The sequence below is a fragment of the Oncorhynchus masou genome, chromosome 13 (genome assembly GCF_036934945.1).
Source record: "Oncorhynchus masou masou isolate Uvic2021 chromosome 13, UVic_Omas_1.1, whole genome shotgun sequence".
In the NCBI taxonomy this organism is placed as follows: Eukaryota; Metazoa; Chordata; class Actinopteri; order Salmoniformes; family Salmonidae; genus Oncorhynchus; species Oncorhynchus masou.
In genome coordinates this window covers 44,852,118-44,996,296 of record NC_088224.1, presented here as the reverse complement: position 1 = coordinate 44,996,296, position 144,179 = coordinate 44,852,118, and the positions used below count along the sequence as shown (strand labels likewise).

Sequence of the window (144,179 nt, the reverse complement as noted above, 5' to 3'; positions counted from 1 at the left end):
GTCTTAATCTTATGCGTTCCTCACAGAGGTACCAACAACAAGCCAACAGACGTCGCCGTCCCGGGCCTACCCTGCGCCCCGGCCAGAGAGTCTGGCTCTCCACAAGAGACTTACCTCTACGGGTGGAGTCTCGCAAGCTGTCCCAAAATACATCGGTCCCTTCAAGGTTGCCAGGAGAGTTAACCCAGTTTCTTATCGCCTACACTTACCCAGATCCCTTAAGATTAATCCCACATTTCACATTTCATTGTTAAAACCTGTTGTTTTTTCTCCCCTTGTCCCGGCAGACAGACCTCCCCCTCCGCCTCGTGTCATTGGAGGCCAGCCGGGCTTATACCGTCCATCGGATACTGGATTCCCGCCGGGTGCAGCGGTCCTGGCAGTATCTGGTGGACTGGGAAGGCTACGGTCCCGAGGAGCGCTCCTGGGTTCCTGCCAAAGACATCCTGGACCCTGACCTCATTCGTCAGTTCAGGGCCCTCCACCCTGAGAGAGCTGGTAGGAACGTCAGGAGCCGTTCCTAGGTGGGGGATTCTGTCAGGATTTGGCCAGGGTTGTTCCGGGTTTTGGTCACTAGATGCCCCCATTGTGCTTTTTGACCTTATGTTTTTTCCCTTGTTCCCCATTATTATTTGCACCTGTGCCTCGTTTCCCCTGATTGTATTTAAACCCTTAGTTTCCCTCAGTTCTGTGCTCTGTGTTTGTATGTTAGCACCCAGCCCTAGTGTTCTGTGTATTCTTGTCGATTCCGGTGGATGCTCTTGTGGAATTCTTTTTTTGTTTTTGAGTATCTCTTGAGGCTTTTTTGTGCTATTCCTACCACCTTTTGGATTTGCCATTTTTGTATTTAAGGACTTCTCCTTTTTACTTTATTAAATACACCGTCTTAAGTACTGCTGCCTCATCTTCTGGGTTCTGCTGACTATTCGTGGCTCAGTTGGTTAAGTGACTGTTTCTCACTCCGGAGACCCAGGTTCGTAACCGGGTCCTGACAATGGCCTGTACAGAAAATTACGTCCAAATCTCCATCTCCATCCATGGCTTAGGAAAGAGCTGATTTAGCAAGCTCAGTGGTGGAAAAAGTACCCAATTGTCAACGTAAATTTGAAAGTCACCCAGCAAAATACTACTTGAGTAAAAATCTAAAAGTAATTGGTTTTAAATATGCTTAAGTATCAAAAGTAAATGTAATTGCTAAAATATACTTAAGTATCAAAAATACTTACACTAAGCAAACCAGACCGAACGATTTTCTTGTTTTGTATATTTACGGATAGCTCTCGAACATTTAGAGCCGTGAGTCCTCAGAAACATAACTCAGCCAAGCTACACTGCCCGCTTAACCCGGACGCCAGTCGCACAAATGAGGAAACACCATACACCTGGCGTGCATTGTGCCCAGCTCGCCACAGGAGTGGCTAGAGCATGATGGGACAATTGTGCACTAATTGTGCAATATTTGGGGAAGTCTGGCTTCCCCTGACATCCATGAATACAGAGAACTTATGATACTTTGTTGCCTCGTGCTGAAACAAGTAAGGTGTTGTAGCAAACAATGAATAGAATGGGCTTGGAACCTCTAACCTTGGCAATTTGACTGGTAAACTCATGGGTACACTCGCAATGGCTGCTTGTTATTGTGATGCAATATTTCCATGGTAATGTAGAATGTTCATTCAAATGATGTTAACTGATGTGGCTCATACAATGTCTTTTTTGTAATGTCAGTTGAGCTGAATCAACAAATCACCGTACATATTGATGGGAACACTTCCTGCTTTTCCGTCCTGCTTTGCTCCTATGGGTACTGTACACTTGCAATGGCTGCTTGTTTTTATTTTTTATTTTACCTTTATTTTACTAGGCAAGTCAGTTAAGAACAAATTCTTATTTTCAATGATGGCCTAGGAACACTGGGTTAACTGCCTGTTCAGGGGCAGAACAACAGATTTGTACCTTGTCAGCTCGGGGATTCGCACTTGCAACCTTTCGATTACTAGTCCAACGCTCTAACCACTAGGCTACCCTGTCCACCTATTATGTCATCATTGCCTTGAATGGGGACACCCATTCTATTCATTCTATTTCTATGGCAGCACATGCAGTCAGGGGTGGAGGAAAGGAGAACATTTGTCCCCAAATCATTTTTATTCTCACGGTTATTACAGAGACCATGGTTATTTGGCAGGCCAATTACCGTCATTTAAAATTCCATGACCATTACAGCTCTAATTTTTCACACCTGATTTACTAGTTGTCCCCCATGATGAAATCGGGGAGGGGATTGTGGATCTGTCTCCGTACGTTATTACATTAGTCACACACAATATCTCAGACAGCACTGGCCCGATTTTGTCGAAACTTGGGTGAATGATGCGTCTCGCATTTGAGATCCGGCATTTACAAAATCATACTGATTGGCCAGATGGGGGCGCTATACAAGAGATTGAAAATGCTAACTTTGAAAGGTCATGTCCCTTACCCCGTTTGACCTAAAGTCATGAATATGGTATATAGGTCCCTCTCCTCACAAGGAGCACATTTGCCTCAGGACCCATAAGGTCCACCATGATGGATTTTCCACCCTTTAGAATTTTGTGAAAAACAATATTGTCCAGACCAGTACCTAAAACAAAATTGACTAATAAACACAGTGTTGCTGCACGAGGTGGGATAGCTATAATGTTAGGATTCAGTTTCTTTGTGCATTACCAGATAGGAAACAAAATGGCAGAAAAACCTTTGAAAACAGCTATTGCAGCTTTTATTTTGCTCTAAATCATAACTTGCACTTGTGCCCATACTGGACTATTTTCAAATGCTCACACTGTAGAGCCCGGAGTGTTACAACACGCTTATGTACCCGCCAATGCCAAAATCTACCCGCGTTTAGCAGGTGGCAGGTGCTAATTTTAGGCCCTGCATGAGACCCACTAATAATCACTGATCTGGCTTTTTATGTTTCAACACAATGATGTTGCAGGAATGCTAATCTTATCTGTTTCTAACAACAGACACAATTTCAGAATCATCTGAGATGGTGGGTGTCAATCCTCTTTCTTGTGCTTTTTGAGGTGAAAATACCCCATTGTAATATAGTAAGACACAATTTAAGATGGTGGGTGTCACATGCAAATATACAGAAAAGATTAACATTCAGATGGGTTCAGTTACAGTTGTGGTCTGTAGCGCCAGTAAGGACCTCTCAGAAAACTGTGGAAGACCCCACTGAACCAGGACAACTTTACCTCGTAAGAATCAGACTTTCTGGGCCAGAGATATTGAAACTGTAATGCCATTTCTAAAGGGTAAATGTATAAGTAGCCAAACAGGATAGTCACATATTTTGACCAAATTTACTGAGCATATCCATACAAATGGACTATTTAATAATTTCTACATACTTAAACTATGGAATAAACGTATGTACAGTTACTTTTGGCATAATGCTATTATTATTTAAGCCATGCATATACACAGGAAAGGCATATGTTCCATCATTCCAGTCAAACTGTAGATTCCCTTTAAAACCTCTTTGGGCTGGGTGGGACACTAGCGTCCCACCTGGCCAACATCCAGTGGTATTGCAGAGCATGAAATTCAAAATACAAAATTCGTAATATTTAACATTCATGAAAATACAAGTGTCTTACATTGTTTAAAAGCCAATCTTCTTGTTAATCCAGCCGCTTTGTCAGATTTCAGAAAGGCTTTACAGCGAAAGCACACCATGCGATTATCTGAGGACAGCGCCCCGCATACAAAAGCATTACAAACATTTTCCAACCAAGCAGAGGCATCACGAAAGTCAGAAATAAAGATGAAATAAATCACTTACCTTTGAAGATCTTCCTCTGTTTGCAATCACAAGGGTCCCAGCTACATAACAAATAATAAATAAAGTCCTTCTTTACATCCCAAAAAAGTCAGTTTAGTTGGCTCGCTTGACTCAGTAATCCGCTGGTTTCCCTAGTTCAAATGCATACAAATGAATCCCGAAAGTTACCAATAAACTTTGTACAAACAAGTCAAACAACATTTCTAATCAAGCCTCAGGTACCCTAATATGTAAATAAACTATCAAATTTAAAAGAGAGAATAGTATGTTCATTACCGGAGAGAAATAATGAAGTGCGCGCCCTCACCGATGAGCGCCACAACTACAGCCAAAATGGGAGCCACCTAGAAAAACTACAAATTCGAGCTAATTTTTCAAAAAACAAGCCTAAAACTCTTTCTAAAGACTGTTGACATCTGCTGGAAGCCCTAGGAACTGCAATCTGGGAGGATTTCCATTGATTTCCCCATAGGCAGGCATTTTAAATGGTGTCATCTCCAAAAAAGAAATCCTAATGGATTCTCCTAGGGTTTTCGCCTGCTATATCAGTTCTGTTATATTTTAACAGTTTTGGAAACTTTAGAGTGTTTTCTATCCAATACTACTAATTATATGCATATCCTAACTTCTTTATTTTGGGCACCTCATTCATCCAAACTTCCGAATACAGCCCCCTATCCCTGAGAATTAACGACTCAGAAAAACTCTTCTGAACAATATGCACTTTACCTTGTGAGGATCTGACATTCTGAGGCAGAGCTATTAGAGAGATAATGGAACCAAGGCAGAGATATTGGAACTAATGCAGTCAAAGTTTACATTGTTGAGGTATTGATAGATTTCTCCCATATTACTATTCACGGCCATATGACTAACATCCGAATGTATAATTAAATATGCAGTATATAGTTGAAAAATGGCAATGTCCATCATGACAATTTCTTGTAGATTTGCTGATGATAATCACATACATACTTTCTACAGACTTTCTAAAGCACTGGATGCCATCTGTGCTGAGTTACTTCAATTGCCTTTCAAGGGAAATGTAGTCACCTTTTACAGTTTGTCAGGTTGAAAACACTTCATCCAAGACAAATCTGTTAAAAATCTGTTATTCCATAACATATAAAATAATGTCATATTCAATGAGCCATAAATACAGTAAAATGACAAATTACACCTACTGACAAAAGCTGGATTTTTGTAAACCTCCTCCAATTCTGGAGGATTTTGTTGAACATGACACATTTTACTCAATGACAATGTGATGTCATTATACAGCTGCAGATATTTTAACAATTTAGTCCGATTTCAAAGTTTTCCTCTGAATATCAACACTAATCATACATTTACATTTACATTACATTTAAGTCATTTAGCAGACGCTCTTATCCAGAGCAACTTACAAATTGGTGAATTCACCTTCTGACATCCAGTGGAACAGCCACTTTACAATAGTGCATCTAAATCATTTAAGGGGGGGTGAGAAGGATTACTTATCCTATCCTAGGTATTCCTTGAAGAGGTGGGGTTTCAGGTGTCTCCGGAAGGTGGTGATTGACTCCGCTGTCCTGGCGTCGTGAGGGAGTTTGTTCCACCATTGGGGGGCCAGAGCAGCAAACAGTTTTGACTGGGCTGAGCGGGAACTGTACTTCCTCAGTGGTAGGGAGGCGAGCAGGCCAGAGGTGGATGAACGCAGTGCCCTTGTTTGGGTGTAGGGCCTGATCAGAGCCTGGAGGTACTGCGGTGCCGTTCCCCTCACAGCTCCGTAGGCAAGCACCATGGTCTTGTAGCGGATGCGAGCTTCAACTGGAAGCCAGTGGAGAGAGCGGAGGAGCGGGGTGACGTGAGAGAACTTGGGAAGGTTGAACACCAGACGGGCTGCGGCGTTCTGGATGAGTTGTAGGGGTTTAATGGCACAGGCAGGGAGCCCAGCCAACAGCGAGTTGCAGTAATCCAGACGGGAGATGACAAGTGCCTGGATTAGGACCTGCGCCGCTTCCTGTGTGAGGCAGGGTCGTACTCTGCGGATGTTGTAGAGCATGAACCTACAGGAACGGGCCACCGCCTTGATGTTAGTTGAGAACGACAGGGTGTTGTCCAGGATCACGCCAAGGTTCTTAGCGCTCTGGGAGGAGGACACAATGGAGTTATCAACCGTGATGGCGAGATCATGGAACGGGCAGTCCTTCCCCGGGAGGAAGAGCAGCTCCGTCTTGCCGAGGTTCAGCTTGAGGTGGTGATCCGTCATCCACACTGATATGTCTGCCAGACATGCAGAGATGCGATTCGCCACCTGGTCATCAGAAGGGGGAAAGGAGAAGATTAATTGTGTGTCGTCTGCATAGCAATGATAGGAGAGACCATGTGAGGTTATAACAGAGCCAAGTGACTTGGTGTATAGCGAGAATAGGAGAGGGCCTAGAACAGAGCCCTGGGGGACACCAGTGGTGAGAGCGTGTGGCGAGGAGACAGATTCTCGCCACGCCACCTGGTAGGAGCGACCTGTCAGGTAGGACGCAATCCAAGCGTGGGCCGCGCCGGAGATGCCCAACTCGGAGAGGGTGGAGAGGAGGATCTGATGGTTCACAGTATTGAAGGCAGCCGATAGGTCTAGAAGGATGAGAGCAGAGGAGAGAGAGTTAGCTTTAGCAGTGCGGAGCGCCTCCGTGATACAGAGAAGAGCAGTCTCAGTTGAATGACTAGTCTTGAAACCTGACTGATTTGGATCAAGAAGGTCATTCTGAGAGAGATAGCGGGAGAGCTGGCCAAGGACGGCACGTTCAAGAGTTTTGGAGAGAAAAGAAAGAAGGGATACTGGTCTGTAGTTGTTGACATCGGAGGGATCGAGTGTAGGTTTTTTCAGAAGGGGTGCAACTCTCGCTCTCTTGAAGACGGAAGGGACGTAGACAGCGGTCAGGGATGAGTTGATGAGCGAGGTGAGGTAAGGGAGAAGGTCTCCGGAAATGGTCTGGAGAAGAGAGGTGTGGATAGGGTCAAGCGGGCAGGTTGTTGGGCGGCCGGCCGTCACAAGAAGCGAGATTTCATCTGGAGAGAGAGGGGAGAAAGAGGTCAGAGCACAGGGTAGGGCAGTGTGAGCAGAACCAGCGGTGTCGTTTGACTTAGCAAACGAGGATCGGATGTCGTCGACCTTCTTTTCAAAATGGTTGACGAAGTCATCTGCAGAGAGGGAGGAGGGGGGGGGGGGAGGAGGATTCAGGAGGGAGGAGAAGGTGGCAAAGAGCTTCCTAGGGTTAGAGGCAGATGCTTGGAATTTAGAGTGGTAGAAAGTGGCTTTAGCAGCAGAGACAGAGGAGGAAAATGTAGAGAGGAGGGAGTGAAAGGATGCCAGGTCCGCAGGGAGGCGAGTTTTCCTCCATTTCCGCTCGGCTGCCCGGAGCTCTGTTCTGTGAGCTCGCAATGAGTCGTCGAGCCACGGAGCGGGAGGGGAGGACCGAGCCGGCCTGGAGGATAGGGGACATAGAGAGTCAAAGGATGCAGAAAGGGAAGAGAGAAGGGTTGAGGAGGCAGAATCAGGAGATAGGTTGGAGAAGGTATGAGCAGAGGGAAGAGATGATAGGATGGAAGAGGAGAGAGTAGCGGGGAGAGAGAGCGAAGGTTGGGACGGCGCGATACCATCCGAGTAGGGGCAGTGTGGGAAGTGTTGGATGAGAGCGAGAGGGAAAAGGATACAAGGTAGTGGTCAGAGACATGGAGGGGAGTTGCAATGAGGTTAGTGGAAGAACAGCATCTAGTAAAGATGAGGTCGAGCGTATTGCCTGCCTTGTGAGTAGGGGGGAAGGTGAGAGGGTGAGGTCAAAAGAGGAGAGGAGTGGAAAGAAGGAGGCAGAGAGGAATGAGTCAAAGGTAGACGTGGGGAGGTTAAAGTCGCCCAGGACTGTGAGAGGTGAGCCGTCCTCAGGAAAGGAGCTTATCAAGGCATCAAGCTCATTGATGAACTCTCCGAGGGAACCTGGAGGGCGATAAATGATAAGGATGTTAAGCTTGAAAGGGCTGGTAACTGTGACAGCATGGAATTCAAAGGAGGCGATAGACAGATGGGTAAGGGGAGAAAGAGAGAATGACCACTTGGGAGAGATGAGGATCCCGGTGCCACCACCCCGCTGAACAGAAGCTCTCGGGGTGTGCGAGAACACGTGGGCGGACGAAGAGAGAGCAGTAGGAGTAGCAGTGTTATCTGTGGTGATCCATGTTTCCGTCAGTGCCAAGAAGTCGAGGGACTGGAGGGAGGCATAGGCTGAGATGAACTCTGCCTTGTTGGCCGCAGATCGGCAGTTCCAGAGGCTACCGGAGACCTGGAACTCCACGTGGGTCGTGCGCGCTGGGACCACCAGATTAGGGTGGCCGCGGCCACGCGGTGTGGAGCGTTTGTATGGTCTGTGCTGAGAGGAGAGAACAGGGATAGATAGACACATAGTTGACAGGCTACAGAAGAGGCTACGCTAATGCAAAGGAGATTGGAATGACAAGTGGACTACACGTCTCGAATGTTCAGAAAGTTAAGCTTACGTAGCAAGAATCTTATTGACTAAAATGATTGAAATGATACAGTACTGCTGGAGTAGGCTAGCTGGCAGTGGCTGCGTTGTTGACTTTGTAGGCTAGCTGGCAGTGGCTGCGATGTTGACACTACACTAATCAAGTCGTTCCGTCGAGTGTAATAGTTTCTACAGTGCTGCTATTCGGGGCTAGCTGGCTAGCTAGCAGTGTTGATTGTGTTACGTTACGTTAAAAGAACGACAATAGCTGGCTAGCTAACCTAGAAAATCGCTCTAGACTACACAATTGTCTTAGATACAAAGACGGCTATGTAGCTAGCTAGCTACGATCAAACAAATCAAACCGTTGTACTGTAATAGTTTCTACAGTGCTGCTATTCGGGGGCTAGCTGGCTAGCTAGCAGTGTTGATTGCGTTACGTTACGTTAAAAGAACGACAATAGCTGGCTAGCTAACCTAGAAAATCGCTCTAGACTACACAATTGTCTTAGATACAAAGACGGCTATGTAGCTAGCTAGCTACGATCAAACAAATCAAACCGTTGTACTGTAATGAAGTGAAATGAAAATGTGATACTACCTGTGGAGCGAAGCGGAATGTTGACCGGGTAGTTGAAGTTCTATTCGGTAGAGGTTGGCTAGCTGTTGGCTAGCTAGCTAGCAGCATCTCCTACGTTAAGGACGACAAATAGCTGGCTAGCTAACCTCGGTAAATTAAGATAATCACTCTAAGTCTACACACTCTAAACTACACAATTATCTTGGATACAAAGACAGCAAAGACAACTATGTAGCTAGCTAACACTACACTAATCGAGTCGTTCAGTTGAGTGTAATAGTTTATACAGTGCTGGTGGACAGTGGACGTTAGCTAGCTGCTTAGCTAGCTGCTGGGCAGATAGCAGTGTAGACTACGTTAGGACGACGAAATACGATAATTACGCAATTATCTTTGATACAAGGACGGCTATGTAGCTAGCTAAGAAGAAATTGCTAAGATTAGACAAATCAAACCGTTGTACTATAATGAAATGTAATGAAAATGTAATGAAAAGTTATACTACCTGCGGACCGAAGTGTAGATGCGACCGCTCGCTCCAACCCGGAACCGGATAGATTTAGATTTGTAGGTAATACTTTTGTAGGTAATACTTACAAAATCAAATGCCTGTGCTAAGATCTGAATAATATTTTTGAATGAAGATTGAGTGGGTATGTGGAAGACTCTCTCTAACATTCATCAAGGTATGATGATGAATATGACCAAAGTCATGGGGTGGAAAATATCTTCCATTGCAATCATATTGTGACAATAATGCAATCAAGCTTTTAGTGTATGTGAGAAACAGTACAGACTATAGACAGTATAAAACACATGAAGAACACCTGCTCTTTCCATGACATAGACTGACCAGGTAAATCCAGGTGAAAGCTATGATCCCTCATTGGTATCTTAAATTCACTTTAAATCAGTGTAGATGAAGGGGAGGAGACAGGTTAAAGAAGGATTGAGACATGGACTGTGTATGTGTGCCATTCAGAGGGTGAATGGGCAAGACAAATATAAGGGGGTATAGTAGGTGCCGGGCGCACTCGTTTCTGTCAAGAACTGCAACGATGCTGGGTTTTTCACGCTCAACAGTTTCTCGTGTGTATCAAGAATGGTCCACCACCCAAAGGACGTCCAGCCAATAATATGTTATCATGGATTCCGAGTATATATATATATGGTGTATACATTTATGTATACATTTATGTATACATTTATCTATCACTATTTATCTATTTATCTAAAACTATCACCTATAAAAATGTGGGCATAATGTCATAACAGCTGACATAACTTGGCATAACCAGTCATAATGTGGTCATAACACTGTCATGACACACATTTAGACGTGTTGTGACATACCGCGTTATTTTATGGCTTGTTATGACACCAACATAAGAGTGTAAAACCCCACCAAACCTACCACAGTAGTTATTTTATGGCTGGTTATGAAACCTACTGTCACGACTTCTGCCGAAGTTGGTCCCTCTCCTTGTTCGGGCGGCGTTCGGCGGTCGAAGTCACCGACATTCTAGCCATCGCTGATCCTCTTTTCATTTTCCTTTGGTTTTGTCTTGTCTTCCATCACATCTGGTTCCAATCCCATCAATTACATGTTGTGTATTTAACCCTATGTTCCCCCTCATGTCCTTGTCGGTGATTGTTTATTGTAAGTGCTTGTGCACGTCTGTCCTGGTGTGCGTCGGGTAATGTACCCATTATTTGATTGTTCTGTTTTCCTGTGGGGTTTTTTGTTATTAAATTGCACCTCTTGGAAACACAGTTTTTTCTCTCCTGTGTCTGACTTCTGTGCCGCCAGTACGCACCCCTTACACCTACATAAGAGTGTTGAAAACCTACAAAACCTACCACACAAGACACACTCTTTTTGACTGATGACTGAATTAAGGGCATGTACAGTACCAGTCAAAAGGTTGTACACGTTTCTACATTGTAGATGAATAGTGAAAAAGTGTTAAACAAATCTAAATTTATTTTACATTTGCGATTCTTCAAAGTAGCCAGAGGATAAGGATAAGTTCATTAAAATGCAGCCCAAATAAATGCTTCACAGAGCTCAAGAAACAGACACATCTCAACATGAACTGTTCAGAGGTGACTACGTGAATCAGGCCTCCATGGCTGAAGTGCTGCAAAGAAAGTAGATCCGAGTGGTGCAGCGGTCTAAGGCACAGCATCTCAGTGCTTGAAGGGGCACTACAGACACCCTGGTTCGAATCCAGGCTGTACCACAACCGGCTGTGATTGGGAGTCCCATAGAGTTATAGTCAGATTTGCCGAATGTAGGGTGAGGGAAAGCTTTGTATGAGTCTCTGTGAGTGGTGTAAAGAGATTATTTCACCTCTAGTTGCACAGGTAACATGCTAGGTAACACAGGTAACATTTGTTATAACCAATTTCAGTTTTCCTGCCTTAAAATCACTGGCCACTAGGAGCGTTGCCTTTGACCTGAGCCCTTAGTTCCAATATCTCCTCAAAAGGTAAACTACATATTGTTCAGAAGTTTCTTACAGTTGATTTGTCAGAGGATAAACCATCCACAGAGACAAACTGATATCTTTCCGACAGATAAGATCTAAACCAGGCCAGGACCTGTCCGTGTAGACCAATTTGGGTTTCCAATCTCTCCAAAAGAATGTGGTGATCGATGGTATCAAAAGCAGCACTAAGGTTTAGGAGCAAGAGGACAGATGCAGACAAATGTTTTTTTGTTTTTAGGTGTGCGACTGCATCTAGGGTATTGCACAAGGTTAAATTGAGTTCCTCAGTTAGGTGGTTAACTGATTTTTGTACTCTGGAAGGGCATCTAGGAATCTTTGGGTTGTCTGAGAATTTATAGCATAGCTTTTCATAATCCTTGGTTGGGGTCTGAGCAGATTATTTGTTGCGATTGCAAACATAATAAAATTGTGGTCCAATAGTCCAGGATTATGAGGAAAAACATTAAGATCCACAACATTTATTCCACGGGACAAAACTAGGTCCAGAGTATGACTGTGGCAGTGAGTAGGTTCGGAGACATGTTGGACAAAACCCACTGAGTCGATGATGGCTCGATGATGGAGTGGGTCTGTGGACTTTCCATGTGAATATTAAAGTCCCCAAAAATTTGAATATTATCTGCCATGACTACAAGGTCCGATACGAATTCAGGGAGCTCAGTGAGGAACTCAGTGAGGAACGCATCACTGCCTGGTACAAGGCTCTACAGAGGGTAGTGCATACGTCCCAGAACATCACTGGGGCTAAACTGCCTTCCATCCAGGACCTCTATACCAGGCGGTGTCAGAGGAAGGCCCTAAAAATTGTCAAAGACCCCAGCCACCCCAGTCATAGACTATTCTCTCTACTACCGCATGGCAAGCGGTACCGGAGTGCCAAGTCTAGGACAAAAAGTATCCTCAACAGTTTTTACCCCCAAGCCATAAGAATCCTGAACAGGAAATCAAATGGCTACCTGGATTATTTGCATTGTGTGCCCCCCCTAACCCCTCTTTTACACTGCTGCTACTCTCTGTCTACCATATATACACAGTCACTTTAACTATACATTCATGTACAGTGCCTTGCGAAAGTATTCGGCCCCCTTGAACAGTTTTATATCTTTATGTTCGAAGCCTGAAATGTGGCAAAAGGTCGCAAAGTTCAAGGGGGCCGAATACTTTCACAAGGCACTGTACATATGTTCTTATGTACCAACCAGTGCTCCAGCACATTGGCTTACCGTGCTATCTGCATTGTGTCCCGCCACCCGCCAACCCCTCTTTACGCTACTGCTACTCTCTGTTCATCATATATGCAGTCACTTTAACCATATCTACATGTACATACTACCTCAATGAGCTTGACAACCGGTGTCTGTATGTAGCCTCGCGACTGTATATAGCCTCGCTACTGTTTTTCACCGTCTTTTTACTGTTGTTTTTAGTTCTTTACTTACCTATTGTTCACCTAATACCTTTACAGGTTAGAGCCTGTAAGCAAGCATTTCACTGTAAGGTCTACTACGCCTGTTGTATTCGGCGCACGTGACAAATAGTCTTTGATTGGATTTGATTTGTATATGGCCCAGGAGGCCTGTAAAAGTAGCTATAAAAAGTGATTGAGTAGGCTGCATAGATAGGCATAGTAGGCTGCATTCATGACTAGAAGCTCAAAAGACGAAAATGTCTGGGGGGATTTTGTAAATTTAAATTTGCTATCGTAAATGTCAGCAACACCTCTGCCTTTGTGGGATGCGTGGGGGATATGGTCACTAGTGTAGCCAGGAGGTGAGGCCTCATTTAACACAGTAAATTCATCAGGCTAAGCCATGTTTCAGTTATGCCAATCACATCAAGATTGTGATTAGTTTATTGACTATAAATTCCTTGGAAGTGTAACGGATCTCGTCCTCCTCTTCTGAGGAGGAGTAGCGAGAAGGATCGGAGGACCAAAACGCAGCGTGGTAAGTGTCCATAATGTTTAATAAAAACAACAGAACACTGGAACAAAACAAAATAACGTACATAAATGAAACAGTCCCGTGTGGCGACAAACACTGACACGGAAGACAAACACCCACGAAACACAGGTAGAAAAAAGGCTACCTAAGTATCATTCTCAATCAGAGACAACTAACGACACCTGCCTCTGATTGAGAACCATACTTGGCCGAACACAGAAACCAACATAGAAAAACAAACTGTAACGACGTTCTTCTGTTGAAGGAGGAGCGGACCAAAATGCAGCGTGGTGGTAACTCATGTTTAATGATGGAAAATGACTTGACATGAAAATACTGAAATGTACAAAAACAACAGACGGAAACGTGAAAAAACTATACAGCCTATCTAGTGAAACTAAACACAGAGACAGGAACAATCACCCACGAAACACTCAAAGAATATGGCTGCCTAAATATGGTTCCCAATCAGAGACAACGATAATCACCTGACTCTGATTGAGAACCGCCTCAGGCAGCCATAGACTACGCTAGACACCCCACAAAACCCCAAGACAAAAACACACCACAATAACCCATGTCACACCCTGGCCTGACCGAATAAATGAAGAATAAACATAATATATTTCAACCAGGGCGTGACACAAACAGACTGCCCACCCCAACTCACGCCCTGCCATACTAAACAAAGACAAAACAATGGAACTAAGGTCAGAACATGACAGGAAGTGAGGGATCTATCATTGTGTAGCCCTATTGTGAGATATCACAATCTCTTTCAATATTGGCAGGAATGGAGGAGCTCTTTATTTCAGTGAGATTGCTAAAGCGAACACCGGCATGTTTAGTTTTGTCCAACCTAGGTCAAGGCACAGACACGGTCTCAATGGGGAAAGCTGAGCTGACGACATTGACTGTGCTAGTGGCAGACTCCACTAAGCTGGCTAACAGCCTACTGCCTGGCCTGCACCCTATTTCATTGTGGAGCTAGAGGAGTTAGAGCCCTGTCTATGTTCATAGATAAGATGTGAGCACCCCTCCAGCTTGGATGGAGTCCGTCACTCCGCAACAGGCCAGGCTTGGTCCTGTTTGTTCGTGAGTCCCAGAAAGAGGCCTAATTATCTACAAATTCTATCTTTTGGGAGGGGCAGAAAACAGTTTTCAACCAGCGATTGAGATGTGAGACTGCTGTAGAGCTCATCACTCCCCCTAACTGGGAGGGGGCCGGAGATAATTACTCGATGCCGACACATCTTTCTAGCTGATTTACACGCTAAAGCTATGTTGCGCTTGCTGACCTCTGACTGTTTCATCCTAACATCAATGGTGCCAACGTGGATAACAATATCCCTATACTCTCTACACTCGCCGGTTTTAGCTTTAGCCAGCACCATCTTCAGATTAGCCTTAACGTCAGTAGCCCTGCCTCCTGGTAAACAGTGTATGATCGCTGGATGATTCGTTTTAAGTCTAATACTGTGGGTAATGGAGTCACCAATGACTAGGGTTTTCAATTTGTCAGAGCTAATGGTGGGAGTCTTCGGCGTCTCAGACCCCATAACAGGAGGAGTAGAGACCAGAGAAGGCTTTGCCTCTGACCCGTTGCTTAAAGGGGAGAACCGGTTGAAAGTTTCTGTCGGCTGAATGAGCAACACCGGTTGAGCATTCCTACAGCATTTCCTTCCAGAAGCCATGAGAAAACTGTCCGTCTGTGGGGACTGTGAGGGGATTTATACTACTATCTGTACTTACTGGTGGCACAGACGCTGCTTCATCCTTTCCTACGCTGAAATGACCCTTGCCTAACAATTGCGTCTGAAGCTGGGCTTGCAGCACAGCTATCCTCGCCTAAGGCGATCGTTCTCCTGTATATTATGAGTACAGCGACTGCAATTAGAAGGCATCATGTTAACCTGTTACATCTATGGGGGCACTATTTCATTATTGGATAAAAAACGTGCCCGTTTTAAGCACAATATTTTGTCACAAAAAGATGCTCGACTATGCATATACTATGCAGCTTTGGAAAGAGAACACTCTGACGTTTCCAAAACTGCAAAGATATTGTCTGCAAGTGCCCCAGAACTGATGCTACAGGCGAAACCAAGATGAAACTTCCAACAGGAAATGAGCAGGATTTTTGAGGCTCTGTTTTTCATTGTCTCCGTATATGGCTGTGAATGCGCAAGGAATGAGCCTGCCCGATCTATCGTTTCCCCAAGGTGTCTGCAGCATTGTGATGTATTTGTAGGCATATCATTGGAAGATTGACCATAAGAGACTACATTTGCCAGGTGTCCGTCCGGTGTCCTCCGTCGAAATTGGTGCGTCATCTTCAACTGCACGTCTTTTTCCAAGCGATTCACAGGAGAAAGAAGACATCCACAAATGATATATCAATGAAGAGATATTTGAAAAACACCTTGAGGATTGATTCTAAACAGCGTTTGCTGTGTTTCAGTCGATATTATGGAGTTAATTTGGAAAACAGTTCACCGTTTTGATGACTGAATTATCGGGTTTTTTTGGTACCCAAACGTGATGTACAAAACGGAGCGATTTCTCCTACACAAAGAATCTTTCAGGAAAAACTGAACATTTGCTATGTAACTGAGAGTCTCCTCATTGAAAACATCTGAAGTTATTCAAAGGTAAATGATTTTATTTTAATGATTTTCTTGTTTTTGTGAAAATGTTGCTGGCTGAATTCTAGGCTTATAGCTATGCTAGCTATCAATACTCTTACACAAATGCTTGTTTAGCTATGGTTGAAAAGCATATTTTGAAAATCTGAGATGACAGTGTTGTTAACAAAAGTCTAAGCTTGAGAGCAAATATATTTATTTCATTTCATTTGCGATTTTCATGAATAGTTAACGTTGCGTTATGCTAATGAGCTTGAGGCTATAAATAGGATCCCGGATCCGGGATTGCTCGACGCAAGAAGTTAATGTTACTACTAAGCTTCAGCTGTTGGAAGTCCTGATGAACCATGTCCAGATAAAGCATCTGGGGTGAAAAAGTTAAATGAAAGAAGTAGAGTGAGGGAAAAACTAAAAATATAAACAGTAATTAAAAAGTAATAACCGTTAAGTTGGCAGGTAGCAAAGTAAGGTTAGCAACAAACCGTACAGCAGCACTTAAACATGTTTGTTTGCTTATGGCCACATTTCACCAAAATGATGGAATATATGCATTTGTTTGTATATATGCATGGCTTAAAGCATAATAGCATTATGCCAAAAGTAACTAAACTTGTCAGAATCTGTGACTATCCTATTTGGCCGCTTGTATATTTATCCCTTAGACATGGCATTACAGTTTCAATATCTCTGGGCAGAAAGTCAGATTCTTACAACGTAAAGTTCTCTTGGTTCAGTGGGGTCTCCCACAGTTTTCTGAGTGGGTCTACATCTAAGAATGGTCCTTATTTGCACTAGATGACAACTGTAGCTGAACACATCTGAATTTTCATATTTTCTGTATATTTACATGTCGTAAAGCATAATAGGTTTATTAAAAGTAATTAGGATTATTGCATCCATTCCATATTCAAATGTGTTGTATTTTTGTAATCCATTCAGTTTTTTAAAGTCTAATTTTCACCAGATTAGATCTTTGACTGCTTGAAAATGGACTTAAAAATCGAACTTTCACCTGACATCCGGACTAACTTTGTATCACCCCATTATTGTTTGATCTAGCATGGATGATAGCCTTTAACAATAAAACTATTTTCCATGTTGGCTGGCACTTTAAGTTTATTGGTATACTATAGGTCAAAATAAATAGTGGACTGGCTAGACAACCACTTCAATCTTTTTCAAATAGTTAGGCTTACACCCGACTATGTACAGAGTGGAATGCAGTGTGACAATGGGGTATTAGATACCGCGACTGTATGTCCTGAAGACATACCCAAATCTAACTGCCTGTAGCTCAGGCTCAGAACCAAGGATATGTATATTCTTGATTTCATTTGAAAGAAAACACTCTGAAGTTTGTGAAAATGTGAATTGAATCTCGGAGAACACAATAGATCTGGTTTAGATAATACAATGAAAAAATATATATGTTTTTCAATTTTATTGTTGTATCATTATCTTTAAAATGAACAAGACAAAACAAACATTCAGATAGGATGGGGACAATTTCAGTGAAAAACATAAGATGGCAACAGTACTTGTGCAAAGTTTCAGAATGATAACTTCCAAAATGAGTGTGCTACATGACATTTATCATGAAGTCACCCAGGTGTCCCACACAAGTAGACCGAATGTACCCAAGTGGCCAAATTGGTGAAGTTATACATTTTGAATGGAATAACTATATACAAAATACCAAAATGGTATTCTAACACCCCCCCCCCAAACAAATGGAGAAAAAACATGAAAAAAAAAGATTTACAAAATAACACTTTCAATATTTGGAAGACCAGCAGTCCTCTACACAATATTGTGCTGCTGATGCCAGGTGCCATAGCAGTCTCTTTCTGCTGTAAAGCAGAGAGTCACCAAGCATGTGGTGCAGGTGATGGGGGACTTCATTTTGCAAAGAACACAGCGACGCCTCCATGCTGTGTCATTTTGGCCAATCCATGCCTGCAGAAATACATTTGGGCAGATGAACACCACTTGTGACAGGAGCTGGGTGAACCAGCTTCAGTGGGGGATGGACACCTTGGCACTGTGGGCTCCCATTCGGAGTCAGTGTCACTGTGAAAGAAAATGTTCAGTTAAAATAGTTTCACATATGAGCCATGTATCAACAGGTATAATAAACATATACATAGAGTACAGGGAACATAAGGTTGAATATATTATTATAGACCTGTTAGATCTACTGTCTCATTTATGTTATGACAGACCAGCTACATACGGTCTTTATTATATTACAACAGACCAACTGTATCTACTGTCTCCATTTCTCTCTGGCCATTGTTGTGGGCCTGCCCCCCCTCAACAGCCTCAAATAGGCTATTTCATGTGGGGGTGGGGTGGGGCGGCAGACACACGCATCTCACATTTCATTTTTATATATTGCTACTAAAATGTAAAAAAATAAATCAGATATGTTATATAATTAATTTCAAAACAACGGCATTAGCATGAGAATAACTTATCAGTTATTATACGATGTCCTCTCCGTTAAAAAAAAATTCCTCCATTTGGGAATCGCTAAATGAATCGTCCTCCAACAATCTGTCTCACTTTCCCAATCAATTTCTTCTAAAATTGTGTGTACATCTAGACTTAAATTTAGCTTTCCCTGACTTAGTCGCCATACTGATTGATATATAAACAGCTGAAGATGCGATTTACCAAAACAACACTGTGCGTAACATGAGTTGCTCCTTCCGGTATGAAACTTCAATGGCGAAAGACCCTCTTTACGCCGGAGTTTACTACATGGGTTGGTCTTCCAACACATAAACATTACATATTGCCGTTTCCCTCAGCTCATTGGCTATCTACCCAGGTAGATTAAGACGATCAGTGGTCATTGGGTTAAAATACAGTCAATCAACAAAACAGTGGTCATATCATTGGTGTATAATGATGTCATTACTTGTTGTCTTCAAATCGGTTTCTTTCAGTCAATACGTCCTGTGAAATGACCCATCAGGTTTGGTTGTGTTACAAACAAACCAGTTGATTGCAATGAAACCAAACATGACTGGAAAAGTCACGTTTAGTGTGTGTATTTACATCGAACGTGTTGTCGAAAATGGAATGAGACGGAATTCACGACACAAGCGGTTCAAAAAAATGTTTCGTGTTAGGCTATAAAATGGATTTTAATCAAACAAAAGACCAGTCATTGTGTAACAATAAGCATTGGGATTGCAAACAGAGGAAGATCGTCAAAGGTAAACAATTTATTTTATTGTAGTTTGTGATTTTGTTACGTCTGTGCTGGTTGAATTTTTTAATTTTTTTATGGGGCTCAATCCACAGATAATCGCATCGTATTCTTTCGCAGTAAATCCTTTTTTAAATTTGACAACGCAGTTGGATTAGCATGATTCTAGGCTTTCAAAACATGTGAGACACTTGTATTTTCATGAATGTTTAATATGACTATTTATTTACAGTGACTATTCACCGTATGTTGTCAAATTTCATCCCGCTAACGGGGGTCGGTGCACAGAGAGGTTAAAGTGTCCTATAATCTAATTTAAGAAGGTGAGAAACAGATATTGTACCTATTGATCTCTGCTTGGCACTCAGCATTAAGGAGATGGTGTAGATTGGGGGTAAGGCCGTGCAATAGACTAGCGTCTTGTCCAGGAGGTGTACTTGTACATCACGCTGCAGTAATAGGAGATAGACCCCTGATCCTATGAGCCGCCCTAGCTCGCACAAGCCAAGGCTCATGCATGGCTACTTACGGTTAACATTCAGTGGTATGTCACAAAGAGGAACCTCCAGTAACAGCAACCCCACAACAGAAGCCACTGGAAACTAAGTCAAACGAGTAACATTTCATCAAGAAAAATGTATTTGCCATTGTTTGCATCCAGTTCAAAACTGGTGTGAGATGACGCAAGTGCCTGTGTATCCTTGCTGATGTGTCACTTACACAAGGTGACGATGAATACCCAGAGCGATTGGGACATGGATGAGGTGTGTATTGTGTTGAAAATTAGCCACATAAAGGAAAGGAGAATCCCAGTTATGAAAGGACCCACGCTGGAGTAGAGAAGCAGGTACGGGGAGTCAAACATTCAATTGGAACAGACATGGAATAAAACAGGAACAGCGTCAGCACACGGATATACAAGGACATATGACAATCAATGCTGAAGCAGGGAACAGAGCGGTGAACCAGACATACCGTTGAAGTCGGAAGTTTATATTCTCCTTAGCCAAAGCGTTTTAAACTCTGTTTTTCACAATTCCTGGTGTTGTTACATTCCCAAGTTTCTGTGTTGAAGTTTGTGTATTTGAGTGTGTTTCAGGAGATGGCTGAAAATTCGCCAGCAGCTAATTGGCCGACTCCACAATTAATTGGAGAGCTAACCCCGCCCCCTCGTCAGGATGCAGCTGTCTCCAATTTCCAATGCCTTCTGAAGCTATAAAAGCCAGTGTTCTGTTGTTCAGGGGAGAGATTGATTGTGATATAGATCATTGCTGAGAGAGGAGGTTGATGGCTGAGGGGTCTAGTATGTTGGTCATTGGTATGTTCTGTGTTTGTTGCTTTGTCAGAGCTTCTTTAATGGCCTAAGTTAGTTTTTTTCTCAGTTTTGTTGTGAAGTGGATTGTTTAAAATTCTGTTTCATTTGTTCCCAGGGGGAAGGGGAAGGCACCTAGGGAGTGCTTAGGCAAGAGGCCCGCGGGCAGACATATATCCGTATTATATTCATTGTCTAAGCACACTAGGTAAGACCTGGGCGGACCACCCCCTCTGTTTTGGTTAGTGCACCAGGTGGTGCTAAATTAGGTAAGTAGTAGTTAGGCAGGTAAGATGGGAGAGGGGGCTTTGATATTTACTTTCTTTGCTTTGGTTCCATCCAGCCCCTTTTCCCATATTACCATGTGAAGGAATCAATTCCTAGTAAGTGTTAGGTAAATTCTGCCTTTTGTCATATTTACTTGCACCTACAGTCTATACCTCTTTCGCTTCACGGAGAGTTGAGTTGTAGCAGGGTGTTGCTTTCACTCTTCAGAGGTGTGCGTAACAGTTATTTCTTTCATCACATTCCCAGTGGGTCAGAAGTGTACATGCCCTCAATTAGTATTTGGTAGCATTGCCTTTACATTCTTTAACCTGGGTCAAATGTTTTGTCTAGCCTTCCACAAGCTTCCCACAATAAGATGGGTGAATTTTGCCCCATTCCTCCTGACAGAGCTGGGGTAACTGAGACAGGTTTGTTGGCCTCCTTGCTCGCACATGCTTTTCAGTTCTGCCCACAAATTTTCTTTAGGATTGTGGTCAGGGCTTTATGATGGCCACTCCAAAACCTTGACTGTGTTGTCCTTAAGCCATTTTGCTACAATTTTGGAAGTATGCTTGAGGTCATTGTCCATTTTGAAGACCCATTTGCGGCCAAGCTGTAACTTCCTGACTATGTCTTGAATTCAATATATGCACATAATTTTCCTTGCCAAGCGGCCTTTCAGGTTATGTTGATACAGGACCCGTTTTACTGTGGATAAAGATACTTTTGTACCGGTTTCCTCCAGCATCTTCACAAGGTCCTTTGCTGTTCTGGGATTGATTACACTTTTCGCACCAAAGTACGTTCATCTCTAGGAGACAGAACGCATCTCCTTCCTGAGCGGTATGACATCTGCGTGGTTCCATGGTGTTTATACTTGCGCACTATTGTTTGTACAGATGAATGTGGTACCTTCAGGTGTATGGAAATTGCTCCCAAGGATAAACCAGACTTGTGGAGGTCTACAATATTTTTTTGAAGTCTTGGCTGATTTCTTTAGATTTTCCCATGATGTCAAGCAAAGAGGAAAGAGTTTGAAGGTAGGCTTAGAAATATATCCACAGGGACACCTCCAATCCACTCAAATGATGTCAAATAACCTATAAGAAGCTTCTAAAGCCATGACATGATTTGTTTTGAATTTTCCAAGCAGTTTAAAGGCACAGTCAACTTAGTGTATGTAGACTTTCTGACCCACTGGAATTGTGATACAGTGAATTTTAAGTGAAATAATCTGTCTGTAAACAATTGTTGGAAAAATTACTTGTCATGCACAAAGTAGACTTCCTAACCGACTTGCCAAACCTATAGTCTGTTAACAAGACATTTGTGGAGTGGTTGAAAATTGAATTTTAATGACTCCAATGTTAGTGGATGTAAACTTCCGACTTCAACTGTATATAGGGAAGGTAATGACAGAGATTAGAGTCCAATAATCGCTGGGGAGCCTGGCGCCCTTGAGCGCCAGGGAGGAGAGCGGGAGCAGGAGTGACGAGCTGTTTCAGTGCACCTGGAGTTCTAATCTGCATTCACTACTGTTCCATGTACTGTTCCATGTCCTGTTCAAAGCCCTTGTCTGTGCAACATAAACAGCGTTAATAGCTGTGGTATCAGAAGATTTTTCCCTGGGCTGTAAATGGGCATGAGTTTAAGTAGTACAGGTAAATTCTTATTCATTTGGGGGTTAGAGACTGGATGGAATTAACCTGCATGTTGTGTGATCTAGCCTAGACAACTCTGAATTAATTCAAATCTGTTCCATCTACTGTTCATATCGGACATCTACTGTAAACTATAGCAACCCATACGCACACATCCTCTGAGTTGTCCTATATCTAGCCTGCTGAATAGAATAGGCTAGATAAGATTGAATTATCTCAGTCCAATCGCAGTGGACCTTTTAAATTATTTTCGTCACCTGTTGACAAATAAGATTGAAAAAAGCTTGTGAGTAAGTGTTAGAGGAGTAAAAAGCCTTATGTCTTGTCATGTAATCACATCTCACATCTATTGTTTTGATTTGGACTCCTGCTATTGCTGCATTTCCTCCAACACCAGTAACACGCGCAGGAAGTGTCATCAAAGAGTAATGCCCATGGAGGATTTTGGAGCTACAGTGTGAAAAAAATGTCTTTGTGTAAAGGAAATAAATGGACGTATTAACACAGGGAGAAGATAATGAAATAAATTAGACATCTCTTAGGTGCTAATGCAGTGTGGACCATTAGAGGGACTAGTATGGGCAGGCTGGCAGTACATGCCTCCTTGGTAACATGTAGCGCCTGTTGGAACTGTCAGTGTCTTCCCCAGGCATACAGTATGTGGCAGAAAGACAGTTGACAGGAAGATGACCCCTGTACACTACTTTCATGCACTCAAAGACTATATTTCATGGTATTCTAAGAAAGTAGCCTATACCGTTTGCAGGAAAATTCTTGAATGTTTAAAAGTGGTGACCCTCCGTTTGCTCAAGGTCATTCACAGAAAAAGCTGAAATGGAATACGAAGAACAGTCAGATTATAAAACCATCTTCCTGTGCCATTGTAGAATTGTCACAGCAAGGTCTCAGGGTTTCATGTAACAAACGGAATTAATCCATTCTGAGTTTTGCAGTCTTCTCACTTTAAATTGCATTTTTGAATTTAAATATAAGGCAGCAGAATGTGAACTGTGCAAAGGAGGGTGTAGACTTTCACAGGACACTGTATCCTAGTGTCTCTGAGGGGTTAGTTTACCTTGGGTCTAGCATAAGTCTTTGCTTTTTGAAACTTCCTCTTTACTTTACCAAACAACATTGTCAAGGGGTGACCATCAATGTGTCCCCAAACAGTTAGTGGGTGGAACTTAGTCTCCAGTGGGTGTAGACTAGTCTACTGCTAAACAAATACAAAAATAGTCAATCATGTTAGGTTTTTACCCTAACGCCTCCATTTGCCCAAGGTCATTTACAGAAAAAGCAGAAACGCAATATGAAAACTATATACATGTTGTCAAGAGAACTATCTTCCTGCGCCATTGTAGAATGAATAGACTAAGTAAGGTCTATTACGGTTTCATGTCATCAGCTGAACATACCCCAAAAGTACTTAGTGTGGGTAAAAGCCATTAACTCTCCAAATGGGTTATTTTCAATCCCACAGTCATAGTGCTCAGCAGTAATATGTTGGTTCCAGGTCTATTCATGAGATACTTCTTGTTTCAAATAAAAATTTGCATACCAAATGCCCCCCTATTTCTTACATAGCACACTATTTAAAACATTGTTTTAGCTATGGGTCTCGGTCAACAGCAAGACACTATATAGGATTAGATGCCTTTTGGAATGCAGCCATGTACTTCCCATATTTATCTGAATATATAGTTTTGTCACATAATGAACCCATTGTACAGGGCACTCGGCAACCTAAGTTAACTAGTCTTAAATTGGCTACCAATCAACTATTTAGAGTCTAATTGACTATCTCTTCTAGAGCATCTCTGTCATCTAGTGGCGACAAGTCAAATTGCACTGCTGTTGTATACCACTGTCACAGTATGGCAGAGGTTTCCAAACCTATTTGAGCTATTCCCCCTCCAAAGCTTTTGAGCTTAATTCGGTCACCACAGACAAAAACATGTTTCAAACATGGACCAGGTTTTAAGATCGGACAAAAAAAACTTGGGATAGACAGGTAGAATGTGTAATACAAATGTTAAATTCAATTTAAATTCAATTCTATTCTGCAAGAGACATACACTCCCCTACGTATTTAATTGGACAGTGAAGCTAAAACGTTTAATTTAGCTCTCTATACTCCATCATTTTGGGTTTGAGATCAAATACAGTACAGCATGTCACCTATTTGAGGGTATTTTCATACACTTTTACTGTTTAGAAATTAAAGCACTTTATGCATTGAGTCCCCCAATTTGAAGGTGCCATACTGTAATTATCTGGACAAGTACGACTAAAATTTATATATAAATGAATGCCTGGACTATTTGAATTTTGAATAATATTTTATACAAATGGGTTAAAGTTATGTATAGTAATCCCAGGTGTAAGATAGTAAATAACAGCTACTTTCCAGAAAGTATTAAACTGTCAAGAAGAATAAAAAAAGGTTGTCCACTATCGGCATATCTATTTATTATGGCCAATGAAATGTTATCTATTAAAATCAGATCAAACATTAATATTAATATCAAGGAGCTAGAAAACCAGAGCTTAAAAACAAATGTGTCATTGTACGCCAACAACTCATGTTTTCTTTTAAATCCGCAATCTGGATGACACCGGAGACCAGGCTGCCATTTTACGGGCTCCTAACCAACTGTGCTATTTGTCTTTTTTCGCATTGTTTGTAACTTATTTTGTATATAATGTTGCTGCTACGGTCTCTTATGACCGAAAAGAGCTTCTGAATATCAGAACAGCGACTACTCACCTCAAACTGGACAAATATTTTTTCTTTAAATGAGTCCGACACAAAGGATATACTGTTTCTCCGAGACCAGGCCCAAATCCTGTCATTTGTGTGAAGAAAAGATGGAGGGACAAGGGGCGGAGATTGGGGTGCCTTGCGAGAATTAATTGGAGAGTGGATAACCCGCCTCTACCCTCCGTTCTATTGGCCAACGTGCAATCACTGGAGAATTAAACTGAATGAGACTATCCTACCAACAGGACATTAAAAACGGTAATATCTTATGTTTCACCAAGTTGTGGCTGAACGACGACACGGATAATATACAGTTGGCTGGATTTTCTGTGCATTGGCAGGACAGAACTGCTACATCCGGGATGACGAGGGGTGGTGGTGTGTGCATTTGTCAATAACAGCAAGTGCACAATGTCTAATATCAAGGAAGTCTCGAGGTATTGCTCGCCTGAGGTAGAGTACCTCATGATAAGCTGTAGACCACACTATCTACCAAGAGTTGATCTACATTTTTCGTAGCTGTCTATTTACCACCACAAACAGATGCTGGCACTAAGATCCCATTCAACGAGCTGTATAAGGCCATAAGCAACCAAGAAAATGCTCATCCAAAAGTGGCGCGCCTAGTGGCCGGGGACTTTAATGCAGGCAAACTTAAATATGTTTTTACCTCATTTCTACCTCCATGTCACATGTGCAACCAGAGGAAAATAACCTCTAGACCACCTTTACTCCACACACAGACTCATTACAAAGCTCTCCCTCGCCCTCTATTTGGCAAATCTGACCATCATTCTATCCTCCTGATTCCCGCTGACAAGCAAAAACTAAAGCAGGAAGTACCAGTGACTCGCTCAATATGGAGGCGGTGACGCGGATGCTACGCTACAGGATTGTTTTGCTAGCACAGACTGGAATATGTTCCGGGATTCATCCAATGGCATTGAAGAGTATACCACCTCAGTCACCGGCTTCATCAATAAGTGCATCGACGACATCATCCCCACAGTGACCGTATGTACATATCCCAACCAGAAGCCATGGATTACAGCAACCTCCGCACAGAGCTAAAGGCTCGATCTGCCGCTTTCAAGGAGTGGGACATTAAGCTTATAAGATATCCCGCTATGCCCTCAGATGAACCATTAACTAGGCAAAGCATCGAAACGGGACTAAGATCCAATCCTACTACACCGGCTCTGATGCTCATTGGATGTGGCAGGGCTTGCAAACTGTTACAGACTACAAAGGGAAACTAAGCCGTGAGCTACTCAGTGACGCAAGCCTACCAGACAGGCTAAATGCCTTTTATGCTTGCGTCGAGGCAAGCAACACTGAAGCATGCATGAGAGTACCTGTTGTGTGATCACACTCTCCGTAGCCTACGTTAGCAAGACCTTTAACTTCTTATGGTTTAGATCCCGCTACCGGGACCAATATGACAACAGCCAGTGAAAGTGCAGGGCGCCAAATTCAAACGACAGAAATCTCATAATTAAAATTCCTCAAACAAAAGTATTTTACACCATTTTAAAGAGACATTTGTTGTTAATCTCACCAGTGTCCGATTTCAAAAAGGCTTTACGACGAAAGCACACCAAACGCTTATGTTAGGTGAGTGCCTAGTCACAGAAAAACACAGCCATTTTTCCAGCCAAAGAAGAGTCACAAAAAGCACAAATAGAGGAAATGAATCACTAACCTTTGTTCTTCATCAGATGACACTCATAGGACTTCATGTTACATAATACATGTATGTTTTGTTTGATAAAATTCATATTTATATCCAAGAATTTGTTTACATTGGCGCGTTATGTTCAGTAGTTCCAAAACATCCGGTGATTTTGCAGAGAGCCACATCAATTTACAGATATACTCATAATAAACATTGATAAAAGAGACAAGTGTTACACATGGAATTATAGATCCACTTCTCCTTAATACAACCGTTGTGTCAGATTTCAAAAACTTTACGGAAAAAGCACACCATGCAATAATCTGAGTACAGCGCTCAGACAACAAAACGAGCCATACAGATATCAACCATGTTGTGGAGTCAACAAAGTCAAATAGCATTCTAAATATTGACTTACCTTTAATCTTCATCAGAATGCACTCCCAGGAATCCCAGTTCCACAAATGTTTGTTTTGTTTGATAGTCCATAATTTGTCAAAATACCTCCTTGTTGTTCGCATTTAGTTCACAAATCCAAATTCATGAGGCACGATCACTAGGTCCAGACAAAGTCAGAAAGTTCTGTTACATAGTTTTCTATCCAACTCTACTAACATGCAGATCTTAGCTTCTGGGCCTGAGTAGTAGGCAGTTTACTCTGGGCACCTTATTCATCCAAGCTACTCATTACTGCCCCCAGCCATATGAAGTTTAAAACAGGTCAACATTCACAAGGACGCGGGGCTAGACGGATTACCAGGACGTGTACACGGAGCATGCGCAGACCAATTGTTAAGTTTTCAAGTAGACCACCATAGTCCATGTGCCCAAGAAAGCGAAGGTCACCTAAATGACTACCGCCCCGTAGCACTCACGAAGGTAGCCATGAAGTGCTTTGAAAGGCTGGTCATGGCTCACATCAACACCATCACAGAAACCCTAGACCCACTCCAATTCACATACCGCCCCAACAGATCCACAGATGACGCACCCCACACTGCCCTTTCCCACCTTGACAAAAGGAACACATATGTGAGAATGCTATTCAGGTCATCTGATGCAGCACTCCATCACTCTCCTTCTTGGTCAAATAGGCCTTACACAGCCTGGAGGTGTGTTTGGGTAATTGTCCTGTTGAAAACTCAAATGATAGTCCCACTAAGCGCAAACCAGATGGGACGGCATATCGCTGCAGAATGCTGTGGTAGCTATGCTGGTTAAGTGTGCCTTGAATTCTAAATAAATCACTGACCGTGTCCCCAGCAAAGCACCCCCACCCTATCACACCACCACCTCCATTCTTCACAGTGGGAACCACACACACGGAGATCATCAGTTCACCTACTCTGCATCTCACAAAGACACGGCAGTTGGAACCAAAAACAAATTTTTACACCAGTCTAATTTCAAATGTAACTTTTATTTAACTAGGCAAGTCAGTTAAGAACAAATTATTTTTTACAATGATTCCAAGGATCTGTCCATTGCTCGTGTTTCCTGGCCCAAGCAAGTCTCTTCTTATTATTGGTGTCCTTTTAGTAGTGGTTTCTTTGCAGCAATTCGACCAGGCCTGATTCATGCAGCCTCTTCTGAACACTTTATGTTGAGATGTGTCTGTTATTTGAACTCTGAAGCATTTATTTTGGCTGCAATCTGAGGTGCAGTTAACTTTAATGAACTTATCCTTTGCTGCAGGGTTCTCTCTGGGTCTTCCTTTCCTATGGCAATCCTCATGAGAGCCAGTTTTGTCATAGCGCTTGATGGTTTTTGTCTTAAAGTAATGATGGACTGTTGTTTCTCTTTGCTTATTTGAGCTATTTTTGCCATAATATGGACTTGGTCTTTTACCAAATAAGGATATCTTCTGTATACCGCCCCTACCTTGTCACAACACAACTGATTTTTAACTAGGTGCATTCCAGGTGACTACCTCATTAAGCTGGTTGAGGGAATGCCAAGAGTGTGCAAAGCTTCATCAAGGCAAAGAAAGGGTGCCTTCTTTGAAGAATCTCAAATATAAAATATATATTTTTGGTTATTACATGATTCCATATGTGTTATTTCATAGTGTTGATGTCTTCACTATTATTATTATACAATGTAGAAAATAATACATTTTCTTCATTTTCTATTCGGCTAAGATGCAGTGTCTTTTAAATACAATGCTCCTCTTACCCTCCTTGATCTCCTTCTTGGCAAGAGTCTATTGGCAGATTTTTAATGGAATATCTACATATGTGTGCAGAGACCCATTGTCAGCAATCATCACTCCTGTGTTCCAATGGCACGTTGTTAGCTAATCCAAGTTTTATAATTTTAAAAGGCAAATTTTGATCATTAGAAAACTCTTTTGCAATTGTTAGCACAGCTGAAAACTGTTGTCCTGATTAAAGAAGCAATAAAACTGCCCTTCTTTAAACTAGTTGAGTATCTGGAGCATCAGCATTTGTAGGTTTGATTACAGGCTCAAAATTGCCAGAAACAAATAACTTTCTTCTGAAACTCGTCAGTCTATTTTGGTTCTGAGAAATGAAGGCTATCCCATGTGAGAAATTGCCAAGAAACTGGAGAGCTCGTACAAAGCTGTGTACTACTCCCTTCACATAACAGCACAAACTGGCTCTAACCAGAATAGAAAGAGGAGTGGGAGGCCCCGGTGCACAACTGAGCAAGAGGACAAGTACATTAGTGTCTAGTTTGAGAAATAGGTACCTCACAAGTCCTCAACTGGCAGCTTCATTAAATAGTACCCGCAAAACACCCGTCTCAACGTCAACAGTGAAGAGGTGACTCCGGGATGTTGGTTTCAGGACTGACATCCCACAGATTCTAAACAAATATTGAACTGAAAAACAACTCCTTTTGATTGTTAACTCTAGTCCTCTGCGTAGTGTATTTATCTTCAAAATATTCTTATACTCTCCCCTAGACCATTTAAAAAAAATAGTTAAAATATCTTTTTAGAAAACAATAGAAAATGTGAAAAAGTATACAGAATAAAAGACAGCAGTAAGGATAAAATCGTTCACATGAAACACCTTGCATTCCTATAAAACACAAAGGGCATATTTTACTTGCCGTTGCAATAAGAAATAGATTTCACACAGTTATAGAAGTGGTATTAACAGTTGTGATACCACATCTGAGAGCGCATGGTTCGTTACAGCACCGAGGACAGTTACAACGGGCACATTGACCACAATCAAGAGGCTTGCTGTGATGACGAAGAGCCTTATGATCCCTACCACATTCTTGTGAACACCACTGACACTCATCTCCAAAAAGACACCATTGATGAATCTTATGATATCCCTTATCCCATAATCGTCGGATTTTAGCAGACAAACATCAGGCAGTAGCACACTTGATAACCTGGATGAGGAAAAATAACTATAACTCCCACTATTGGAAGTATCATGCCCCCCAAAAAACTTCCCCATGTACTGAATGTGGGAGACAACCACATGACTAATCTTAAATCATATGGATTATAATCATGATATTTAGCGCCCTCAGTCCTGATGTTTTGGATTAGGTCAGTTATTTCCTCAGAATTATCAGGAATGTATGTACAGCATTCAGCACCAATAACAGCACATGTACCCCCTTGTGTGGACAGAAGATAATCAAGGGTCAATCGATTTACATTCGCCACAGTCCAAATGGCAACCATCTCAACTGTAATTAACGCAGGACTGAACTGTACTATTAGCTAGGATTTCCAAAGAGTTAGCTATATTAATAACTTCCCGTGCTATTTGAGAAATACCATAAGATGGAAAACAATCGCAAAGAATCTTTCCGTTTCTGTAATCACACATTTATATCGTTGTGAAAAAGGAAAATTCACAGAATATCTTACATATTCCAAATAACACGACCCTTTCCACAACTTTGGTAACCAGGAATAGGCATAGTATCCACAGATAAAGTAAGTCCCATTACTGAGAATCAATTCAACAGACATTAGACATTCCGCAACCTTAGTACCGTCTGTTGTCTGCTCACTCTGTCCTACTTTGACAAAAGCGTCCTGGTGCAGTTGAGACAAATCCAGAGAGTGACCTATTAAAACAACCCCTCAACAGGGGCATGTGTAAATACTAGGTAAGGTGGTTGCTGATTAGTGTCATTGAAAATCTCAAATGAAGTAAGGTACTGCAGAACTAGGTACTCTCACATGTTGACACTCAATTATCACCCATATTAGTACCAATAATTGCCTTATACCAATTAACATATCTCCAGAAACCCAACATTTCACTCTGGTTAAAAGGAATAACCCTTAATGGAATAAGTGCCCTTGATGTGAATGGAGAAGATGTACAAACACCAACTACTTTGACAACTGTGGCATTGTGTAGAGAGAGAGAAACGTATTGACACCCGAGTGTCCCTCATCCCGCTGATGCATCTCCGTGTTAGAAATGGAAACACCACCCACATTCGGAATTAGGAGGAAACTCACGAGAAAAGAAATGTCAAACATCTTTCACTTGTCTGCAATACAATAATATTCAAATGTCCTATTGTGAATGTAATCATTCACAAAGTCCTTTGACCAGCTCTTCCACACTGGTATCAGTCCCACATAGATACTGTAACTATTAGACATGACCAGCTCTTCTACACTGGTATCAGTCCCGCATAGATAACTATTAGACATGACCAGCTCTTCCACACTGGTATCAGTCCCACATAGATAACTATTAAACATGACCAGCTCTTCCACACTGGTATCAGTCCCACATAGATAACTGTTAGAATGACCAGCTCTTCCACTCTGGTATCAGTCCCATAGATAACTATTAGACATGACCAGCTCTTCCACACTGGTATCAGTCCCATAGATAGCTATTAGACATGACCAGCTCTTCCACACTGGTATCAGTCCCATAGATAGCTATTAGACATGACCAGCTCTTCCACACTGGTATCAGTCCCACATAGATAACTATTAAACATGACCAGCTCTTCCACACTGGTATCAGTCCCACATAGATAACTATTAGAATGACCAGCTCTCAACTCTGGTATCAGTCCCATAGTTAGCTATTAGACATGACCAGCTCTTCCACACTGGTATTAGTCCCATAGATAGCTATTAGACATGACCAGCTCTTCCACACTGGTATCAGTCCCATAGTTAGCTATTAGACATGACCAGCTCTTCCACACTGGTATCAGTCCCATAGATAGCTATTAGACATGACCAGCTCTTCCACACTGGTATCAGTCCCATAGATAGCTATTAGACATGACCAGCTCTTCCACACTGGTATCAGTCCCATAGATAGCTATTAGACATGACCAGCTCTTCCACACTGGTATCAGTCCCATAGATAGCTATTAGACATGACCAGCTCTTCCACACTGGTATCAGTCCCATAGATAGCTATTAGACATGACCAGCTCTTCCACACTGGTATCAGTCCCATAGATAGCTATTAGACATGACATGACCAGCTCTTCCACACTGGTATCAGTCCCATAGATAACTATTGGAAATTATGTTCTGACTGTCTACCATTCGTGAGGAATTCTTCTTCCGTTCCACTGTTTACATTTCACTGGTGATCTTGTATCGTTTCAGGTACAGTCAAGGGAAATTGCTGCAGCCTCCGACTGTAGATTCTCATAACCTGTAACAAAGGAAACAAAAAAGTGAGAGTAACATATCCCGGTTTCAAGAGAAATTGATATTTCACAAACTTCCCTAAGTAAGCTTGTCCCAATTTTCAGGAAAACATTGGGCATTTCACCTAGATATCCCTAATATGGCGACTGCGGTATACAACAGAAGTTTATCAGGTTCTGATCATCTTACCATGCTTCTTCACCCGAGATTGACCCCCGATTTGCTAATCAATCAGTTCTTTATTCTCCAGGCTCCGCTTTGCCATCAAAATGAACAACCTTGCAATGAGTGACATGTATCCATCGTGATTTTCACTGGACTTTTACTGCTGACCTCGTTATTACATTTACATTTAAGTCATTTAGCAGACGCTCTTATGAGCAAAACTTGATAAGGACCTTCCCACTTTGACCTTAATGTGTCTGTTACATATTTTTTTACCATCACCCACTGTCCTGGTACTACGTCATGTCCCCAATCGGGAGTTATTCCCCATTAGAGAGTTGTGTGCAATAGTTAAGCATTGTGTCCCTCCAAAGATTTTCTATTGGGTTCAGGTCTGGAGACTGGCTAGGCCACTCCACGACCATGAGATGCTTCTTACGGAGCAACTTCTTAGTTGCCCTGGCTGTGTGTTTCGGGTTGTTGTCATGCTGGAAGACCCAGCCACGACCCATCTTCAATGCTCTTAATGAGAGAAGGAGGTTGTTGGCCAAGATCTCACGATTCATGGCCCCATCCATCCTCCCCTCAATACGGTGCAGTCGTCCTGTCCCCTTTGCAGAAAAGCATCCCCAAAGAATGATGTTTCCACCTCCATGCTTCACGGTTGGGATGGTGTTCTTGGGGTTGTACTCATCCTTCTTCTTCCTCCAAACACGGCGAGTGGAGTTTAGACCAAAAAGCTCTATTTTTATCTAATCAGACCACATGACCTTCTCCCATTCCTCCTCTGGATCATCCAGATGGTCATTGGCAAACTTCAGACGGGCCTGGACATGCACTGGCTTGAGCAGGGGGACCTTGCGTGCGCTGCAGGATTTTAATCCATGACGGCGTAGTGTGTTACTAATGGTTTTCTTTGAGACTGTGGTCCCAGCTCTCTTCAGGTCATTGACCAGGTCCTGCCGTGCAGTTCTGGGCTGATCCCTCACCTTCCTCATGATTATTGATGCCCCACGAGGTGAGATCTTGCATGGAGCCCCAGACCGAATGTGATTGACCGTCATCTTGAACTTCTTCCATTTTCTAATAATTGCGCCAACAGTTGTTGCCTTCTCACCAAGCTGCTTGCCTATTGTCCTTGTAGCCCATTCCAGCCTTGTGCAGGTCTACAATTTAACCCTGATGTCCTTACACAGCTCTCTGGTCTTGGCCATTGTGGAGAGGTTGGAGTATGTTTGAGTGTGTGGACAGGTGTCTTTTATACAGGTAATGAGTGGAGAACAGGAGGGCTGTGAGAGCCGGAATTCTTACTGGTTGGTAGGTGATCAAATACTTATGTCATGCAATAAAATGCAAATGAATTACTTAAAAATCATACAATGTGATTTTCTGGATTTTTCTTTTAGATTCCGTCTCTCACAGTTGAAGTATACCTATGATAAAAATTACAGACCTCTACATGCTTTGTAAGTAGGAAATACTGCTACACTCGCATTAACATCTGCTAACCATGTGTATGTGACCAATAACATTTGATTTGCATATGTTATGGTCTTGTGAAGGCTAGCTGAATTCTGGCAAAGAGTATGTTCTTTTAGCTCAGCATGTTTACAGATTCTCCCTATTTTTGTTTGTTTGGAAATGTTGATACTGGAGACTTATCTGAAGAAACTGTGTAACCAAGCATTTATAGCAGCTAAGAAATGCATTGCCATTAACTAGAAGGTTGGTTATCCTCCCACAATGTCAAGTTATCTATCACTAGTTTTGATTTATTACCAGATCAAGTGAATACTGGGCAACATTCATACATTCTGGATGCCTTCTATGGAATACAGTACGACCAAAGGAGTGTGTATTGAAACCATGCCCACGTCAGGGGAGATACCTATTTAGGAAATCCCTAGCTGCTGGGCTGCTCAGTCCTGACCCTGGGTGTCTGCCATCCTGTGGGTTTTCACTCTGGCCTCGGCCTAACACACCCGAAACCAATAATGAATGTTCACTAAGATCCTAAAGCTGATTGGGGTGTGTTGGGTTGGGGTGCTGCAGGGTGGTGGAACCCTAGGGACAGGACGAGGCGACCCAACTATATTGTGTACAAGTAAAAAGAGCTCTACAGTACTATTAGGCCTATGATATTAATTATATGGAGGATTTGCTGTTTCTGTCTGTTAATGTATAATTGAGGTGTATGTGTTTTTTTTTGTTATATACATTTTTTAAATCTTGAACTAAAAAAAAAATCTGTGGGAACTAGGAAGGAACTTGTGTTGGGAGAGTGAGTTATTGACTAGTGGGGGTCAGGTGTGCAGGTGGCTCAGGCTGGCTGGTTGGTCTGGCTGAAATCTGATATAGAGGATGTCTTAATAAAGACAATCAAAAGTCTATTTTTTTCAAGAGTTGTTCATTTGTTAGGCTATTAGTAAAGGTGTAACACTATTTATTATTTAATTACCTCTGATCTAGTTCAGTCTTATTAACCACTTAAACATATTTCATGATTATCTCTTACTTAGCTCTATGACAGTGGGGCTTTTTGATTGCTTTTTGTTCTAAATAGAGACAGCATATAGGATTGTGTGAAAATGCAGGAAATAAGTTTTAGATGCACAAAAACATTCTCAGTGAGGACCACCAAACACCCCTCCAGGTTATGACCCCCCCCTGTAACTCAGTAACTAACTCAATAAAATATGATAAATTATATTTTTGTTTAGTATAAATTTAATACAGCGGGCATATAACAAGCATATAACGAAATGTACTACCGTTTTTCAGACTCGTTTCACGCGATTCGATAATACGAATTCCGACTGTGGGCAGATCAGCTGTTTTAGACACGATAATGTATTTCCACTTCCTTTAGCTAGCAGCTAGCTAGCAGGCCAACAACAACACGTCGGATATTTAGATTATATTCAAGGATTTGTAACTGATCTTTAATTAAAGGTGATCAAGTTAAAGTTCAGTCGCTGGAAGCTAAGGTGGGTAAATATATTTTATCGGCCTGATTTTGCGGGAGACTGATCATCGTCATCTGCTTTACCAACATTTAGGATAACCTAAGATAACTGTTTGCTAGCCAGCGTTAGCGCTGAAACTTCTGCTGGTACCATAGGCTGGTTGCTTGCTAGCTATATGTGCTAACACTCAGTTTACTTGATTGACAAGCCTACAGTAGTTAGTACTTAGTCAATGTCGTAACTTTAAAAAAAGGTACATCTGTGAAGTTCTCAAGTAACGTTAAGCATTATCAGAGGTGATCCTCATTACACCTGCCACTTTCTGTTCTGACAAACCATAGGTAGCTAACGAGCTAGGGATTTAGTCGGTGTAAGTCCATTTGACTTCACTTGCATAACAGGGTAAACTTGTCCAAACAATGTGGCTTTCATATTTTTTTTTCCAGGTTTCAATGTTGTGCCCCAGTATTAGCGAACGTTACATCTTGCAGCTGGAGATTTGTCATATTTAGTAGTCCTCCGCATTGGAAGAGACCGTTCTGTTGTTCCAGCCCAACATATCTGGGATATGTGCAAGGCACCATAAGACTCCAAGAGGACACTCACTGATGGTTTAAAACATGGACCAGGGTGTTGCCGACAGTCCTGTCATCCTTGTGATCAAGGCACCCAACCAGAAGTATGATGACCAGACAATCAACTGCTTCCTGAACTGGACAGTGGAGAAACTAAAAACCCATATCTCACATGTATATCCCAGTAAACCGGTGAGTAGGCTCTGACTTACGTACAGTGAGATTGAGGTCTGGTCAGATCAATGATGTATAGTGCTTTCGGGAAAGTATTCAGACCCCTTGACTTTTTACACATTTTGTTACGTTACAGCCTTATTCTAAAATTGATTATATAGTTTTTTTTTCCATCTCTGCAGCACTCATCAATCTACACACAATAACACATAATGACAATGCAAAAACAGGTTCCCCCAGACGTGACATTTGGCATTCAGGCCAAAGAGTTCAATCTTGGTTTCATCAGAGCAGAGAATCTTGTTTCTCATGGTTAGTCTTTTTAGGTGCCTTTTGGCAAACTCCACTCTCCCATAAAGGCCTGATTGGTGGAGGGCTGCAGGGATGGTTGTCCTTCTGGAAAGTTCTCTCATCTCCACAGAGGAACTCTGTCAGAGTGACATTCAGGTTCTTGGTCTCCCCCGATTGCTCAGTTTGTCCGGGCGGCCAGCTCTAAGAAGAGTCTTGGTGGTTCCAAACATCTTCCATTTAAGAATGATGGAGGCCACTGTGTTCTTGGGGACCTTCAATGCTGCTGACATTTTTTGGTACCCTTCCCCAGATCTGTGCCTCAGCACGATCCTGTCCGCAGAGCTCCGAGACAATTCTTTCGACCTCATGGCTTGGATTTTGCTCTGACATGCACTGTCAACTGTGGGATCTTATATAGACAGGTGTGTGCCTTTTCCAAATCATGTCCAATCAATTGAATTTACCACAGGTGGACTCAGCCAGTCAGTTTGTAGAAACATCTCAAAGATTATCAATGGAAACAGAATGCACCTGAGCTCAATTTTGAGTCTCATAGCAATTGGTCTGAATACTTATGTAAATAAGGTTCTTATTTTATATACGTTTACAAAAATTTAGAGCATGTTTTCATTTTGTCATTATGGGGTATTGTGTGCAGATTGATGAAAAAAAGTAATTGAATCAATTTTAGAACAAGGCTGTAACGTAACAAAATGTGGAAAAAGTCAAGTGGTATGAATACTTTCCGAATGAATTGTATATAAACCCTGGATTGCTGATGCTATGTATTGGCCAATGAGAGGCTTCGAAGCCACCGGTCGGCCATATTAGCACTCCACAGAAGAAGCAGTCCTCATGTTTCAATGAAATGATTCAAGGCCAAAATGACATGTATTTAATAAATAAAGAAATAATAATTGTAGTGGGGACAGTAACATTAGTACATTCTAAAAATATATATTTTTATGTTTAGCTCACATCATTTAAAAGTATGCTTCAAGGTGTCTAACAAAATAAACATCCTGTGTACCCCAGTAATTGCTTTTTGCTACACAGTGATGATTTCCTAACCTGGAAATACATCTGCTTATATGTAGGCCAACACTTTTGAATTCATGTCATATTACTGAAATGCATAGCTTAATGTCAGTGATGTGAACCTATTACCTGTGGGAATGAGACTTTATAACCTATAACCGCATCTGAAAGAATGTCAAAACACACCGTAGCAAACTACTCTACGGGGAAAAGAGAGGCTGGAAGAGGAGAAGGCATTGAATAAAAGGTTGTGCTAAGCATATTTGAACATGTTCTTGGCTTGAAAGTGTAGATTTGACGTCAGGCTGGAATAAGAGCCCTGCGATTACTTTGTTCTCCCCTATAATCTGATTTAATAACAGTTCCTGCTCAGTAATCATTGTAAACACTGAGCACTTAACAGCACTCTTGTCTAATAGTAATCTCAGTCTGTTATGTGTTCTCCAACTTCTCTGGTTCGTGTCATCGATCTCATTACTGTTTACCATAATAGTATTAACCAGGTGACGGAGCCTTAACAAAAACAGTCTGTTGAAAAGATACAATTTTGGTTTAGATTTCAGCTTTACTGCAGCACTGACATCACAAGAATGTCAATGTAAACTCAAATGTCTCGCTACCACTGACACTGTCATTGCCCTAATATGTCTAGCCTAATCCTTTGTTTCCTAAATCCTGTCAATCCGATTAACTAAACTGTACAGTGCCTTCAGTATTCAAACCTGTTCTTTTTCCACATTTTGTGTTACAGCCTGAATTTAAAATGGATTACATTGAGATTTGTCACTGGCCTATACACAATAACCCATAATGTCAAAGTGGAATTATGTTGAGCAAAAATGTTACTAATGAAAAGCTGAAATGTCTGGAGTCAAGAAGTATTCACCCCTTTATGACAAATAGGTTCAGCAGTAAAAATGTGCTTAACAAGTCACATACAGTGCCTTGCAAAAGTATTCATCCCCCTGGCATTTTCCCTATTTTGTTGCATTACAACCTGTAATTTAAATAGTTTTGTTAATTTGGATTTCATGTAATGGACATACACAAAATAGTCCAAATTGGTGAAGTGAAAAAAATGACTTACTTCCAAAAAAAATAAAAATTGGTGCTGCATATGTATTCACCCCATTTGCTATGAAGCCCCTAAATAAGATCTGGTGCAACCAATTACCTTCAGAAGTCACATTATTAGTTAATTAAAGTCCATCAGTGTGCAATCTAAGTGTCACATGATCTCAGTATAAATACACACCTGTTCTGAAAGGCCCCAGAGTCTGTAACACCACTAAGCAAGCGTCACCATGAAGACCAAGGAGCTCTCCAAACAAGTCAGGGACAAAGTTGTGGAGAAGTACAGATCAGGGTTGAATATGGCACCACAACAAACCTGCCAAGAGAAGGCTGCCCACCAAAACTCACAGACCAGGCAAGCAGGGCATTATTCCGAGGCAACAAAGAGACCAAGGATAACCCTGAAGGAGCTGCAAAGCTCCACAGCGTAGATTGGAGTATCTGTCCATAGGTAAACTTTAATCTGTACACTCCACAGAGCTGAGCTTTACGGAAGTGTGGCCAGAAAAAAGCCATTGCTTAAAGAAAAAAAATAAGGAAACACGTTTGGCGTTCGCCAAAAGGCATTTGGGAGACTCTCCAAACATATGGAAGAAGGTACTCTGGTCAGATGAGACTAAAATTGAGCTTTTAGGCCATCAAGGAAAACTATATGTCTGGCGCAAACGCAACACATCTCATCACGCAGAGAACACCATCACCAAGGTGAAGCATGGTGGTGGCAGCATCATGGTGTGGGGATGTTTTTCATAGGAAGGAACTGGGAAACTGGTTAGAATTGAAGGAATGATGGATGGTGCTAAATACAAGGAAATTCTTGAGGGAAACCTGTTTCAGTCTTCCAGAGATTTGAGACTGGGATGGAGGTTTACCTTCCAGCAGGACAATGACCCTAAGCATACTGCTAAAGCAACACTTGAGTGGTTTAAGGGGAAACATTTAAATGTCTTGGAATGGCCTACTCAAAGCCCAGACCTCAATCCAATTGAGAATCTGTGGTATAACTTAAAGATTGCTGTACACCAGCAGAACTCATCCAACTTGAAGGAGCTGGAGCAGTTTTGCCTTGAAGAATGGGCAAATATCAAAGTGGCTAGATGTACCAAGCTTATAGAGACATACCCCAAGAGACTTGCAGCTGTAATGGCTGCAAAATGTGGCTCTACAAAGTATTTACTTTGGGGGTTGAATATTTATGCATGCTCAAGTTTTCTGTTTGTTTCACGCAAAATATATTTTGTATCTTTAAAGTTGTAGGCATGTTATTTGTATTTTTTTTATTTCACCTTTTATTTATTTAACCAGGTAGGCTAGTTGAGAACAAGTTCTCATTTGCAACTGTGACCTGGCCAAGAAAAAGCAAAGCAGTTCAACACATACAACAACAGAGTTACACATGGAATAAACATACAATCAATAATACAGTAGAAACATCTATATACAGCATGTGCAAATGAGGTAGGATAAGAGGTAAGGCAATACACAGGCCATGGTAGCAAAGTCATTACAATATAGCAATTCAACACTGGAATGGTAGGATGTGCAGAAGATGAATGTGCAAGTTGAGATACTGGGGTGCAAAGGAGCAAGATAAATAAATAAATAAATACAGTATGAGGATGAGGTAGATTGGATAGGCTATTTACAGATTAGCTATGTACAGGTGCAGTGATCTGTGAGCTACTCTGACAGCTGGTTCTTAAAGCTAGTGAGGGAGGTAAGAGTCTCCAGCTTCAGAGATTTTTGCAGTTCGTTCCAGTCATTGGCAGCAGAGAACTGGAAGGAGAGGCCGCCAAAGGAAGACTTGGCTTTGGGGGTGACTATTGAGATATACCTGCTGGAGCGTGTGCTACGGATGGGTGCTGCTATGGTGGCCAGTGAGCTGAGACAAGGCGGGGCTTTACCTAGCGGAGACCTTGAGTGCTGTTGCTAGCTAATTTGACCTGCGATATCAACATTGGGTTGTTCTTTTACCTGAAAGGAACAAGGTCCTCTTCTTCTTTGTAGAATATTGACTCATGAGTCACACAAAATCATGTGTTCTCTACTCTGACAATTAATCCACAGATAAAAGGGGAAACCTGGTTGGTTTCAAGTAATCACTCCTCCTTCATTCTTTTTCTTCTGTGGACTTTATATGGCGGTTGGCAACCAACTTTAAAGTGCATTACCACCACCAACTGGACTGGAGTGTGGACCTTAGTTCATCTTTCCAGTGCATCAAGTGTCAAAAATCGAACCAAGTTCTATTTTAGTGCCTGGCTATGCAGCCGCTCAAGCTGTTTGAATGAAATTACTGAATAACATGTATGTGTATATTTATTTAGCAGCGCACGGAACATGAGCGGTGTGGTCAGCATGTAAGACTGGTCTCGCGTTGCCATCCTTCCAAAGCTCTTCCGTCACAGTCTGGGAGCTGAGTCTAAGCTATTCTAGTTATTTCAATCACTACTACTTACATGTTCTTATGAATTATAAGAAAGTGAAAGGGAATCTTCTCTGGACCCAAAGTGAAGGAAAGCGAAAGGAAAACCCCTGTTTTCAGGGGTTATCAAATCAATCCATTAAATATATTTTATAAAGCCCTTTTTACAACAGAAGTTGTCACAAGGTGCTTTACAGATGCCCAGCCTAAAACCCCAAAGAGCAAGCAATGTAGAGACCGAAGCACAGTGGCTAAGAAAAACTTGATACAAGGCAGGAACTTAGGAAGAAACCTATAGAGGAACCAGGATCCGATGGGTGGCCAGTCCTCTTCTGACTAGAGATTTAAGAGTAGATGTGGCCATTAAGGCCAGATCGTTTTTCAAGACTGTCATAAATGACCGCAGGGTCAGATAATAAATCTGGTCTATCAAATCAAATCCATGTTTATTTCTCACTTGCTCCGAATACAACCTGACAATGAAATGCTTACTATGTTCTCAACTGTCTGATTTTTATTGTAGCGCTTCAAAGACCAGAGGATGGTGTATTCTGGGAAGCTCCTCTTGGATCACTTAATACTGAAAGATGTGCTCAGAAAGGTCTGTCTGCTGCATTCATTTATCTTTCATCTTGACATAGATATTCTGATCAGAGATTACAGCAATGTATGCATTCATCCTAGATCTCATTCTTAAAGTCAAGCTGATTCCTCTGATGATTGTACTTTGTCAATGCAATAGTGTGGCTGTCCTTGCTAATGGCCACAGATGACTCTTACAGCAGGATGAGTACCACGTGGTCCACCTGGTGTGTGCATCTCGCACCCCTCCTGGGTCCCCCAAGCTCCACATCAGCCACAGTAACAAGGCCCCTGGAGTCCCCTCTACTGGCTTCACGGTGAGTTACCCTTATGCATGCAACACCTATCCTACTGCTCTGTTCATTGCCACTAATTTCATCATCCCAGCACACCTAGGACTAGCTGTAGTCTGTTTGTGCTATCATGCCAACTCCTTGTCACTCATTGTCATGCCAAAAAATGGCTTGTCAATGAGCTATGGAGTTGGCAAGAGCACAAACAGATCTGGGACAAGGCTAACCTAGGCCTACTCTGTTGTAAATCCACACAGCTACTGAAGTTTGTTAAGTGGAGTCAGAGAAGTAAAATAATCAACTTCTTGATTGGTTTTCTCAGACGGGTCAGAGCCCCCGTCTCTCCTCCCATGGCCAAGATGGCCAATCAACCTCCACTGGAGAGCACTCTGACGGGCTGAGACATCACACAGGCCCTGCCCCTAACCATGCAGCACACCCTGCCTTAATGCAAGCGTAAGCCCTTATACCCCAACCTCTCAATTATAACACTGTTAGTTCTGGCCACATGTTATGATTGTCCAAGAGGTGTAGTACTGTTGAGAGCTCTCACTTCCTAATAGATTTGTGTTTGTATGTGTTAACTGTTCTACAGGTAATGCCGAACTGTTTACCCGTAGCTGTGTACTTCTATTGCAGCGACATGTGGAACCAGTTCTCTCCACAGCAAGGCTCTACCAACAACATGCCAGCCTACCCTGGCATACAGTACAATCCCATGACGCTGCTGTGGTGGCAGCAGGTGTACGCCCGGCAATACTACATGCACTAGTAAGTCTGCTGTCTCACAACAACTGTTGGACAATATGCTCAATTACCCTTGCTGAGATATGCGATCATTGAGGTTCAATCACAATTATCTGACTTTCAGTATGAATTGACGTGTGAAAAAAGTCAAGACAGGGCTGATGGAAAAAAAAGACTACAATTTCATAATTGTTTACAGAAAATGTGTTTTTTCAGCATGGCGAGATCTTTGTGTCTTTAAAATAATTATGTGAGAAATGGTGATGGAAATGCCTTTATGCGCAAAAGTTTATATAATAACTATCATATCAAAGTAAACTTGAAGTCACACAATGATAATGGTGTGTAGTCCTCCCACTACGTCTGTCACGCAGAGGGCTCTCTATGGTGTAATAGGTCACGGCGTGACTAGGGGGGTTTCTAGGTATTATATTTCTATGTTGGTGTGTGTGTGTGTATGGTTCCCAATTGGAAGCAGCTGATAATCGCTACCTCTAATTGGGGATCATACTTAGTGCATCCTTTTTCCCCTCCTGCTATGGGGGATATTGTTTTGTGTGAGTGCCTATGTGCGCTACGTATTTCACGATTGTTATATTCGTTGTTGTTTTGGAAGTTTCACTATCATTAAAATGTGGAACTCTACTCACACTGTGCCTTGGTCCAATTAATCATACGACGGCCGTGACAACGTCTCGGGAAATCATGCAGTTTATTAGGCTACCGAGCGATGGAAACCCATTTATCTTTTATACGGTACATGGGAATTCAACCGCAAAATAACTGTTTATTCGCACTATGTCATCATGCACAACCTTTTATCTGCAACAAGTCCATTTGATGGAATTATCTCTGGTGGGAAAATGTGCATATCGTTTTTATGCAGCTTTTTGAATATTCTCATGAAATCTGTCGCTGATTAGTTTCTCTTTACATCCATTTCTCTCTCTTTTCTCTGTCTCTCTTGCCCTTCAGTCAGATGTTGGCTGCCTCATCTCACCACTTTAGGACTGACCTGCTCTCGACCCAGCCTGGTCAATCAGATCCTCTGAACCCACCTCCCCTGGAGGAGCGCCGTGGCGAGCCTGACATCCAGATGAACGCCCAGGGAGGAGAGGTGCATCTAAATGAAGAAGAGCAGAACCGTGATTGGCTGGACTGGGTGTACACGGTGTCACGCATCGCCATCTTGCTCAGCATAGTCTACTTCTACTCCTCCTTTAGCCGCTTTGTCATGGTGATGGGTGCCATGTTGTTGCTATATCTGTGAGTATTCCCCTGCACCCTCTCAACTTAATACTATGTGTCCCTGCTAAGTGACATACTAGACTGGACCCAGATCTGTATGTGCTGTCTTGCCAATATCCATAGCCTTAGCTATACAGCTCTGGGACCAGGCTAGACTGTAAATTGAAAATGAGATTGTTCTGAAACCTTTATATTAACCCTATAACCTTTCTATCTGGGTCTTCTTGGGTCTTTGACCCAACAAATGTGCTGTGAACAGTCACCCATTATGGATCACAGGTTTTGTCAATGGCTATTTCTGTATTTACGTTAGGCACCAAGCAGGGTGGTTCCCTTTTAACCCGGAGAATGAATTTCAGAACCATGGATATGGGCCCCAACAGGAGGAGATGGAGGCGGACCTTCAGCATGACCTCCAAGAGATGGTAGGTCATTATTGACCTCTGACCGTAAAGTAATTGGGCCTCAGGCCCAATTTTGCCCTGAAAGTGACGATGAAGAATTGTTAAACTCAACCAAAGGCATCCCAGGACAGATAACTCCTTGAATTATACAGTAATTTCATTTGTAATAGCAGTGATGAATTATTTATGTAATGCGTGTCTGGTAACATAATATGGTATTTCTATGGTGAATGATTACAATTGCATTGATGCGTGTAGCAAATATGTCTTTGATGGAAAGAGTTTGTTGGAAATGTTAGAGGAAAACATTTATCCAGTATTCCAGTTTCTGTGTGATGACTAATTTACGTGTTGCCATGTTTGGCCTACACAGGAGCGGGTGATGGATGAAGGCTTGGGCGACGATGATGGGGACAGTGGAGAGGAAGGACTGGAGGATCCCAATGGTATTCCCCATGCTGGCTTTCTCTCTACGACTTGGTCTTTTATTGTCACGTTCTTCATGTCTCTCATACCTGAGGGGCCACCCAATGCTGCCAACTGAGCCATGTGAGAATATCACTACTGACTGGACTGAATACACTATCTTAGTATGCCCAGCGAGTTCACCCTTGTCTACACAATCATTGTACATCTACTGGATCACAGGGCACTACAGAAGAACTGAGTGGTCACTCAGCCACACAAACAAAGGCTTTGAACTGTTTTTGAAGTGAACACAACAATGAGCTTTGGGGGAAAAGGACATCCCTGTGTAATATTATGTTTAATACCATGATAATTAAACCTATTTGAGTGAAATAATAAATAAAGTATGTGAACTTTAAATCTGTGTAATATTGTATTTAATATAAACTTAATATAAACTTGGCTTGAATCAAACAATCAGTTTTAAAGAACACCACCCTAAATCCTATTTGTTGTGTTATATGAGGGTAATATGAATTTCAGTTCAGATGGAACCTCACGTTCGTTTGTTCGAGTCATGAATGAAAACAGACATTAAAAACAAAAACAACAACATTTTGATCCAGTATAAAAAAGCACCCGATTAAAATGTTTGAAAATCTTACCAATCACACCATATCGTGAATGTGGTATGCCACAAGTGTGGTACGCCGTTCCCTTTGACTAGTGATTCAGAACCACGTGATACGCGACCCTTTCAACCCAGACATGAATATTAGCTAATGTTTTTAATACGCATTCATAAATGACCGTTTTAGAAGAATGCTGATCCTGGGTTTCCATGGTTGCTAGTTCAATTGCGGTGCGTCCTTTGAACTTGAGTGGCCAGAAAAATGGCATTTAGCAAACTAACGTTAGCTCATTTTCTTTAACTTTTGACAAAGAAAATAACAATTGAAAATACTGAAACTAGTTCCTACCTGGTGTATCTACCACTTATGTCATATTTTGAGGCATTCTCAGACTCGGAGTCTGAAAACATGGCTATGAAGACTCGCCGGTCAGGCGACCAGGCCCAGTTTTGCACTGAAAGTGACGACGAGGAATTGTTCAACTCAACCAAAGACATCCCAAATGATGGAAAGGGTAAACGCGTTGCATTTGCTCTTCATGTCAACAAACGACAAGCACGAAAATGTGTTTCTCTCTGCGTTTTGCAAACCGAAGATGGCGTTTCTGACGGGTCTGACTCTGCTTTTATTCGAGATAAAGTAGGCATAACTGTGCGATATTTTATGAACATTGGAATCACAGTCATTATTGGTAAGTTTCAATAGTTGCCTCATCTATTAATGAACGTAATAGTTAACGTTATTCATCAGCCTATGACTGAGCATTCATTTTTTGATGACAAACCTGTGTACATCTTTTTGACAGCTGTCTTGGCTGGACTTCTACATTGGTAAGTTCACTATCCAGGTACTGTATGTTGTTACAACCTACCAATGCTGGCCAGATGTAGAAATGTGGACGTCATTAGTCTAAAGGATTAGGCCTATACTTCATTCAGTCAAGTCATTCAGTCTGACAGACAGACACTTCCCCTTGCTGATGTGATGTCTAAAACCTTGTTTAGGGCTCATCTAACAAACCTCTTTGAAAATGACAAACACTTTTCACACCTATCTTCGATTGAAAAAGAAATGGCTTTCCGCACTGAAATGGTAAGAGAAATGTTGAGATGGGCCAATTGAAACATATCCCTCTTGTCCTTCACTGCTTCACATTTGCCATTCCAAGGGGGCTTGAGATTTGACATCCTGTGTTATTGAAGAAATGGACACATTGTTACAAAAATAGTCTCATCTGCAATTTCAGCATCCTGTTCACTCACATGTTGGTTTTATTTTGCAGGGTCTGTATTATTCCTATTTCAAGGTCTTCATCAATGCGCCATCCTTTTTGCATGGTTTCCACCTGATCATGAACGACAGGTTCTCTGAGTATCCTCTTGTTATCAATGCTCTGAAGAGGTTCAATCTGTACCCAGAGGTACTATAGGAGCTGGAACTATGTCATTATTTCGCAAGCAAGATTTTTGCATTTTATAAATATGCAAGTGCAGACATTTATTTATTTCACCAAACAAAGACAAAAAAGAAACAATGGCGATCATTTAATTGTGCAGTGCAGTGGATCTAAAAAACGTTGTATTGTTCTTCTGTTTCTTCGTTACAGAGTGTTTATTCCAGTGATCCCCTCTCTGTTGATAGGTTTTCCTTGGCAGCCTGTTCAGGATTTACACTGGCACCATGGACTTCTTTGGAATCCCCACCAAGGCATGTTGGAATGTCAACAGAGCAGATGGACTGAATCCAGTAGAGAGCTGTGAAGGTACAACTACTCCTAGAAAATAACTGCGTTAGGCTTGGGCAATACACCGGTATACGGTATATTTCGAAATACCGAATGTATGATTTTGGGGTTGGGGGCTACCCCACCTAACTATGAGGAATCTAGGATGTGTCAATTAAATTATATCCAGCTCAGGGCTCCAGCTTTGCATTTGGTTTGCTAACTTGCTAGCTAATTGGCTAGATGTTAATACCTAGCTTCTTGGTTACAGCGGAGACATTCTAGCCTGAGTGCCTTGCTGAGTACAGTCTCTTTAGCTAACATTCCACTCCTTGCCACTCCTTGTCATTTGAAAAGAGACTGGCCTTTCTGCCATCGTCAAATATGAACATTACATCATTAATGAGCTCGAGGAGAACAGAGTTGATGATCCTGATTCAATAACCCTCACAGCTATCTTCCAATCACAAAGATAATCAAAATATTGGAACTCTCACTTTTGTTCTCCACAGAACATGTTGGTATCCGGTTGCTAAGCAACAATGTTTTGTTTGTCCAGAGGAAACCAGTCTGTCAAAAGTTGCTAGCTCACCTCTAAATTCTCAAACTAAATATGTACTGCAATTCCAACCACAAAACCTCTTTGCTAAGCCTCAAAATAGAACAATTTTCCTAGCTTACAGCTAAATGTTTGTTTTTTGACTTTGTAATAATTCTAATTCATGTTGTCATGGAAAATATTTCCAACAACCAATGAGCAACTCCACCATCAATCCAGCTGCCTTTTGAACGTTGAGATTGCCTCTTTGGCAATGACATGGAGTAGCAAGGAGTAGTCATGCACGACTCCGACTCTGACTCCTGTGGCTGGAGTCGAAAAGTAGTCAACTCTTGTGCGACTCTGTCTCCTGCTGTTGGAGTCGACTCCTGCTCGACTCCGGGGGAAAAACCACGCTGAAACGGATGTGCACAGGTACACATCATTTCATTACTGCAGAGTCCCACCAGGAAGGCTACATTTGCGTTCTAGGGGACTGACATGAGCATGATGCTGCCCATTTGGTCATCCACTTAGCCCATAAAAGGCCTATTTTGTTTGAATATAGTTGATGTGTAGGAACTAGAATATTTCAGTGATATTTCTGCTGTGTGCAGTCTTGATGGATCACACGACATGGAATGATGCAGTGCACTACGCTGATAAACCTATTCTTTGCCATGTTATAGTCCTATTCGGATGGGTATTACTAGAGACGTTGGTTTTGTAATTATTATCCAAGAATGTGCGTTATTCCAGAGGACGATTCACACAAGACATATTTCCCCCCCTGTAATTCCGAAATGTTTCAAATATAATTTACTCTTATATGACGGAAGCCTGGAGGTTTTTAGTGTAGGCGTGAAGATATTTTAACGTCATAGGGTAGGTACACTGATAACTCGTGCTTGGCTGCCAAATGTATAGATGTTCCCATAATATTTAAATTGATGAAATGTGATCATAATAATTACGCTGCTGAACCATATTTGCACTTGAGATGTGTTTATGGATGAGAAAGTGAACTTGCCATTTCCCAAAAGTTTAGCGGGGATGACCTGCTTTGAGATCTATTGCCTGGGACAGAGTTCTCCGACCCTGTTCGTGGAGAGCTACCTTCCCTAATCTAGTGCATTTGATTCAATAATTAGATAGTTTATCAACTGAGTCTAGTTAGTTACAACTGGGGTTGGAGTGAAAAACTACAGGACGGTAGCTCTCCAGGAACAAGGTTGGAGAGCCTTGGCCTAGGACATCAACAGTCAGCCAGGGTTTCATTAAATAAATTATAGACACAATACTTTTTATTGCACCTAATTAAACTGATGCATTTGGAGATGTTCAATTTCAATTCACTGGCAGTATTAAGAATAGCTTAGCCATAGTCATTGATAGCCTAATATATACTTTAATATACTTTTAGTGAATTTACGAGGCATTGCTATACAAGACATAGGCTATATTATGGTCATCTGTATCTTGCTATGTGCATGGTTCCGACAGTCTGTCTGCCTGCCTGCGACCAAGGTAAAGTTGGTTTTATATTCACACATTTGGACATTCAACAGACATTCGCCAAAAGCCATTTTAAAATTGTAAAAATCAGTAAATAATTAATTGATTCGCACAGAAACATAAAAATTGAAATGGTTTATTCTATAAATGTCTATCATACTTTTACAACCTTTGTTTTGAGGCCAAATTCCAGTTTTGACTTGATAGAAGTTTCGTCAAATCTATCAAATGCCATTTAAAACGGTATAAATCAATAACTAATTCACTGTTTGTCACAGAAATATCAAACTAGGTATAATTTATTCTATAAATGTCTAGCATACTTTTCCAACCTTTATTTTGAGGAAAGATTCCAGTTTTGATTTGATAGAAATACAAATTTGATAGACTACATGCCCTCTATCAAATCAAAACTGGAATTTGTCCTCAAAACAAATGTTGTAAAAGTATTCTAGACATTTATAGAATAAATCATACCTAGTTTGTTTCTGTGACAAATGGTGAATTAGTTATTTTTTTTATACCTTTATTTTACTAGGCAAGTCAGTTAAGAACAAATTCTTATTTTCAATGACGGCCTAGGAACAGTGGGTTAACTGCCTATTCAGGGGCAGAATGACAGATTTGTACCTTGTCAGCTCGGGGATTCGAACTTGCAACCTTTCGGTTACTAGTCCAACGCTCTAACCACTGGGCTACCCTGCCGCCCCTATTGAGTTATATCGCTAGCTCTGTCTTTCTTTGCTGTGAAAGATGCATGAGTTTGTTCTCGAAGTAGACGACAGCAACTAGTTCCTCCATTGTAAAAAATACTGAATCTCTGGAGTCGATTCTTAGCGGAATCGAAACTTGACACCCAGAAATGGGGGTCGACACCGGGAGTCGACGGGCAAGGATTCGAGGAATCGATCATCCATACCACTAGCAAGAAGTAGAATGTTAGCTAAAAAGACTGGTACCCAGACTAGAGACATTAAATCCCCTCCTGGATCAAGATCCCTGTTGGCTAAATTGTTATTTAACATTTCTTATAGCACCCCTTGTGTGCACTTCCAATAATACTGTATACACCGGTAAAGTACAGAAACGGTATGGCGGTTTGAAGATCTGGAAACCGCCCAACCCTACTATGCATTGTAAATAGTGTCTTGTAGTAATATAGTGTGTCACACTGTCAGGACTGGGAGGCACAGTAAATTGACACTGAGAATATAATTTTCTCCCACTTTTAGGCATGGGGGATGCAGCCTACTTCTATGTCTCCTGTGTCTTCCTGCTTAATGGAGTAATGATGAGCCTGTTCTACATCTACGGGACTTACCTAAGGTAATGAGTTCTTACTGTTGTTGGTTTCTCACTAGCCTGGTCCTAGATCTGTTTGTTTTGTTGCGTACTACATGCTGTCATGTAAGCCATGACAAGGATTTGCATGATGGCACAAATAGACTGGTACCCAGGCTAGTTTATCACTGGTATATCATAAAACCACCATCTTGGGTATCCATGCTGTTTTAGTGCCCCTTGCCACTCTAGGAGACAATCTGATGTTTTTTTTTGGGGGGGGGTGGGGTTTCTTTCCAGTGGCAGTCGTCTTGGAGGGGTCGTCACTGTCCTGTGTCTCTTCTTCAACCATGGAGAGGTGAGAGTTTTGCAGTTTGGAGCTGTGTTCTCATAGTGCAATCCATATTAAAGTTTCCTCACTGTACAATTAATGTTTTCTTTGAGATGAATGTCATTTGATTGTTTACAGTGTATGTACAGTGTATACAGTGTATGTAAACTTAGATCATCATGGCGGTTGGCTGGTGGTGAATGCTATCTTAACTCATGCTATGTATTCCAGAGCACTCGGGTCATGTGGACTCCACCGCTGAGGGAGAGCTTCTCTTATCCCTTCTTTGTCCTGCAGATGCTGCTGTTAACACGCATTCTCAGGTATATTCAGTTTACATGCCATTGATCTAAACCATTTACCATCATCCTATCTGTAAGTCCTATCTGTGTTTTATAACTGAGATACATGTGTATATATTAGTGTACAAAACATTAGGAACACCTTCCTAATATTGAGCTGCACCCTTTTTTGCCCTCAGAACAGTCTCAGTTCATCAGGGCATGGACTATACATGGTGTCGGAAGCCTTCCACAGGGATGCTGGCACAAATTGACTCCAATCCACAGTTATGTCAAGTTAGCTGGATGTCCTTTGGGTGGTGGACCATTCTTGATAAAACACAGGAAACTGTTGGGTGTGAAAAACCCAGCATTGTTGCAGTTCTTGACACCCTCAAACCGGTGTGCCTGGCACCTACTACCATACCCTGTTCATAGGCACTTAAATATTTTGTCTTTCCCATTCGCCCTCTGAATGGCACATATACACAATCCATGTCTAAATTGTCTCAAAGCTTAAAAATCCTTCTTTAACCTGTCTCCTCCCCTTCATCTAAACTAATTGAAGTGGATTTAACAAGGGATCATAGCTTTCACCTGAGTTCACCTGGTCAGTCATGTCATGGAAAGAGCAGTTGTTCCTAATGTTTTGTACACCCAGTGTATGTCACTGAAAATGTATAAATGCAAATAATACTGTTGTCTTTGTATGATTTTGTAGGCGTTCCAAACTTGAAAGAAGATCCCTAGTAGCTCTTGGTGCTTGCAATGTGTTGTTCCTTCTTCCTTGGCCATTTGCCCAGTTTGTTTTGCTAACTCAGGTAAATAAATCCACACACCAAGGTAAAAATGCATGCCTGGAAAATAGCCTGGTAACGTTCATGTGGATGTACCAGTCATCGTAAAAGATTCTGTTATTGTACTGAAGCTCCTTAGCTGTACAATAACAGTGACAATGAATTGAAATGTCTATGTTGTCTGCCTCTTCAGATTGCATGCCTGTTTGCCTGTTATTTTATGGGCTATCTCTCCACTTCCAAGATAAAATCACTACTTGTTGTGCATTTGGTAAGTATTACTACTGAATTGATATTTAGACATGATCGTCACAGGTTTAAGGCTTAGAAACATACTAGCATCCGCTATGGTTGTGAAATTGGTGATAGAACAGTTCCAACATGAACAATGTTCATCAATTATGCTATGATGATGGATCACTGTATTTTGATTGGCTGAACAAAAGTTATTTATTTCTCCTTTCAGGCTTCATTTGCCATCTGCTTTGTCATGCTGTTTGGGAAATTGGAACTTTTGACATCTTTTTACATTTCTTCCCTGGTTGCTGGCTGGGTGAGTTGACTGGGAAATAGACTGAAATGCCTGAATACACAAGTGTCATTCTGTCACTCCTCATACCTGTATGGTGGTGTTTTCCAGGCCATCATCGCACTGAGAGACGATATCACAAGAGTCTGCAAACTTGGAATCGTCACAATTGTATGAAATCCTATTTTATTAATTTGGGTATAATAATGTTAGTTATTTAGTTACATGCTGGGGTTAATTGGTGAAACTACGTTCCTCAGAATTTGCCATTTTTCCATGACTTTAAGAGAAATATATTGAATTATACCATCCCAAGGATCTCCACTCTACCCCCAATCGTAACATGCAATTACACAGCATTATTTAGTGGCACAGTGTAACATACAACAGGTTTTGAATGTTAACTTTTTCCTCTCTAAATCCTCAGTTTGTTCAAGGTATTGCCTGGTTTACCTCCACTGTGCTTCTCAAATTCTTCATGTCGTTCATCCTCGGAGCGTCCAATGATGTAAGTTCTTAGATGAAAGTCTGTTCAGCATGATCTTAACGTGGGCTATGAGTGACCCATGAAGTCAAATGTTCTTTGTTCCCCACAATGTATTTCTCCTTCCTTTCTCTTTCACTGATGGAGTCTACTCATTTAATGTCAATTCCTGTTTCAAATATTTCCATATGAAGGTGTGAATGTCTGTATGACTTTAACCTCACCGTGTGTTTCCCTATATTTCCCACAGGCTCACATTGGCAACTTGATCAGATCCAAGTTGACCAACTACAAGGATTTCCACACGTTGATGTACACCTGTGCTGCAGAGTTCGACTTTATGGAGCTGGAGGTAGGTTTAATTTCATCAGTGCTGCCTCCAAGCTTACTTTTGACACTACTATTTGGTTGTTGATTTTTTTGTTTTTTTTGCCTAAGTGCTTTTCTTATACTGTATTCTGTTTTCAGACTTTGTTGGGATACGTTAAGACATTGATACTCCCGGTAAACATAGTTATTGTAGCCATCATTTCTGGAAAGGTGAGACACATTATTCTCGATTTTGACATTGCAGCTCATTTAAGTCCATTTGAGTGTATATTGTAGTATTATAAATAATTCCTTTGAAGGCAATTAAAGAAGTCTGGAGATCTCTTAGGTGCGAAAGAGTTGACTCTAAAGAAGACGTCGATATTGACACTGAGCAGTAAGTCTTCCAATCCAACACGTAGCATTAAGTATTATATTCGCTGGACACTAGTGCCACCTACAGATCTCTGATAGCTTCCTCATGCAAACATTTTCTATCATATTTTAGGATGGCACAGTTTGCTAATGGGGAGGTAAGCCAACTTAGCTACTTATTTTCACTTTCAAACCAACATCACAGCCCATATTAGCAGCTGTTTTCTTTGAAGGCACAATGACTCATGAATCATTACAGCGCTCATAACTTCCACTGTGTTTCCCTGCCCTTGTGTGCGTGCGTGTGTCAGATGGTGTACCATAGTCTGCAGCTGGTGGCCTTTGCCGTGCTGGCGATCTTGGTCATGAGAATCAAACTCTTCCTGGCCCCGCTGATGTGCCTCATGGCCTCCCTGATCTGCTCTAGACCGGTGAGATGTCTGTAGACAAGACACTGACAGAGACAAACAGACAGGCATAGAGAGACAATAGAAATCACATGGATCACTTTCCATTTTCCTTAATTGACCTCCATCATACCAGCTATAGAAGCCATGCTGATCTAGCATAAAGAGCGGACAGATGGCTAGTGCAATGAAACAAATTAATCTCTTATTTGTACTCCACCAGCATTAGGGTAAGTAACTGGACTCTTATGCAGGCAGTCAGAGCACATCGTAATGAAAAACATCCCCCAAATCAAATGTCCTTGTGAATGGATTTCTAATAAAGACTGCCTGATAAATGATCTACGCTGGGTCTTCATTGATCTGACGGTATACATGTTCTCCAATGCTCCGCAGTTGTTTGGCTGGATAGGGGAGCACTTCAAGTGCCACATCACTGTGTTTGGCATCCTGTCCATCATGGCCATCCAGGGCGTGGCCAACTTCCAGAGCCAGCGAGGAATCGTAGGAGACTTCAGCAACCTGCCTCAGGAGCAGCTCCTGGAGTGGATCAATGCCAACACCATGCCCAGTGAGTCATGTCACGTTAGGACTTATTCCTAGCGTGTGCTTTTCAGGGGCATGAGATTAGTGGGTATACAGTTGTAGGCTGAGCTAGCTTCAGTTGCTGCTAAGCTCTGTAGATGCATTACTATCTAGGATAGATCTGAATTAGTGTAATTTTTGTAATGCAAAAAATGTATTGAGGGATACAAGGAATGGGCTGCAAAAAGGGAATTAAATAGTGTGTGTTCCAAGATGCTGTGTTTGCTGGCTCCATGCCAACCATGGCGAGTGTGAAACTGTCCACTGGTAGAGCCATCGTGAATCATCCCCACTACGAGGACACTTGGCAGAAGTAAGACTGCTACAATTCCCCTATGGGTTATACTTTGCAACAATATCTGATGAGACACCACCCATTGTGTTTGTCAGTAAGTTACGTCTAACATATTCCCACAGGGAAAGAACCAAGTTGGTGTACACCATGTACAGCCGTAAACCGGCCAAGGAGGTGAAGAGGAATCTGATGCAGCTGCAGGCAGACTATTTCATCCTGGAGGACTCCTGGTGTAACCGACGCTCCAGGTAAACATGGTGGTATTATAAAGCATACCATAGCAAAACATTTTGCAATAGAAAATTAAAACAGGTTTCTTATTAGCCACTTTCCCTCCCCGTTTCAGTCTGTCTTCTTCCTTTTGGTGCCAAATGAACAAAGCCCTGTAGTACTATGTTCTCTCAATCTCGGATTCCAATCTAACTGTGCTATACTTCATAGGCCAGGCTGCAGCATGCCTGAGATCTGGGACGTGGAGGATCAGGAGAACAGAGGAAAGTTGCCGCTATGTACCCTCCTATCCATCGACTCCCGACCTCACTTCACCACAATGTTCGTGAATAAAGTCTACAAGGTGCTGAAAATCCCCAAAGATGCCAAATAGGACCTTTTTAATATAGGGACATCATTTTGATTAAACATGTTCAATTTCAATAGTGTGTCATTTTTTCTCTCTACAGGACAACGCATTTCTCTTGAACACCTTAAAAAGCTCTACGTATTGTGCTCTGTGTACTTTCACATGCTGATGGTGTGAATTGCGCCTGAGTTAAATATGGAGAGAGAAATAAGACATTTTACACACTTTTTATTGCTTTCTATCAGCAAAGTAAAAAAACATTTTTTTTTACATCCTATGTTATGGTATTAAACAACATGACAGGAGGATTTTCTGTGCTTGACTGACAGCAGTAGTGAGGTCAGTGTAATACAGTGGGGCAAAAGAGTATTTAGTCAGCCACCAAGTTCTCCCACTTAAAAAGATGAGGCCTGTAATTTTCATCATAGGTACACTTCAACTATGACAGACAAAATGAGAAAAAATCCAGAAAATCACATTGTAGGATTTTTAATGAATGTATTTGCAAATTATGGTGGAAAATAAGTATTTGGTCAATAACAAAAGTTGATCTCAATACTTTTTTTCTGTAAGTCTTCACAAGGTTTTCACACACTGTTGCTGGTATTTTGGCCCATTCCACCATGCAGATATCCTCTAGAGCAGTGATGTTTTGGGGCTGTTGCTGGGCAACACGGACTTTCAACTTCCTCCAAAGATTTTCTATGGGGTTGAGATCTGGAGACTGGCTAGGCCACTCCAGGACCTTGAAATGCTTCTTACAAAGCCACTCCTTCGTTGCCCGGGCGGTGTGTTTGGGATCATTGTCATGCTGAAAGACCCAGCCACGTTTCATCTTCAATGCCCTTGCTGATTGGAAGGAGGTTTTCACTCAAAATCTCACGATACAAGGCCCCATTCATTCTTTCCTTTACACGGATCAGTCGTCCTGGTCCCTTTGCAGAAAAACAGCCCCAAAGCATGATGTTTCCACCCCCATGATTCACAGTAGATATGGTGTTCTTTGGATGCAACTCAGCATTCTTTGTCCTCCAAACACGACGAGTTGAGTTTTTACCAAAAAGTTCTATTTAGGTTTCATCTGACCATGTGACATTCTCCCAATCTTCTTCTGGATCATCCAAATGCTCTAGCAAACTTCAGACGGGCCTGGACATGTACTGGCTTAAGCAGGGGGACACGTCTGGCACTGCAGGATTTGAGTCCCTGGCGGCGTAGTGTGTTAAGGTAGGCTTTGTTACTTTGGTCCCAGCTCTCTGCAGGTCATTCACTAGGTCCTCCTGTGTGGTTCTGGGATTTTTGCTCACCATTCTTGTGATTATTTTGACCCCACGGGGTGAGATCTTGCGTGGAGCCCCAGATCGAGGGAGATTATCAGTGGTCTTGTATTTCTTCCATTTCCTAATAATTTCTCCCACAGTTGATTTCTTCAAACCAAGCTGCTTACCTATTGCAGATTCAGTCTTCCCAGCCTGGTGCAGGTCTACAATTTTGTTTCTGGTGTCCTTTGACAGCTCTTTGGTCTTGGCCATAGTGGAGTTTGGAGTGTGACTGTTTGAGGTTGTGGACAGGTGTCTTTTATACTGATAACAAGTTCAAACAGGTGCCATTAATACAGGTAACGAGTGGAGGACAGAGGAGCCTCTTAAAGAAGAAGTTACAGGTCTGTGAGCCAGAAAACTTGCTTGTTTGTAGGTGACTAAATACTTATTTTCCACCATAATTTGCAAATAAATTCATTAAAAATCTTACAATGTGATTTTCTGGATTTTTTTCTCATTTTGTCTGTCATAGTTGAAGTGTACCTATGATGAAAATTACAGGCCTCTCATCTTTTTAAGTGGGAGAATTTGCACACTTGGTGGCTGACTAAATACTTTTTTTCCCCACTGTATATGGTCCTAAAGTGGTCCTTTGTAGCTCAGTTGGTAGAGCATGGTGCTTGTAACGCCAGGGTGGTGGGTTCAATTCCCTGGACCACCCAAATGTAAAATGTATGCCCGCATGACTAAGTTGCTTTGGGAAAAACTGTCTCCTAAATGGCATATTATCCTAAAGAACACCCTGTTTCTATGGTACAGATCATATAATACACATTAAATCCATTGCACTGCAATACCATTTGTGTTCTACATTCAATTGTGGTACCTACTTTGCACATATAGGATCACCAAGACAATATTTGTAATGACTTGAAATAGCCAACATTTTATCTGAATTCTGTTCAAACTAAAATTATTAAAATTATTATTTTGTTTAAAAAAATGTACCAGGCTTCTGTCATTTTCACCAGTGATATTAAAGTTGCAATAATTCGGTGCACATTCACTGATATTGCATAAAACAATCTATTTGATTACAGTACATTACAGTTCTTCCTATTTGAACAAACACATCTGTGACATAGAAACATACAGTACATATCTTGACAGAAAATGGGTACAATGAAGTACTAATGAGTTAATATTTGTAACTTATTAATCAGTTCAGTTTGCCGGTTTGGTTGAAGAGGATATGATTTTCACAAAAACATTCAGATCCTTACTGCTGTGTGTTTGTGTATGTACTACCTGAAAAGTTTGATTACAGTATGACTAAAAGACACAAAGAGCATTCACAAGGCACATAAGCTATTGTCTGTATAATCAGCGACACACTAACATAGTCAATAGAGCAGACACACAAAGTGGATGGGGTTTGACAAACTCCCCCCAGACAGCTCAATAGAACCATCACTCCACACATCGCATTGTACTCACATCACTTGTCTTATTGCTAAATCAGGAGCATGTGTGCTAAGCAAATTAGAAATATATAATTGCAATACATTTTACGGCTCATTTTTTGGAAATGTCTGTAATACTGAACTTACTTTTTACATGTGACAAGTATTAAAACATGTGCAGCATAAGTTGTACAATACAGTTTTACTGCACAGAATAACGTTCATTGTTATTAGAAGAACGGCACAGTAATTTAGATGTTTTTTTTCTCCTGTTTATCAAAAAGAATTGTCCCATCAATAGAGAAATAGGCTATTCTATTGAAATACGGTATGAGTAGTGAGACAAATGAGAGTAAAGAACTTTCCACAATAAGAAATCATGTAGATTCCTGAGTCGTTGCTTTTTCTAGACATTTCAGCAACAGTTTTGTGGATCTTCAGATTCCATGTTTTTAACTCAATTCAGGCCTGTGCACTAATTCCTACTGGCAAACAAATCTAAAGTGCTTATTGTAATATTCATATCATCACTTTCTTAACCTTAAATTAGAGTATTTTTTTAAATTGTCCATTAAAACATAAAGCACACAATTCCACTAAAACAGCACAACAGTGACAAACAAAAAAATTGCTGAACAACTTTATCTGAGCAGCGATATCAATACTGAGAATGCAGAGTATACAGTACGGATACAGTACAAGGGCAGTAAAAAGAGGTTGCCACTCCAACCTTTCTGTCAATGTTTCACAACCAAGAAAGATTATGGGGTATAGATGCTTGAATGTCCACATTCTTCTTTTGGTTTGCAACAGTTTAGATCACCAGTGTCTAGTCGTGATGTAACCAGTTTGCACTGTTGAAATTACAGAAATAACAACCTGAATCATTGCTTGAGTGACATGCTTCTGGAGCTGGTGTAGCTGGTTTGTGTATAGTACATTTAAAGTAAATGTATATTATTTGACAGAGACCAGAATGTCTCAGGATGTGAATCTTTATTTATTTATTTTTACAAAATATCGCTTCAAATTTTGATGAGAAAATATACCTTTTAAAATAAAGTAAATTCACACATACATGACAATCGAAGAAGATTCCGCATCAGTGTGGCAGTGGTGGCCCCATCTTTTGGCAGCTGTGGCAATGGGTGGGAAATAATTGGTTCACATTGGAGTTTGACCCAAAATGGTGGGGGTCGGTGGGCAGTGTCAGTCTGGTTAATTTATATCCTAGCAATGTGCTCTCCACTGCAAGGAAGTTAGTCCTCTGTGTGCTAAGGGGGCCTCGGGATCCCCAGAGCTACACTGGACCACTGGAGGTAACTGGAGCTCAACTGTTGACCGAGGAGACGCACAAAAGGGGCTTCTCCAGAGACCAGTCTGACTTCTCTGCTCCAGGTCTAGCTCACCCTCTCACCTTGCTCACTGTAACAGAGTGGCCCTCTGTGGGGTTAGGGGGTGGTAGGACAAAGGTCTCCTCAATCACAAGGCCGTCTCCAAGGCTGAACTCTGCCCTCCTGCCTCGGTGGTGTCCATATTGACTCTAACAAAGGCCACCTTCTCCTGGCTGCCAGAGACAAGGGAGAGAGAGATGGATGGGAAGAGAAGCATCAACAGGCTGGTTGTGCTGTGCTGGGCCAGAATATGAATGGGTAAAGGATGAGCAGGAAATGTGTTGCTGATTTAAGTGCAATGCTGTCTGAAAGAATGTCAGACAGATGCTCAAATGAAACTCAAAGCTCATTCCGTGCTCTAAGTATAGACAGTTGTTAACGCTCTCAACTTGAAGATGGGCTCATGTGTTAAAGTATGCTGTTAACCATTATAATTGGGGTAAAAAGACTAAATGTGTCAGCATCGTGTTATATCCTCAGGACGTCAGAACATCAGGGCAAAGCCTCTTGAACACTTTGCTTTTATATGCTGTAATGTAATATAATATATTACAAGATACATTCATATATATTGTAATATATGAATGCATCTGTAGGCAAAAACAATATTCAGGAAAACAAAATCAAGTCTTGTTTTATGCAAACATCCACACTAAATGTAGATGTCACAACAGACATGCAACTGAACATTACACAAGTTATGACACAGCAAAGGCAATAACTTAATACTTTCATTACATAAGAATGGATGCATTGTTTTTGTCATACCTATTAACTAATGGGCTAGTCACAGAATTAAGTAGACTAGTTTATTGGATTAGAATAGTCACAGAATATAATATAATTATTTGATCTATAAGGGGTGAGTTATCAATGTGATCTTGTCTTAGTGAGATTTCAGTAGACCTGAGGTGTGCCTGGAAAAAAGCTCCTCCATTTTTAGAAGGTGGGGCGGTCAGCTAAAGGGGAGTCATTTTCAGCATAGCTACCTTTGGCTACGCTTCATAGATGGGCCGAAGTCGGCGCTCATCGCCACTGCTTTGCATGCCCCGCTTTTGGCCATTTCCTCAGAGATATTAACATTGCCGAGGTCACATGAGCTACATGCAGCGAGGAACAGGACAGAACAGGGGAAGGGAGATAGAGATGCATGCATATGGATAAGGTAAACAAACAAAAGATTTAAGTGCACACATGACTACTTGGCACCAGTTCCCTGTCATTGCATCTTGCACTAAAAATATGCACTGGCTTATGTGTAACAATTTCTCTGTTGCCAATTGTTACTCTTGGACAATGATTGTCTGCGGTGAGTTCTCTACGTAATCAATGTGTACATTAGTCATTAGTATTCACATGGTTTTAGAGCCTTTTTACCTTGCCATGATACTATGTAGCATTATGTATCATAACAATCCCGCCCAAAACACAAACGCAACACGCTAGCAGTGTGTTTTCAATAAAAAGGCATCATCTACAGGTATAGTAAATAGCCAAGTTACGATTTTGGCCATGCGCTCATTGATGTTACTGTATATTACTGAGTAGGGTTAAAACTCAGCACGTGGGCTGGATATATCAGACACCCACCCCTACTGCCTCTTCATCCACTGGGAGGGTATGAGCGATTATTCTGTACGATCTGTTCAAGATAAACACGTTACAGACCTAACATCATCACTGTTACCTTTACATGCAATACCAAGAAAGTAGAGATTGAGGAAAAATTAGAATAGTATAACAAAATCATATAATACAAAGACAGCGTGTCCTTGATTTAGCTATCCAGTGTAATGTATTTGTACTCTGGTTGAATGGTGGGCAGCACTCACCTCCCTGAGAGAGTTTTGACTGGGATCTTGAGCAGGTTCCCACCGTCATAATGGACCTTCACAGCATTCACGCCCACCTGTTCTTCTATGAGCAATAAAGCTTGGGCCTCCTGGGACCAAGGGACACGCAGAGAATTACAGAGTGTACCCATGAGGGTGCAGGTAAATTGCCAAGGTCTGAGCCCCTTTGCCCGTTCTAGTCATTTGATTTCTGTGGGGACAGGTCATGTTAGTGTGCTAGACAGTGAACGTTGTCTGGGAACTAATGGCTTTAAAAGTATTAGTGTGTGTTACCCGTTTCTCCCTCTCCTTCTTCTTCTTGTCATCCTCTTTCTTCTTCTTGCTCTCGGGCATCAAGTCGTCCAGATAGTTGAGCTCCCTCTTGGTAAAGAAAAAGTCGAGAAGCTTCCGAATGAAGACGAGGGCCAGCACCTTTAAGCAAAAATAGGATATTTTAAGGGAGAGGGAGCAAACGGACCACAGACTCATACAGAAGGTTTTCGATATTTTCATGTTTACAAAACCCTTGTTGGTAGACACGATAGCACGTTTCTCCAGTTTGTAGATGTGGAGAGGATATTACTATAGAGAGATGGGATGATAGTAGTATTACTATAGCACATTTCTCTCTATGGGTATTACCATCATTGGGAATACGACGGCAGCTGCCGAGGCCTTGATAACCCACAGCAGTATGAGGCAGGTGAGCTGCACCAGGGTGAATACATGGACCTTCCACAGGGGAACGTAGCGCAGGTAGATCAGGTCAGGCTGGTGCTTGGCTGGCATACTAAACAACTTGATACGGTCAAAGAACTAAAGGAGAGAGAGAGAGAGAGCCCCGTTTATAGTTCACTTCATATTTTAGTCATGAAACACGCTCTTTGAGTTTAAATGTGATGATGTTTTTCTTGATAAAAAGAGAGATTCAATTACAAAGGAGTAAGCTCATCATTACAGGCAAGGCATTGCTTTACTTTTAAAGAAGAAAAAAACACTGATCATATCTTCAATCAATCATGTCATTGAATATAATCTCACTTGAATGCCTTTGAGTGAAGAGACTCCCATGTAGAGGAAGACTCCGTATAGCACTGGCATAGGAATGAACTGGAGGGTGGGGCAGAAGTTGACAATACAGTATATAATAAATAATACATGGGATTTAAACTGCCTTTAAAAAAATTACATGTCACTTGTTTCAACTGTAAGGTGAATATACTGTATAACAGTCAAACTGCTTATCATTCACATTGCCTGTCATGGCATTGGTGTCCAGCTCCCATTGTCTTGTAAAAATAAAGATGGATTATTAATAAAAACACTTTTCTGAAACCCAAAGGGCTATCACCTTGAGTGCGGAGGTCATGAAGACGGAGCAGCCCATGAGGACAAAGATCATGAAGCCGGTGACTCTCTGCTCTCTGATGCCCAGGAACTTGGGCTGTTCTCCTGGGGCCGAGCAGCCCGACTCCACCTTTAGATTTGATTACATTAGATTCATATTTATTATACTCAGAGAAACACGTTTTTTCCCCCAGACCTGTACATTAATTTAACACAAATAACAAATCCATAACTCACTTAGACCAGAGTTGTCAAACTTAATTCCTTAGTTAATTCCTGGAGGGCCGAGTGTTATTTATTTGTTATTTCCATTTGCGTCCGGTTAAAACCTAGACAACCAGGTGAGGGCAGTTCCTAACTAATCGACGACCTGAATTGATCAATCGCGTACAAGGGAGGAGCAAAAAAAGGAATTGAGTTTGACACCACTGACATAAACAGAGACTAAACAAAGACCGAAGCAGGCTGCCAACCTTGAGGCTGTTGACGTGGGAGATGGAGAGCACGGTGGCGGCTACGAACCAGGGCAGGCCCATAATGGAGCAAACCCCCAGCATTAGCGCCACCACCAGTAAGTCCAGATGGTAGCCACAGCCTTTCTACATGACGGAGAAGAGGGGGAAAACGAGGGGGGGGGGGATAAAAAGCCATTTTAGTATAGCTGGACCACCGAATTGAAAACAATTGCTACATTCAACACAGTGGATGATAATATAATGTGCAGAACAAGGTGACAGAACAACATCTTTGTAAACATGTTTCTATTCCACCTTGACAGTGGAAATGGAGTCTGTAGACTACGGACGTCTATGCCATAAACCAGTGCTTGCTCACTTTGAGCTTGTGCTCCTTGCGGTTGATGATGACGGCGGTGATCTGCTGGTCCATGAAGATGAGGATGGTGCAGAGCAGAGCGGGCAGCGCCGCCACCAGCAGGGTCCACCAGGGGTTGGGGCCCAGCGGGGAGATCAGCCAGCCGCGATGCTTGGAGGTAGGCTGTAGACCAGAACATAGAGTTAGCTTTGAAACTGAAGCTACTGGCTTGCAGTCAGGGTGTAGTGTTCGCTAGCAAGAGCTTGTAAGTGCAAGTTCAAGTATATTGGTCATATGCACAGGAACACAGTACAATGAAATGCTTGCAGGTTCAACTCTGGACAATGCAATAACGATAAAAGAAAAATAAAGTAATAAACATAAATTAATAGAATAGAAGCTCAAAGGAACACAACATTTTAGCAGAAGGGAATCACTCAAACAGATTTTCACTAGGATATTTACACGTGTGCCAGGGAAGTGGGATATGGAGAGCAAAGTGTTTTGTGGAATATTAAAAAGAAGTCCAGCAGCAGTTGTGGTGTGTGTGGTTTTGATTGTGTGTGTTTAATGGCTGTGATAAGAGAAAACTGAGGATGGATCAACAACATTGTAGCTACTCCACAATACTAACACAATTGACAGAGTGAAAAGAGGGAAGCCCGTACAGAACAAAAATATTCCAAAAGATGCATCTTGTTTGTAACAAGGCACTAAAGTAGTACTGCAAAACATGCGGCAAAGCAATTCCCTTTTGTCCTGAATAGAAAGTGTTGTGTTGGATTTGCCCCAAACATATTACTGAATACCACTCTCACAACTTTAAAGCATAGTGGTGGCAGAATCATGTTATTGATATGCTCATAACTGTTAAGGACGGGGGAGTTTTTCAGGATAAAAAAAATAATGAAATAGAGCTAAGCACAGGCAAAATCCTTGAGGAAAACCTGCTTCAGTCTCCATTCCACCGGACACTGGGAGATGAATTTACCTTTCAGCAGGACAATAACCTAAAACAAAAGGCCAAAACGACACTAGACTGCTTACCAAGAATACAGTGAATGTTCCTGATTGACCGAGTTACAGTTGACTTAAATCTACTTCAAAATCTATGGCAAGACTTGAAAATGGTTGTCTAGCAATGATCAACAACCAAGTTGAGGTTGAAGAATTTTTCAAAGAATAATGGGCAAATGTTGTACAATCCAGGTGTGCAAAGCTCTTATAGACTTAACCAGAAAGTCTCACAGCTGTAATTGCTGTCAAAGGTGATTCTAATATGTATTGACTCAGGGGTGTGAATACTTATGTAAATGAAATATTTCTGCATTTTTTCACTTTGTCATTATGAGGTATTGTGTGTAGGTGGATGAGATTTAAAAAAACTACTTCATCCATTTTGAATTCAGGCCGTAACAACAAAATGTGGAATAAGTCAAGGGGGTCCTACCTCAAAGCGGTCGGGTACGTTGAGTTTAGGAGAGGGGATGCCCATTAGATAGTCCACCAGCACCATGATCATAATGGTCAGAAACACGGCAAAGTCACTGATGGTGGAGCGCACCTGCACAACCCATATTGACCACAATACATAATCATGGTAACGTGTAAAAAAACACAGTCATTAAAATTCACTCAGTGGGAACACCTACACAGTAGCTAACAGTAATAGCTAAATGTGGAACATATTGTGTGGGAAGAATGTGAAGACCTTGAAGTTAATTGTGAATATTGATGCAGCACAATAAAACTTACCAGTTCACACATTTACATTTTAGATGAATGCACACACACACACACACACACACACACACACACACACACACACACACACACACACACACACACACACACACACACACACACACACCATGCTCCCAAGTGAATAACACACATTTGTAGGGAAGTATCGCTCGGTCTTGATCTCCTTGAGAAAAGAGGAGAGGAAGAAGGTGGTGAAAAAGAGGATGATGGACCAGAAGAGGACATCTGGGATGTAGGGGCCGTGGTGACCACAGGCAGGACCAGCAAACTCTCCATGAAGCAGGTTACACATCTGGAAAAGAGTGTAAAGGGTCAGAGAAATACACAGGCTCAACAGATGTTTTTGCAGCGTGTGTGTCATCTGACTAACCGATACGTTGAGGCTGTTCCAGGAGATAGAGTCTGGTGTGTGTCCTGTCTGGTTCCACGTCTGCAAGATCTGAGCGGAGGCGTTGGCCGGTGGAGAACACTGACACCTGAGTCAAGAGAATACATCTTACACTCCCCATCATAAATAGCACAAAACCATAAGCTCCCCTTTTATAGTCAGTGGTAACATCTAAAACACAGAAATCCAAATAGAAAAGATACATTGCCTGAAGAAAGCGGAAAAATGGCAGTGCCCACTTCTCGTGTCTTTTGCCCTCCACCGAGGCTCTCTGACCCTGACTCACGAGTAGAGTGTGAGGTTGTCCAGCTCGTTGTGCATGTTGACGGGGTAGTGTTCCCCCAGCTGGAAGAGCTTCTCCAGGGCCTCGTAGATGAAGATGATGCAGATGAGCGCGGCGAAGGCCTCCTCTGTGAAGCGGGTGATGTAACAGACCAGGGAGCTAGCGTCTGTGGCCACCAGGACCAGGCAGAGGAAGGCCGTCCACAGGCCGATGCTGGTCCTCAGAGACAGGTAGGACAGGCCGTAGTCCCTGGGTGGATAGTACGGTAATTAAGATCAAGACTCAATATTAGGGCTGTCAAACAATTAAAAAATGTATTTGACTTAACGAGCAGGATGTTGTGATTAATGCCAAATTTAGAATTTGCTCAAATTCAAAATGTAAGATTTTAAATTTTAAAAAACATTACAAAAATATTAACGTCTTGATTTTGTCTAAAGTAATGGTTAGCAAAATTAGGTAAATTGAGAAAGCACACTTTATTTAACCTCGATGTCAACTTCTTTTTACATGGCATTGTACTGCAGATTTTAGCTGTATAGATGATGCATTTTGGGTGTTTTCAGGGTATTTTCACATCCATATCTTATAAGGGACTGGAAGCAGTAAGCTCAAAGCATAGAGTTTATGACAATTGTAGGGGAGGCGCAATCACTCGGACTATGCCTTCTGAAATGATTGAGGATTCATCAATAATGACCTTGAGTCTGTCCCAACTTCTCTAATAACTAGTTAGGGCCCAAAGTTTTTCCTGACCATGTGACTTGACCAGAAAAAACTCCAGGCCTTGTAACTTACTGTACATGTACAGTATATAAAACTCATGGAGTTACTGAGAAACAAATGAGAAATCCCCAAATGTCAGTAGTGAACTTGTCCTTGCAGGTTGCTACTGCCAGAAGGCCAAAGTGCGAATAAGTGTAACCAGGATCGGTGTAGCACTCACTTGCAGAACTTAAAGAGGATCTTCTCGAAAACCAGGACAGGCCCCGTGCTGCCCAGGATAGTGAGGGGCTGCCCCGCAAACAGAGAGAAAGCCACTCCTGTGAGGGATGCCCCAAACAGAGACTCTATGGCACTCTGTAGCAAGAGAAGGAAAAGAGGGAGGGAAAAGGGGAGGATGACGAGGGGGTTAATACATAGAGGTACCAGAGAGACTGGGAGACTAAGGGGAAAAGAGGCAAAGCGAACAGAACACCCCACATAACATAATACATATGTTTAAACTGACATTCCAGACCACCTAGCATCAGACTGCCTAGATAAACTTCACTGCTTTTTCCACCACGTCGGCCTGCCAATTGTAATATCCCTCCGCCACTCGTCATCTGGTCAGTTTACTCAGACACATCACACACCCCGGCGCGCTGACGCTCGCTATGCCAACAGTCTCCCTCCCAATAAAGACATCTAGGGTCACTGTAGGGTGTGTGTTTGTAAGTCATTGTCAGGATCAAAGCACAGAGACAGTATATAGAATAGCTCGCAATGAGGAAGAGGGACACCATTGATAAACAAATAGGGTAAGACTTTGCCGTAAACCTGTTTCTCCAGGCAGCTAAGTGACTGGCAGAAACAGTTGAATTCGGAAGTTTACATGCGCTTAGGTTGGAGTCATTAAAACTTGTTTTTCAACCACTCCACAAATGTATCATTAACAAACTATAGTTTTGGCAAGTCTGTTAGGACATCTACTTTGTGCATGACAATTTTTCCAACAATTATTTACAGACAGATTATTTCACTGTATCACAATTCCAGTGGATCAGAAGTTTACATATACTAAGTTGACTGTGCCTTTAAACAGCTTCAAAAATTCCAGAAAATTATGTCATGGCTTAAGAAGCTTCTGATTGACTCAAATGATGTCAATTAGCCTATTGGAGGTGTACCTGAGTATGTATTTCAAGGCCTACCTTCAAACTCAGTGCCTCTTTACTTGACATCATGGGAAAATCAAAAGAAATCAGCCAAGAACTCAGAAAACAAATTGGAGTCTAGTTCATCCTTGGGAGCAATATCCATACACCTGAAGGTACCACGTTCATCTGTACAAACAATAGTACGCAAGTATAAACACCATGGGACAACGCAGCTGTCATACCGCTCAGGAAGGAGACACGTTCTGTCTCCTAGAGATGAATGTACTTTGGTGCGAAAAGTGCAAATCAATCCCAGAACAACAGCAAAGGACCTTGTGAAGATGCTGGGGGAAACAGGTACAAAAGTATCTATATCCACAGTAAAAACGAGTCCCATATCGACATAACCTGAAAGACCGCTCAGCAAGGAAGAAGCCACTGCTCCAAAACCGCCATAAAAAATCCAGACTTTGGTTTGCAACTGCACATGGGGACAAAGATCGTACTTTTTGGAGAAATGTCCTCTGGTCTGATGAAACAAAAATAGAACTGTTTGACCATAATGACCATAGTTATGCTTGGAGGAAAAAGGGGGGGGGTGACTTGCAAGCCGAAGAATACCATCCCAACCGTGAAGCACGGGGGTGGCAGCATCATGTTGGGGGGTGCTTTGCTGCAGGAGGGACTGGTGCACTTCACAAAATAGATGGCGTCATAAGGAAGGGAAATTATGTGGATATATTGAAGCAACATCTCAAGACATCAGTCAGGAAGTTAAAGCTTGGTCGCAAATGGGTCTTCCAAATGGACAATGCCCCCAAGCATACTTCGAAAGTTGTTGCAAAATGGCTTAAGGACAACAAAGTCAAGGTATTGGAGAGACCATCACAAAGCCCTGACCTCAATCCGATAGAAAATTTGTAGGAAGAACTGAAAAACTGTGTGCGAGCAAGGAGGCCTACAAACCTGACTCCGTTACACCAGCTCTGTCAGGAGGAATGAGCCAAAATTCACCCAACTTATTGTGGGAAACTTGTGGAAGGCTACCTGAAACGTTTGACCCAAGTTTAACAATTTAACTGCAATGCTACCAAATACTAATTGAGTGTATGTACATTTCTGACCCACTGTGAATGTGATGAAAGAAATAAAAGCTGAAATAAGTCATTCTCTCTACTATTATTCTGACATTTCACATTCTTAAAATAAAGTGGTGATCCTAACTGACCTAAGACAGGGAATTTTTACTAGGATTAAATGTCAGGAATTGTGATAAACTGAGTTTAAATGTATTTGGCTAAGGTGTATGTAAACTTCCGACTTCAACTGTATTAGGTGATATAGCACAGATAGAAGACAAACAGATGTAATCGGAGTGGCATTCATTGACACTCATGTACAAGGACCTACTCACTATATTGCCCTTTGTGGCCTCGCCCAGCAGCCCTCCGAAGGTGATGACAGGGGACATGCAGGCGCAGTAGAGGAACAGGATGGAGGCCAGACACTGCAGGTTCAACGAGTCCCGGATGTCGCTCCAGTAGAACGGGGCCTTCCGCTTTATATCCATCACCAGGCCTCCAAAGATCCTAGAGGAAGGGGAAACACAACACATTGCAGCAGGCTAACTGAAGTAGCAGCATTATACTAATGGAGTAGAGTACCCCTGATAATATCTTGTACTTCTGGATTTGGTTTTTATACCATATAGGGGACCATAACACATTTGTCGACTCTTTTGGACCTTCCATAGGGTCGGCAGATATTTTTTCAGGACCAGCAGATAACATTTTCAGACCATCATCAATAGGGTCTGCCAGATTACTTTTTGGAGCCTGCAGAGAACTTTTGGGGGGCATCACAGTAGGTGAATGGCAGTTCATTGGTGGTACAGGTTTTTGACACTTATTTCACAAGCATTCATTCACATTTCCCTATGGGGTTGGACACTCCTGCTCTCAGACCCAGATACCAGTCAGCCCATCTTTCTACCTCACACACTCACCTAACTTACATAAGCACAAATAAACACTCTACAAATAAACACACTCTAACAAGGAGCCACATGATCACAGAGGCTTTCACACCTAGAACCTGAGTATCTATTTATGCCAGCATTTTATGCCAGCACTGTAGTTGTGCAGTCATAATGATCTATACAACATTAAAATCAACCATTCAATATCCGTGGTTATGTGCTGTGCAGTTATGTTCATGACTTGTCACAGTATGTAGGAATTGTATGCCGTTAATTTTGACTTCATAAACAGTTTCAATAATGTATTGCCTTAAAAATGTTTAATGAATTTCAAAATGAATAACATTTATTTCAAATCCAATTATATTTGTCACATGCGCCGAATACAACAGGTGAAATGCTTACTTACAAGCCCAATGCAGCTTTAAGAAAATACCCAAAAAATACCAAAGAAAAGTAAGTGATATGAAAACCAAATGATTAAAGAGCAGCAGTAAATAACAATAGTGGGGATATATAGGGGGTACCAATTCATAGTCGATGTGTCAATGTGCAGGAGCACCGGTGTCGAGGTAATTATGTACATGCAGGTAGGGTTATTAAAGTGGCTATGCATAAATAGTCTGGATAGCCGTTTGATTAGTTGTTCAGGAGTCTAAAGGCTTGGGGGTAGAAGCTGTTTAGAAGCCTCTTGGACCTAGACTTGGCGCTCCGGTACCGCTTGCCATGCTGTAGCAGAGAGAGCAGTCTAATACTAGGTTGGCTGGAGTCTGACAATTTTTAGGGCCTTCCTCTGACATCGCCTGGTATAGAGGTCCTGGATGGATGTGTTGTTACCTAACCTTACCACCTGGGGGCAGATCATCAGGAAGTCTAGTATCCAGTAGCAGCGGGAGGTGTTTAGTCCCAGGGTCCTTAGCTTAGTGATGAGCTTTGAGGGCACTATGATGTTGAACGCTGAGCTGTAGTCAATGAATAGCATTCTCACATAGGTGTTCCATTTGTCCAGGTGGGAAAGGGCAGTGTGGGGTGCAATAGAGATCTGTGGGTCTGTTGGTGCGATATGCAAATTGGAGTGGGTCGAGGGTTTCTGGGACGATGGTGTTGATGTGAGCCATGAACAGCCTTTCAAAGTATTTCATGGCTACAGACGTGAGTGCTACGGTTCGGTAGTCATTTAGGCAGGTTACCTTGGTGTTCTTGGGCACAGGGACTATGGTGGTCTGCTTGAAACACGTTGGTATTACAGACTCAGACAGGGAGAGGTTGAAAATGACAGTGAAGACACATGCCAGTTGGTCAGCGCATACTCGGAGTACACATCCTGGTAATCCGTCTGGCCCAGAGGCCTTGTGAATGTTGACCTGTTTAAACATCTTACTCGCATCAGCTGCGGAGAGCGTGATCACACAGTCATCTGGACCAGCTGATGCTCTCATGCATGTTTCAGTGTTACTTGCCTCGAAGCGAGCATAGAAGTGATTTAGCATGTCTGGTAGGCTTATGTTACTGGGCAGCTCGCGGCTGTGCTTCCCTTTATAGCCTGTAATAGTTTGCAAGCCCTGCCACATCTGACGAGCGTCGGAGCCGGTATAGTACGATTCGATCTTAGTCCTGTATTGACGCTTTGCCTGTTTGATGATTCGTCTGAGGGCATAGCGGGATTTCTTATAAGCTTCTGGGTTAGAGTCCCGCTCCTTGAAAGCCGGCAGCTCTGTCATTTAGCTCGGTGCGAATGTTGCCTGTAATCAATGGCTTCTGGTTGGGGTATGTACATACAGTGACTGTGGGGACAATGTCCTCGATGCACATATTGATAAAGCCAGTGACTGATGTGGTGTACTCCTCAATGCCATCGGAACAATCCCGGAACATATTCCAGTCTGTGCTAGTAAAACAATCCTGTAGTTTAGCATCTGCTTCATCTGACCACTTTTTTATAGACCGAGTCACTGGTGCTTCCTGCTTAAATTTTTGCTTGTAAGCAGGAGGATATGCTCAGATTTGCCAAATGGATGGCGAGGGAGAGCTTTGTACTGTGTGTGGAGTAAAGGTGATCTAGAATTGTTTTCCCTCTGGGTGCACATTTAATATGCTGATAAAAATTTGGTAAAACTGATTTAAGTTTCCCTGCATTAAAGTCACCGGCCACTAGGAGCGCCACCTCTGGGGGAGCATTTTCCTGTTTGCTTATGGTGGAATAAAGCTCATTGAGTGTGGTTTTAGTGCCAACTTCGCTCTGTGGTAGTATGTAAAACAGATACGAAAAATATAGATGAAAACTCTCTAGGTAGAGAGCTTATCATGAGCTTATCATGAGATACTCTACCTTGAGATACTCTACCTCAGGTGAGAAAAACTTTGAGACTTCCTTAGATATTGTGCACCAGCTGTTGTTTACATAAATGCATAGGCCCCCACCCCGTGGGGCTGTTGTTCTATCTTGCCGATAGAGTATATAACCCGCCAGCTGTATGTTCTTAATGTCGTCGTTCAGCCACGACTCGATGAAACATAAGATATTACAGTTTTTAATGTCCCGTTGATAAGATATGTGATTTCAGTTCGCCCCATTTATTTTCCAGCGATTGAATGTTAGTTAGCAGAATGGAAGGCAAGGGCAGATTAGCCACTTGCCACCTGATCCTTGCCAGCCTTATCAACTCTCCTCTATGGGGCAGTTTCCCCAGACACAGATTAAGCCTAGTCCAGGACTAAAAAACAAACTCAAAATTGAATCCCCATTGAAAATGCTTTTACATCTAGAATTAAGCTTAATCTGTGCCCCGGGAAACCTCCCCTATGAATTCATATGTCTAACTCACCGTCCAGTTCTCTGCAGCTCGGGCCCAGCTCCGTGGCCTTCATCTTCCTCCAACATCTCCCCAGAGGATGAGGCCGACCCATTGGGCTGGGAGGGTATCTTCCTCTTCATCTAAAGGTGAGAGTCATTATAGGTGGAGCTCAGTTTGTAGAGCATGGAGTTATCCACGCCAGGGTCGTGGGTTCGATTTCCACTGGGGCCACCCACATGTATGCATGCATGACTAAGTTATTACAGGGCTGACATATCCTCTACTGCCACCAGGAGGCACAGTCATACACATCATCAAAAACATAATGGAAAACTACCATGCAAGCCAGTGTTCTTCAAATATGGTCCTGGGGCCTACAGGTGGTGCAGTGCAGGCTATATCACCAACCTAGTATTAACACATCTGATTCAACTAATTATCAAGCTCTTGACTAGTTTAATCAAGTGTGTTAGTGCTAGGCAGAAACAAAAGCCTGCACCTCTTGTGGGTCTCCAGGATCATGATTGAAGAGCACTAAATATGTGACCAATATCTAACATCAGGTTTAACTTAACTTCAGACATTTATGTATATATATTTTTGTATGGGTTTGTTCATTTTCTGATTATAGGCAAGCTCATTGTCATCTTAGACCCACACCTGCGATGGGACGTTCTTCGGGGGTTCGATTCGTATCGTGGGGTCCCATTCTCCTGGGGGCAGAACTGTCACCTGGTCCAGAAATTCATCTATCCCAGACAGCAGGTCCGTCCGGTCTTTGGCTTTGTACGCTACATCATGGAATATCTACAGAGACATGCAGGAAAGAGTATAGCTTTTAAATGTGGATCTAATTAATTAACGTAAAATGTATCTAATCTGAATGCCACACCTAAGGATTCAAGGTTTCAAGGTTATTCTATTCTATGCATGTCAGGGGGGGGATATAATTAATGTTTATGAATGAATGTTACTAATCCTGATAAGAATATAAAATAATAATTGCACAAACAGCATGTAAAACATCTCACCTCATCTGTCATCAGTGTGGCCATGGATCTGCCAATCTCATGGTACTGAGGGCCTTTCCCGTGTGGACCCAGTAGCAGGAACAGAAATCTGTAGAGGACACAAACCATTTTCACACATTAGACTCAACGCAAATATATGTAGATGGACAGATATAGGCTAATACAATGTATTTTACTCAAAACCCAACATAAGTGAGTATATTTGGTGATAGGACATATGACTCCAAATACAAATGGTTTAGGTTACTGTAGAGGAGCAGGTGCATGAATAAAACCGAGAACAAGCAGGTTAGACAGAGAAAGAGCAGAGAAAGAGTGGGTGTAGAGATGCAGTGTACCTACCTGGTGGGTACGGGCACCTCCGTGAGCCCTGTGATGAGGACGGCGGGAGACAGGCGTACGAAGGCGATGATGGGCTTCTCCAGGAAGTCCACCTCACCTACCAGCACGTTGGACGCCTCAGCGCCCGGAGGAATCTTCTTCATGAAGTTCGTGTCCACCTATAGGACCCGAATGGGACAGAGAAAGAGACTTTAGGGAGTAACAACATTATAAGAGAGTGTCTTCCAATCCCAAAGCACATTTGAATTTTTGTTGCCCTAGCAAAGGCTTGATTAGTTGAATCGAGAGTGTTAGTGTTAGGGAAAGAGGTCTGCACAGGAAATAATTCTTCATCCCGCTCCCGCCCACTGCTTTTCATACTGCGCCCTCTAGCTCTTGCTGACTTCTTGTCCGACTCCCAACGGCTCCAGCAAGAACTGGTCCCGAACCCGACCACAGTCCCGCAATGTTATTTTAGGTGTATGTGACATAGCTCGCTTTGCAGCCCTGGTCCTAGCAATTTTGCCACCCTAGGCAAGATCAAAATGCACAAAAATAGGCTAATAGGTTAAAATACCCGAGATTCTCAAGTGGCCCATTATATTAGGCTATCGTATTATTGTCCTATATCTTAGATATAAGACAGATAAGGAAACATGTTTCATTTTGTTTTGACATGTATATAACACCTTATTTTTGGCACTAACAGTCTCCATATACTTTCATTCATTTTTTCAACTGGTACCGGGGGACCTTCAGACGAGTCTTGCAAGGCCGAGAGCAAAACCACATGCACGTGTTCACGAGAGTCTCACCTTTCCACAAAGGGGTCATATTAGCGAGTAGCCCAAACTGTTCAGATGCTACAGACAGAAGTTGGCAGATCGGCTGTACCGACTTCAGATGAGTCCCAAGACGCTTGTGGGGATCGTAGAGCAAACACCGCTCGAGCTCTGCCACCTTTCACCGCAGATGAAGTGCAACATCGGCGGATTGAGACTCATCCAATGCAAAACAAATCTCTAGCTTAAACTGACAGATTTGTATGGGGATTCTTTTGTATTATGCTAACTAGAGTTCCGCGGGGGGGTTTAATACAATAGATAACACATACAAAACAGAAAGACAACTGTTCTAAATAATCTGTGGGGATATACCATACAATATTTTCAGCCCAAATTTTATCTGACCCCCACACCCATAGCATGAAAAATGCCAACCACACTGCAATGATGTTTGTCGGGTCCCGGGGGATGCCCACGGGAATGCAGCTTTATATTGGGAAACACTGGTGTGTTTTATCATTATACAGTATCTACCTGGAGTATCTACCCCCCCCCCCCCCCCATGTATATTTCTATGGGCACAAGCACTTTTCACAACCCTCTTGCTGGTGGAGATAACATTTTGCAGGTTTAAATCTTATTTCCTGCAATTCAACACATTTTCTCATAGGGTGCAGAGAAGATTTAGCCGTTTCAAAGCAATTTTTTTGCAATTCTATACATTTGACCATGTCTAATGTGTATTCATGTGATATTTGAGTGACTCAAACATGGGCTAGTTGGGCATGGGCTAGTTGATCTGGACATTTCTGACAAGTTATAAATAGCTCTCTGAGGTAAGCAATGACTGACATGACAAGAGGAATACGGATGATGCACTACCCAATTTCTAAATTTCAAGACGAAGTTGAACACCGCACTGAGTTCCCCTAGGGGGCGCACCCAAAAGTTTGGGAACCACTGGCGTAGAGGGAGAATATAAGGGCAATACAGAGCAATGGAGTTCCTTTCGTCACAAGGTTGTTTGCGTGAACTATTTAAGAGAGCTGGGAAACCTTGCCGACTGAGATGGGTCATATCTGCATCTCCCTCTTTTCAAAAACACACACACTTCGTCTCCCTCTCTTGATTAGACTCCCCCACTAAGAGGTTGCTTCTTGGCATACACATGAAAGCTGGTTCGATGCTGATGAGTCCTCATGGCTGCCAGCCTACTTATTACATCGATGAAAGAGTCGTAAAATGATATAATGAGGGAGAGCTCACTGAACCAAATCCAGTTATTGAAATAAAACACTGTACAGTTAACTTTGAGACTGGTTCTTGGTTATAGAAGGCAGGTGATGTTTATTATGCCTAGAGAGTAAGAGCTGTGGATTGATGATGGTTGTCTTGGTTCTCTGGATGAATGTGGCTGATGATCAAATCAAATTTTATTGGTCAAATACACATATTTAGCAGATGTTTTTGCGGGTGTAGTGAAACACTTGTGATGTAGTGAAATGCTTGTTGCAAAGTTTCTTAGGAGCTGGAAGCAGAACTGCCATCTGTTTCTTTGCCCAGTAGCAGGGGTTACCTTGTTGAAGTCCACATTGCTATTATCTTTACTGACCCCAACTTTGGAGGGCCTCCTGTCTCCGGCCTTGCTGCTGCTATCCAGGTTACTGGGGACAGAGTGTGTGGATATCAGTGGCCCTGAAACGACAAACAGACAGGGGATAGTGGCAGAAGAGTGTTAGCAATGTCAGCTCTGGAGCACTGAGGCACCTGCTGCTCAATGCATTCTTGTGGATACTGAGATTAGAATGCCTGCTTTTGATAATATTGTGTTTTTCATATATCACACATATGCAGACAGTTTGCAAAGCATCAAAACACAATACCGGTTCTCATATTTAAAATTTGAGAAGCCTTAATCTATACAAAAATGATGTAGCCATACTCTGATCAATTAATTACAATTATTTTTCTATAGGTTCTCTTGTATAGGCCTAGACTACCGATGCATACAGCTAAATAGTATTTGATACAAAGTTCAATTTATACAATCTCAAAAGACCTTAATTAATTGACAACATAATGAAACTTCATTATGGCCTGCAGTGGTAAGGGTTCAAGAAATTGCACCTCAACTTCAATGCGCCCTATAGCCATGTGAGGTGAGCCGTACACAGGAAACGCCAGCACTTCAGCGAGGGAGACGTGCATTGAGGAAAGAACCACAGAAATGAATGAACTGTAACATAGCGACACCACACACTCCACTCCCTCCGTATCAAGTCACCTAGAACGTAGAGGAATGTTCAAATGAATATGAATGGGTGACGGTCATCCTTGACCTGTGACCTATTCTAACTCGGCCCTGCGGGCTATGAGGCAGCCATGTTGGGACGAACAGAAGCGCTATTGCTCACATTCCCTACAAAGCCCCTGGGAGTGACAGGGATTAGGGGAGATTGCATCCGGAAGCTTAAACCCGGAATGCGCTCTCCATGCTGGACCTCAGGCCACGCTCTATATGTACAGTAAACAAGTTTGACTAATCAAATCATATCATTCCAAAACCAGGGGCACACTGACAACAAACACTACTGACTCTATGATCATTTGTCTTCATCTGCATACCAAGAGCTGACACTACATGTTGTGTGGTACTGTGACATGAGTGCTGCAGTGGAATTAGACAGTCTTTACTAAAGAATCCGGCATTCAAAAGGTGAGCAGGTGTACTGTATGTCAGGACCCGGTTACGAACCTGGGTCTCCGGAGTGAGAAACAGTCACTTAACCAACTGAGCCACGAATAGTCAGCAGAACCCAGAAGATGAGGCAGACACAGCAGTACTTAAGACGGTGTATTTAATAAAGTAAAAAGGAGAAGTCCTAAAATACCAAAATGGCAAATCCAAAAGGTGGTAGGAATAGCACAAAAAAGCCTCAAGAGACACTCAACAAAAACAGAATTCCACAAGAGCATCCACCGGAATCGACAGGAAAACACAGAACACTAGGGCTGGGTGCTAACATACAAACACAGAGCACAGAACTGAGGGAAACTAAGGGTTTAAATACAATCAGGGAAAACGAGGTACAGGTGCAAATAATAATGGGGAACAAGGGAAAAAACATAAGGTCAAAAAGCACAATGGGGGCATCTAGTGACCAAAACCCGGAACAACCCTGGCCAAATCCTGACAGAATCCCCCCCCTAGGAACGGCTCCTGACGTTCTACCAGCTCTCTCAGGGTGGAGGGCCCTGAACTGACGAATGAGGTCAGGATCCAGGATGTCTTTGGCAGGAACCCAGGAGCGCTCCTCGGGACCGTAGCCTTCCCAGTCCACCAGATACTGCCAGGACCGCTGCACCCGGCGGGAATCCAGTATCCGATGGACGGTATAAGCCGGCTGGCCTCCAATGACACGAGACGGAGGGGGAGGTCTGTCTGCCGGGACAAGGGGAGAAAAAACAACAGGTTTTAACAATGAAATGTGAAATGTGGGATTAATCTTAAGGGATCTGGGTAAGTATAGGCGATAAGAAACTGGGTTAACTCTCCTGGCAACCTTGAAGGGACCGATGTATTTTTGGGACAGCTTGCGAGACTCCACCCGTAGAGGTAAGTTTCTTGTGGAGAGCCAGACTCTCTGGCCGGGGCGCAGGGTAGGCCCGGGACGGCGACGTCTGTTGGCTTGTTGTTGGTACCGCTGTGAGGAACGCATAAGATTAAGACGGGTCTTCCTCCACAAGCCGACAGCGTCTGACGAACTTCAAGGCTGAAGGCACTCTGACTTCTGCCTCCTGGTCCGGGAACAATGGAGGAGCATAGCCAAACTGACACTCGTGCGGGGACATACCAGTGGAGGAGGAGCGCAAGGTGTTGTGCGCGTATTCGGCCCAAACAATAAAGGATGACCATGTGGACGGGTTGTCACGAGTCATACATCGGAGGGTGGTTTCCAGCTCTTGATTCATCCTCTCTGTTTGGCCGTTGGATTCCGGATGGTACCCTGAAGATAGACTGGCAGAAGCCCCCATGAGTTGGCAGAAGGCCTTCCAAAACCTTGAGGCGAACTGGGGACCTCTGTCAGAAACCATATCTTGAGGAATGCCGAAGACTCGGAACACATGATTAATTACCAACTCAGCCGTTTCCTTGGCAGAAGGTAACTTAGTCAGAGGGACGAACCTGGCCGCCTTTGAAAACCTGTCGATTATGACTAGGATAGTAGTATTGCCATGGGATGGAGGAAGTCCAGTAATAAAGTCCAATGAGATATGGGACCAGGGTCTGTGGGGAACAGGTAAAGGGTGAAGGAGTCCTTGAGGGCGGAGGTGAGAAGATTTGCCCTGGCAGCACACGGGACAGGCATTGACGAAAGTGGCAACGTCTTCTCTTATGGTAGGCCACCAGAACTTACGCTGGATGAACTCCAAGGTGCGACATACGCCCGGATGACAGGTGAGGCGAGAGGAGTGCCCCCACAGAAGGACCTGAGTCCTCACTGCCTTGGGGACAAACAACCGATTGGCAGGACCTCCTTTCGGGTCCGGTTCGCTAGCTTGAGCACGTCTCACGGTATCCTCAACTTGCCACGAGATCGGAGCCACAATCTTAGCAGCAGGAAGGACAGGCATGTCCGTGTCATCTCGAATGGCAGGAGCGTAGACTCGGGACAGGGCATCCGGTTTGAGATTCTTCGACCCGGGCCGATAGGTGAGGATAAACTGGAATCGATTGAAGAAAAGAGACCATCTAGCTTGTCTAGAGTTCAACCGCTTCGCCTGCTGGATATACTCCAGATTTTTGTGGTCCGTAAGCACTTGAAACGGGTGAGAAGCCCCCTCGAGCCAGTGTCTCCATTCCTTCAATGCCATCTTAACCGCTAGGAGTTCACGATCCCCCACATCGTAGTTCCTCTCAGTTGGGGTAAGCCGGTGTGAGAAGAAAGCGCACGGATGAAGCTTCTTGTCTTCACCCCTCTGAGACAGGACAGCTCCAACACCAACCTCTGATGCGTCTACCTCCACCACAAATGGTTCATCCGTAGTCGGTAGTATCAGGATGGGAGCAGAGAGAACGCGCTGCTTGAGTCCTTGGAAGGCCGTCTCAGCTTCTCTTCCCCACAAAAACCTTGCATTGCCACCCTTGGTTAAAGCTGAGAGAGGGGCTGCCACCAAGCTGAAGTTCTTGATGAACTTGCGGTAAAAGTTTGTGAAGCCCAGGAAACGCTGAACTTCCTTAACGGATTTGGGGGTGGGCCAATCCGCTACCGCCCCTACCTTCCTGGGGTCCATTTGGACTCGACCGGGTTCCACTACAAATCCCAGGAATTGTACTCGGGATGAATGGAATTCACATTTTTCCGGCTTAACGTACAGATGGCTGTCCAGGAGGCGTTTGAGTACTTGTCTGACATGCTTAGTGTGTTCTTGAAGGGAGCTCGAAAAGATGAGGATGTCATCCAAGTAAACGAACACAAATATGTTAAGCATATCCCTAAGCACATCGTTTATGAGCGCTTGGAACACCGCTGGGGCGTTGGTCAGGCCGAAGGGCATCACCAAGTATTCATAGTGACCAGTAGGCGTGTTGAAAGCGGTCTTCCACTCGTCACCAGGTCTGATCCGCACAAGATGGTATGCGTTCCGCAGGTCAAGCTTAGTGAAAACAACTGCTTCCTGGAGCAGCTCGAAGGCTGTGGCCATAAGGGGTAGCGGGTAACGGTTACGGACGGTTATGGCATTGAGTCCCCGGTAGTCGATGCAAGGACGTAATCCACCGTCTTTCTTGGCCACAAAGAAAAACCCTGCTCCCGCCGGGGAGGTGGATGGACGCATGAGGCCTGCTTCCAGAGCGTCCTTGATGTAGGTATCCATAGCAGCTCGTTCGGGTGGAGATAGGGAAAAGATCCGACCCCTGGGGGGGCAAGTGCCCGGAAACAGGTCGATGGGGCAATCGTAAGGTCTATGGGGTGGTAGCATGGTGGCCCTCTGTTTGCTAAACACCAGTTTGAGGTCATGGTAACACTCGGGAACTCGGGTCAGGTCGATGGATTCTAAAGACTCGGGAGTAGAACTCGGGAATTCTGGAAAATACAAGTAGCTTGGCACGTAGGACCCCACTGCTTGATAGTGCCCACAGACCAGTCGATGTGAGGGTTATGGCTGTGAAGCCAGGGGTATCCAAGGACGAGAGGGAACTCGGAACAGGAGATCAAATGAAAGTTCATCAATTCCTGGTGTTGTGAAACTGAAAGTCGCAAGGAGGTAGTGACATGAGTGACAAGTCCAGATCCCAAAGGGCTTCCATCCAATGTAGTGACCCTCATGGGTTCACTTAGAGGTTCAGAGGGAACGCCATTCTCCTTCGCCCAGACACCATCCATGAAGTTACCTGCGGCTCCAGAGTCTACCAAGGCTTGAAGGTGAAGCTTGTGGTTGTCCCAGGAGAGGGTGACTGGAATGAGCAGACGGGAGTTGGACGGATGGGAGGAGGTTATGTTTCCCGTTACAGTTCCCCCGGTCTGTACGGGACAGAGCGTTTCCCTGGAGCCCGGGACACGTGGAACGGAAATGGCCCGGTTTGCCGCAATATAGACAGCGTCGCTCCCTCATCCGGCGGTCTCTCTCAGCCTGGGAGATGCGTCCAATCTGCATGGGTTCCGATGGAGCCAGCGAGGATAAAGGTGGGGACTCGGAGCTGGGACTGATAGGGGCTAGAGGTCTACGGTTGAGTTCTCTCTCTCTCAGACGCTGGTCAATGCGTGAGGCCAACTTGATCAGGGACTCGAGATTGTCCGGTGGTTCCCGAGTGGCCAGTTCATCTTGGATAGTGTCGGAAAGGCCTTTCAGAAAGCACACCGTGAGCGCCTCGTTGTTCCAGCCACTTGCTGCTGCCACCGTGCGGAACTGGATGGCATAGTCCGCCACGCTGCGCCAACCTTGGTGGAGAGTCAGGAGCTGTTTGGCTGAGTCAGAACCACTGCTTGGGCCTTGAAACACTCGTTTGAATTCCTCAGCAAAGGCAGAGTAGCTGGCACAGCAGGAACTATGGGCATCCCACACAGCAGTAGCCCAGGCCAGGGCTTTTCCCGACAGCAGGGTGATGATATAAGCGATCTTAGACCGGTCGGTGGGAAACGACGAGGGTTGTAGCTCAAAGGAGAGAGAACATTGGGTGAGAAACCCTTTACAAGCACTTGGATCACCTGAGAACCGTTGGGGAGGTGGAAGACGAGGTTCAGCCAGGGGGTTAACTGCCATGGGTACGTGAATCTGAGGTACTGGGACGGGAACTGTTGCCGGGGTAAGACGATCAGATATTTGCTTAATGGAAGTCAGCATCTCCGACAGAAGATGAGAATGTCTAGCCATTAAGGCCTCTTGCTGAACCAGGGCGGCTTCGTGGCGTTGGACAGTCTCCTGGTGGTGGGACAGCATGGCAAAAAGGTCCTGGGAACTGGCTGCCTCTGGGTTCATTTTTGGCTCTGTGTTTCTGTCAGGACCCGGTTACGAACCTGGGTCTCCGGAGTGAGAAACAGTCACTTAACCAACTGAGCCACAAATAGTCAGCAGAACCCAGAAGATGAGGCAGACACAGCAGTACTTAAGACGGTGTATTTAATAAAGTAAAAAGGAGAAGTCCTAAAATACCAAAATGGCAAATCCAAAAGGTGGTAGGAATAGCACAAAAAAGCCTCAAGAGACACTCAAAAACAAAAACAGAATTCCACAAGAGCATCCACCGGAATCGACAGGAAAACACAGAACACTAGGGCTGGGTGCTAACATACAAACACAGAGCACAGAACTGAGGGAAACTAAGGGTTTAAATACAATCAGGGGAAACGAGGTACAGGTGCAAATAATAATGGGGAACAAGGGAAAAAACATGAGGTCAAAAAGCACAATGGGGGCATCTAGTGACCAAAACCCGGAACAACCCTGGCCAAATCCTGACACTGTATATATAGTTGCAGCCAAATATTGGCACCCTTGCACTTTTTTTAAATAATTCCCCATTTCTTCTCAAATAAGTAAAATATATGTTATTGTTAGATTATCAACATTGCAGAACCAAATTTTATTTTTGTAAACTTCAGTCAATTTTAATTCAGAAATAACGACAAAAGGCAAGTACAAAATTATTGGCAACCCGATAGGGGTGCATGGGTCAGCCGTTTGTTCATCCGCAATTGCTAATTGCTAATAACCCATCCACAACTGCCCGACTATGTGACAAAGTGAAAATCTGAGCCCCGCACCCAACCCTAACCCGCATATATAGAACATGTGCTATAGGCTACAGTCAAAGACTGCAGAATGATTTGACAGGCGTGCAGGATTTGTTGTTGCCTGTTTTAGATGTTTCTGCTTATAATTTCTGACATTTTGGGAGGCTATTTGTTAGTCAACTTGTCTATAATTAGATTAATGTAGCTTCTCATTTGTGTTATATGTTGCCCTAGAAGACTACATTTTTCTCTGTCTTCTTTTGCATAGCAAAGAAGTTTAGGGCCTTGGGAGGAAATAACATTACAATAAAGCAAAAATAAAACAGGAAACATTTTCTGTGTAAAATGTCCTAATGACATCAGTTTGACCGACTGTAAGGAAAAAGAAGGCTGTGAAAACAACCAAACTTGTTTCTGATGGGATTTCAGTTCGGCTTTGATGCATATTTTATGTGGTTGAAATACTAATCAGCTTTTATATAATGATGCTTTTATGATAAAGATACCATCTGTGAAGGTGCTAACTGAGCATTGTATTCTCACATGTTCAAAAATAAATTAATCATATTTCTCCAATCCTGTTCCCAAGTCCAAATTCTTCCTACATTTGGTGTATCATTTCACTGCAAGAAATGCTTAATTCTGCACGTGTTATTATCACGGCTATAGCCCTATTCACACAGGACTAGTATTACTAGAGAAAGTTCTCACTCTTTTTCTGGGAAAAATGATGATGTTTCAACTTGTCCAGGCAAAAACCTGTGATAACACTGATAACTCGAGCTTGGTTCCCAAAGTTTCTAAACTATACCAAACCATCTTTGAGAAAGTGTCGCCATCATTTTTGAATTGAGGAAGTGTGATCATGATGCTTTGTGCACGTTCAAGGGCCCCAGGACCAGCACGGCACTGGGGTCCTTGAATGTGTACAAGACAGCATGAATTCAGCAGATTATCAAGGTGTTTTGGAGTGCAATGTTTGTTGGCAGTTATCTTGGCCAAAGGCTGTGCAACCAAGTACTAGCTCCAGGGTGCCAACAATTTTGTCCATGCCAATTTAAATTTACAAAAATACAATTTGTTATGCAATGTTGAAAATCCAATAACAAAAGGTGTGGAGACCAAATGTTGTTTTCAAGTTCAACTTATTTTATATGAAATAGGGAATTATTTAAGAAAAGTGCAAGGCTGCCAATATATTTAGTTCACAACTGTATATAAGCCTTGGTAGGAAGGATGATCTGACTCCCCTTATGCTGATACAGTGTCGATTGCAGTTATAACTCTCAGGGTCAATTATGTTGTTAGCGGACACTAACGGTGAAGAATAGCCTAAAGTGACCCCAGGGCCTGATCAGGAATGAGCAGCTGCATTCATCATGTGTCGGATGCAATGAAGGCATTTGACGCTCTATTGAATCTACAATAACTCTCTACAGCCTGCCATTAGGGAGAGGTGGTTTACCAAGCAATTTTGTCGTTGAGATAGCTGGTTTGGGTGTTATAAGGTTTAGCCTAATATTTCCTAGAAATCATCCTACACTTCCTGTCTACGCAAGCATGGGATTCAAACTCAAATGAACGATACTCAGAACGAGGTGAAGTAAGTGTCTAGTATTTGGTTTCTTGGCAACTGTTGTCAAACATGGGATTCAAACTTCACTCGAGCGGTACTCACAACGTGGTCAAGTACAGTATATAGTTTCTTGGCAAACGTTGTCTCCTAGACAGAAGTAATGGAAGATTACAGAACCTCACTAGTACCTATAATAAGATAACCAGATAACCACCTTAAATCATGTTTCCCTCCAAACTAGAAGTCTCTAGTTCTCATGACCCAGCCTTCCAGTTCAACTCTCTTCTACACACACTGCTATAAATACAGGGGCTAAATACTATCCATGTCCGGGAAGAACAAAAAAGTCACTGTGGATGTCACTGGGACTGAGAGAGTTGCGTGTCAACGTTAAAACCCTCCCACCTCAACCCCTTTCTATGGCTTTATATTTAGCATGCTGTTTGCACATGTACTGTAGGAGTCCCTTGCTAGGCTCTTCATGGCGAAAACGTCTGAGACGTGTGTGTTTATACTCAGGAATTACGGAGGAGGCGCCAAACGATGCTGCTCTGGAAAAATACCAGACATTTTAAGTTTTTTATGTCTGTCCTGGTTGTACAGTATATTCACAATGGGACAGTCATGGAGAGATGTGACAGAAACTGGAAAAAATAACCCAGAATATGAGACCTGTCGACTCATCTCTTACACTGACTAGACTAAACAGGCCTCAAGGGATGGAAAACTTGCAGTCAATTAAACACCTTCAGGTTCTCATTTTAGGACTGAATGAATAAAAAAAAGGTTTGCAATGAAAAAGTGGACAAAGAAATAATCACAGAACCAGAGTGAAAGGTGAACTTCTCTTCTCACTGGCCCAAATATAACCTCTACTGGCCCGAACATGGTGTAGTTAAAATGCATTGGGTTCATACAGGGCCTATAGGTTGGCATGCTTTCTCTCTATGTTTAGCTAGTAATAGGCTACATTTGGTTATTATGCTGTAGAATATAATCGAGCAATAGAATCTAGCAATATCTAGCAAAATCATTATTTAGAATTGCATTGTATTAATTGCATCCAATTTTGCTTCTAAAGTATGTTATTTTGAGAGGATCTAAGAATAGGATGCTTCCCCATTACGACAACTGCCTTTCAAAAGAGAAGATATTAATCTGGCTAAAGTAGGCTAGCCAAGACGAATGCCAGGCGTCTTTTTATCAACAGTAGCCAGCATATTGCTAGTACTATATGTTCACTATTGAAGGTTTACGTTAATAAATCAATTTTCATAAAGGAAATGGATTGGTGAGCGCTTCTTTTTATTCTGGACAGCTCACGTGTGAACGCATCAGCTTACAGTATGTACTGCTCGAGAAGCTGACCAATCATACTGCTGAAATACAAATAGCATGACCTTTCCACGTGTAGTTTTCAAATGGTTTTCAAGACAGCGACAGAGCAGATAATCTTGGTTAACTCCAAATTAAAGTGTCCTGTAGTCAGCTGCTCGATTCTGGGTCCATACGTGTTGAGAGAAGAGATGCTAGAACGAGGAGCGGAACCAGAACGAGTTATGGGGCCGAAGATCCCCTACCCCCTCCCATTCCCGAAATTCGAAAGATGCTCACACCTGCGAAATCATGATATGTCCAAATAACCAGCTACAGAAAACAACAACAACAAAAAACACCAGAACTACTGCTGCTCTCTATCCCACGCATCCCATTCCTTCCCAAGAGATTCTACGGTACCAGTTATGTTTACGTAGATCTGTCCATGAGAGATTACACAGCAGGTAAATGTCAAACTGGAATGCACTGAGAAGTTACTGGCCCAACACACGTTTTCACTGGCCCCGGGACAGCGGGCCCTCGTTGATGTCGGACACTGCAGAACTATGGCATGGTAAAATGATAAAAACACATTTTCCATTCTCGAGAAGAGCCATGCACACACACTGAGCAAAGAGAAGTGGAGGGACCAAGCCAAGCAAGGTGAGGGTAGTGTGGAAGGGCTGGATGAAGAAAGGTGGAGATAGAGAGAAAGGAATGTGAACAATAAATAGTCTAGGAATGGAGCACAATATGAGAGAAAGGGAGAGTGCAGAAAGATGTTTTGATAAGAGAAACAGAGGTATGCAAGAATGGAATGAGGTAGAGAAAAACCGAGTGAGGTGGAGAGAGAGAGAGCTGTGTGAGGTCTTGTTGAGTCAATGGAGGGGTATAAAAAGTGAACATTGCTGGGGGTTGATAATAGATTTATGGTAGGGTAGAGAAAGAGGGCACAGCCAGCATGCTGGTGCTAGTGTTCTCTGTTCAAGCCGTGACTCACACTGGCAGGCTACACAGATATTTGCCTTCTAAGGGCAGCTGCTGGAGCCCTCTAGTCTGCAGCGACGGTTGCCGAGCGGAATACGCCTCCTCATCCTTCGTAATGGCGGTGGGTGGAGACTCGTCGTCCTCAGGCGGTGACACCACCACCTCAGGGATGGCCTGGCGGACCGGGGCGGGGCCAGAAGCGCGGGGAGGGTTTGGGGAGCGGAGGGGAGTAGGAGGCGTGTCCTGGGGGGTGGTGAGGGGCGAGGGTCCGGTGGAGGGCCCCCCGGCGGAGGTGGAGGAGGAGTTTGGCAGGAGGAGGTTGAGGAGGATGGAGACCCGGGACTCTCGCCTCTGGGACAGGTTGGAGACGGAGGCCCCTGGCTTCAGGGAGTGGCGGGAGGCAGAGAGGCCCTCCCCTGGAGTGGCAGGAAGACACAACAACAAAGAAGGGAGAGGAGGGAGAGAAGAAAGGGAGGAAAAAGAATAAGGAGGGTAAAAGGAGAAACATATGAGGGAGGATTTCATCAGAGAGGTGGTTTTAGGGGTGCATTATCTGGTGGCAGAAGGAAGGTGGGGGGAGCTTGGGAGGAGTGTGGTTAGAGAGAGACAGAGGTGTCGAGAGGTTCTTGCAGGGGGACGGTGAGAGAGGTGAGGTGTCCACACAGAACAATAAGCTTGTCCACTCACCAATCACACAGTGACATATATTGTACTAATGGAGAGCATTTTGGGTAGAGAGATGCTTGCAGGCAAGAGAAGAGGTGTACATACAGGTCTCGTGTTTGGTATACATACAGTGCAAGCAAGCTATGCAATATATGACATGTCACACATATTTTTTCACCCAGGCAAAATTGCATTTAATAAAACAAAATGTAACAGTAGGACAGAGACCAGAGAGCATTGGAACTGTAGCAAGAGCTAATTATTTAATTCACATAAACAGTCACACACACCATCATCTGTGTACACACCACAACCTGAGGTCATGCTCAGTAAACAAAACCTATCGAACTGCAAGAAGAGCATTACCCCAACCATTCCAACATGGAGTAGAAGCCATTGTTAATTCTCAGAAGCAAAACCCTGAGACAGGGCAGGCCTTACATGCTCGCACCATGCGCACCCAGATTTCTCTTTCACATTGGGGTGTAGTAGTTGTCTCTATGAGGCTTATGTCCTCATCGTAGCATCTACTCACATCACTAGTTTGACACCTCCTGAACAGCCATGGTGGATTTGGTCTTGTGTGGCTCAGTTGGTAAGACCACGGCGCTAGCAACGCCAGGGTTGTGGATTGGAATCCCGCTGGGGCCACACATACTAAAATGTATGCACTCACCTTACTGTCAGTCACTTAATAAAAGCGTCTGCTAAATGGCAAACATCACATACATGATTGTTGTGGTCATGTGTATGAGATGCTGTCAGCTTTCCTTTTTAGGAATAACAAGGATTACGTAGATTATTACAACACCCTTCGAAGATGAGGAAAAAGAAATGGAGTGTGCGCGGCGCAGGGGATCTCACCATTTCTCTCAAGCAAGAACGGGTCTGAATGTTTCTTGCCTATGTCGGCGATTGATCGCACCAGCGGTATGCGGTTGCTGAGCTTCCTCTCGTTCTGGTGGTGGTGTCTCTTCAACATGGCCTCACGCACCTTCTGACGCAGCTCCTCCTTCAGCTGGCCAGACGCCACCATGCTGTCAATCAACATGTCTGGACACACGTGAACACACACAGACACGGGCGCATTGTATTGCCTTGTATTGTTGTTCATTTGCAAATGAGCTTGCATACACACACACACACAGAGAGAGATCAATTCAATTTCACCTTATTCAACCAACTTTTTATCATTGTTTATCATTGTTTACCTCTGGTGCACACATACATCTAGCTAATCTTATAGCATGCAAATGTGAACACACAAACGTCTTCTGTACCTGCAATCTCCTCGATACAGGTGGCCCTCATGTCCAGCATGACGGTGCCGTTGAGGATGCAGCTCCTCAGCTCAAACAGGCTGTGTAGAGACAGGGTGGCCACGTAGGGCTTGCTCCAACGCTCCCCTCCATCTTCCACATCCTCCTCAAACTTCAACCACCTACACAACACAACACACACGAATATGGCTTCAATACTCATACTTCCATTTCCCAAACGCTGTCTAAGAACAACTTGAGCAGAAACAGACATTTTGCCTTGCCTTGAGGTGTTCACTTTTGAGAGGTAATGGGAAACCTTTGATTCCGTTTTTTAGGCTTTTAACTCATTTTTTAAGATCGGTAAATTGCTGGGTATTTGTGTCCGAGCCTGTGAGCGTAGGCTGACAATGTCTGGGATGGCGATGGTGCCATGGCTATGGAGGAGGACTAAGATAGACTCACAGTCAGACCTGTAGGCAGTAGAGCTCTGTCAATCTTACCCATTAATCACACATTCAAGACACGTAACCATTCCCCAACAGTCTAGCAGCAGTACAGTTTTAGCTTTAAAAAGTCTGTTTCCCTGAATCTTTTACCACAGTCTAGGAGACTTCAAAATTAGTTAAAGTCATCAACGTTTCAGGGAAAACCTACGGCACCAATAAAGTGCTGTTGAATCTAGACCTGAATGAACGAAGAATGGCATAATAACATGGCCTCTCTAAAGCCACATGGACCCTGGAGTCGGGAGTCTGGAACCTGGGTTGGGCTGTGACCTACCTGGCGGTCTCCTTCCACTCAGTGGCGCTCCCGTCCCTGAAAGACAGCTCGTCCAACTCGGTGAAAAGGTCATGGGGGACGTGCTCCACATCATCATCCTCGGTACCCAGGATGAACTGCACCCGCTGGGAGGGTGTGTCTAGATGGGGGCGGCAGGGAGAGATGACAGGAGATATAGAGATGAGGAGAGTGTGGGAAGAGCAGGAGCCAAAGCTTAGCTTCTGAATTGAGTGCTGTGAATTCCTCTGCATTACAAAGAGTGGAATAATTAAATATGTTGTGGTGGGAGTAGAAAAAGGTACATGTGAAAGAACAGAGCCGGAACTCAAGACTGAGTTAATCAGCAAAACAATAACGTCAGAATTGCTCCCTTGTTTCTGGTTTGAGCAGCTGGTTTCAGCAACTGATATTTTTGAATTTGGGTTGTCATATTGACAGGTTTGCTTGCAACAAACTACTTATGACACAAGGTGAGACCCAGATGCAGACACAGGAGGCAGATTGTTGGAGTCTTACAATATGTATTAATCCAATAGGGGAAGGCAAGAGAACGGTCGTGGACAGGCAAAAGTGTCAAAACCAGTTCAGAGTCCAAAAGGTACTGAAGAGCAGGCAGAATCAAGGTCAGGGCAGGCAGGGGGGAAAGTAGTCCAGATTCAGGCAGGGGTCAAAACAGGCAGGACGATCAGAAAGAGAATTTAAAAAAGGAGTACAGGAAAAACACACTGGTTGACTTGACTAACATACAAGACAAACTGGCACAGAAAGACAGAAAACACAGGGATAAATACACAGGGGAAAATAAGCGACACCTGGAGGGGGTGAGACAATCACAAGAACAGGTGAAACAGATAGGGGCGTGACACTACTTAGCTAGCTTCTAGCCTAGTGTTTGATATGCAATCCGGTTTCCTTGTATTTAATAGTGTTGAGTGTCCTGACAAGAAGGCAAACATTTCTAGCAATAACAGGTGAAAATCGGGCACAATCAAACATTTGGATGTATCCAAATGACTGAGGAAGCGACGCAGGTACAGAGGACAAAGAGCCGGATGCCTGGTCAGGACCCGAAAAAGGCGTGTGGGAAAGCTGCCGTTACCGTCAAGATTACTCGCCAACGTGCAATCATTGGACAATAAACTAGACGAGGTACGATCACGAATATCCTACCAATGGGACATCAAAAACTGTAATATCCTATGTTTCACAGAATCGTGGCTGAATGATGACATGGATATTCAGCTAGCGGGATACATGCTGCACCGGCAAGATAGAACAGCACACTCCGGTAAGACGAGGGGGGGGAGGCGGTCTGTGCATATTTGTAAACAACAGCTGGTGCATGAAATCGAAGGAAGTCTCTAGATTTTGATCACCTGAAGTAGGGTATATTGTGATCAATTGCAGGCCACACTATTGCCTAGAGTTTTTAGTTATACTTACGTGGCCGTTTATTTACCACCACTGACAGATGCTGGCACTAAGACCACACTCTGTCAGCTGTATAAGGAAATAAGCAAACAGAAAATCGCTCACCCAGAGGTGGCGCTCCTAGTGGCAGGAGACTTTAATGCAAGGAAATTGAATCAGTTCTACCAAATTTCCATCAACATGTTAAATGTGCAACCAGAGGGAAAACAATTCTAGATCACCTGTACTCCACACACAGAGACGCGTACAAAGCTCTCCCTCTCCCTCCATTTGGTAAATCCGACCACAACTCTATCCTCCTGAATCCTGCTTACAAGCAAAATAAAGCAGGAAGCACCAGTGACTCGGTCTATAAAAAAGTGGTCAGATGAAGCAGATGAAAAACAGCCCCAGTCTATTTTTACGCCTCCTCCATACTTTACAGTTGGTACTATGCATTCAGGCAGGTAGCGTTGTCCTGGCATCTGCCAAACCCAGGACTATTTTGCTATCACAAACTGGAACATGTTCCGGGATTCTTCCGATGGCATTGAGGAGTACACCACATCAGTCACTGGCTTTATCAATAAGTGCATCGAAGACGTCCATACCCCAACCAGAGGCCATGGATTACAGGCAACATTTACTCTGAGCTAAAGGGTAGATCTACCGCTTTCACGGTGCGGGACTCTAACCCGGAAGCTTACAAGAAATCCTGCTATGCCGTGCGAAGAACATTCAAACAGGCAAAGCGTCAATACAGGGCTAAGATTGTATCATACTACACCGGCTCCAACGTTCGTCTTATGTGGCAGGGCATGCAAACTATTACAGACTACAAAGGGAAGCACAGCCGCGAGCTGCATGCATGAGAGCATCAGCTGTTCCAGGCGACTGTGTGATCATGGTCTCCGCAGCCAACATGAGTAAGACCTTTAAAGAGGTCAACATACACAAGGCAGCGAGGCCAGACGGATTACCAGGACGTGTGCTCCGTGCATGTGCTGAACAACTGGCAGGTGTCTTCACTGACATTTTCAACATGTCCCTGATTAAGTCTGTAAAACCAACATGTTTCAAGCAGACCACCATAGTCCCTGACACTCGAAATTGAGCTCAGGTGCGTTTCCATTGATCATCCTTGAGATGTTTCTACAACTTGATTAGAGTCCACCTGTAGTAAATGCAATTGATTGGACATGATTTGGAAAGGTACACACCTGTCTAGTACAGTGGCTTGTGGCATTTTTCCTATTTTGTTCATTTGTAACCTGGAATTAAAATAGATGTTTGGGTGTGTTTGTATCATCTTATTTACACAACATGCCTACCACTTTTTAAAGATAGAAAATATATTTTATTGTGAAACAAACAAGAAAAAATACAAAAGAACAGAGAACTTGAGCGTGCATTACTATTCACCCCCAAAAGGTCAATACTTTGTAGAGCCACCTTTTGCAGCCATTACAGTTTCAAGTCTCTTGGGGTATGTCTCCATAAGCTTGGCCCATCTAGCCACTGGTGTTTTTGCCCATTCTTCAAGGCAAATCTGCTCCAGCTCCTTCAAGTTGGATGGGTTCCGCTGGTGTACAGCAGTCTTTAAGTCATACCACAGATTCTCAATTGGATTGAGGTCTGGGCTTTGACAACGCCATTTCAAGACATTTAAATGTTTCCCCTTAAACCACTTGAGTGATGCTTTAGCAGTATGCTTAGGGTCATTGTCCTGCTGGAAGGTGAACCTCCGTCACCAGTCTCAAATCTCTTGAAGACTGAAACAGGTTTCCCTCAAGAATTTCCCATCCATCATTCCTTAAATTATGACCAGTTCCCAGTCCCTGCCAATGGAAAAACATACTCACAAAACGATGCTGCCACCACCATGCTTCACTCTGTGGATGGTGCTCTTGGGGTGATGAGAGGTGTTGGGTTTGCACCAGACATAGCGTTTTCCTTGATGGCCAAAAAGCTCAATTTAGTCTCATCTAACCAGAGTACCTTCTTCCATTTGTTTGGGGAGTCTCCCACATGCCTTTTGGCGAACACCAAACATGTTTGCTGATTTTTTTCTTGAAGCAATGGCTTTTTTTCTGGACACTCTTCTGTAAAGCCCAGCTCTGTGGAGTGTAAGGCTTAAAGTAGTCCTATGGACAGATACTATAATCTCCGCTGTGGAGCTTGGCAGCTCCTTCAGGGTTATCTTTGGTCTCTTTGTTGCCTCTCTAATTAACGCCGTCCTTGCCTGGTCCGTGAGTTTTGGTGGGCGGCCCTCTCTTGGCAGGTTTTGTTGGGTACCAAAATATGTCTGCAGCATTGAAGTTTCCCAATGGCCTCCATCGGTCTTAAATGGAAGAAGTTTGGAACCACCAAGACTCTTCTTAGAGCTGGCTGTCCGCCCAAACTGAGCAATCGGGTTGGAGAAGGGCCTTGGTCAGGGAGGTGACCAAGAACCCGAAGGTCATTCCAACAGAACTCCAGAGTTCCTCTGTGGCGATGGAAGAACCTTCCAGAAGGACAACCATATCTGCAGCACTCCACCAAATCAGGCCTTTAAGGTAGAGTGCCCAGATGGAAGCCACTCCTCAGTAAAAGGCACATGACAGCTTGCTTGGAGTTTGCCAAAAGGCACCTACAGGCCTCTCAGACCATGAGAAACAAGATTTTCTGGTTTGATGAAACCAAGATTGAACTATTTGACCTGAATGCCTAAGAATCACATCTGGTGGAAACCTGGCACCATCCCTACGGTGAAAGATGGGGTTGGCAGTATCATGCTGTGGGGATGTTTTTCAGAAGCAGGGACTGGGAGACAAGTCAGTATCGAGGGAAAGATGAATAGAGCAAAGTACAGCGAGAACCTTAATGAAAACCTGCTCCAGAATGTTAAGGACCTCAGACTGGGGCGAAGGTTCACCTTCCAATGACCCTAAACACACATCCAAGATTACGCTGGAGTGGCTTCGGGAGAGGTCTCAATGTCTTGAGTGGCTCAGCCAGAGCCCGGACTTGAACTGTGCAGCAACGCTCCCCAAGATTCGAGGCTGTAATCAATGCCAAAGGTGCTTAAGCAAAGTGCTGAGTAAAGGGTCTGAATACTTGTAAAGATGATATTTCAGTTTTCATTTTTTTAATCCTCTGTCAACTATGTTTACCTGCAAGGAAACAGGTGCCGTCATCATTGCTTTGCACAAAAAGAGCTTCACAGGAAAGGATATTGCTGCCAGTAAGATTGCACCTAAATCAATCATTTATCGGATCATCAAGAACTTCAAGAAGAGCGGTTCAATTGTTGTGAAGAAGGCTTCAGGGCGCCCAAGAAAGTCCAGCAAGTGCCAGGACCATCTCCTAAAGTTGATTCAGCTGCATGATTGGGGCACCACCAGTACAGAGCTTGCTCAGGAATGGCAGCATGCAGGTGTGTGTGCATCTGCATGCACAGTGAGGCGAAGACTTTGAGGATGGCCTGGTGTCAAGAAGGGCAGCAAAGAAGCAACTTCTCTCCAGGAAAAACATCAGGGAAAGACTGATATTCTGCAAAAGGTACACGGATTGAACTGCTGAGGACTGGGGTAAAGTCATTTTTCCCTTTTCCAATTGTTTGGCGCATCCGGAAAAAGGCTTGTCCGGAGAATACAAGGTGAGCGCTACCATCAGTCCTGCATCATGCCAACAGTAAAGCATCCTGAGACCATTCATGTGTGGGGTTGCTTCTCAGCCAAGGGCTCACTCACAATTTTGCCTAAGAACACAACCATGAATAAAGAATGGTATCAACACATCCTCTGAGAGCAACTTCTCCAAAACCATCCAGGAACAGTTTGGTGACGAACAATGCCTTTTCCAGCATGATGAAGCACCTTGCCATAAAAAAACTTAAAAAGTGATAACTAAGTGGCTCGGGGAACAAAACATCGATATTTTGGGTCCATGGCCAGGAAACTCCCCAGACCTTAATCCCATTGAGAACTTGTGGTCAATCCTCAAGAGGAGGGTGGACAAACAAAAACCCACAAATTCTGACAAACTCCAAGCATTGATTATGCAAGAATGGGCTGCCATCAGTCAGGATGTGGCCCAGAAGTTAATTGACAGCATGTCAGGGCAGATTGCAGAGGTTTTGAAAACGAAGGGTCAACACTGCAAATATTGACTCTTTACATCAACTTCATGTAATTGTCAATAAAAGCCTTTGACACTTATGAAATGCTTGTAATTATACGTCAGTATTGCATAGTAACATCTGACAAAAATATCTAAAGACACTGAAGCAGCAAACTCTGTGGAAATTAATATTTGTGTCATTCTCAACACTTTTGGCCACGACTGTATAAAAATAACACTTCAATTCGGAACACACAACTTGTCGATCTGGATGGGCTATTGCAGCAGAGGACCACACCGGATTCCATTCCCATCAGCTAAAACGTGGCTGCAGTGGGCACACAATCACCAACAACAAACAATTGAGGAGTGGAAAAACATTGACTGGTCCGACGAATGCTGTTGCATCATGCTGATGGCCGAGTCAGGATTTAGCATAAACAGCATGAGTCCATGGACCCATCCTGCCTGGTCTCAACGGTACAGGCTGGTGGCGGTGGTGTACTGGTGTGGGGAAGATTTTCCTGGCACACTTTAAGTCCCTTGATACCAAGCAAGGAACATTTCCGACACCTTGTATCAGGCTGTTTTGGAGGCAAAGCTGGGTCCGACCCAGTACTAGACGTGTGTACATAATTAACTGGCCAGTGAGTGTATATTGTATTTGTGTTTATTCATTTATCTGCTATTATTTGATTTTGAGGACACTCTGTCTTGTTATTTTGTACATAATTGAGGCCAATACTGGGGGGGGGGGGGGGGGGGGTGTTGCATGTAGCATGTTGTTCTGTGTATGTGTTGGGGAGAGTGATGTTCTGTGTGGGAAGGAGGGGGGGGGTAAATGGGGCAATATGTTAGTTGTCATTTTTTTAGGGGGGATGCTTGTGAAAATTAAGAAATGTCAATAAATAAAGTAAATTGTTACAAATCATTTTGGGGAAAATGTTTAAGGGCAACAGCTGAATTTGTTGTGGGAGTTTTTGCATTGACACGATTCCAATACATTATGATTATGTCTACCGGTACATTAGCGCGACACTAAAAGCCCTGACTCTTTATCCAAATTACCCCATGATAGCCTACATATATGTAGGGTAACAACTTAGATTTAAGTCTATTTAGCCATATCTTCCACCACACATTTATTCAATAGCATGAGGAGATGCATAAAGAGCATCAAGGAAGGTAGAAGTTTGTTGCGTAAAAACAAAGAAAGTCGCACATTCTATGTATGCTCCCAACAATTTAATGGATGAAAATTGTTAACCTATTAAATTGTTGTCGGCAATTTCAGTCAGCCTATAAAGTGTCTGACGTTTACTATTCCTTTAGTCAGCACCTCTACTAACATTTCTAACAGTCAGCTGATGCTTTTAACTGGACTTTAAGGTAGAAGTTAGTTACCATAAGTGGGGTCCTCCTCCTCACGGTCCTCCTCCCGCTCCCTCCTCTTGCGGTGGTGTTTGTGGCCTCTGCCGTGGTGCCTGCGTTTGCTCTCCCGGCCCAGCGGCACATGGACCCCGACATAGACCGCCCTGTGGCCTGAGACACATCACACCAAACCAGAGAGATTTACAGATTACCAGGCTCCATTTCCTGTGAATAACCTACTTAGACAGGAAAAAATACCATCACTTTTTTCATATTTGTTTATTTTCACTGTTTGTTGGATTCTTGCTATGAAATGCAAATGTCCTAGTTTTCTGTGCCAATAGATGCTTTGGGAGGATGAGTCATTCTACTTTGATTTGAGAGATACTCTGGGATAGCTGATGAAAACAATACATAAGAAGGGGAAAAGGAAAAGATAAAGAGAAAGACATGAGCCTAACAGATGGATATACAAAGAAAAGGAGAAAGGCGATAGAGAGAGGGATATAGTGTTTGAGAGGAATGAAGAGACAAAAATACCAGAAACAAAACAGGGGAAAGGAGCGGGATAATGGATAGAGAGAGAGAGGATGACAAACTAGAGAGAGAGAGAACATGTACAGTACATGTGGTAATGTTATTTGCTAGCTGCATTCTCCAGACGTGAGCCACAATGACACTTCCTTTAAAACACTCTCCTGTCTCTGCCTTGTTCCCAGGAGAAGGACCACAGAGGATTGTTTTCAATAACAACTGGCTCGCTGCCAGCTCTGTTTCTAAAATAATTATCCCTCAAATATCGTCTGCTTCCTGGAAAAACCTTGCATCTCAGTTTTTGTTTATTTTGATTTTCCTACATAAATTGAAAGTAGTCATTAATTTCATGACATACACATTGACGTCTAATAAAAAGTTACTCATCATACTGTTTTGTATGACCATAGACAGTCTACTGACCATTTAGTACTCTCTTAGTCAACCATATCATGTACTTCACTGCAAGCTCCAATGAAACATTCAGCCTATTTCTGCTTGGGGAACTAGCCGGGTGATTGGTAGGCGTTCTCAGTACCCATTAGAGATAATCACAGGTCGTGTTTGAAATCCCCTGGAATGTACAGCTCAGAGAGAAAATGCTAGCTTTGTTACCTAGACGGGCCAGATAATCAGAGGCCAGATTTGCGGCTAATCATAGTCAGATAGGCAGAGAATGTTTGGGTTATAAGGAGACTCCACTGTGTCAGACACCACAATGTCATATGCACAGTACTTTCATGTGATACGACTACAATATCACAGCTGATACTATCCCAGCCGGCAAAACTGTTTGAAATTATTTCATGCCCAGTATCTGGTTGTAATGACATCATTTCATCCAGTTTTGCCCACCGGGATAGCATATCATACCATTGGAAGTCCTTTTGAAGTTGAAACCAAAGCTTGACGCTAATTTGGGAAAATTGTGATTATTATTTTATTTTTTATATAGCCGGATATTCCAACCAGCAACTCCAGCTGGACTTGAATAAAGGCGTACACAACAGTTAAGCTCAATTACATTTGCCATATGTCAGTGGTCTCATGTTTGTCTGGCTAATGAACATACCCCACACCCAGGTGAGGAGAGCCAGGCTGGGGACGGCTTTAATCTGCCAAGGCCCCCTGAGAAACAAAACCAGCAACACCTGTTCTTTCTATTCACAGCACGTATCTAGGCCTATAATGTGGACAGGAATCATCCACACAGAGACAGAAAAACGGGCATCTTGACACAACAGTAATAAAGGCAGGTACACAAACTGGTACATTCACAGAGGCTGACTGGAACCAGGGTTGAGTTCAATTTCAATTCAATGCAATTGACTGAATTGAGCCAATTCAACTAGCACACCATTTCTCCAACACAATTCACACAGGAATTAACACACAGGCATAGACATACACATAGGTACAGTAGGTTGGTAGGGCTGGATGGACCAGGGAAGAAGTCTAGACTAGACTTACTCTCCAGGTCTTCCGTCTCATAGTTGGTGTTGGTGGTGGAGCTGGTCTTCCCGAGGTCAATGATGGCCTCCTCGTCCAGACCCTGAGAGAGATGGAAAGAGATTTTAGGCCTTTAATGGACCAATAAACTGACAGTTGAAACCGCGACTGAGCCAGAGGCTTATAAAAACGACCACCAGACTGGTATCACAGCACCTTCAGCCATTAGTATAGGTACTACCGAAATTACCAACAAGATGGATGTTTGTCTGATATTCAAAGAACAACAGGAACAACAGCTTTTGGTGTGCCTTTGCAGAGAACAAGCTGCTTTGACCCACAGCATTTGTGCTTGATTTGATTTCAGGATTCAGGAATAACAGTCTATTATTATGTATTGTCTTCGGAATTAGACCTATTTGACAGTATTCCTGCACCTGGGCTAGGAAATGTTAGCCTGATCCACCATCCTGACCACTGCACTCTTGTTTTGCTTCACTTAACAGAATCCGTGCAGCAAAACAGAATAACGTACGCTCGTGAGATCAGGATGGTCATACGAGGCTAGAGATTCCTATTTTTCCATCCTCTGAAGGAAAGGTAATGGTACTTTATCACAGGCATGTTCCAGGAGATCTTTGTTGTGAGGTACACGAGGGCCCTCAAATCCAAATCTGGACCTCGAAGCCAGTTCTACTGCTTAAAAAATAAAATCCCCTCTATTCAGGGACTGATTTAGACCTGTGACAACAGGTGGGTATCATTAATTAATTGTCAGGTAGAACAGAAAACCAGCAAGCTCCGGAACTTATAGGGTAAGATTTGAATATCCCTACACTATGGGGTTAGGCCTATATGTGACTTGTTCACAGAAGAGGCATTTGAACGTAATCCTTTTTTTTTCTTACAGAATGCGTTTTTTGGCAGAAATGCCTTCTGGAACATATGAACTTTCGTGTGGCTTAATAACAAACTTGTATGCCATCTGTAAATACAAATAAAATTGTTAAATTATGAGCCTAGTTGGTTTAGCCATGGAAAAACAAAGGAACCTTCCCACTAGCCACGATTGGCTGAGATAATGGATGGGCTGGACATGCCGAGAGATGAGTTTGGATTGGTCTGCCATGTAGCATGTTTCCGTCTAGAACATGAGTTGCTCAGTATGTGTAGGTAATCCTTTCTAACGCATATTTTTGAAAGATATCACAAAGAACTGCAAATGTGTTGCTAATGCTCTCCACTTTCTGGAGGGCAGAGTTTTGAAATCAGTGAAATGTTCGGTGGAAGCAGAGTTTGATAGCAAAGGAGAAGGATAAAATGCAGGTGTTTGATTGCAAGTATGTGGAGGGAGTCGAAAAGAGAACACACAAAAAGCTGTTGTATAAAACACCTGACTCCGGATTACATCTTCAAACTAAGGGCAACCATGGCATCCGTGACAGAGTGGGAGAAGCGTTCATCCATGTATATGTGGAAGAGAGTCTAGCTAGCTACATTTTTAGATATTATACATTTCACATTTTGTCAGAAAGTTGTTTTCATTGCAAGTTAAAGCGTACTGTTAGCTAGCTAACGTTAGCTGGCTGGCTTGCTAGCTAATGTTACATGTATGATCTGTGTAGTAATATTATTCATATCTCAGAGCCATTTATATTGCGTGTTATAGCCTAATGTTAGCTAGCTAGCTAACATTGAACCTAGTTTGGTTAGCTTTAGCTACCTGTAGATTCATGCAGGATAGTAACGTTATGAGTTGGGATTATGGTTCATTGTTTAGCTAGTTAAGATAACTACATGTTTAAACAAAAGACCCCACTATGCAAGTAACCATCTCACTGTACCGTTTACACCTTCTCTATCCTGTGCATGTGACAAATAAACATAGATTTTATTTGATATTGTGTGTTTAACAGAGGCGGTAATGTGAAGGACAACATGACACAAGAAAGTCAAAACATGCACCAAAGTCAAATTAGGATATAACGTTAGGCCAACGATACAGTGTCCAAATTCTAAAATTATCTGGTAGAATGCCCTGCTTTTATTTAATCACACTCACAACCAAGCTATTTTCTGCAATTAACTTGTAAAGAAGTATCTTGTGAGTGAGATTTATTTTCCTGTAATAATGAATACTTTGTCAGCTATATGATGTGGTCATTATTTGAACTGGCTAGCCAGCTAACTTAATGTTAGCTAGCTAGCTAACAAGCTAAAAACTAACCAAAACATTGTTTAGAAAGTTGCTTTCAGTTGCCTGGTTTATTTATTTATTGGTGTTAAAATACACCAGTTATGCTATTTTGGACCACCAGACTGCTTTTGTGTTTATACTTTTTCATAACGACAATAACAAGTTTGATGTCAGACGACAATAGAATGTTCATAATGTCACTGCGACAACTGTATACAGACATGTCGATAGAAGTTGTATAACCCAGTCTTTAGTCTTGAAACCTTTGGTTGTTTAGTACACTACCATACAACTGCAGTGTATGAGATTTTTTTTCTAGCTCTGAGCTTCAAATTTTGCTACAGTACATACAGTAGGACCGAATCCAGGTGGTGTGTCACATATCTGCTTTAATTTTTCCTCACGGACCTGTACTGGAACAGTATTAGCATAAGGTAACATAAATCAGTTTGGCTACAGTAAGTAAGTAGATGTATTCTTTTATCATAAATGTACTGATGCTGTGATGCATAATGGCATCCCAGAAATGGGGTAATTTAATAAAAAAGTTTATAGTTTCAAACATTGACACTTTGAATTAGGCCTATCAACATTCAGGGCATTGCACCATCATGCTTAAAGGATGGCATGCTATAAAATGTACAGACACTTTTTAAGTGATTTCACTTGGTTCTGAGAAACTTACCCGACCAGCGATAGACCTCTTCAGGCTCATTCGGCAGAATGTGGGCGTGCAGAAAACATGGACAAAGCTCCAAAAACACTAAATAACGTCCTTTTAAAAACTGCAAAACTATAATATAATATAGTGTAATTTCAGTATTTTATATTCTGTTTTGTTGGATTTGAGCAATATGTTTTAGTGCACAAGCAAATGCGTGCTTTCATCAAAAATAGAGATTTGGTAAAACATCTTTTTTTAAACGGTCCTTTAAAGCTTGCCCAAATTTGCAGCATCAGTCCTTAGATGGACTTTGAAATAATATAATATTAACCGGCACTATCAGCAATGCTCAGCAACTGACTTTGAACTGTGGGTGCTGCACGCATCAGTACCTAGATGGGCTTTAAAATAATATAATATTAAACAGACTCAGCGATGTTGGTATGAGCAGCAGCGCAGATATTCAGATGAGCGCAATGCAACACTGCTCTCACACAGGCACACAGAGTATCTGCGCATGTGCAAGGGTGCGCTTCACGCAGCAACAACGTGATAGCTACAGAACCAAAACAGTAGAGTTGGCCTCATGCTTCAGCGGTCTTGGTTGTTGCTGAATTCGACAAGATATTTCCGTTTACTTCATGCATTGCTGAGTCTACCTTTTAACCAGCACAATCAGCAGTGCTCAGCATCTGACTTTGAACTGTGGGAGTTACTCCAATAATTTTGGGGCTTCAATAATGCAAGCTGCACTCTGTATGGCCTAGCTTGCTGGCAGTGCAGTGGAACAGGGGAGGTTCTGCCTGGCAGGCAATGCAGTGAAACATGGGAGATTCTGGCTGACAGGCAATGCAGTGAAACATGGGAGATTCTGGCTGACAGGCAATGCAGTGAAACATGGGAGATTCTGGCTGGCAGGCAATGCAGTGAAACATGGGGAGATTCTGGCTGGCTGGCAGGCAGGGCAGTCAGACAGGAAGAGGAAAAAACAATGTGTTTTTTATTAGTGATAGACAGGGCAGAAACACACAATAGGCCTAGTCTACTAATTACACTTCATATGTGACCAGAATCCAACCAAACGTAATAAGAGATCATCACTCTGCTTCCTCACAATATTTCAAATCAAATTTTATTTGTCACATACACATGGTTAGCATATGTTAATGCGAGTGTAGCGAAATGCTTGTGCTTCTAGTTCCGACAATGCAGTAATAACCAACAAGTAATCTAACTAACAATTCCAAAACTACTGTCTTATACACACAAGTGTAAGGGGATAAAGAATATGTACATAAAGATATATGAATGAGTGATGGTACAGAGCAGCATAGGCAAGATACAGTAGATGGTATCGAGTACAGTATATACATATGAGATGAGTATGTAAACAAAGTGGCATAGTTAAAGTGGCTAGTGATACATGTATTACATAAAGATGCAGTAGATGACATAGAGTACAGTATATACGTATACATATGAGATGAATAATGAAGGGTATGTAAACATTATATTAGGTAGCATTGTTTAAAGTGGCTAGTGATATATTTTACATCAATTCCCATTATTAAAGTGGCTGGAGTTGAGTCAGTGTGTTGGCAGCAGCCACTCAATGTTAGTGGTGGCTGTTTAACAGCCTGATGTCCTTGAGATAGAAGCTGTTTTTCAGTCTCTCGGTCCCAGCTTTGATGCACCTGTACTGACCTCGCCTTCTGGATGATAGCGGGGTGAACAGGCAGTGGCTCGGGTGGTTGTTGTCCTTGATGATCTTTATGGCCTTCCTGTAACATCGGGTGGTGTAGGTGTCCTGGAGGGCAGGTAGTTTGCCCCCGGTGATGCATTGTGCAGACCCCACTACCCTCTGCAGAGCCTTACGGTTGTGGGCGGAGCAGTTGCCGTACCAGGCGGTGATACAGCCCGCCAGGATGCTCTCGATTGTGCATCTGCAGAAGTTTGTGAGTGCTTTTGGTGACAAGCCGAATTTCTTCAGCCTCCTGAGGTTGAAGAGGCGCTGCTGCGCCTCCTTCACGATGCTGTCTGTGTGGGTGGACCAATTCAGTTTGTCTGTGATATGTATGCCGAGGAACTTAAAACTTACTACCCTCTCCACTACTGTTCCATCGATGTGGATAGGGGGGTGTTCCCTCTGCTGTTTCCTAAAGTCCACAATCATCTCCTTAGTTTTGTTGACGTTGAGTGTGAGGTTATTGTCCTGACACCACACTCCGAGGGCCCTCACCTCCTCCCTGTAGGCCGTCTCGTCGTTGTTGGTAATCAAGCCTACCACTGTTCTGTCGTCCGCAAACTTGATGATTGAGTTGGAGGCGTGCATGGCCACGCAGTCGTGGGTGAACTGGGAGTACAGGAGAGGGCTCAGAACGCACCCTTGTGGGGCCCAAGTGTTGAGGATCAGCGGGGTGGAGATGTTGTTGCATACCCTCACCACCTGGGGGCGGCCCATCAGGAAGTTCAGTACCCAGTTGCATAGGGCGGGGTCGAGACCCAGGGTCTCGAGCTTGATGACGAGCTTGGAGGGTACTATGGTGTTAAATGCCAAGCTGTAGTCGATGAACAGCATTCTCACATAGGTATTCCTCTTGTCCAGATGGGTTAGGGCAGTGTGCAGTGTGGTTGAGATTGCATCGTCTGTGGACCTATTTGGGCGGAAAGCAAATTGGAGTGGGTCTAGGGTGTCAGGTAGGGTGGAGGTGATATGGTCCTTGACTAGTCTCTCAAAGCACTTCATGATGATGGAAGTGAGTGCTACGGGGCGGTAGTCGTTTAGCTCAGTTACCGTAGCTTTCTTGGGAACAGGAACAATGGTGGCCCTCTTGAAGCATGTGGGAACAGCAGACTGGGATAGGAATTGATTGAATATGCCTGTATACACACCAGCCAGCTGGTATGCGCATGCCCTGAGGGCGCGGCTGGGGATGCCGTCTAGGCCTGCAGCCTTGCGAGGGTTAACACGTTTAAATGTTTTACTCACCTCGGCTGCAGTGAAAGAGAGAGCCTCGTTTCCCTCTTTACGAAGTCGTTTTTTTTGGGTCGCCGGCTGGGATCCATTCCGTTGTCCTGGGTGAAAGGCAGAACACAGGATCCGCTTCGCGAAAGTCATATTCTTGGTCGTACTGATGGTGAGTTGACGCTGCTCTTATATTCAGTAGTTCTTCTCGACTGTATGTAATGAAACCTAAGGTGACCTGGGGTACTAATGTAAGAAATAACACGTAAAAAAACAAAAAACTGCATAGTTTCCTAGGAACGCGAAGCGAGGCGGCCATCTCTGTCGGCGCCGGAAGTATATTTCCCACTGTTTCCTATGGCCCCCTGACGATGACAGAAAGGTCTCTCAACTCTCCAGCACCCACCACAGTGTCTATTTCAGCCCCACATGAGATATTGTGACTGGGAGAGGAGACTATTTTTGACCTGCCTGTGCCTCCTATAGGGCTGGACGATATGGCCAAAATATCATATCACAGTATTTATCTAATTTCTGATGGTATTTTATGTTATTTTATGTTTTGGAATAATAAATTGACTTATGAGTAGGGGCATGACCCTAGGGTGGCAACATATACATTGTAAGTGATTTTCTGCACTCATTTGAGATCATTTCCACAGTTCAATGTATGGGTGCACGATATTGGCAGAAAAACTAGGCATTCTTTTTATGACGCAATTGCGATTTGATTTAGATCAAAACACTTGGGTAAACTGTTGGAATCATGGAAATAGAATGATTATTATAATTTTATTATTATTATAATGCCAGGGTTATTGTTACAGGGTAGGAACCAAACTGTTGGTCAGTATTTTCTAGGGGACCTACATAGCTGACTTAGTACACTTAGCCAGCTAAGTAGCGATTAGCATTAGTTGCTAATACGATTTATTAACAACTAGCTGTTTGCTAATGTTGATTTGATTTGATGATGTAGGAAACAAACTAAGTGTTATTATAGAATGCTTGTGGATTTATATTAAGATGTAAAGTGGAAACAGCATTGTTGTTATCAACATTGTTGCATGTGCTGCATTGACCATGCAGACTGAACGAAAGTGTCTCGTGGTCAAGGAACAAAAAATGTGCTCCTTGAGTGACAGGGGGCGGGCTAGGTCTTGTGAGTTAAGCAGCATGGAGAGAGACTGCTAGTGCAATTCTCTAGTGTTTTGGCTTCTATTTCTGTAAAACCAGGAGTGCTGTCCAGATATACCGTATTTTACCCTAATACCGGTATTGATGCAAGGATTGGTTTGGGTTTTTACTTTACCTTATAGGATCATATCACCTCTACCTTACCTGCCACCCTAGACCCACTTCAATTCACTTACCGCCCCAATAGATCCACAGACGATGCAATCGCCATCTATAAGAAGGCTGTTTATTGACTACAGCTCAGCATTCAACACCATAGTACCCTCCAAGCTCATCATTAAGCTGGAGGCCATGGGTCTGAACCTCGCCCTGTGCAACTGGGTCCTGGACTTCCTGACAGGCCACCCTCAGGTGGTGAAGATAGGAAACATCACCTCCACTCCGCTGATCCTCAACACTGGGGCCCCACAATGGTGTGTGCTCAGCCCTCTCCTGTACTCCCTGTTCACCCATGACTGCGTGACCAAGCACGCCTCCAGCTCAATCATCAAGTTTGCAGACGACACAACAGTAGTAGGCTTGATTGCCAACGATAATGAGACAAACTGGTGAGGGCCCAAAAAGGTGACACAATTCCTGGTGGGAAATTCAGGTTTTAACTAATTAAACAAAGAATCTGATCTACATAATCAGTCGCTGTGTAAAATAAAAAGTGGTTCATGTGAACCTAGCTCGTAGCAAAAAAAATGTAAAGAAAGCAATCCAATGTTATTTGTTGCCTAGACTTTACTGCGAATGACACTCAAGTCTTGAGAAAAAACAATACACTAATATTGCAGTTAGCCATGACAGCCTTTATAATATTATAATAGAATGCCTTTGACCACACATCTAAATATTGCACCTGGGGGAAAAAACATCTTAAAGTAGAAATAGATTGAAACTAACAGGCATTCTATTTTTACCGTATTATAGTGGCCACTATAGTAGACATCGATCAAGTGCACAAGGCTACATGTATGCAAAAATAGTTCACTGAGTAGAAAATTAAATACACCCCCCACCCCACACACACATGTGTTACTGCCACGTTCAACACAACAAAAGCAGTATCTTTGGGCTACACATTATTACACTGTACATGTGCCCATGGACAACGGTTCTACAATGTGCCAGTAGAGCATGATACCCTTTGTTGGCATAACTGATCTCTTTCAGGCAGAGTACACCTGGCATAACCCTTTTTATCCACTGTATTGAAAACGTGAGAAAGAGGGAAAGTGTGTGTTGTTTCTTTCACCTTTATAGTGGCTTCCATCCAGCTTAAGCCAGGCCCAGCTCCAGCTACACTTGTTTAACAAGCAACGTCTCATTTTCACCTAATTCTCTTATTCTGAAAATTAATCACATACTGTAAAGAGAAAACATTAGTTCGCAGATAGCAGTTAGTTCGTTAGCTAGTTAATGTGTCACACAGATTGCCAGGGTCCAGTAAGCAACTAACACGTTATAACTTGAGGAACGGTAAGGAGTCGTATACCAGTTAATACTATAGCGAATTGGTTTGGTTACTAACGTTAGCTCATCTGATATTGTAAACTTAAGTACCTAATGTTAGCTGCCAGCAAATTTTCACATCATGAATTCAAATATTTTATCAGTTAAGTTGGCAAACGTTGCTAAACATTTCTCTGGCTATCTAACAGAGAAATCGATCCAGCTAGCAAGATAACGTTACTTAATAATGTTAACAATATTTGTTCCACCACACTTTCTTCCTCACCTCAAACTTTCGAAATACCAGTTGTTTTACGGTTACAGCTCAAGAAGTATGCTTCATCACCGTCTCACCTACCTCTTAGCTATCGCTCAGGGGACGGGCTATTGTAAGTCAAATGGTAAACTGCCTCTCCCTTCTCACCTACCTTTTAGCTATCGTTCAGGGGACGGGCTGTTGTAAGTCAACTGGTAAACTGCCTTTCCCCTCTCTCTTCTCACCTACCTCTTAGCTATCGTTCAGGGGACGGGCTGTTGTAAGTTAACTGGTAATCTGCCTCTCCCTTCTCACCTACCTCTTAGCTATCGTTCAGGGGGCGTGCTGTTGTAAGTTAACTGGTAAACTGCCTTTCCACTCTCCCTTCTCACCAACCTCTTAGCTATCATGCAGGGGACGGGCTGTTTTAAGTTAACTGGTAAACTGCCTCTCCCTTCTCACCTATCTCTTAGCTATCGTTCTGGGGACGGGCTGTTGTAAGTTAACTGGTAAATTGCATTTCAACTTTCCCTTCTCACCTACCTCTTAGCTATCGTTCAGGGGACAGGCTGTTGAAAGTTAACTGGTAAACTTCCTCTCCCTTCTCACCTACCTCTTAGCTATCGTTAGGGGACGTGCTGTTGTAAGTTAACTGGTAAACTGCCTTTCCACTCTCACCAACCTCTTAGCTATCGTTCAGGGCAAACTACCTGCCCTCCAGGACACCTACAGCACCTGATGTCACAGGAAGGCCAAAAAAGATCATCAAGAACATCAACCACCCGAGCCACTGCCTGTTCACCCCACTTTCATCCAGAAGGCGAGGTCAGTACAGGTGCATCAAAGCTGGGATCGGGAGACTGAAAAACAGCTTTTATCTCAAGGCGATCAGACTATTAAACAGCCATCACTTGCACATTAGAGGCTGCTGCCTACACGCATAGACTAGAAATCACTGGCCACTTTAAGGAAAGGAACACTAGTCACTGTAATAATGTTTACATATCTGGCATTACTCATCTCATATGTATGTACTGTATTCTATACTATTCTACGGTATCTTAGTCACTTAATAATGTTTACATATCTTGCATTACTCATCTCATATGTATATAGTGTATTCTATACTATTCTACTGACATCGCTCGTCCATGTATGTATATAGTCTTAATTCATTCCTACTTAGATTCCTACTTAGATTTGTGTGTATTGGGTATATGTTGTGGAATTTGTTAGATATTACTTGTTAGATATTACTGCACTGTCGGAGCTAAAAGGTAGCATTTCGCTACACCTGCAGTAACATATGCTAATCACGTGTATGTGACCAATAACATTTGATTTGATATATTTCGATATTTGGTTTGTTAAATGTGATACGCCAATCCGTTTTTTATAGTTTACTCCACTACTTGGGTCATCCCTCTCCTTCTCTCTCACCAATCCCTGCCTCCTGTCACTCAAGGAGAGCACTTGTTGTTGCTCGACCACGAGATCATTTACCGATAGTTCACAGTGAGTTACTGTATTTTCTTTGGTTCACTCTTTGGTCTGCATGGTCAATGCAGCAGATGTAACAATATATTGATGACAATGATCCTGCTTTTGGCATTCTTAATATAAATCCACAAGCGTTCTATAATTACACTAATTGTTTGTGTATCTTACTGTCTGCAAACAGCTATTTTGTATTTTCTTAGCAACTTGTGTTAGCTTAAAAATTGTGTTAGCCACTTATGCTATTCGCTAGCTAGCTAGCTAGCTAATAATTGTACTAATTCAGAGCAAACATAGCTAGCTTATACAGCCTGATACCAGTGCTGGTGTGGGCCTGAATGTGCAACAGTATCTTCTAAATCAGAGAGGAATAGGCGAAGCATCAATATGTTAGCTACATGAAGTAAAAGAAAACATTAACTGTAGCCAAAGATTATAGGGTCCCACTCCTCTGGGAAACACTGACCAACACTTTGGTTCCTACCCTGTAACAATAACACCTCCAAAGAGATCCCATTAGTATTCTAATTCCTAATTCTATAAACGCCTCCCCGGCCCAATATTATTTTCTAACTATAGAATTTGAATATTCATTCTATTTCCATGACTCCAACAGTTCAATAGTTCTCCAACAGTTTGTATCTAAATTGCAATTGGAATAAATGGTTAAAAGAAATAAAGCAATTTTTTTTGCCCATATCGTGCAGCCCTACGTGGCAGTGTGGAAATGATCTCAAATCAGACACACTTTTGGTTGAAGTTTTATTGAACAGTATTAAACAATCAGAATGGAGAAACCCCCATTGAAATAACTTATCATTTAAGTGTTGCCACCCTAGGGTCATAAACAGCTCAAAGAAAAAGTATATTCAGGTATTGTCAAATACCGTCAGAAATTTGAAACATATTTTGAAAAGGATAGTTTATTTGAGGGCTTCAAATGCAACAGCACCTCCATTGGAGGAGGCATTGAGATATCCCACTAAACACAGATAAGTACTGTTGCTAAGCAGTAGAGAGAGCTGATTCAATAGGTGAGGATGTTAAACACACAGTGGGAGGATAGGAACATGATATGCACAGAGCACATCTCTCTGGCATTGGGGTCTCATTTGCTCCGACCGCTCTCTCTTCACTGACCTGAGCCCAAGACCATGCCCCAGGACTACCTGACATGATGACTCCTTGCTGTCCCCAGTCCATTTGGCTGTGCTGCTGCTCCAGTTTCAACTGTTCTGCCTTATTATTATTCAACCATGCTGGTCATTTATGAACATTTGAACATCTTGGCCATGTTCTGTTACAATCTCCACCCGGCACAGCCAGAAGAGGACTGGCCACCCCACATAGCCTGGTTCCTCTCTAGGTTTCTTCCTAGGTTTTGGCCTTTCTAATGAGTTTTTCCTTGCCACCGTGCTTCTACACCTTTATTGCTTGCTGTTTGGGGTTTTAGGCTGGGTTTCTGTACAGCACTTTGAGATATCAGCTGATGTACGAAGGGCTATATAAATAAATTTGATTTGACTGAACCATACAAGCCCCTCTTGAACTGAGCCTCCAATCTCATGAGCTACTACATAGAGTACCAGTCAAACGTTTGGACACACCTACTCATTCCATGGTTTTTCATTATTTTTTACTAGTTCCTACATTGTAGAATGATAGTGAAGACATCAAAACTATGAAATAACACATATAGAATCATGTAGTAACCAATAAAGTGTTAAACAAATCAAAATATATCTGACATTCTTCAACGTAGCCACCCTTTGCCTTGATGACAGCTTTGCACACTCAGAGGTGAGCCAAGAAAGTGAGAGGTGAGCCAAGAAATAAAGGAGTTTGACAGTGGGCTTGGAATCCTGGACTCATGATGCTGGGCTTGGCTCAGTGGACTGCATTGCTACTGTTGTTGACTGTTCATTGTGATGGATACAAGGCATCAAATAGTCCAAGGCTAAGCCAATGTTTACACCTGAGAAATTATGATTATTCCAGGTTCATTACCACTTCAAAGCCTCTTAAAATAGGCCTAGTGCCTGCGGAAATCTGTTAGCATGCATGTGAAGCTGTTTATTGTATGTGTGTCAGGCAGCGTGTGTTTGGTATGCATTTCATTTGTTGAGTCCATGGTGTGGGTAAGTTAAGCACACGTGTTCAGAATCAGAGCTGGTTTATTCCGCTCATCACAATTTCAAAACACATTATGCAACCTGCTGCTGCGGCTACTCCGGTCCAAAATAACCCCACTGCTGGGAGCTGGTTGGGGGGGGGGGGGGCTGGGATAAACCGTTCCCAACCCTGTTCATTCAAGGCCAGGGGGTAACAAGGGGTGGGGGCGAAGCTGGCAGCCAACCTCCCTAGCAATAACAAAGTCATCTCATCCTCTACCCCATAGCTAGCCCATATGCCCTAAGCGCACCCAGCACCCTCTGCATCTGACACCTTCCAAGATCACACCATAGTTTACATAATATCGTGCAAAACCTCTCACAGACATCACAGAGTTCACCAGCCAAGCATAAAAGGTGATAGACCTATCTATTGAACCCAAAAGACTGGATCCCCGTAGAGAACTGTAGACAAATATAATTTTGGGGGGACTCGGGACGTCCTGCAGTCTAAAAACAGCATGACTTAACATTCGAATACTCTATGATGCGTATGTTCTCAAGGCAATGACACACAAGAAGCATGGGATCTAAAGCTGTCAATGTCAACAGCAGCGCGTATTACAGTATAACCGTGTAACTGACGGTTACGGATGAAGACTGCCATGACAACTAAAGACGGGCCGGGGGGCATCTGTGCAGTTGAGTCGGGTTCTACGGTAACATGCTCTTAACAACGTGATGATGCTTTGTTGCTCCTTGCTGAAACAAGAAACTAGCAAAGGACACTTTGGTTGCCTAGGCAATGCCCCCCACAATGCAGCAGCAGCACACACTGAAATAGAATGAATAGACCTGGCTTGGAACCTCTAACCCTGGCAATTTGACTGGTAAATAGAATGAATAGACCTGGCTTGGAACCTCTAACCCTGGCAATTTGACTGGTAAATAGAATGAATAGACCTGGCTTGGAACCTCTAACCCTGGCAATTTGACTGGTAAATAGAATGAATAGACCTGGCTTGGAACCTTTAACCCTGGCAATTTGACTGGTAAATAGAATGAATAGATCTGGCTTGGAACCTTTAACCCTGGCAATTTGACTGGTAAATAGAATGAATAGACCTGGCTTGGAACCTTTAACCCTGGCAATTTGACTGGTAAATAGAATGAATAGACCTGGCTTGGAACCTTTAACCCTGGCAATTTGACTGGTAAAGTCATAGGTACACTCACATTGGCCCTCTGGTATTGTGACACAATACTTGGTAACACTTTACTTGACACCCAGTGTCATAACACATTATGACACGTCATAACCGTGCCATAATATGTTATAACACCTGACATAACCTGTCATAACACTGTCATGAACCAAATATTTACACTTTTGTGACATATATTGCATTATTTTATGGCTAGTTATGACACCTACAAGAGTGTCAAAACCCAAATTTATTCAAATTCGTTTTTCCCTGCCAAGAAGTTTGCTTTAGTTTTAAAGTTGGTTTCTTAAATCCTTTTTTGTTGTTTTTACAGTCATGTTTTTTTTATTATCATATTTTAAATAACTTTATGACATGGTCCTGAAGCATTATGACCATCCCGTGTCACTGTAATTGGACTAAGACAATAATGCTTCTTGACAGTGTCATAAAGTGTATGACCATCATAATCATACAAGCCAGATAGGCCTATCACATACATGCCCTTATATCAGTCATCAGTCAAAAAGAGGGTGTCTTGGCCTGCTCCTAAAATCTGCTCCTAAATCTGCAACAGAGCATTGGGGTAGCTGCATGCTTAACATCAATGTGTGTGCAATTTCAATGAGAATTTAATATGGTGAATTTTAAAAAAAAGTGATATAACCATAGCCTGTTGACATGTAGGCTATTTTGTAATGCAGTGGTTCCCAACAAGGGTTAATTGGCCCATCCACAGGGGGTACTTGAAAAGACTCATGAGACCATAGGCCTACTGGTAAAATTCACATGAGGGGGTACTTCAGGGGTACTCCAGGCAGAACAAAATATACTTGGTGGTACATTATCAAGCTTGGGAACCACTGGTGTAATGGAATGTTTTGCCACTCTTATGTAGGTGTCATAACCAGCCATAAAATATCGCAATATATACTATATACAGTGTCTTCGGAAAATATTCAGAGCCCTTTACGTTTTCCACATTTTATAACCTTAGTCATATTCTAAAATGTATTAAATAAAAAACAATCGCTAACTAGCTAATACATGTGCTGAGTCAGAGCAAACGTAACAAGCTATACAGCCTGATAAAACCAGTGATGGTGTAGATCTACATCTGTGCAACAGTTTCTTCTAAATCAAAGAGGAATACTCAATGCAAGAATATGTAATCTGTTTGAAGTGGCTAAGAAAAAACATTCAATGTAGCCAAAGGATGCGGTCCAAACACTTAAAAGACACCCTATCTCCTCAGCCCTTAAATTAAGTGGACACTTCTGATGACGTATCATGACGCCTGACGAGTATACACTTGCAGGGAAAGGGGCGAGGGAGGAAGGAATGATTTTTAAATGGACCACCCTTGGCCGGAATTTCGTCACTCGTTCATCCCGCGATGATTGTGGGTGCTTTACAGTGGGGCAAAAAAGTATTTAGTCAGCCACCAATAGTGCAAGTTCTCCCACTTAAAAAGATGAGAGAGGCCTGTAGTTTTCATCATAGGTACACTTCAACTATGACAGACAAAATGAGAAAAAAAATCCAGAAAATCACATTGTAGGATTTTTAATGAATTTATTTGAAAATTATTCCTGATTCTAACTGGATTATATTTGATAAGCTGCCCTCTGTGTTCTCTGTGTTCTGTTAGACAAGAAACTCTTTAACCACATTATAGCAGTCAGTGTGTTTCTATGGGGACACATGGTTACTTCCGGCGCCGACAGAGATGGCCGCCTCGCTTCGTGTTCCTAGGAAACTATGCAGTTTTTTGTTTTTTTACGTGTTATTTCTTACATTAGTACCCCAGGTCATCTTAGGTTTCATTACATACAGTCGAGAAGAACTACTGAATATAAGATCAGCGTCAACTCACCATCAGTACGACCAAGAATATGACTTTCGCAAAGCGGATCCTGTGTTCTGCCTTTCAACCAGGACAACGGAATGGATCCCAGCCGGCGACCGAAAAAAACGACTTCGTAAAAGAGGGAAACGAGGCGGTCTTCTGGTCAGACTACGGAGACGGGCACATCGTGCCCCACTTCCTAGCATTCTTCTCGCCAATGTCCAGTCTCTTGACAACAAGGTTGATGAAATCCGAGCAAGGGTAGCATTCCAGAGGGACATCAGAGACTGTAACGTTCTTTGCTTCACGGAAACACGGCTCACTGGAGAGACGCTCTCGGATGCGGTGCAGCCAGCGGGTTTTTCCACACATCGCGCCGACAGAAACAAACACCTTTCTGGTAAGAAGAGTGGTGGGGGCGTATGCCTTATGGCTAACGAGACGTGGTGTGATCACAGAAACATACAGGAACTCAAATCCTTCTGTTCACCTGATTTAGAATTCCTCACAATCAAATGTAGACCGCATAATCTACCAAGAGAATTCTCTTCGATTATAATCACAGCCGTATATATTCCCCCCCAAGCAGACACATCGATGGCTCTGAATGAACTTTATTTGACTCTTTGCAAACTGGAATCCACACATCCTGAGGCTGCATTCATTGTTGCTGGGGATTTTAACAAGGCTAATCTGAAAACAAGACTCCCTAAAATGTATCAGCATATCGATTGCACCACCAGGGCTGGCAAAACCTTGGATCACTGTTATTCTAACTTCCGCGACGCATATAAGGCCCTGCCCCACCCCCCTTTCGGAAAAGCTGACCACGACTCCATTTTGCTGATCCCTGCCTACAGACAAAAACTAAAACAAGAAGCTCCCACGCTGAGGTCTGTCCAACGCTGGTCCGACCAAGCTGATTCCACACTCCAAGACTGCTTCCATCACGTGGACTGGGACATGTTTCGGATTGCGTCAGGCAACAACATTGACGAATACGCTGATTCGGTGTGCGAGTTCATTAGAACGTGCGTTGAAGATGTCGTTCCCATAGCAACGATTAAAACATTCCCTAACCAGAAACCGTGGATTGATGGCAGCATTCGCGTGAAACTGAAAGCGCGAACCACTGCTTTTAATCAGAGCAAGGTGACTGGAAACATGACCGAATACAAACAGTGCAGCTATTCCCTCCGTAAGGCTATCAAACAAGCTAAGCGTCAGTATAGAGACAAAGTAGAATCTCAATTCAACGGCTCAGACACAAGAGGTATGTGGCAGGGTCTACAGTCAATCACGGACTACAAGAACAAATCCAGCCCAGTCATGGACCAGGATGTCTTGCTCCCAGGCAGACTAAATAACTTTTTTGCCCGCTTTGAGGACAATACAGTGCCACTGACACGGCCTGCAACGGAAACATGCGGTCTCTCCTTCACTGCAGCCGAGGTGAGTAAAACATTTAAACGTGTTAACCCTCGCAAGGCTGCAGGCCCAGACGGCATCCCCAGCCGCGCCCTCAGAGCATACGCAGACCAGCTGGCTGGTGTGTTTACGGACATATTCAATCAATCCCTATACCAGTCTGCTGTTCCCACATGCTTCAAGAGGGCCACCATTGTTCCTGTTCCCAAGAAAGCTAAGGTAACTGAGCTAAACGACTACCGCCCCGTAGCACTCACTTCCGTCATCATAAAGTGCTTTGAGAGACTAGTCAAGGACCATATCACCTCCACCCTACCTGACACCCTAGACCCACTCCAATTTGCTTACCGCCCAAATAGGTCCACAGACGACGCAATCTCAACCACACTGCACACTGCCCTAACCCATCTGGACAAGAGGAATACCTATGTGAGAATGCTGTTCATCGACTACAGCTCGGCATTTAACACCATAGTACCCTCCAAGCTCGTCATCAAGCTCGAGACCCTGGGTCTCGACCCCGCCCTGTGCAACTGGGTACTGGACTTCCTGACGGGCCGTCCCCAGGTGGTGAGGGTAGGCAACAGCATCTCCACCCCGCTGATCCTCAACACTGGGGCCCCACAAGGGTGCGTTCTGAGCCCTCTCCTGTACTCCCTGTTCACCCACGACTGCGCGGCAACGCACGCCTCCAACTCAATCATCAAGTTTGCGGACGACACAACAGTGGTAGGCTTGATTACCAACAATGACGAGACGGCCTACAGGGAGGAGGTGAGGGCCCTCGGAGTGTGGTGTCAGGACAATAACCTCACACTCAACGTCAACAAAACTAAGGAGATGATTGTGGACTTCAGGAATCAGCAGAGGGAACACCCCCCAATCCACATCGATGAAACAGTAGTGGAGAGGGTAGTAAGTTTTAAGTTCCTCGGCATACACATCACAGACAAACTAAATTGGTCCACTCACACAGACAGCATCGTGAAGAAGGCGCAGCAACGCCTCTTCAACCTCAGGAGGCTGAAGAAATTCGGCTTGTCACCAAAAACACACACAAACTTCTACAGATGCACAATCGAGAGCATCCTGGCGGGCTGTATCACCGCCTGGTAGGCAACTGCTCCGCCCTCAACCGTAAGGCTCTCCAGAGGGTAGTGAGGTCTGCACAAGGTATCACCGGGGGCAAACTACCTGCCCTCCAGGACACCTACACCACCCGATGTTACAGGAAGGCCATAAAGATCATTAAGGACAGCACCCACCCGAGCCACTGCCTGTTCACCCCGCTATCATCCAGAAGGCGAGGTCAGTACAGGTACATCAAAGCTGGGACCGAGAGACTGAAAAACAGCTTCTATCTCAAGGCCATCAGACTGTTAAACAGCCACCACTAACATTGACTGGCTGCTGCCAACACACTGACTCAACTCCAGCCACTTCAATAATGGGAATTGATAGGAAAGGATGTAAAATATATCACTAGCCACTTTAAACAATGCTACCTAATATAATGTTTACATACCCTACATTATTCATCTCATATGTATACGTATATACTGTACTCTATCATCTACTGCATCCTTATGTAATACATGTATCACTAGCCACTTTAACTATGCCACTTTGTTTACATACTCATCTCATATGTATATACTGTACTCAATACCATCTACTGTATCTTGCCTATGCTGCTCTGCACCATCACTCATTCATATCTTTATGTACATATTCTTTATCCCCTTATACACAGTGTAAGATATTAGTTTTGGAATTGTTAGTTAGATTACTTGTTGGTTATTACTGCATTGTTGGAACTGGAAGCACAAGCATTTCGCTACACTTGCATTAACATCTGCTAACCATGTGTATGTGACAAATAAAATTCGATTTGATTTGATTTGATAGCAGGGGGTGTAAAAACATAACACATATGTTTTTCCAGCAGTAGACTATGATCAATAATGTCAAAAGCTGCACTGAAGTCTAAAAAGACAGCCTCCACAACCATGATATTGAAATGAGATGTTCGATGAGCAGGTGTCCACATACTTTTGGTCATGTAGTGTATGTCACAACAGTTCTAAATATATGTGCTACGGCAAGTTATGTCAGCTGTTATGATATATTTTGACATGGTTATGACTGTGTCATAACGTGTTATGATGCTGGGTGTCAGGTAAAGTATTGCCCAATACTTTTGTAAGACACATTTCAGTTGAATGCATTCAGTACAATCGACTAGGTATTCACCTTTCCCTTTCCATGGTAATGTAGAATGTTAATTCAAATGATATTAACTGATGTGGCTCATGCAATGGAATGTATTTTTTGTAATGTCAATTGAGTTTAATCAACAAATCACAGAAAATATCGATGGGTACACTTCCTGCTCACACTTCCTGCTTTGCTTCTATGGGTACAACCGAAATGGCCGCCAGTCCACCCATTATGTCATTATTGACTTGAATGGGGACTATTCATTCTATTTCTATGGCAGCACATGGCAGCAAATGCAGTTATGAGCTAAGGAGATGAGAAAATGTGAGTCCCCCAAAAATTCATTTGGCTGTCCAATTACCGTAATCCAAAATTCCATGACCATCACAACTCTGTGTGTGTGTGTGTGTGTGTGTGTGTGTGTGTGTGTGTGTGTGTGTGTGTGTGTGTGTGTGTGTGTGTGTGTGTGTGTGTGTGTGTGTGTGTGTGTGAAAGGTCAGTTACTGTAAAGCCTATCTGTTAAAATTGGGACTTCCATTTTCAATTAAATTCACTGTGCATTCGACCCTGGTTCTTGTCACTGTGAATGTTATCGGTGTGGGTGACTCTGGTTTATTGTAGGACTGATTTCAGACCCAGCCAGGTTACCTCTATTCCAGGATGTCGTTACTGGGCCTCGTTCCAGGCAAGGGAGGTGACATAAGTGAGGAGTTGCATAGCTCTATAGACACGCCAGTCCCCTGAGTTGTATCTCCACTGTCACACACAGGCCAAATGCAATACCAGAGGCAGCAGAAAATAGCATGCCCCCGCCCCCGGAAAATAGGCTAAAGCATAGGCCACACAGTAATGGAAACCATTTCCACTCCTCTCTAAAAACACATTTTCCTCTCCTTGTATGTACAACCTAGTAACCACAGGTGTCTACATATTCTCCCTTCCCTGTCATTCTCCTCTTATCTAGGCTATTTCAATACCCTATCATTTATTATTTCCCTCAGTGTGACTGACATCAACTTCCATTCAATGGATAAACAAACATCCTATTCATAATCTATCAATTTTTATCAAAGGAGCATGCTCTATTTTGTTTTGATTCTAGTCCACTTCCACATTTTCCTCCTCTGCTCCTCTCTCACGCTCCTCCTTCTCCCTCCCTTCTCTTTCTCTATCCTGGTCTCTTTTTAATGCAGCCATATCTTGTTCCTGTCTCATTTTCTCCCATTCTGGCTAGTGAAGGGCGGGAATGACCATTTCCTTTCTGAGAGACATGCAGGGACTCTCCCCTTTACCACATTATTGCCCTCTCTCTTCCCCTTTGAGATACCACGACCACTATTCTACGGTACAGCAAGACAATGTCAAAGATGGAGAAGACACACACACACACACACAACAAAACAAAAAAACACACTCATGTTATCAGAGCAGAGCAGACCTACCGTCAGCACATGCTCCCCTTCACAGTTCCCCGCCATCTGGGCTAAAACATCAGTGGCAGCCGAGGCAGCTGTGGCGTTAGCTGGCTTCTTCTCTCTTATCTCCCGTGTGAGTGTTTCTGTGAGCGTGTATGTGGACTTGTGTGTGTCTGCACTCCAACTGAAACACTGGAATACTGGGTTGCTCTTGCCGGCTCGTCTGTGATTATACGGAGTGAGAGAGCAGGGCACTGCCTGCCTTAAAACAGACCTGCTCCTCTCCGACAACCCGCTCCTTTCTCAGCAGCCAATCCCCCGCAACCATGAATATTTAATTTGCCCAGCCAAAAGCACACGCAGGCGGGCATACACACAGAGAGGACATACACAGAGGACACACACATATACCCCCCCCCCTCCACACACACACACACCCACAGTGGCATTCAGGGCAAACACCCACACGCACACACATTTCTCACAGACATTACCCAGAGGGCGATGAGAATTGAAAAGGATAGACAGAGATGTGTTCATTACGTGTCTCTGCCTCCATTGATTCTGCTACATTCGTGATCTTTATCACAGTCTCAAGGTCATGTACACATCTTTCAGCACCTTCTAATTCCATGGAGACTCATGACTCATGCGCTCAGAATACCACGTCCACAAACAGTTCCATAAGGTCGTAAAACATAGGACTTATGGGGTGGTCAGTGTAACATCATGCTTGTGCAATAGTAAGACAGAAAATGGTCAATCAAGGACTCTATGTGTATCCCAAATGACACACTTATACCTACATAGGCCCTGTGGATCCTGGTCAAACGTAGTGCACTATATAGGGAATCAGGTGCCACTTGGGACTCAGACTAGGTCTACAACATGAGGAAACTGGTATTTCAAATAGACTTACACTACCTAAATCAAATCCATTTTCATCTTTCAGTCTCAAACACAGAAAGGTACAAGTCATTAATGACTAGAGACAGGACAAAGCCATACAACTGATCATTGCCTAACATTAAATGCAGTTCAATGGAAACTGAGGGGCAGGGTGACACCTAATGGCAGATTCGGAATCTCACACTGAGGCAAAGCAAGACAGCTGACACACACACACACACACACACACACACACACACACACACACACACACACACACACACACACACACACACACACACACACACACACACACACACACGCTGAAACAAACATGGGGGATTGTACATTCCTACAATTCATAAGAAGGCATGGCAAGGCCAATTTGCTAATTTATTTTAAACAGGATTTGAAGGTCAGGCTCCCTAATTATGTTTTTGTGCTGTGTAGGGCTGGGCTATATACCATATTTGACTATATACCGGTATTGATGCACGGACCGGTTTGGATTTTTACTTTACCTTCTATAACGGATATTGAATGTTTGGTTTGTTAAATGTGATACGCCTTGTGTAATGTCCATTTTTATAGTTTACTCCTCTACTTGAGTCATCCCTCTCTGCACCGTTTTCCACACAGACCTAGTCCCACCCCCTCACTCAAGTAGCGGAGTCATGGTGCACAGTAGAGGTCTGCGCAGACCGATTTCTTTAGCCTGCTCCCACAGCTTTTCATACCTCACTCTGCCAGCACTGATCTGCTACCCCAAGAACTGGTCCTGAATCCAACCGCAGCCCTGCAATGTTATTTTAGGCATATGTGTCACAGCTCACTTGCCAGCCATGGTCCCATCAATTCTGCACCCTATAGGCAATATTAAATGTGCAAAAATAACTTGAGAAATAGCTTAAATTACCAGAGATTCTCACATGGCTCTTGTATTAGGCTATCAGCTAATATGCTATATGTAGCTTGAAGAAAGTAGGAGAGTAGGAGAGACTTGCACTTTCTCTTGAGCTATTTTTATAGCCTACCTTTTATGAGTGGGAAGACTTTCAGACTGAGAAATATGGGTGATCAATATTTTGGGCTATTTCTAGGCAATGTTGTAAACTATTTAGGAAGTACATTTCCTTAGAAGGATAACTGCCCCATGCATAAGCTATAGCCTACTCTATTTAATTGAGACCACACACACACCTGATCTCACTGGTATGGGTACCGAACTTGAAGCAGAGAGAATGATGACAGCAACACTTGCTACGTTTTCGCACAGGCCTATAGGATATAGCCTACCTTTTAGGAGGACGATTTGCAGGCAGAGACAAATAAATGGGTAATCAATACTTATTGAAAATTAAAAGGCGCAAACCTTGCTACCTATAGTAGCCTAACCTGAGCGTTGTGCCTTTTCAATTATGACATTTTTTGATTGCACTTCGACTCACGTTGGTTGAGCGCCCTCCACTTCTTTCCATTGTCAATATTTATTTACAGACACTGAAGTAAACTACAGTCGAATCATATTTACGTTCATTTCATATGTAAGTTAACTGCCACGTGATTCTCTGCCCATGTATGCAGCCTACTCTATTTCGATGAGATCACACATACTAGACACACTTGAACTCTCACGCCCAAATAGGGAGTTAGGCTACTGAAGTTGAAGCAATAAATTCTGAGTGTGTGAATAATGTTTTTAATACAAGGCTGGAAACATAATTTTTTTTAGAAAAAGTCAAGGGGTCTGAATACTTTCCGAATGCACTGTAGAGGAGGTCTTAAAATGGCTTAGATCCGGGATTGATATGACAACAGCCAAGTGAAAGTGCAGGGCGCCAAATTCAAAACAACAGAAATCTCATAATTTTAATTCCTCAAACATAAAAGTATTTTACTTGTTGTTAATCCCACCACAGTGTCCGATTTCAAAAAGGCTTTACGACGAAAGCACACCAAACGATTATGTTAGGTCTGCACCTAGTCACAGAAAAACATAGAGAAGAGCTAAAGAAAGGAGTCACAAAAAGCAGAAATAGAGATAAAATGAATCACTAACCTTTGATGATCTTCATCAGATGACACTATTAGGACTTCATGTTACACAATACATGTATGTTTTGTTCGATAAAGTTCATATTTATATCCAAAATTCTCAGTTTACATTGGTGCGTTTTTTTTTCCAAAACATCCTGTGATTTTGCAGAGATCCACATCAATTTACTGAAATACTCATAATAAACATTAATAAAAGTTACAACTGTTATGCATGGAACTTTAGATAAACTTCTCCTTAATGCAACCGCTGTGTCAGATTTCAAAAAAGCTTTACCGAAAAAGCACAGCATGCAATAATCTGAGTACAGCGCTCAGACAACAAAACGAGCCATGCAGATATCCGCCATGTGTGGAGTCAACAAAGTCAGAAATATCATTATAAATATTAATTTATCTTTGATGATCTTCATCAGAATGCACTCCCAGGAATCCGTTCCACAATAAATGTTTAATTTGTTCGATAAAGTCCATCAGTTATGTCCAAATACCTCCTAGTTGTTTGCACATTTAGTTCACAAATCCAAATTCATGAGGTGTGATCACTAGGTCCAGACGAAAAGTCAACAATTTCCTTTACAGTCTGTAGAAACATGTCAAACGATGTATAGAATCAATATTTATGATGTTTTTAACATAAATCTTCAATAATGTTCCAACCGGGGAATTCCTTTGTCTTCAGAAATGCAATGGAATGCAAGCTAACTCTCACGTGAACGCGCGTGACCAGCTCCTGCCACTCTGGCAGACCTCTGACTCATTCAGCTACCATTCCCCCCTCCTTCACAGTAGAAGATTCAAACAATGTTCTAAAGACGGTTGATATCTAGTGGAAGCCTTAGGACGTGCAATATGACCCCCTAGACACTGTATATTCGATTGGCAATGAGTTGAAAAACGACAAACCTCAGATTTCCCACTTCCTGGTTGGATTTTTTCTCTGCTATATTAGTTCTGTTATACTCACATCATTCAAACAGTTTTAGAAACTTCAGAGTGTCTTCTATCCAAATCTACTAATAATATGCATATATTAGCAACCTGTTCAGTCTTATTAAGGACCCCCAGATTCCCCGCTAGGTTATATCCCACCCATTTCTAAACCAAAGTGCCACCCCTGTCTTACACAATTAGTAGAGAGGATGAGGAGAGAGGATGCAGGATTTGAACAATCTATGGCTCCTGAGGAGGAAAGACCCATGATTCGCTCATCCTCCTCAGGAGCATCATATACTTTACAGAAACATAAAGCCACAAGCTTCTTGTTGGCATTAGCTAGCAACTTGGCTAGCTTGTTAGCATTCCCCAAAATCGAAGTTCAAGCTGTGAAAACAAAATAACGGTTGCTTTACAGAGGTGCCATTGTCAAAACAATTTAAAATCATATTCTCACCACGTGTTGTACAACAAAAGCTATTCAATCCAGTACAGAGACCGAACCACAGGGGCAGAAGCATATCTTTCTCTGTCTCTGCATTTGCTAAGACAATTCTCAAACAAAGACATTATGGGCGACGACACATACACACACACACACACACACACACACACACACACACACACACACACACACACACACACACACACACACATATATATATATATATATATATATATACATACTGCTCAAAAAAAATAAAGGGAACACTAAAATAACACATCCAAGATCTGAATGAATGAAATATTCTTATTAAATACTTTTTTCTTTACATAGTTGAATGTGCTGACAACAAAATCACACAAAAATTATCAATGGAAATCAAATTTATCAAGCTATGGAGGTCTGGATTTCGAGCTACACTCAAAATTAAAGTGGAAAACCACACTACAGACTAATCCAACTTTGATGTAATGTCCTTAAATCAAGTCAAAATGAAGCTCATTACATTAGTGTGTGTGGCCTCCACGTGCCTGTATGACCTCCCTACAACGCCTGGGCATGCTACTGATGAGGTGGCGGATGGTCTCCTGAGGGATCTCCTCCCAGACCTGGACTAAAGCATCCGCCAACTCCAGGACAGTCTGTGGTGCAACGTGACGTTGGTGGATGGAGCGAGACATGATGTTTCAGATGTGCTCAATTGGATTCAGGTCTGGGGAACGGGCGGGCCAGTCCATAGCATCAATGCCTTCCTCTTGCAGGAACTGCTGACACACTCCAGCCACATGAGGTCTAGCATTGTCTTGCATTAGGAGGAACTCAGGGCCAAACGCACCAGCATATGGTCTCACAAGGAGTCTGAGGATCTCATCTCGGTACCTAATGGCAGTCAGGCTACCTCTGGCGAGCACATGGAGGGCTCTGCGGCCCCCCAAAGAAATGACATCCCACACCATGACTGACCCACCGCCAAACCAATCATGCTGGAGGATGTTGCAGGCAGCAGAACGTTCTCCACGGCGTCTCCAGACTCTGTCACATCTGTCACATGTGCTCAGTGTGAACCTGCTTTCATCTGTGAAGAGCACAGGGCGCTAATGGCGAATTTGCCAATCTTGGTGTTTTCTGGCAAATGCCAAACCTCCTGCATGGTGTTGGGCTGTAAGCACAACGCCCACCTGTGGACGTCGGGCCCTCATACCACCCTCATGGAGTCTGTTTCTGACCATTTGATCAGACACATGCACATTTGTGGCCTGCTGGAGGTCATTTTGCAGGGCTCTGGCAGTGCTCCTCCTGCTCCTCCTTGCAGAAAGGCGGAGGTAGCGGTCCTGCTGCTGGGTTGTTGCCCTCCTACGGCCTCCTACACGTCTCCTTATGTACTGGCCTGTCTCCTGGTAGCGCCTCCATGCTCTGGACACTACGCTGACAGACACAGCAAACCTTCTTGCCACATCTCGCATTGATGTTCCATCCTGGATGAGCTGCACTACCTGAGCCACTTGTGTGGGTTGTAGACTCCGTCTCATGCTACCACTAGAGTGAAAGCACCGCCAGCACCACCATCACATTGTAGGATTTTAATGAATTTATTGCAAATTATGGTGGTACATAAGTATTTGGACACCTACAAACAAGCAAGATTTCTGGCTCTCACAGACCTGTAACTTCTTCTTTAAGAAGAAGAACTTAACTTAACCTTTAACTTCTTGCTCCACTTGTTATCAGTATAAAAGACACCTGTCTGCAACCTCAAACAGTCACACTCCAAACTCCACTATGGCCAAGACCAAATAGCTGTCAAAGGATACCAGAAACAAAATTGTAGACCTGCACCAGACTGGGAAGACTGAATCTGCAATAGGTAAGCAGCTTGGTTTGAAGAAATCAACCGTGGGAGCAATTATTAGAAAATGGAAGACATACAAGACCACTGATAATCTCCCTCGATCTGGGGCTCCACGCAAGATCTCACCACCTGGTGTCAGAATGATCACAAGAACGGTGAGCAAAAATCCCAGAACCACACGGGGGGACCTAGTGAATGACCTGCAGAGAGCTGGGACCAAAGTAACAAAGCCTACCATCAGTAACACACTACGCCGCCAGGGACTCAAATCCAGCAGTGCCAGACGTGTCCACCTGCTTAAGCCAGTACATGTCCAGGCCCGTCTGAAGTTTGCTAGAGAGCATTTGGATGATCCAGAAGAAGATTGGGAGAATGTCATATGGTCAGATAAAACCAAAATATAACTTTTTGGTAAAAACTCAACTCAACGTGTTTGAAACACAAAAATTGCTGAGTTGCATCCAAAGAACACCATACCTATTGTGAAGCATGGGGGTGGAAACATCATGCTTTGGGGCTGTTTTTCTGCAAAGGGACCAGGACGACTGATCCATGTAAAGGAAAGAATGAATGGGGCCATGTATCGTGGGATTTTGAGTGAAAACCTCTTTCCATCAGCAAGGGCATTGAAGATGAAACGTGGCTGGGTCTTTCAGCATGACAATGATCCCAAACACACCACCCGGGCAACGAAGGAGTGGCTTTGTAAGAAGCATTTCAAGGTTCTGGAGTGGCCTAGCCAGTCTCCAGATCTCAACCCAATAGAAAATCTTTGGAGGGAGTTGAAAGTCTGTGTTGCCCAGCAAACAGCCCTAAAACATCACTGCTCTAGAGGAGATCTGCATGGAGTAATGGGCCAAAATACCAGCAACAGTGTGTGAAAACCTTGTGAAGAAACATTTGACCTCTGTCATTGCCAACAAAGGGTATAAAACAAAGTATTGAGATAAACTTTTGTTATTGACCAAATACTTATTTTCCACCATAATTTGCAAATAAATTCATTAAAACATTTCTGGATTTTTTTTCTCCTTTTGTCTGTCATAGTTGAAGTGTACCTATGATGAAAATCTCATCTTTTAAGTCGGAGAACTTAAACCACAATTGGTGGCTGACTAAATACTTTTTTGCCCCACTGTATATATATATACACACACACACACACAGTTGAAGTCGGAAGTTTACATACAAGTTAGCCAAATACATTTAAACTCAGTTTTTCACAACTCCTGACATTTAATCCTTGTAAAAATTGCCTGTCTTAGGTCAGTTAGGATCACCACTTTATTTTAAGAATGTGAAATGTCAGAATAATAGTAGAGAGAATGTTATGGCTGTGTAAGGGAGGCGAAGTCAGGTGCAGGAGAGCAGAGGAGAGTAACAGGCACACTTTTATTCTGGTCAAAAAATAGGCACAAAATGACATCTAAGTGACCAAAAACACGGACCAATAAACAAAAGTATAGCGCGTGAACATACACCATTAACAATAAACAATTACACACAAAGACATGAAGGGGAACGGAGGACTAAATACATGTAATGTGATTATGGAATGAAACAAGACAAAACAAATGGATATATGAGAAATGGAGTGGCGATGACTTGAAAGCCGGTGACTTCAATCGATGAACGCAGCCCGAACAAGGAGAGGAGCCGACTTCGGCGGAAGTCTTGACAGAGAATTATTTATTTCAGCTTTTATTTATTTCATCACATTCCCAGTGGGTCAGAAGTTTGCATACACTCAATTAATATTTGGTAGCATTGCCTTTAAATTGTTTAACTTGGGGCAAACGTTTCAGGTAGCCTTCCACATGTTTCCCACAATAAGTTGGGTGAATTTTGGCCCATTGCTCCTAACAGAGCTGGTGTAACTGAGTCAGGTTTGTAGGCCTCCTTGCTCGCACACGATTTTTCAGTTCTGCCCACAAATGTTCTATGGGATTGAGGTCAGGACTTTGTGATGGCCACTCCTGTTACGTCCGTCATTAGTGGCAGAATGACCGGACCAAGGTGCAGCGTTGTAGGCATACATTTTCTTTATTAAATGTTCCACCAAAAAAAACAATAAACAACACAACGAATGTAAAGTTTCGGCGTGCAACACCTGCAACAAACAAAGAAAAGATCCCATAACCTAAATGTGGGAAAAGGGGCTGCCTAAGTTTGATCCCCAATCAGAGACAACGATAGACAGCTGTCTCTGATTAGGAACCACACTCTGCCAAAAACAAAGAAACAGAAAACATAGAATGCCCACCCAAATCACACCCTGACCTAACCAAATAGGGAAATAAAAAGGCTCTCTAAGGTCAGGGCATGACAACTCCAATACCTTGACTTTGTTGTCCTTAAGCAATTTTACCACAACTTTGGAAGTATGCTTGGGGTCATTGTCCATTTGGAAGACCCATTTGCGACCAAGCTTTAACTTCTTTCGGGTAGGTGGCAGCATTTGGAATTTTGGATGAAAAGCATGCACAAATTAAACTGCCTTCTACTCAGGCCCAGAAGATAGGATATGCATATAATTGGTAGATTTGGATAGACAATACTCTAAGGTTTCCAGAACTGTTAGAATAGTGTCTGTGAGTATAACAGAACTGATTTCGCAGGCGAAAATCTGAGAAAAATCCATTCAGGAAGTAGGATTTTTTGTTGTTGTTGAAGTTTTCTATTCAATGCCATTACAGTATCCATTGACTTAGGACTCAAATTGCAGTTCCTATGCCTTCCACGAGATGTCATCAGTCTTTAGAAATTGTTTCAGGCTTGTATTCTGAAAAATTAGGAAGTAAGAGTTGTCTGAATGAGTGGACCCTGCAGTGTCACAGAGCTTTTTCATGCGCGCGATGTTATCGATTATTTAGGCTAAAAACAACCTGAGGATTGAATATAAACATCGTTTGACATGTTTTTATGAACTTTACTGATACTATTTAAATTTTTTGTCTGCCTGTTGTGACTGCGTTTGAGCTTGGGGATTACTGAAGAAAAAGCGCAAACAAAACGGAGGTTTTTGGATATAAAGAGAGACTTTATCGAACAAAACAAACATTTATTGAATAAATGAATGTATTCTGAGTGCAACCATATGAAGATCATCAAAGGAAAGTAATTCATTTTATCCCTATTTCTGACTTATGTAACTCTCCTGCTTGGCTGGTTACTGTTTGTAATGATTTGACTGCTAGGCGATGTTCTAAAATAATCGTAAGGTATGCTTTCGCAGTAAAGCATCTTTGAAATCTGACACCGTGGTTGGATTAACAAGGAGTTAATATTTAAACCTATGTAAAATAGTTGTATCTTTTCTGAATTTATATTTGTATTTGATTTTGTATTTGAATTTGGCGCTCTGCAATCTCACTGGATGTTGGCCAGGTGGGACTACCGTCCCACATACCCTAGAGCTTCCTGACTGATGTCTTGAGATGTTTCTTCAATATATCCACATAATTTTATTTTCTCATGATAACATCTATTTTGTGAAGTGCACCAGTCCCTCCTGCAGCAATGCACCGTCACAACATGATGCTGCCACCCCCTTGCTTCACGGTTTGGATGGTGTTATTCGGCTTGCAAGCGTCACCCCTTTTTCCTCCAAACAACAATGTTCATTATGGCCAAACAGTTATATTTTTGTTTCATCAGACCAGAGGACATTTCTCCAAAAGGTACGATCTTTGTTCCCATGTGCAGTTGCAAACCGTAGTCTGGCTTTTTTGGGGCAGTTTTGGAGCAGTGGCTTCTTCCTTGCTGAGCGGCCTTTCAGGTTATGTCCATATAGGACTTGTTTTACTGTGGATATAGATACTTTAGTTGAGAATCACTGCTAGTCCCTAGACTAAAGGATAGGTCAAGTTTCCACAGCAGACCTCAGAGATCATCATAATTTCTCAATTAAAACCAGAAATAAAAGGCATATTCAGTCATGTAAGTTAATTATTTTGACTGATTATTAAATTATGTATTACTCTTCAGGAGACAAAATATACTATGAAGTACAATGATTAAAACTATATAGACCATTTTTGCTGTTGTTATTGTGATTAAATAAGTAAGGCTTCTTCTGAGTCTGATCAGTGTCAGAGTTAGAATGCACTTTCTCATTCTAACCAGCAAGTGGCAGTCCAGTATTACTAAATTTTGCCCTCGGGAGGAATGGTCCACACATTAGAAGATATAGTTATAGTTACTCAACACAAATCACAATACTGAACTATATTATGAATAGAAGGGCCAGTTAAGTTCTTGATTAAAACTACTTAGACATTGCAATATTTTCTTAATTCATGCATTGTAAAAGATTACAGGGTTGGGATCATTTTCAGTTTAATAAGCTACATTAAATTCTAGAAATGTATTGAATTTCCCCAAATAATATAATTTGTTTATTGAATGGAACATTTATTGTAAATTGTTCTATTCTTGAATTGTAATCCCAATGCACTCCCTAATGCACTGAAATACAATCATCCCCAACCCTGACATGTTTGGCCTGATCAACAAGCCTTTCCATTTCATTTGAAGCCCTCAGATGACTCTCTATGTTATTAACCTCAACACCGTCTTTCAGATAAAAGACATACCCATAGTCATTCTGAACATTACAACATGAGAGTGCTGTAAGTCAAACAGAAAGGTTTAACCAGCCAAACCCTGCCTTTCAACAGTGTTCGTGGGAGCCTACCTTTAAATAGAGCCCCCCCACCATCCCTCCCCAAAGGCATAATCACATGGCACAGCTGAAATAGAACTGTGAGGTGGGAGATCAAACTAGCACCTCTTAATTGTGCCCTGAGTCTTAATAGGCTGAGAGCCCATTAACACACAGAGAAACATGCCATCTTCCGCACTTAAAGCATGCACCATACTGAATGCAGCTGGAAGAAATCAGTCTGAAATATCATGCACACATGAAAGCTACTTAGGCTTCCCCACATGCACTGGGAGATATTAACACATACACATTTCTACATAACAATGCATGACGAGTTTTCAATCTCAAAACACCAAAGTGGAGAGCAGAGGGCATTGATTTCACAGTTTAAAAATGGGAGGTATCTACAGTGGCTAGCGAAAGTATTCACTCCGCTTGGCACTTTTCCGATATTGTTGCCCTACAACCTGGAATTGTATCATTTGAGGGGTTTGTATCATTTGACTTACACAACATGCCTACCACTTTGAAGATGCGAAGTAAATAAAAATTTGTGAAACAAAAAATCTCTCTATAAGCTTGGCACATCTAGCCACTGGGATTTTTGTCCATTCTTCAAGGCAAAACTGCTCCAGCTCCTTCAAGTTGGATGGGTTCAGCTGGTGTACAGGAATCTTTAAGTCATACCACAGATTATCAATTGGATTGAGGTCTAGGCTTTGACTAGGCCATTCCAAGACATTTAAATGTTTCCCCTTAAACCACTCGAGTGTTGCTTTAGCTGTATGCTCAGTGTCATTGTCCTGCTGGAAGGTGAACCTCCGTCCCAGTCTCAAATCTCTAGAAGACTGAAACAGATTTCCCTCAAGAATGAGGATGGTTTTCTCGGGTGATGAGAGGTGTTGGGTTTCTGCCAGACATAGCGTATTCCTTGATGGCCAAAAAGATCAATTTTTGTCTTATCTGACCAGAGTCCTTCTTCCATATTTTTGGGGAGTCTCCCACATACCTTTTGGCGAACACTCCAGCACTGTAGCGTGTACGGCTTAAAGTGGTCCTATGGACAGGTACTCCGATCTCCGCTGTGATGCTTTGCAGCTCTTTCAGGGTTATCTTTGGTCTCTTTGTTGCCTCTCTGAATAATGCCATCCTTGCCTGGTCTGTGAGTTTTGGTGGGCGACCCTCTCTTGGCAGGTTTGTTGTGGTGCCATATTCTTTCCATTTTTTAATAATGAATTTAATGGTGCTCTGTGGGATATTCAAAGTTTCTGATATTTTTTTACAACCAAACCCTGATCTGTACTTCTCCACAACTTTGTCTCTGACCTGTTTGGAGAGCTCCTTGGTCTTCATGGTGCCACCTGCCTGGTGGTGCCCCTTGCTTAGTGGTGTTGCAGACTCTGGGGCCTTTCAGAACAGGTGTATATATACTGTGACAGATCAAGTGACACTTAGATTGCACACAGGTGGACTTTATTTAACTAATTATGTAACTTCGGAAAGTAGTTGGTTCCACCGGATCTTATTTAGGGGCTTCATAGCAAAGGGGGTGAATACATATGCATGCAAAACTTTTCAGTTTGACATAAAAAAATATATAAAAACTTGTAACAAGTATTTTTTCCATTTCACTTCAACAATTTTGTCTATTTTGTGTATGTCCAGTACATGAAATCCAGATTATTTTTTATTTTTTAAATTACAGGCTGGAATGCAACAAAATAGGAAAAACGCCAAGAGGGATGAATACTTTTGCAAGGCACTGTAGGTTGAAAGCAATATCATCAAGCAACTCTCTTATAAAAGCAGTAAGGGGGAACTTTCTACAGTTTTAGATTATTTGCTCAGCTGTAATGTGATATTGTGAGGCAAATTTGATCAGAACCCTAGAAACTCGTGCCGGTTAATGAAGATTAGCCAATCAATAGGCTTTTCACATACTACTGTTGGTGATATCAGTAAAAGCCTAACATCTTTAATCTTTTCCATATGATGCAATAGATTTCCGTGTTTAACGTGACGCTGGCCATCACACTGATGAGTATTGAACGGGTCATGTTCTATTCAAGGAGGCTGCAGAAATCAGGAGTCTCTTGTCCCTTTCCCTGCAGATTCACGGGATGTCAAATCAAATCACATTTTATTTGTCACATACTTCGTAAACAACAGGTGTAGACAAACAGTGAAATGCTTGCTGACGGGCTCTTCCCAACAATTCAGAGAGAAAAACAAGATAAATAACAGAAAAATAATAACACAAGGAATACATACACAATGAGTAACGATAACTTGGCTATATACACAGGGTACCAGTACCAAGTTGATGTGCAGGGGTATGAGGTAATTGAGGTAGATATGTGCATATAGGTAGGGATAATGTGACTAGTCAACAGGATAGACAAATAACAGTAACAGCAGCTTATGTAAGAAGTCAAAACAGTTAGTGAAAAAATGGTCAATGCAGATAGTTAACTAATAGCTACCCGGACTATTTAACTAACTATTTAGCCGTCTTTAGAAGCTGATCAGGGTCCTGTTTGTTCTAGACTTGGTGCATTGGTACCGCTTGCCATGCGGTAGCAGAAAGAATTGTCTATGACTTGGGTGACTGGAGTCTTGGACAGTGATGTACTGGGCTGTCCACACCACTGCCTGGTATAGAGGTCCTGGATGTCAAGGAGCGCTACCCCAGTGATATACTGGGCTGTCCACACCACCGCCTGGTATAGAGGTCCTGGATGTCAAGGAGCACTGCCCCAGTGATATACTGGGCTGTCCACACCACCGCCTGGTATAGAGGTCCTGGATGTCAAGGAGCACTGGCCCAGTGATATACTGGGCTGTCCACACCACCGCCTGGTATAGTGGTCCTGGATGTCAAGGAGCGCTGCCCCAGTGATGTACTGGGCTGTCCACACCACCACCTGGTATAGAGGTCCTGGATGTCAAGGAGCGCTGCCCCAGTGATGTACTGGGCTGTCCACACCACCGCCTGGTATAGAGGTCCTGGATGTCAGGGAGCACTGCCCCAGTGATGTACTGGGCTGTCCACACCACCCTCTGATATAGAGGTCCTGGATGTCAAGGAGCGCTGCCCCAGTGATATACTGGGCTGTCCACACCACCGCCTGGTATAGAGGTCCTGGATGTCTAGGAGCACTGCCCAGTGATATACTGGGCTGTCCACACCACCGCCTGGTATAGAGGTCCTGGATGTCAAGGAGCACTGGCCCAGTGATATACTGGGCTGTCCACACCACCGCCTGGTATAGAGGTCCTGGATGTCAAGGAGCGCTGCCCCAGTGATGTACTGGGCTGTCCACACCACCGCCTGGTATAGAGGTCCTGGATGTCAGGGAGCACTGCCCCAGTGATGTACTGGGCTGTCCACACCACCCTCTGATATAGAGCTCCTGGATGTCAAGGAGCGCTGCCCCAGTGATATACTGGGCTGTCCACACCACCGCCTGGTATAGAGGTCCTGGATGTCAAGGAGCACTGCCCCAGTGATATACTGGGCTGTCCACACCACCGCCTGGTATAGAGGTCCTGGATGTCAAGGAGCGCTGCCCCAGTGATGTACTGGGCTGACAACACCACCGCCTGGTATAGAGGTCCTGGATGTCAAGGAGCGCTGCCCCAGTGATGTACTGGGCTGACAACACCACCGCCTGGTATAGAGGTCCTGGATGTCAAGGAGCGCTGCCCCATTGATATACTGCAGGGTTTCCCAAATGAGGTCCCCCCACCGCTGATTTAAATAACCAACTCATTATCAAGCTTTGATTATTTGAATCAGTTGTGTGGTGCTAGGGCAAAAAACAAAACATGTACCAGGGAGGCTCGGGGGTACCTCTCATGGCATGAAAAATTATTTTAACTTTTTGCAATGTAAAATTTTGAAAAGAAGCAAAAGTTCATTCGAGTTGCCTCTTCGTTAATTCTCCTGCCCCCACAAAAAAATGTCATGTGAAAAAGTTGATTTTCAGCCAAGCCTAATATTCCAAGAATTGATTCGGGTTGGGCTGGCCCGGGTTCATGGTTTGCAAAACATTGTAACTGTTTGAGACCAAGGCGTGCCAGTGGATATGTGAGAAGCAAACTTCCTCCATTAAAGAATGATGGAGGCCACTGTGTTCTTGGGGACCTTCAATGCAGCAGACATTTTTTGGTACCCTTCCCCAGATCTGTGCCTTGACACAATCCTGTCTCAGAGCTCTACGGACAATTCCTTTGACCTCATGGCTTGGTTTTTGCTCTAATATGCACTGTCAACTATAGACAGGTGTATGCTGTTTTGCTTTGTCATTGTGCGCTATTGTGTATAGATTAGGTAGGTAGGTATTACACACTGGGTCAGGGAGAGGTTGAAAATGTCAGTGAAGACACTTGCTCTGAGTACTCGTCCTGGTAATCCGTCTGTTTTTCTCTAGTTGTGCAGCTCTCTCAGGCGCAAGGAGAGAAGGGTATAGGGAATGTGAAATTCCCAAATGTGTCTGAAGCGTTCCTTCAAATTGCCAATGCATTGATTTTGACCACAGACCTGTTCCACTCAGCCATCTCCTGACTCCACTTGGCCCAATCCCACCTCCAAACCATGTCTGCGGTTTTGTGGGAGATTTAGTGCCCCTGAACCTTGGATGGCTCCCCTGAGACCCCCAGCATGGGGAAGCTAGGGAAGGGGGGGGGGTATGGAGAGACCGATCCAATCTAGTTCAACCAAATGGGCACAGAGGTGGGTACAGGATGTGGTGTGGCGATAGACGGGGGAAGGCGACGGGGCAGAGGTGCGTTCCACCACCCCATGGGAAGAGCACTGGGGATTTAAAATCAATGCACTGTTAAGTGCAGCCTAGCCGCAGGACACTCTCTCTCTCACTCCGGCATTAGTCATGCGCCACCGAGTGGGACCCTCAATGGCTAGGCTCTAACTCTCAGGGTCCGAGGAGGACGTAGTTGGCTACACTCTTTTTTTACATCTAAAACCTAAAAGGGTTCTTCGGCTGTCCCCATGGGAGAACCATTTTTGGTTCCAGAAAGAACCCTTTTGATTGCAGGTAGAACCCTAATGGGTTCCAAGTATATCCCTTTTCCCATTGGGTTCGACATGAAACCCAAAGAGTCCCGCCTTGAACCAAAAATGGTTCTATCTGGATCCAAAAAGGGTTTTCCTATGGGGACAGCTGAAGAATATTTTTGGAACATTTTGACAGCAAGGAAATATAACACATTTTCAGTGCGGCCCTCTGGACCTCGCTGAAAACTGATAAAAACTGTCACCATTTCTCCCCAAGACCTTGGTCTTTATATTCACGTTGAAAATAGTCTTGTAAGATGTACTGTCGCTGAGAAAAACACACAAGAGTAAAATGTCTGAGTAAAAAGTGACACCCAGCCCCGGTCTCCCTTGTAAAGGAATGTGGAAGTGTCACAGAGCTCATGGGGTAACAGGTAGCCTAGTGGTTAGAGCATTGGGCCAGTAACCGAAAGCTTGCTAGATCGAATAACCGAGCTGACAAGTTAAAAATCTGTTGTTCTGCCCCTGAACAAGGCAGTTAACCCACTGTTCCTAGGCCGTCATTGTAAATACGATTAAGAATACATTTAACTGACTTGCCTAGTTAAATAAAGGTAAAAAGAGAAAAAGTATGTTTTTGAGGGTGGATGTATTGTATGTGTTTGTACACTCTATGTATGTGTGAAGAACCAGTTCCTGAAAAAAAAGTCAAAGATACATTTTCCTTGCTTGCAAGAATTTTTTTGGGGGGGGCATGAAATATGCTGAGAACTGCATGAAAGTTTTATTAAACTGGAAACAATAAAACAATACTTTGACATGGTGACTCTAGGTCCATGTTGTTAACCAAATGCTTGTCTTGTCTTTTTACAGATCTGTTGAGCTGCGACTTTTCGTTAAATGATCTTAACAGATCGGCTGACATAATATCCAACACATCAAAGAGGAAATATCACAAATAAATGTTTTATTTAACCGAACCTGTATTTAACCAGGAAAAGTCCCATTGAGACACAGTCTACTTTACATCTTTAAAACAATCACCACTATCTCAATGCACCAATGCGTATCTTTGGTTACTTTCTGAAGGGGAGCTTTAGAATCCTCCTGACCCAGAAACATGTTGTTGCCTGTGGTCCCGTTTAGCCAGTGAGAGCAGTGATAGTGTGTGACTGGAGAGGTGAGGAAACAGCCTCAGGTTCTGGTCTGAGGATGTCAACCCTCCTTGAATCTCTGTCTCAGAGGCCACTGTGGCCTTTCTCATGGCTCTTACATGACGTTCTCGTACAGATTATGACTCCTAGGTGGTGGCGATTTCAGCATGTAAATCTTGGTGGGACAAATAAAATAAATGTGGGATGCGTTCCAGCAAAGCCACTACACAACACAACACTAAACAATACATTAACTGCACTAGAACGATGACAAACACTGCCCACAAACTGTTAGGGCCTACATAAAGCTGTCCCCACAGCAGAGTCCTAACAGTAGTCCCAACACCTTACCACTGCTACACCTGGCTATCAGCGGAGCCTTGTCTGGCAGCGAAACAGTTCATTCAGCCACATTTACTGCCTTTTAAAACAACATAGCTGATATGGCTGACTTGCTTAAAGAAATGTGGTTTATACTGATAATTGAGATGTTCAAACTATGGCATACAGTGCCTTGCAAAAGTATTCATCCCCCTTGGTGTTTTGCCTATTTTGTTGCATTACAACCTGTAATTTAAATTGATTTGTATTTGGATTTCATGTAATGGACATACACAAAATAGTCCAAATTGGTGAAGTGAAATGAAAAAAATACTTGTTTAAAAAAAAAGAAAATGTAAACTTAGAAGTGGTGTGTGCATATGTATTCACCCCTTTTAATATGAAGGCCCTAAAAAGATGTGGTGCAACCAATTACCTTCAGAAGTCACTGAATTAGTTTAAAAAAAGTCCACCTGTGTGCAATCTAAGTGTCACATGATCTGTCACATGAGCTCAGTATATATACACATGTTCTGAAAGGCCCCAGAGTCTGCAACACCACTAAGCAAGGGGCACCACCAAGCAAGCGACACCATGAAGAACAAGGAGCTCTCCAAACAGGTCAGAAACAAAGTTGTGGAGAAGTACAGATCAGGGTTTGGTTATATAAAAAAAATCAGAAACTTTGAACATCCCACAGAGCACCATTAAATCCATTATTTTAAAAAATGGAAAGAAATTAGCACCACAACAAACCTACCAAGAGAGGGCCACGCACCAAAACTTACAGACCAGGCAAGGAGGGTATTAATCAGAGGCAACAAAGAGACCAAAGATAACCCTGAAGAAGCTGCAAAGCTCCACAGCAAATATTGGAGTATTTGTCCAAAAGACCACTTTAAGCCGTACACTCCACAGAGCTGGGCTTTTCAGAAGAGTGGCCAGAAAAAAAAAATTGTGAAAGGAAAAAAATAAAACACGTTTGGTATTTGCCAAAAATCATGTGGGAGACTCCTCAAACATATGAAAGGAAGTACTCTGGTCAGATGAGACTAAAATGTAGCTTTTTGGCCGTCAAGGAAAACGCTCTGTCTGGCGCAAACCAAACACCTCTCATCACCCAGAGAACACCATCCCCACAGTGAAGCATGGTGGTGGCAGCATCATGCTTTGGGGATGTTTTTCATTGGCAGGGACTGGGAAACTGGTCAGAATTGAAGGAAAGATGGATATTGGAAATTCTTGAAATACAGGGAAATTCTTGAAGGAAATCTGTTTCAGTCTTCCAGAGATTTGAGACTGGGACGGAGGTTCACCTTCCAGCAGGACAATGACCCTAAGCATAATGCTAAAGCATCACTTGGTAGTTTAAATGTCTTGGAATGGCCTAGTCAAAGCCCAGACCTCAATCCAATTGAGAATCTGTTGGTATGACTTAAAGATTGCTGTACACCAGCGAAACCCATCCAACTTGATCCTGGAGCAGATTTGCCTTGAAGAATGGACAAAAATGTGCCAAACTTAGAATCAAATCAAATTTTATTTGTCACATACACATGGTTAGCAGATGTTAATGCGAGTGTAGCGAAATGCTTGTGCTTCTAGTTCCGACAATGCAGTAATAACCAACAAGTAATCTAACTAACAATTCCTAATCTACTGTTTTATACACAGTGTAAGGGGATAAAGAATATGTACATAAGGATATATGAGTGAGTGATGGTACAGAGCAGCATAGGCAAGATACAGTAGATGGTATCGAGTACAGTATATACATGTGAGATGAGTATGTAAACAAAGTGGCATAGTTAAAGTGGCTAGTGATACATGTATTACATAAGGATGCAGTCGATGATATAGAGTACAGTATATAGGTATGCATATGAGATGAATAATGTAGGGTAAGTAACATTATATAAGGTAGCATTGTTTAAAGTGGCTAGTGATATATTTACAACATTTCCCATCAATTCCCATTATTAAAGTGGCTGGAGTTGAGTCAGTGTCAGTGTGTAGGCAGCAGCCACTCAATGTTAGTGGTGGCTGTTTAACAGTCTGATGGCCTTGAGATAGAAGCAGTTTTTCAGTCTCTCGGTCCCAGCTTTGATGCACCTGAACTGACCTCGCCTTCTGGATGATAGCGGGGTGAACAGGCAGTGGCTCGGGTGGTAGATGTCCTTGATGATCTTTATGGCCTTCCTGTAACATCGGGTGGTGTAGGTGTCCTGGAGGGCAGGTAGTTTGCCCCCGATGATGCGTTGTGCAGACCTCACTACCCTCTGGAGAGCCTTACGGTTGAGGGCGGAGCAGTTGCCTACCAGGCGGTGATACAGCCCGCCAGGATGCTCTCGATTGTGCCTCTGTAGAAGTTTGTGAGTGCTTTTGGTGACAAGCCGAATTTCTTCAGCCTCCTGAGGTTGAAGAGGCGCTGCTGCGCCTTCTTCACGATGCTGTCTGTGTGAGTGGACCAATTCAGTTTGTCTGTGATGTGTATGCCGAGGAACTTAAAACTTGCTACTCTCTCCACTACTGTTCCATCGATGTGGATAGGGGGGTGTTCCCTCTGCTGTATCCTGAAGTTCACAATCATCTCCTTGGTTTTGTTGACGTTGAGTGTGCGGTTATTTTCCTGACACCACACTCCGAGGGCCCTCACCTCCTCCCTGTAGGCCGTCTCGTCGTTGTTGGTAATCAAGCCTACCACTGTTGTGTCGTCCGCAAACTTGATGATTGAGTTGGAGGCGTGCGTGGCCACGCAGTCGTGGGTGAACAGGGAGTACAGGAGAGGGCTCAGAACGCACCCTTGTGGGGCCCCAGTGTTGAGGATCAGCGGGGAGGAGATGTTGTTACCTACCCTCACCACCTGGGGGCGGCCCGTCAGGAAGTCCAGTACCCAGTTGCACAGGCTTGACGAGCTTGGAGGGTACTATTGTGTTGAATGCCGAGCTGTAGTCGATGAACAGCATTCTCACATAGGTATTCTTCTTGTCCAGATGGGTTAGGGCAGTGTGCAGTGTGGTTGAGATTGCATCGTCTGTGGACCTATTTGAGCGGTAAGCAAATTGGAGTGGGTCTAGGGAGTCAGGTAGGGTGGAGGTGATATGGTCCTTGACTAGTCTCTCAAAGCACTTCAAGCACTTTGAGTTCCTGTATGTTTCTTTCATCGCCCCATGCCTCGTTAGCCATAAGGCATACACCCCCACCCCTCTTCTTACCAGAAAGGTCTTTGTTTCTGTCGGCGCGATGCGTGGAGAAACCCGTTGGCTGCACCGCATCGGATAGCGTCTCTCCAGTGAGCCATGTTTCCGTGAAGCACAGAACGTTACAGTCTCTGATGTCCCTCTGGAATGCTACCCTTGCTCGGATTTCATCAACCTTGTTGTCAAGAGACTGGACATTGGCAAGAAGAATGCTAGGAAGTGGGGCACGATGTGCCCGTCTCCGTAGTCTAACCAGAAGACCGCTACGTTTCCCTCTTTTTCGGAGTCGTTTTTGGGGTCGCTGCATGCGATCCATTCCGTTGTCCTGTTTGTAAGGCAGAACACAGGATCCGCGTCGCGAAAAACATATTCTTGGTCGTACTGATGGTGAGTTGACGCTGATCTTATATACAGTAGTTCTTCTCGGCTGTATGTAATGAAACCTAAGATGACCTGAGGTACTAATGTAAGAAATAACACGTAAAAAAACAAAAAACTGCATAGTTTCCTAGGAACGCGAAGCGAGGCGGCCATCTCTGTCGGCGCCGGAAGTACCCTCGGCGCCGGAAGAGACATACCACACACTGCTGTAATAGCTGCAAAAGGTGACTTTACCAAAGTATTGGCTTTGGGGGGGTGACTACTTATACACGCTTAAGTTGTTTGTTTCACAAACAATGTTTCATGAAAACAAAGTGAACACGAATCAAATACAAAAACGTATTACGAAAACCGAAACAGCCTAACACTGGTGCTAAATAACACATGACAAAAAAAGGACATAAGGACAATCACCCACAAAATCCAACACCAAACAGGCTACCTAAATATGGTTCCCAATCTGAGACAATGACTTACACCTGCCTCTGATTGAGAACCATATCAGACCAAACACAGAAACAGAGAAACTAGACACACAACATAGAATGCCCACTCAGATCACACCCTGACCAAACAAAACATAGAAACATACAAAGCAAACGATGGTCAGGGTGTGACAGTAACCCCCCGCCCCAAGGTGCGGACTCCGGCCGCAAAACCTGAACCTATTGGGGAGGGTCTGGGTGGGCATCTGTCCGTGGTGGCGGCTGTCCGTAGGGTCGTCGTGGTTCGGAGACCACGGAAGCGGACAAGGTGGCGGACTAAGACTATGGTGAAGTGGGGACCACGTCCAGCACCAGAGCTGCTACCGCGGACAGATGCCCACCCAGACCCTCCCCAATAGGTTCAGGTTTTGCACATTGGGGAGGGGGGGGGGGTACTGTCACACCCTGACCATAGTTTGCTTTGTATGTTTCTATGTTTTGTTTGGTCAGGGTGTGATCTGAGTGGGCATTCTATGTTGTGTGTCTAGTTTGTCTGTTTCTGTGTTTGGCCTGATATGGTTCTCAATCAGAGGCAGGTGTTAGTCATTGTCTCTGATTGGGAACCATATTTAGGTAGCCTGTTTGGTGTTGGGTTTTGTGGGTGGTTGTCCTTATTTCTGTCGTGTGTTAGTTTGCACCAGTATTAGGCTGTTTCGGTTTTTGTGTATCGTTTATTTTGTATTTAATTTGTGTTTACTTCATTTTCATTAAACATCGCAATAGCCACGCCGCATTTTGGTCTGACTCTCATTTGCCTACAGAAAACTGTGACAGTGGTACCTTCAAGCATTTGGAAATTGCTCCCAAGGATGAACCAGACTTCTTGAGGTCTACAATTTTTTTTCTGAGGTCTTGGCTGGTTTCTTTTGATTTTCCCATTATGTCAAGCAAAGAGCCACAGAGTTTGAAGATAGGCCTTGAAATACATCCACAGGTACACCTCAATTAACCTATCAGAAGCTTCTAAAGTTATGACATAATTTTCTGGAATTTTCCAAGCTGTTTAAATGCAGAGTCAACTTAGAGTATGTAAACGTCTGACCCACTGGAATTGTGATACAGTGAATTATTAGTGAAATTGTCACGCCCTGACCTTAGAGATTCTGTTTGTCTCTATTTTGGTTTGGTCAGGGTGTAACGGCGTTCTTTTGTTGTTGAAGGAGAGTCGGACCGAAATGCAGCGTGTATGTTACTCATGTTTATTAGAGAAGACAAAACGAACGGACTAACACGAATAACTTAAATAAATACAAAAAAACAACAAACAGAACGAAACCTAATACAGCCTGACTGGTGCTACCTACACAGAGACAGGAACAATCACCCACGAAATGCAAAGCGAAATCAGGCTACCTAAATACGGTTCCCAATCAGCGACAACGAGAAGCACCTGACTCTGATTGAGAACCGCCTCAGGCAGCCAACCTAATTAACACACACACACACACCCCTAATCAACTACAATCCCAAACACTACAAACCCCAAAACGAAAATACAATACATAATAACCCCATGTCACACCCTGGTCTGACTAACTAATAAACTAAAACACACAATACTAAGACCAAGGCGTGACAGAACCCCCCCCCCTAAGGTGCGGACTCCCGAACGCACCTCAAAACCATAGGGAGGGTCCGGGTGGGCGTCTGTCCATGGTGGCGGTTCCGGCTCCGGACGTGGACCCCACTTCATAATTATCATTGTTCCTCCCCTTCGCGTCCATGGATAATCCACCCTAACCGCCGACCATGGCCAAATAGTCCTCACCCAGAACCCTACATAATAGAGGAGCAGCTCGTGACTGAGGGGCAGCTCGGGACTGAGGCAGCTCGGGACTGAGGGACAGCTCGGGACTGATGGGCAGCTCGGGACTGAGGGGCAGCTCGGGACTGAGGGGCAGCTCGGGACTGAGGGGCAGCTCAGCACTGAGAGGCAGCCCAGTACTGAGAAAAAGCCCAGTACTGAGATGAAGCCCAGCCAGGAAGTTGAATCCGGCAGATCCAGGCTGACTGGCGGATCCTGGCTGACTGGCGGATCCTGGCTGACTGGCGGATCCTGGCTGACTGGCGGATCTGGCAGATCCTGGCTGACAGGCAGATCTGGCAGATCCTGGCTGACTGGAGGATCCTGGCTGACTAGCAGATCTGGCAGATCCTGGCTGACTGGCGGATCCTGGCTGACTGGCGGATCCTGGCTGACTAGCAGATCTGGAAGAGTCTGGTTGACTGGCAGATCTGGAAGGGTCTGGTTGACTGGCAGATCTAGAAGAGTCTGGTTGACTGGCAGATCTAGATGAGTCTGGCTGACTGGCAGATCTGGAAGAGTCTGGTTGACTGGCAGATCTGGAAGAGTCTGGTTGACTGGCAGATCTGGAAGGGTCTGGTTGACTGGCAGATCTGGAAGAGTCTGGCTGACTGGCAGATCTGGAAGAGTCTGGCTGACTGGCAGATCTGGAAGAGTCTGGCTGACTGGCAGATCTGGAAGAGTCTGGTTGACTGGCAGATCTGGAAGAGTCTGGTTGACTGGCAGATCTGGAAGAGTCTGGTTGACTGGCAGATCTGGAAGAGTCTGGTCGACTGGCAGATCTGGAAGAGTCTGGCTAACTGGAAGAGTCTGGCTGACTGGAAGAGTCTGGCTGACTGGAAGAGTCTGGCTGACTGGCAGATCTGGAAGAGTCTGGCTGACTGGCAGATCTGGCTGCTCCATGCAGACTAGCTGCTCCATGCAGACTAGCAGCTCAGGCTGCTGTATACAGACAGGAGGCTCCGGCAGCGCTGTAGAGGAGGAAGGCTCTAGAACCGCTGAATAGACGGGAGACTCCGACAGCGCAGGAGAGGGAGAAAGCGCTGGCTGCGCTGAACAGGCGAGGCGCACTGTAGGCCTGATGCGTGGTGCTGGCACTGGTGGTATTTGGCCGAGGACACGCACAGGAAGCCTAGTGCGGGGAGCTGCTACTGGAGGGCTGGGGTGTGGAGGTGGTTCTGGATAGACCGGACCGTGCAGGCGCAATGGAGCTCTTGAGCACCGAGCCTGCCCAACCTTACCTGGTTGAATACTCTCGGTTGCCCTGCCAGTGCTGTGAGGAGAAATAGCCCGCACTGGGCTATGTAGGCGAACCGGAGACACAGAGCGCAAGGCTGGTGCCATGAAAACCGGCCCAAGGAGACGCATTGGAGAACGGATGCGTAGAGCCGGCTTCATAGCATTTGGCTCGATGCTGATATCTAGCCCGGCCGATACGCGGAGCTGAAATATACCGCACCGGGCTATGCACCCGCACTGGGGACACCGTGCGCACCACTGCATAACACGGTGCCTGCCTGGTCTCTCTAGCCCCCCGGTAAGCACAGGGAGATTGCGCAGGTCTCCTACCTGACGCAGCCATACTCCCTGATAGCCCCCCCCCCCAAAAAATTTTGGGGCTGCTTTTCGGTTTTTGCTCTGCGCCGCCGTGACTTTCTTTTTAACTCCATTCTTCGATAGCCCTCTTCGCACTGCTCCAGTGAATCCCAGGCGGGCTCCGGCACTCTCTCTGGGTCGGCCGCCCACCTATCTATTTCTTCCCACGTCGTTAAATTCCATGTCCATTCTCTGAATAATTCCTCCTCCCTTTGCTGCTCCAGCTGTCGCTGCCTGTTAACACGCTGCTCCTGTTTACTCTTCGCCTGCTGCGCTTTAGGGTGGCTACACTCTTCTGGTTTAGCCCAGGGTCCTCTTCCGTCCAGGATTTCCTC

General features: G+C 43.2%; 3 protein-coding genes across 7 annotated transcripts; 2 read left to right on the top strand and 1 right to left on the bottom strand.

The window, feature by feature from the left end:
* The first annotated feature begins 35,537 nt into the window (after nt 1-35,537).
* LOC135552405 (homocysteine-responsive endoplasmic reticulum-resident ubiquitin-like domain member 2 protein) lies at nt 35,538-45,359 on the top strand. Of its 2 annotated transcripts, none has more exons than XM_064983994.1 (9): nt 35,538-35,701; nt 36,127-36,447; nt 41,781-41,858; nt 42,040-42,156; nt 42,455-42,588; nt 42,772-42,903; nt 43,855-44,145; nt 44,487-44,552; nt 44,905-45,025. In XM_064983994.1, exons 2-9 carry the CDS (start codon nt 36,301-36,303, stop codon nt 44,912-44,914), a joined length of 975 nt encoding a protein of 324 aa, XP_064840066.1. In that variant the 5' UTR covers nt 35,538-35,701; nt 36,127-36,300; the 3' UTR covers nt 44,915-45,025. The 2 variants fall into 2 exon arrangements, with proteins under 2 accessions (XP_064840066.1, XP_064840064.1); XM_064983992.1 differs by having other exon boundaries at nt 35,546-35,701; nt 44,441-44,552; nt 44,905-45,359.
* Nucleotides 45,360-45,979: 620 nt separating this feature from the next.
* On the top strand, nt 45,980-55,712 carry LOC135553342 (protein C-mannosyl-transferase DPY19L1-like). The gene is made up of 23 exons (XM_064985494.1): nt 45,980-46,085; nt 46,167-46,262; nt 46,377-46,401; nt 46,576-46,663; nt 46,854-46,991; nt 47,213-47,333; nt 50,580-50,673; nt 50,929-50,986; nt 51,191-51,282; nt 51,962-52,061; nt 52,231-52,308; nt 52,504-52,590; nt 52,678-52,737; nt 52,994-53,074; nt 53,301-53,402; nt 53,519-53,590; nt 53,680-53,756; nt 53,868-53,892; nt 54,046-54,165; nt 54,538-54,712; nt 54,940-55,039; nt 55,144-55,269; nt 55,463-55,712. The coding sequence occupies exons 1-23, from the start codon at nt 45,980-45,982 to the stop codon at nt 55,623-55,625; spliced, it is 2,184 nt and encodes a 727-aa protein (XP_064841566.1). The 3' UTR covers nt 55,626-55,712.
* Nucleotides 55,713-57,930: 2,218 nt separating this feature from the next.
* On the bottom strand, nt 57,931-119,270 carry LOC135552402 (sodium bicarbonate cotransporter 3-like). Of its 4 annotated transcripts, XM_064983990.1 has the most exons (27): nt 119,075-119,270; nt 98,628-98,709; nt 96,657-96,794; nt 89,742-89,880; nt 88,980-89,140; nt 88,564-88,752; nt 87,072-87,449; nt 76,532-76,614; nt 74,156-74,313; nt 73,814-73,901; nt 73,443-73,589; nt 72,813-72,922; nt 69,424-69,598; nt 67,094-67,227; nt 66,151-66,396; nt 65,847-65,952; nt 65,607-65,768; nt 65,163-65,276; nt 63,734-63,895; nt 63,373-63,498; nt 62,904-63,029; nt 62,594-62,662; nt 62,195-62,368; nt 61,847-61,984; nt 61,553-61,662; nt 60,710-60,820; nt 57,931-59,893 (listed from the first exon to the last, which is right to left on the bottom strand). In XM_064983990.1, exons 1-27 carry the CDS (start codon nt 119,108-119,110, stop codon nt 59,809-59,811), a joined length of 3,747 nt encoding a protein of 1,248 aa, XP_064840062.1. In that variant the 5' UTR covers nt 119,111-119,270; the 3' UTR covers nt 57,931-59,808. The 4 variants fall into 4 exon arrangements, with proteins under 4 accessions (XP_064840062.1, XP_064840061.1, XP_064840059.1 ...); XM_064983989.1 differs by lacking the exons at nt 60,710-60,820; nt 87,072-87,449 and adding an exon at nt 61,311-61,362; XM_064983987.1 differs by lacking the exon at nt 87,072-87,449.
* Nucleotides 119,271-144,179: the final 24,909 nt, after the last annotated feature.

Bases quoted from the DNA above. Each gene is read 5' to 3' on its own strand.
- LOC135553342 (XM_064985494.1), top strand. From the start codon at position 45,980: ATGGCTATGAAGACTCGCCGGTCAGGCGACCAGGCCCAGTTTTGCACT. The intron at 46,263-46,376 runs GTAAGTTTCAAT...TCTTTTTGACAG, and splicing joins TGGAATCACAGTCATTATTG to CTGTCTTGGCTGGACTTCTA. The intron at 54,166-54,537 runs GTGAGATGTCTG...AATGCTCCGCAG, and splicing joins CCCTGATCTGCTCTAGACCG to TTGTTTGGCTGGATAGGGGA.
- LOC135552402 (XM_064983990.1), bottom strand. From the start codon at position 119,110: ATGGCGGGGAACTGTGAAGGGGAGCATGTGCTGACG. The intron at 89,141-89,741 runs GTAGGTCACAGC...TGTGTTGTGTAG, and splicing joins GAGTGGAAGGAGACCGCCAG to GTGGTTGAAGTTTGAGGAGG. The intron at 61,663-61,846 runs GTAACACACACT...CCTTGGTCCCAG, and splicing joins AGAAGGAGAGGGAGAAACGG to GAGGCCCAAGCTTTATTGCT.
- LOC135552405 (XM_064983992.1), top strand. From the start codon at position 36,301: ATGGACCAGGGTGTTGCCGACAGTCCTGTCATCCTTGTGATCAAGGCA. The intron at 42,157-42,454 runs GTGAGTTACCCT...TGGTTTTCTCAG, and splicing joins TCCCCTCTACTGGCTTCACG to ACGGGTCAGAGCCCCCGTCT. The intron at 42,904-43,854 runs GTAAGTCTGCTG...CTTGCCCTTCAG, and splicing joins CGGCAATACTACATGCACTA to TCAGATGTTGGCTGCCTCAT.